General features: G+C 36.6%; 12 protein-coding genes, 1 long non-coding RNA gene and 3 pseudogenes across 21 annotated transcripts; 10 read left to right on the top strand and 6 right to left on the bottom strand.

The window, feature by feature from the left end:
• The first annotated feature begins 1,628 nt into the window (after positions 1-1,628).
• LOC120011967 lies at positions 1,629-4,011 on the top strand (annotated as a pseudogene).
• A 2,728-nt stretch (positions 4,012-6,739) lies between these two features.
• Positions 6,740-9,065, top strand: LOC120013663 (L-type lectin-domain containing receptor kinase IX.1-like). Its single transcript, XM_038865553.1, has one exon. It carries the CDS (start codon positions 6,915-6,917, stop codon positions 8,880-8,882), a length of 1,968 nt encoding a protein of 655 aa, XP_038721481.1. The 5' UTR covers positions 6,740-6,914; the 3' UTR covers positions 8,883-9,065.
• Positions 9,066-15,469: 6,404 nt separating this feature from the next.
• LOC120012273 (rhamnogalacturonate lyase B-like) lies at positions 15,470-22,520 on the top strand. Its single transcript, XM_038863612.1, has 16 exons — positions 15,470-15,596; positions 15,832-15,972; positions 17,320-17,535; positions 17,639-17,689; positions 17,778-17,900; positions 18,054-18,173; positions 18,605-18,740; positions 19,423-19,596; positions 19,720-19,869; positions 20,100-20,206; positions 20,293-20,383; positions 20,484-20,625; positions 20,901-21,060; positions 21,167-21,283; positions 21,364-21,493; positions 21,727-22,520. Exons 2-16 carry the CDS (start codon positions 15,839-15,841, stop codon positions 21,964-21,966), a joined length of 2,091 nt encoding a protein of 696 aa, XP_038719540.1. The 5' UTR covers positions 15,470-15,596; positions 15,832-15,838; the 3' UTR covers positions 21,967-22,520.
• A 3,993-nt stretch (positions 22,521-26,513) lies between these two features.
• On the top strand, positions 26,514-32,201 carry LOC120012584 (annotated as a pseudogene).
• Positions 32,202-32,888: 687 nt separating this feature from the next.
• LOC120012312 (60S ribosomal protein L38-like) lies at positions 32,889-33,434 on the bottom strand. The gene has a single exon (XM_038863671.1). It carries the CDS (start codon positions 33,266-33,268, stop codon positions 33,014-33,016), a length of 255 nt encoding a protein of 84 aa, XP_038719599.1. The 5' UTR covers positions 33,269-33,434; the 3' UTR covers positions 32,889-33,013.
• Positions 33,435-33,684: 250 nt separating this feature from the next.
• On the top strand, positions 33,685-36,400 carry LOC120012309 (8-hydroxygeraniol dehydrogenase-like). Its single transcript, XM_038863667.1, has 5 exons — positions 33,685-33,878; positions 33,948-34,061; positions 34,671-35,184; positions 35,289-35,442; positions 35,976-36,400. Exons 1-5 carry the CDS (start codon positions 33,691-33,693, stop codon positions 36,182-36,184), a joined length of 1,179 nt encoding a protein of 392 aa, XP_038719595.1. The 5' UTR covers positions 33,685-33,690; the 3' UTR covers positions 36,185-36,400.
• A 4,443-nt stretch (positions 36,401-40,843) lies between these two features.
• LOC120012310 (dof zinc finger protein DOF5.7-like) lies at positions 40,844-42,301 on the top strand. Of its 2 annotated transcripts, XM_038863669.1 has the most exons (2): positions 40,844-41,514; positions 41,611-42,301. In XM_038863669.1, exons 1-2 carry the CDS (start codon positions 41,013-41,015, stop codon positions 42,111-42,113), a joined length of 1,005 nt encoding a protein of 334 aa, XP_038719597.1. In that variant the 5' UTR covers positions 40,844-41,012; the 3' UTR covers positions 42,114-42,301. The 2 variants fall into 2 exon arrangements, with proteins under 2 accessions (XP_038719597.1, XP_038719596.1); XM_038863668.1 differs by having other exon boundaries at positions 40,844-42,301.
• A 3,006-nt stretch (positions 42,302-45,307) lies between these two features.
• On the bottom strand, positions 45,308-51,775 carry LOC120012307 (kinesin-like protein KIN-14R). Its single transcript, XM_038863666.1, has 19 exons — positions 51,360-51,775; positions 50,492-50,790; positions 50,219-50,390; positions 50,030-50,100; positions 49,765-49,948; positions 49,282-49,391; positions 49,071-49,170; positions 48,903-48,989; positions 48,431-48,607; positions 48,060-48,333; positions 47,740-47,901; positions 47,425-47,640; positions 47,296-47,333; positions 46,949-47,112; positions 46,593-46,844; positions 46,449-46,514; positions 46,139-46,213; positions 45,965-46,033; positions 45,308-45,872 (listed from the first exon to the last, which is right to left on the bottom strand). The coding sequence occupies exons 1-19, from the start codon at positions 51,580-51,582 to the stop codon at positions 45,417-45,419; spliced, it is 3,195 nt and encodes a 1,064-aa protein (XP_038719594.1). The 5' UTR covers positions 51,583-51,775; the 3' UTR covers positions 45,308-45,416.
• Positions 51,776-52,144: 369 nt separating this feature from the next.
• On the bottom strand, positions 52,145-54,485 carry LOC120012311. Its single transcript, XM_038863670.1, has 2 exons — positions 54,334-54,485; positions 52,145-52,805 (listed from the first exon to the last, which is right to left on the bottom strand). The coding sequence occupies exon 2, from the start codon at positions 52,748-52,750 to the stop codon at positions 52,328-52,330; it is 423 nt and encodes a 140-aa protein (XP_038719598.1). The 5' UTR covers positions 52,751-52,805; positions 54,334-54,485; the 3' UTR covers positions 52,145-52,327.
• On the top strand, positions 54,376-57,606 carry LOC120012308 (annotated as a pseudogene).
• Positions 57,607-67,273: 9,667 nt separating this feature from the next.
• On the top strand, positions 67,274-70,566 carry LOC120011859 (probable 1-deoxy-D-xylulose-5-phosphate synthase 2, chloroplastic). Its single transcript, XM_038863002.1, has 9 exons — positions 67,274-67,663; positions 67,787-67,951; positions 68,040-68,190; positions 68,326-68,597; positions 68,695-68,968; positions 69,044-69,351; positions 69,426-69,707; positions 69,792-70,076; positions 70,170-70,566. The coding sequence occupies exons 1-9, from the start codon at positions 67,469-67,471 to the stop codon at positions 70,320-70,322; spliced, it is 2,085 nt and encodes a 694-aa protein (XP_038718930.1). The 5' UTR covers positions 67,274-67,468; the 3' UTR covers positions 70,323-70,566.
• Positions 69,545-74,112, bottom strand: LOC120011858 (pentatricopeptide repeat-containing protein At5g65570-like). Of its 2 annotated transcripts, XM_038863000.1 has the most exons (3): positions 71,569-74,112; positions 70,963-71,061; positions 69,554-69,681 (listed from the first exon to the last, which is right to left on the bottom strand). In XM_038863000.1, exon 1 carries the CDS (start codon positions 73,967-73,969, stop codon positions 71,735-71,737), a length of 2,235 nt encoding a protein of 744 aa, XP_038718928.1. In that variant the 5' UTR covers positions 73,970-74,112; the 3' UTR covers positions 69,554-69,681; positions 70,963-71,061; positions 71,569-71,734. The 2 variants fall into 2 exon arrangements, with proteins under 2 accessions (XP_038718929.1, XP_038718928.1); XM_038863001.1 differs by lacking the exon at positions 70,963-71,061 and having other exon boundaries at positions 69,545-69,681.
• Positions 74,113-74,475: 363 nt separating this feature from the next.
• On the bottom strand, positions 74,476-81,636 carry LOC120013099 (pentatricopeptide repeat-containing protein At5g65560-like). Of its 7 annotated transcripts, none has more exons than XM_038864757.1 (6): positions 78,479-81,636; positions 77,240-77,479; positions 76,913-77,120; positions 76,705-76,826; positions 76,515-76,624; positions 74,476-75,266 (listed from the first exon to the last, which is right to left on the bottom strand). In XM_038864757.1, exon 1 carries the CDS (start codon positions 81,440-81,442, stop codon positions 78,716-78,718), a length of 2,727 nt encoding a protein of 908 aa, XP_038720685.1. In that variant the 5' UTR covers positions 81,443-81,636; the 3' UTR covers positions 74,476-75,266; positions 76,515-76,624; positions 76,705-76,826; positions 76,913-77,120; positions 77,240-77,479; positions 78,479-78,715. The 7 variants fall into 7 exon arrangements, with proteins under 7 accessions (XP_038720685.1, XP_038720687.1, XP_038720684.1 ...); XM_038864759.1 differs by having other exon boundaries at positions 76,515-76,588; XM_038864756.1 differs by having other exon boundaries at positions 76,705-76,810.
• A 3,571-nt stretch (positions 81,637-85,207) lies between these two features.
• Positions 85,208-88,956, top strand: LOC120013358 (receptor-like cytosolic serine/threonine-protein kinase RBK1). Its single transcript, XM_038865139.1, has 8 exons — positions 85,208-85,496; positions 85,571-86,011; positions 87,170-87,427; positions 87,534-87,688; positions 87,796-87,875; positions 87,955-88,090; positions 88,259-88,408; positions 88,488-88,956. The coding sequence occupies exons 1-8, from the start codon at positions 85,448-85,450 to the stop codon at positions 88,644-88,646; spliced, it is 1,428 nt and encodes a 475-aa protein (XP_038721067.1). The 5' UTR covers positions 85,208-85,447; the 3' UTR covers positions 88,647-88,956.
• Positions 88,957-89,318: 362 nt separating this feature from the next.
• On the bottom strand, positions 89,319-93,663 carry LOC120013357 (AP2-like ethylene-responsive transcription factor AIL6). Its single transcript, XM_038865138.1, has 10 exons — positions 93,355-93,663; positions 93,025-93,235; positions 92,059-92,524; positions 91,818-91,900; positions 90,891-90,899; positions 90,716-90,804; positions 90,515-90,588; positions 90,364-90,414; positions 90,193-90,269; positions 89,319-90,041 (listed from the first exon to the last, which is right to left on the bottom strand). The coding sequence occupies exons 2-10, from the start codon at positions 93,179-93,181 to the stop codon at positions 89,581-89,583; spliced, it is 1,467 nt and encodes a 488-aa protein (XP_038721066.1). The 5' UTR covers positions 93,182-93,235; positions 93,355-93,663; the 3' UTR covers positions 89,319-89,580.
• Positions 93,664-99,525: 5,862 nt separating this feature from the next.
• On the top strand, positions 99,526-100,424 carry LOC120013550. Its single transcript, XR_005471440.1, has 2 exons — positions 99,526-99,895; positions 100,006-100,424. It is a non-coding gene; the product is annotated as an uncharacterized LOC120013550 (long non-coding RNA).
• The last annotated feature ends 830 nt before the right edge of the window (positions 100,425-101,254 follow it).

The raw sequence follows: 101,254 nt of genomic DNA, 5'->3' as shown, positions 1-101,254 counted from the left end.
CCATATTTAAAGGCATTATAGTATTAAATATTATATATTATATATACCGGTCTGGTCTGGTTAACCGGTGGTTACAAAAATTCCAAACCATATCCGGATTGATTTAACTCGATTTGTTTCGGTTTTTGAAACCGTTTGACCAAACTCGGTCAACTAACCGATGCAAACCAGATCGACCGGTCCGGTTACCGGTTTTGGTCCAGTTTTCGATTTCATTTGCACAGCCCTACCTTGCACGACCACTCTTGTTTCTTTCAATCACACAGCAAAGTCGTCGGTCCACTCATATTTCCCTATTTGATTATAATTGAGCTTATAGTAACAATCACTTGTCGACTTAATCTCCAAGTCTTCATACAAAATAAGGTCTTTAATTATCACACATTCTATTCATGAACGTTCCTCAACATCAAAACAAAGAAAACATTTATAATATTCATTATTATTTTCAACAAAGAGATACAAAAGCAAGTGCAAATTGAGTTATAAAACCAAGTCCAAATTGAGGTATAAACATGAGTAAAAATATGACACCATCAACTACCATTTGACAAGAATTCATAAACGACAAGGAATTCCACTCGTCATGGCACCAACCTAAGACCTACACCAGATTTTGGAGCCTCATTGATATAAACATCGTTCGTGAATCCCACGTCGGTGGATTCAGGTTCCAAATTACAGTATATAAGTGGGTCAATCCTAACATTAGTTAACCGGTTTTCTGGGTAGTTAGGGTCTGCTTGTTGCTGGGCTTGGGCCTGAGCCTGGATTTACATCACTCATCCTATTAATAATCCTTATCTCGGGTTATAACTGATGTTGTTGTGTTGATTTGTGACTTATGTGGACAAATGATGAAGGAAGGTGAGTTGATCCCATGATGAGGTTGAAGAAAATTCTCTACAATCCAATTGTTGCTATGATGAGCTATTATGAGATTGAAGACAATTGAACACAAATGTCATGAGAGAGAGGGAATTGTTAGTTGTAGAAATCCGTGTTTTGTCCTCCAGACAGATGAGCTTTCTTGTCTACGAAGACTTGCCAAAATCCAAGTCAACGAAAGCTGAATGGAACGTGGGGGTAGCCAATGGTTCCCCCAATTCCAGGTCGTTTTGTTTCGATTTTCCAACCCTAGATGTAGGTTTCCTTTACCGAATTTTCACAGATATATAAACCCACTGCTTCCTTGAATTTTCCTACCACATAAAAGGTTGCAACTCGAGAATTTCCACCAAAGAAATCATCATTTCCGTTTTGGCTCCCTATAGGATATTATAATATTTCTATCCAATGTATAATTTAATTTTTGTATAAGTTATTATATAATTTAATCATATTCAGTGTTTGAAAAGAATATGATATTAGGCTTTTATATTATAAAATTTGTGATAATATTTCTGGATTACCCTCAACTAAAGTGAGAGTGATGGTCTCTTTTATAATTTGACATGTTATTTCTTATACTACGCGCTCCGTATAAAATAAAAACGAGTTAGAGGTGTTTTAATATTATATGGTCAACATCATATAAAAACCACATTTGTAGAAAGTTATATTATACGAAGTATTATCATCTTCTTCATACGGAGCTTGATAAGTCAAAATTTTCACACGGACTGTAACTTAGTAGTACAGTAACCATAAGAAATCAGAGTTACCATTATAAAATATTGAAGTGTCATTTTTTTTTTTGCATTACCAATTTTTTTTGCATATCTTCTCAGTTCTCAGCCTTCTATGGCCTCTTTCTTTTCATTTTTGTTTCTTCTGTTTTCCTTCATTTTCCTTCTTCCCTCTGCTACTTCCATTTCATTTCGGATGACTCTGTTCAATAACAATGATAATAGCATATACTATGAAGGAGATGCGAGACCTTTAGCTGGAACCATTGATTTCACCAGCCCAAATTATTATTGTCATGTTGGTAGAGCCACCTACACCAAGATGGTGCCAATCTGGGATTCCAAATCAAGAGTGCTTGCAGACTTCACCACCAGTTTCACTTTCAGCATTGACACTAAAGGCCGTCCAGCTTATGGTGCTGGATTAGCATTTTTTCTTGCTCCTGTTGGATTTCCAATCCCAGTTAACTCAGTTGGTGGTTTCTTAGGCCTCTATAACACCACAACCACTGGATCCTCTCGGAACCAAATTGTCCATGTTGAATTTGACACCTATTCGAATTCGGATTGGGATCCTCCATATGAACATGTGGGGATTAACAAAAACTCAATTTCTTCTGCAGTAACCACTCCTTGGAATGTGACTTTCCATGGTGCCGACAATGCTGATGTTTGGATCAGTTACAACTCTACTACCAAGAACTTGAGTGTATCTTGGACTTACCGGAAAACCAATACCCCGCTAGAGAATTCTAGTCTTTCTCACATTGTTGATCTCAGAGAGATCCTTCCTGAGTGGGTCACAATTGGATTTACTGCTGCCACAGGTCAACTAATAGAAAGACATACACTTCTGTCTTGGGAGTTCAGTTCAAGCTTAGATATGGAGGAGGAATCAAATGGAAAGAATGCCAATTCTTTGTTACTCTTAGTTGGTCTACCAGTTGCAGTGAGTGTGTTCTTTTTTGGAGCAATTGTAGCTTTTGGGGTTTGCCGTAGAAAGAAGCTACAGAAGAAGAAAAGAAAGCGAATGGCAGAGAGATTGACTTTAGCATCAATCAACGAAGACCTGGAAAGAGGAGCAGGACCAAGAAGATTCTCTTATGAAGAACTAGTTTCTGCTACCAATAACTTCTCCAATGACAAGAAATTAGGTGAAGGAGGATTTGGTTCTGTCTACAAAGGCTACCTGATTGATATAGACTTGCCAGTTGCCGTCAAGAAAATATCAAGAGGTTCTAGACAAGGCAAAAAAGAGTATGTGACAGAGGTGAGGATTATTAGCCGACTGAGGCACCGGAACCTGGTGAAACTCGTCGGTTGGTGCCACGACGGAGGCGAGTTCCTGCTCGTGTATGAGTTCATGCCAAATGGAAGCCTTGACATGCTTTTGTTCAAAAAGAGAAGTTATCCTCCTCTTAATTGGAATTTGAGATATAAGATAGCCCTGGGAATAGCCTCTGGATTGCTCTATCTTCATGAAGAATGGGAGCAGTGTGTGGTGCACCGCGACATTAAATCAAGTAATATAATGCTAGATTCAAGTTTTAATGTGAAGCTTGGAGATTTTGGGTTAGCTCGGCTCATGGATCACGAGATAGGTCCCCTGACAACGGGATTAGCAGGAACTTTAGGCTACCTTGCACCTGAATATATAAGCACTAGAAGGCCTAGCAAGGAATCGGATGTGTACAGCTTTGGGGTGGTGGCATTAGAAATTGTGACAGGCAGAAAGACAAGTGAGCCCCCGGAGGAGAACAATGAAATATGCTTAGTAGAGTGGGTTTGGAATCTTTATGGAAATGAAAATCTTCTTTCAGGTGTTGATCAGAGACTGAATTGGATTTCAACATGAATCAAGTTCAACGTTTGATGATTGTTGGACTATGGTGTGCTCATCCTGATCACAGTTGTAGGCCTTCAATAAGACAAGCAATTCAAGTGTTGAAATTTGAAGCCAATATTCCCAATCTTCCAAGCAGAATGCCCGTCCCTATCTTTGATATGCCTAGTATTCCCTCAACCAGTGCTGCTTCTGAACTTACTAATTCTTCTATTGAAGTGGGTCGTTAATCTAGCTTGAAAATCTTTTTTCTGATAATCTTCTCTGTCTGGTCAGTCAATTAACATTTTTGCTTATCAGAAGTGTTGATAAAATGTTATGTGTCTGTGTAATATTGGAAATAAAAAGTCCAAATGAAATTGTTTATTTCTGGAATGATAAATGATGGGAGGTATCAAGGCTAATTTAATTTAGACCACATAGACATAGTAATGAATATCAGCTTTCTTTCACTGACAAAGGAAAAGTAAAGGGCAATAGACAGCATGATCAGGTGATGGCAGATACATCTTATAATTGTAAAGATACAACTTTTAGTCTTGTGCCAAGGCTTATCCTTAAGCCATCTGTAGTCAAGTAGAAATGAATATCAGCTTTCTACGAAAAAACTGTGGGCGTATACTCTTGTCCTTGCAATGTTTAGGGAAGACATGTGAATAAACGTAATTAGAATAAGAAGCCTCTTTTTAGTTCGGATCTAACTACTCCCCAATTTGTTTAAAATTATCGGGTCTGTAATTTGAATTCAATAATTTGAGAGTTGTGTCATATCACATAATATTTTTATTTTTACATTTTTAAATTTTATCTCACTTTTTCTTCATCAATCATAGATTTTAAAAAATTATGGAAATCCCCAAATATTCCTTTTGCTCCTATTTTCTTCTTTCTTGACCCGTGCATGTGCAACTCACCTCCTCTCTTTTTGATTTCCTTCACACTACTTTATTTTTTTAATTTGTCTTCTTGTGTAGCATTTTCTTCTTCTTTTTTATTTTTTATTTCCATCACGACCGGACCAACGAAGTCTTCCAATATCCCCATTTAATTAGATTTCACAAATCCACTTACTTTGTTTAATTGAGATCCTCATGTCCCCTTAATTTGCCATTACCGGCCCCACATTTACTTTCTTTATCTCTTGGGTTAATTAGCAAGAAGACCTTCAAATCAAACTTTTATTCCAATAATTCTACTCTTAACTCTTTTTTTTTCCATATATTTGTAATAGCATTTCCATTTGTTGAGTTTATTTTTATTATTATTATTAATTTTAAGGATAATTACCAATACGTCCATAATTTGGAAGACAAGCAGTTAAAGAAGGTTGATCTCGTTTGGTCATCCCCGATATCGAGTTGAGTTTACCTTCAATTGTTTCTTTGGATTATTCTCGCAATAGGCTTAGCTATGTCTTTCAATAAGCGCTACAATACTAGCTAGGGCCGTGATGAGTAGACCATACCCAAACTAAACCATTCTCATAGAGGAGAATAATGCAACAAGAACCAAAAAACTATAGCCAACCAAGATGCCAAAAGCCCATTCCAGCCGCACTACTCCAATGGTTCTTCACTCAGCTCCCCCCATAAAAACCTGGTGTTATTTTAACTACCAATGATAATACAAAGTGCTTGCACTACGTTTATTATTGCTGCTGTGGTTTATTATTTTAACTATCAATTATCAGATTGTGAATTGTATTAAAAAAAATTATCTTTTGTGATTTTGTTATCGTTAGTATATATTAAAATTTATCTGCACTAAATTTATTTGTATCATTTGTTGTGGTGTTGTTATGAGTAGTATATATTGAAATTTATCTACACTAAATTTATGTTGCAGATAAATTATATACACTGCATATAAATTATATGTTATGCAGATAAATAATTTATATGCACTGCATATAAATTATATGCAACGCACATAAATTACATGTAGTGCAGATAAATTAAATTTACATGCGAGATTTTTATTTATCTCAGAATATATCGATGAGTGATCTTGTTTGAAAAAGTTCTTTATGTTGATTGAGAATAGGTAATTTTTTTTTTTTCAAATTTCGTCAGGTATTTTGATATATAAATCGTTTGAAAGTTTCGTTTAAGAAAAAAAAAGAGTAAAAAATGATGATGTCATGTGTAGGAAAAAAAATGTGAGAGAGGCGCCCATGTATATGGTGTAATTTGTTTAAATATAAAGGAGCATATATGCAACTTTACAATCTCTATCCTTATTCTTTGAAACTAATGATGTCAATTAAATTTTGTTGATTTTGTCATTATTGATAATTGCCCATTTTCTCTGACTTCATTTGCACGGCCACTCTTGTTTCTTTCAATCACACAGCAAAGTCGTCCACTCATATTTCCCTATTTGATTATAATTGAGCTTATAGTAACAATCACTTGTGGATTTAATCTCCATGTCTTCATACAAAATAAGGTCTTTAATTATCACCCATTCTATTCATTAACGTTCCTCAACATCAAAACAAAGAAAACATTTGTAATATTCATTATTATTTTCAACAAAGAGATACAAAAGCAAGTGCAAATTGAGGTATAGACCAAGTCCAAATTGAGGTATAACATGAGTAAAAATATGACACTATCAACTACCATTTGACATGAATTCATAAACAATAAGGAATTCCACTCGTCATGGCACCAACCTAAGACCTGCACCAGATTCTGGAGCCTAGCTCATCCTATTAATAATCCTTATCTCGGGTTATAACTGATGTTGTTGTGTTGATTTGTGACTTATGTGGACAAATGATGAAGGAAGGTGAGTTGATCCCGTGATAAGGTTGAAGAAAATTCTCTACAATCCAGTTGTTGCTATGATGAGCTATTATGAGATTGAAGACAATTGAACACAAATGTCATGAGAGAGAGGGAATTGTTAGTTGTAGAAATCCGTGTTTTGTCCTCCAGACAGATGAGCTTTCCTGTCTACGAAGACTTGCCAAAATCCAAGTCAACGAAAGCTGAATGGAACGTGGGGGTAGGCAATGGTTCCCCCAATTCCAGGTCGTTTTGTTTCGATTTTCCAACCCTAGATGTAGGTTTCCTTTACTGAATTTTCACAGATATATAAACCCACTGCTTCCTTGAACTTTCCTACCACATAAAAGGTTGCAACTTGAGAATTTCCACCAAAGAAATCATCATTTCCGTTTGGGCTCCCTATAGGATATTATAATATTTCTATTCAATATATAATTTAATTATTGTATACAGAATCTCATCATCTTTTCTCAATGGAGCTTGATAAGACTTATCTTGATAAGGCTCGATCAAAAATTTTCACACGGACTGTACCTTAGTAGTACAGGAACCACAAGAAATCAGAGTTACCATTATAAAATATTGAAGTGTCATTTTTTTTTTTGCATTACCAATTTTTTTGCATATCTTCTCTGTTCTCAGCCTTCTATGGCCTCTTTCTTTTCTTTTTTGTTTCTTCTGTTTTCCTTCATTTTCTTTCTTCCCTCTGCTACTTCGATTTCATTTCGGATGTCTCAGTTCAGTAACAATGATAATAGCATATACTATGAAGGAGATGCGAGAACTTTAGCTGGAACCATTGATTTCACCAGCCCAAATTATTTGTGTCATGTTGGTAGAGCCACCTACACCAAAATGGTGCCAATCTGGGATTCCAAATCCAGAGTGCTTACAGACTTCACCACCCGTTTCACTCTCAGCATCGACACTGAAGGCCGTCCAGCTTATGGTGCCGGATTTGCATTTTTTCTTGGTCCTGTTGGATTTCCAATCCCAGTTAACTCAGTTGGGGGTTTCTTAGGCCTCTATAACACCACAACCACTGGATCCTCTCGGAACCAAATTGTCCATGTTGAATTTGACACCTATTCAAATTCGGATTGGGATCCTCCATATGAACATGTGGGGATTAACAAAAACTCAATTTCTTCTGCAGTAACCACTCCTTGGAATGTGACTTTCCATGGTGCCGACAATGCTGATGTTTGGATCAGTTACAACTCTACTACCAAGAACTTGAGTGTATCTTGGACTTACCGGAAAACCAATACCCCGTTAGAGAATTCTAGCCTTTCTCACATTGTTGATCTCAGAGAGATCCTTCCTGAGTGGGTCACAATTGGATTTATTGCTGCCACAGGTCAACTACTAGAAAGACATACACTTCTGTCTTGGGAGTTCAGTTCAAGCTTAGATATGGAGGAGGAATCAAATGGAAAGAATGGCAATTCTTTGTTACTCTTAGTTGGTCTACCAGTTGTAGTGAGTGTGTTCTTTTTTGGAGCAATTGTAGCTTTTGGGGTTTGCCGTAGAAAGAAGCTGCAGAAGAAGAAAAGAAAGCGAATAGCGGAGAGATTGACTTTAGCATCAATCAATGAAGACCTGGAAAGAGGAGCAGGTCCAAGAAGATTCTCTTATGAAGAACTAGTTTCTGCTACCAATAACTTCTCCAATGATAAGAAATTAGGTGAAGGAGGATTTGGTTCTGTCTACAAAGGCTACCTGATTGATATAGACTTGCCAGTTGCTGTCAAGAAAATATCAAGAGCTTCTAGACAAGGCAAAAAAGAGTATGTGACCGAGGTCAGGGTTATTAGCCGGCTGAGGCACCGGAACCTGGTGAAACTCGTCGGTTGGTGCCACGACAGAGGCGAGTTCCTGCTCGTGTATGAGTTCATGCCAAATGGAAGCCTTGATATGCATCTGTTCAGCAAGAGAAGTTATACTCCTCTGAACTGGAATTTGAGATATAAAATTGCCCTGGGAATAGCGTCTGGATTGCTCTATCTTCATGAAGAATGGGAGCAGTGTGTTGTGCACCGTGACATTAAATCAAGTAATATAATGCTAGATTCAAGTTTTAATGTGAAGCTTGGAGATTTTGGGTTAGCTCGGCTCATGGATCACGAGATAGGTCCCCTGACAACGGGATTAGCAGGAACTTTAGGCTACCTTGCACCTGAATATATAAGCACTAGAAGGCCTAGCAAGGAATCGGATGTGTACAGCTTTGGGGTGGTGGCATTAGAAATTGTGACAGGCAGAAAGACAAGTGAGCCTCCGGAGGAGAACAATGAAATATGCTTGGTAGAGTGGGTTTGGAATCTTTATGGAAATGAAAATCTTCTTTCAGGTGTTGATCAGAGACTGAATTCGGATTTCGACATGAATCAAGTTCAGTGTTTGATGATTGTGGGACTATGGTGTGCTCATCCTGATCACAGTTTTAGGCCTTCAATAAGACAAGCAATTCAAGTGTTGAAATCTGAAGCAAATACTCCTAATCTTCCAAGGAGAATGCCTGTTCCTATCTTTCATGTGCCTAATATTCCCTCAACCAGTGCTGTTGGTGAATCTTCGATGATGAGTAATTCAATTATTGAAGTGGGTCGTTAAGCTAGCTTGAAAATCTCTTCTTCTTTTTTTTTTTTTTTTTTCTGATATAAATCTAGACTGGAAAATCTTCTGTGTCTGGTCAGTAAATTAACATTTTTGCTTATCAGAAGTCTTGATAAACGTTTGATGTGTCTGCGCAATATTGTAAATTAATAAAAAGTCCGAGCCAAGTTGTTTATAGAATGGAGGAGATATCAACTAGAAGTAGCTAGTGGGACCCTGTTGTTGCTCCGAATGGGTATTTTTTTTCCGGTCTTGTTCTTCTAATCAGGTCCATTACTTGTTGTCAAGCCTTGCTTCTTCAATATATAATGCTGGGACATATTGAATTGAAAACTTTTTACGAGCTCTTACATGTAAAATGTATTGAGCTGTCCTTACTCGTTAGTTCAATATACCAAAGCTAGTGTACATGTGTGTCGATGATAATATGGTAGGTACCTTTTTATCAATCAATGTAACAAGTAAATTTGTGAGCCTGTAATCCACCTAAGAGTGGCACCACTGAATCTGATTAGAGATGACTGAAATTGTTGTCGTGGTTAATTATGTGACTTATCAATCATCACTGCCAGCTTTTGAAGCTAAGCTTAAATTATAATATAAAAGATAAAAAAATAAAAGAAAAGATAAAGATAAAAGAGGTGGGCCCTTCGTTATGTCTAGCACTACCGTGCTGGGCTGGAAGGGGCCCTCCTCATGTGAAACCGAAGAGGCCTTCACACGATCGAGAGTGCGTGAGCTTGTGTGTGGGACATGGTGAAGTGAAGGAATTGGTCTGCAGCGAAAGTAGTCTCGGATGTGCAACACCTGGCAATGGCATGCCCAAAGTTGGAACACCACTTTTTTTTTTTTTTTTTTCCCCTTCTTTGTTTGTTGTTCCCTCTGTATCAATGGGTTGGGCTCACCTTTCTAGGTTGTTTTGGGCCTTTTTTATGTGTAGGCCCACCCTTGCGTGTTTGTTGGGGCCTACACCCACTTTAGATATTGATGTAATGGGAAATTTCTTTTTTGCTCGACTTTCTTTACTTAAACAAAAATCACATATAACCTAACAGTTTGGTAGCCCAAAAGATTTATCACATTGATTTAATTAGTGAGATAACTTTATTTCACTATTTTATATCAGAATTTATTGTTTTAATATAAATTCATTGTTTTAGTTCTGAATCCATTATTTTTAAAATTCCATTAAAAAAAACAATGGAATTAAGATCCACCTGATAAAACTCATTGACAATGAATCTTGTTAGAAAGAGTTTTATGTGATAATTTCAAATATGTCATTTTTTAAAAAAACTAACATATATTTTGTGGGTTAAAACGTTTTAAAATTTCGTTTAAGATATAGACTTGGGCTACCTAGCACTGTTGTTACTTAAATAGGGACGATACAATTTATAACTCTCCCAAGAACATTAATATATCGTTTATACTATATATATACGTATATAATAATAATAATTATTATTATTATTGTTTTTCTGCTATCAAGAACGATATCAAACAAGTTTGCCCTTTCGACAGTTGACATGGACCTAAACTCGATCGGGCCTTCAAGTGTGGTCGCAAAGATATTGCTCCCAGCAGTAATCAAACTCAAGACTTCTTGAGTACATACGATTTGGTACCAGAAAGATTCACCAACTACACTATCACTCAACTACCTAAGTGGTTTAATACATTATATTGTTTTCAATATATAACAAAAAAACACACACACATATATATATGTGGGGTTAACAATATATGGATATTATTGTTATACTGATATATTAGTATCGATATAGGAAAATGACAAAGAGCCCAAACTTTTGGTGGCCCAAAGATCCCAAATCTATGTGGTTCCTAGTGGCATTGCCATGTCACATGACATGTCATGATCCAAGGTGTAAAGTTTTTAAATTTTGAAATTTGAAAACCTCTCACAAATACCCATTTTCTTTTCTCTCACCCTCATACTCACGTTCTCTCTCCTCCTCTCTATTTTTTTCTCTCTTTCTCCTCCATTGCCGGAAACGAAGGTCCACCATCCGGCAACCGATGATGGCGGCCGACCTGTCGATCTGAAGCGTAGGAGCACCATGACTCATCCCTAGTCGTCATTTGCTGCCAACAGTCGCCTATTTCGCCGGAATCTTGCCTTAAAGTCGTGGCCAATGAAACTTTTGGAGCCCGATCCGGCCACCATAAGCAACCCCTCCGCTAACCACCACCACCATTGAACTTGTCTTGTCGAACTCTACATGTTTCAGCCCTTGGACGGCTTGAATAGTCGTCGGAAAGTGAAACTCATTTGTGACCCGGTTGTAACCCATTTTTGGAGCATTGAACTGTATATTTTTTATGGAGTGGATTTTATTTTGGATTTTATTAATTTTAATGCCATTCAGCTGCTTTTAATCTCATACAAATTATTATTCCATTTTTTTATGATTATTCCACTATTTTTAATTATCAAGCAGATTGTTATTCCACTGTTTTAATATCAAACAGATCATTATTCCATTGATTTTGATGTCATTACACCGATTTTGATCCTTGAATACAAATCGCATCTCAACAACTATTATATGCTCTTACATTTTGTTAAATGTTCCATGATTTTTTAACTTGGGAATCGCTAATTCCATTGATAAAAATTAATGGAATAGTTCAAATCCACTAATAAAATCAATGGAATAACCCAAATCCACTGATACAAATTAATGAAAGTTTCTTCAAGAGATATATTCTATCTATTTTTAACAATGGATTTAGCTGTTTCACTAGTTCAAAACAATTAATTTAATTGTTCCACTGGTTCAAAATAATGAATTTATATATTCCATTGATTCAAAACAATTAATTTAGTTATTCCACTGGTTCAAAACAATGAATTTAGTTGTTCCACTGGTTCAGAACTGTATTTAATCTCAGGTAGATTGATTGATAAAAATTAATGGAATAGTCGAAATCCACTAATAAAATCAATGGAAGAGCCCAAGTCCATTGATATAAAGTTTTTGTTCAATAACTATATTTCTTACAATAAAATCATTGGGATGATTCAATGGAACAACATACGAAAGCAATGGAATAACCAGATGTCTCAAAAAAAAGTAATGGAACAACATACGAAATCAATGGAATAACCAGATGTCTCAAAAAAAACAATGGAATAACTATTCCGGTGATTATTCCGGCCGTCCAATGGCTGAAACCTGTAGAGCTCAACAAGACGAGTCCAACGGTGGTGGTGATTCTCGAAGAGGTGGCCTATGGTGGTCAGATCGAGCTTCGAAAGTTTTGTTTTGCCACGACTTCAAACTCAGATTCCGGTGAAATAGGCGGCTGTTGGCGACAAACGAAGGCTGAGGGTGAGTTATAACGGTCCGGCGCTTCAGTTTGATGGGTTGACGTCTCAGATCGGTGGCCGGACGATAGAGTTTGGGTTCAGGCAAAGAGGGAGAAAAGAGAGCGAGAAAAAGAGAGAGAAAAAGAGGGGAACAGAGAGAACGTGAGAATGTAGGGGAGATGTAAGAGTGGGTATTTGTTTGAAAATTTTAAAATTTTCTCTCTCATTAGCCTAGTCATCAGTTCAGTCACCATACCACCTAGATTTGGGCTCCTATATTTTGGGCTACCTAGCATTGTTGATGAATATATGCATGTTAATACTATATTGTTGACGATACATGGCACAAAATCATAGTTTAGACGAGCACTATTTTGTTTTTTGTGAACACCCGTGATTAGATTGATAATACTGTTTTTTAAAGTTAAAAACCATCGAGGGAGAGTGTTTTAGTTAAGTTAGTTATTGTTTTTGTGACTAGCATGTTGCAACCATCCAATAAATTGATAGATCTTCAATTGGGGATCGGAAAAAAAAAAACCAAGATGACTAAGTAGTCAAGGGGTTTGGTTGACACCCACTTGCCTCAATACGAAATAATTGTAACAAAGAAGGGAATCAATCTTCTTTCATATTGGTTGGAATTCGTCAGGATCATTAATTAATTATTTTTTATAAATTTCTCATGCAAATGTTTGTGAAATTCAAAGAGAGTTGGCAAGGTTAACTGCTTTCTACCAAAGAATAGGTGACCAAATCATATCATGCATGTTGTTTGACCATAATGAGCGACGAAAATAACACAAAATGAACGATACAAAATCTACCCATTTCTTTTATTTTTCTAAATAAAAAAAAGAGGAAAAACACCCACATTTATAGCGAAATCAATGGTGGCTTTTTTTCTAGATTCAAAACTAGTCCAAGAATAAGAATTAATCTCTGCATTTTTTTTCAATGAACAAAACGGACAAACTTTGACATATGTTTAGAGAAAACCATTCGTTCAAAATTATCCTAATATTGACCCCAAAAAGTCTAAAAACTATGATTTTCATTTTACATGGTCGTCTCACATTATATTATTAAAACTTTCAATAGAAGAAAAGGTGGCAGCCGTTTTCAGCCCACTTATTGTCGCTCTCTGTGGTTTTCGGTTGCCTTTTGAAGAATAAAATAAATCATGGCATTGTTGTGTGGTAGGAGGAGAGGAATAACCAATAACAGAAAAAGAAAGAAAGAAAGAAGAAAGAAAGTGTATTAGGTGAATTGAAGGGAAGAAAAGTCACGGGAGAGCCTTAATGGGTGAGGTTACTAGTTTTTTTTTTTTGAGTGAGTCACAAGAAAGCCTGAGCTGGGTAGATTTGTCACATATTCGAATTTTCTTTCTTTGGACAAAATCCAAACCCAATCTCAAACTTCATCGATCAATTTTGTTAACCCAAAAAAAAATTTGATCCTTTAATAGTAGAAGACAAAGGTAGGTAAGTATTCTATCACGGGTTCTCTTAAAATATGGTTTTACATTTTAAGGATTTTAATGAAAATATATGGCAGCTAGTGTGTGCACAATTGTTTCCATGTGGTTATCAATTTTGTTAGACACATGTGATTAATAGAAGTAACTTATTCATCATTTGTCCTGATCACAATAATTTCACATATACATGTGTGTGTTAAGAAAATCTAGTTGAAACAAGATAAACCAATATTGTCTGCTTTCAACCAAAGACTCGCACGACTTTGTTCTTCTTGGGTCGTCGTTGTTGGTTCTTAGGATTAGAAAACAAGTTGGTTGTGTGAGAGGGATTGGACATTTACTTATATATCACTCAGTTGGGTTATGACAATCGATGTAGAGGTATAAAACAGTCAATTTTTTTTTGGTTTTTTGACATGTTTAACTAACCAATCGGTCGGTTATTTCGGTTTATTAGGGATTAGTCTATTCTATTTTTTTTAAATAACCAACCAATGTATTGGTTTGGTTGTCAATTCGATTTCTACGGTTTTTTAACACACCTAATTAATTTGATGTGAGATAAGCCTAACCACTCTCTCGCACTTGATGATTGGGTTATGGCAGATCTAACAAATGGACAAGTATATGTCATTTCCAAATAGATTGAGTCTTTGTTCCAATACTATATTAGAAAATCCAGCCTAAATATTACAAGCCAATATTGTCTATTTTGGGTCGATCAAATGTTCGCACGACTTTGTACTTCTTGGGTCATTATCATTTCTTAGACTCAGAAAATACATTGGCTATGTGAGATGAATTAAACCTTTATTCATATACCACTCAGTTAAGTTATGTCAATCCGATATAAGATAAAGTCTTACAATTTGTACACCTTCCACCTCTCAAACAAAAGCACGTGTTGATATGTCTTTTACCTTTGTTAAAATGGAAACATTATAACTTACATATAATTATCCCATAACATTAATTTGGACCAACCCACCTACTTCAGCAATTCAGATACTATTCAACTTTTACATTATATATACCACCAAAAAAAATTACTTCAATAATAGTGTAATGGTCAATTCTTGTGAGGTCAAATCATATAGATTCAAATTTTTTGAGTTCAATTTCTATTGAGAATAATACTTTTCTGATTACGCATTGAACTTTGAACTAACTTGCCTTATCGTTGAGTGGAAAATTTATGTGCACACGAAATTGACGACCCAAATTTAAACACAGATATGTCCAAATAACAAACTTATATAATGTGGTTCTCTGTTAAAAAAAATTATAAATTTGGACTCTTGAAAATGTTAGGCCTGCACCCATCAATCAATGTTTACAATTTATACGACTTTGTTAACAGAACTAGTCAATTGAAGGAAATTGGAATTTTGGGCTTCAAGTCTCTTCCAATTTCCAATAACCTACAGAGATTGGACTTGACCATGTCACAGATTTATATCTAGTTATGAACGCTGAATATTAATATTTAGATAGAAAAAAAAAACAATAGGTCATTTATTGGTTCCGTTTGATAGATAATTTTTTCAATAACAAGGGAAAGACAATTTATCATACAAAAAATCAAATTGCTCTAAAATACTCCTCCCAATCACCATCTTGAAACTGTTCCAAAATGATACCTTTATTGTATTCGAAATGCTATCCAAGAAATAGTTATTTGGTAAGCAAGTAGCATATATGCGTTCATATAATATCTCTCTCATTCATATCAATATTTGCCCAATAAATTTCTTTACAATGATGAAAATACCAAACTACCCCTCTCCCTCAAATGCCCAACAACTTATATAAAGCTGAAGCACCCATGTCATTCAACACACAATAGTCATTTTCACATTGTTGTTGTTTCTCCTGGAGTACTTTATTACACAATCAGGTCATTCCCTTTGCATTAAACGCTTCTTTTTGTTTTGTTTTTTATTTGGGTTTATTAAGTTTCTCCGATTGAAATCACAAGTGCAATTTATAGCGGCATTTTGTTGAATTTAATTTTGTTATTTTCATGGTTTATGTTGTTTTCATGACATTAATCAATTACTTGCAGAATATCAGAAATGGTTTTGACAGAAAATTTCCTCTTCGTGGGTTTTGTGTGTTGTATTGTGAAACAGGAGAAATATGAATATGGAAATGTTGGAGATGAAGAAGGAGAAGAAGAAAGGAAGGTGTTTGGCAATAATGGTGGTGGTGGCGATGGAGCTGCTTTTCTTGTTCTCTGCTTCTTCTGCAGAGCCAACAACCTCCCCATTCAGGTTCTCTCCTCCTCCTTCCTTCCTCTCTCTTTTCCTTTTTCACAAGCATTATATATATATTTATATATATAGACACAAATACATACATACATATAGAGAGACAGAGAAACAGAGACAGAGAAAGGGAGAATTGAACTTTTTAGATGTGTTCACATGTCCATAGTACCTCGGCTTTCTGCTCCATATTGACAAAGAAAAGTTTTGGACATTCCCAAAAACAATTTTTTTTTTCAACTTCTTGTTTCATTCAATCTACTTTGCATGTCCCTGACTGAAGTTATGGGTTCTAATCTCACCTCCTCCGAATATTTATAAGGAGGTGTGTGGGCTTAGTCTGCCCCTGTGTGGGCTTGATAGTCTGCCCCTGTGTGGGCTTGATTTGTGCCTCCTGCGTGGGGCCTGTTGACACCTGTACTTTCATAGGCTTGATCTGGTGGTGTGTCGTATGTTGTATTTGTACTCAAAAAAAAAAATCTACTTTAATTTTTTTTTAAAAATTTCTTCACTTTCTTGTGGTGGATAATTGTGCCCTGACCTCCCCTATGTGGCCTATATATGCACTTGGTTTGGTCATTGGTTTTTTCCTCTCCCAAAGAAGTCATATTCTCTGTATCTCCAATTTCTCCTCACCAACTCCATTTAAGATACTTTTACAAGGCAATGGGTATGTGTCCATGCATTAATGAGACCAAAAAGCTAAAAAAAATACTTACATTTTTTGGTTTTATATGTTGTAATACTGACTTGGTCACCATCAATTCAATGCTTAATTAGTTAAAATTAGGCTATGACTTAATGCATTATCTATGGGTCAGATTTTCTTTTGCCTATACCAAACCCAGATATTAATTTTTTTTTTTGAATCTGACTGTTTTTGGTAACTTATTAATTACATTGATGTCTATAAATTATATTCCCTTAAGAAAGACAGGAGTTTTGTTTTTCTTTTTTCTTTCTTTTTTTTTAAAAAAATGGAGGAGTTGAAATCTTGGTCATTCAATCTTTTAATGCTTTACCTGCCATATTGACTAGTTGCGTTTTATATTCATACTTACCTCATTCTCTCTTGTCATTTGCTTCCTAACACTGAATAATTACTTCATCTTCCCTGTTAGTAATTATCTTAAAGATGTGTACATGCATATGCATGTTAACATAAAACTATATGCAAAGTTTTTTTTTTATCGATAACGATACCATATAATTTTTCTCTTTTCATATCACCAAAGTAACCGAACCGGTTATATGCAAAGTATTTTATGTATATATAATCCATAAAATAATATTTCATATCAGAATAAATTTTTACATTAATTAGTGGGTATTTTTTTTATTTCTTTTTTCCAGAAAACTATTGTTAGGGGATCTTAAAGAATCAAAGACTAAGGCTTCTCCTTCAACAGTGTCACTGCTTAGAGAATATGAACATGAAGATGGAAAGATCATCGTAGATAATGGCATCCTTCAAGTCACAATTTCAATTCCAGATGGTTTTGTCACTGGAATCAACTACAATGGGATCGATAATCTACTTGCAACCCAAAATGAAAAGAACAATCGAGGGTATGTAGAATTAATTTATGCTTTTAATTAATCTATTAAAATTTGGGTTCGATTTAATTTGTATTCATCATTAGAAATTGAATTTTGATCATTTCATTTTCAGGTATTGGGACGTCGTGTGGGAAGAGCCTGGAAATCATGATATATTTGACAAGTAAATTTTTTTTTTTTTCTAATTCTTTGACTAACTTACTCTAATTTCGTTTTTGACCAAAAAAATTAATGATTTTGAATTATTACAGATTGGCAACAACAGATTTCAGGGTGATAGTGGAAGACGAGGATCAAGTAGAAGTTTCATTCACCAAAACATGGAATATCTCCCATCATGACTCCTACACGGTTCCCTTACACATAGACAAAAGGTACTCATTAAATTAATAGACACTTAGCAAAATTGTGACACTTTAATTCCAATTATGTCGAGATATAACATATAAAATCTGATATCCTACATCCAGATCGATTTTTTTCCATCCCTATACATAATTTCTAGGCATAATTTATGGACTTTGCAGGTATATATTGCGGAGAGGTGTATCGGGTTTATATGCGTACACGATCATGGAGCGCGAACAAGGATGGCCAGAAGTAGAAATGTACCAAACGAGGATTGTGTTCAAGCTTCGGGATGACCTGTAAGTAACTTATATATTATTAAGCTTAATTTCAATTAATAATTGTCATGCATATATACTCGATTTCAATTCTTCATATTTTTATAATTAACGTTGAATTAAATAGTGAATGAAGCCTTTAAGAAAAATGAAAGAGGATAAAACCATGATACCCGATAGAAATTTAATTGAAGTGTGAAAAATTAATTATGCCTAGAAGATGTAAGTATAGTATCTATATACAAGAACAAATGTAAAATTTAAAGTTGTAAGGGCATCAAACTTATGAGCTACACATTGAAATTTTGAGAAAAAAAAAAAGACGACTTGAAGTAATAAAAAATGAATAATGAAAACGAATATACTTCCTAGATTTCTATTGATTTTTTCATAAACTCAAAATTAAATATGATGTTGATAATCTCTAAATTAAATTAAATAAAAAAAATCAGGTTCAAATTCATGGCTCTATCAGACCAAAGACAGAGGGTCATGCCAGCGCCTGAGGACCGGGAAAGCGGTCAACCACTTGCCTATCCTGAAGCAGTTTTGTTGACCAGCGCAACCAATCCACGGCTTAGAGGAGAGGTATTATTTTATATTATTATGAATATGTAATTATTAAAATTAGACATTTTTAATGGAAATCTATCTTTAAATTTCTTCTGGTGGGGGGACCCATGTGAGAACTACTTTTGATGTTGTCAAAAAAGTCTTAGATTCTTTTCGTATGTTATGTTTGGACGGTTCCTATTCATAATCCCAGGAAGCTAGGTTGCATCTTTAATTAAATCATAAAATACCAGAAATTCTCCTATGTGGACCAAAAGTGTGGACCAAGTTTGTGGACTAAAATTCAATGGTTGTAATCAATCACAACATAAGTGGGGGCCACACATTTATTATGGGACCCATCACATCTATGATTGAAAAATAAGTCCACAAACTTGGTCCACACTTTTGATCTACGTAGGAGAATTTCTGCATAAAATAGATAATAATAAACAATTGGTTAAAATAGTATATCAACCATTGAGATTTCGATTATTCTAACTGCTCAATTATACGTATAAGATTTCATACCATCATGTGAAATATCTGAAACTCATAAATTCATTTGACTCTTCTACGTCCAGTTCAATAATTGAGATAACTTGAAATATCTTATCATTTTCGAGTTTTATTCGCCATCAACGAGTTAAGTTTTTAATGGAGTACCTTATAATGATAGTTCATATTCAAGGAGATCCCGTGATAATGTGTGTCGCAGGTGGACGACAAGTACCAGTACTCGTGCGAGGACAAGGACAATAGAGTTCACGGATGGATATCCAATGCAGATCCATCCGTTGGATTTTGGATGATCACGCCCAGTAATGAGTTCCGCAATGGTGGGCCCATCAAGCAGGACCTCACCTCTCATGTGGGCCCAACCGTCCTCAATGTAAACTACTCTCTAAACCCATTCAACAATATTATAGTGTGTGTACATATATATATATATATATATATATATATATATATATATATATTATTCGGAGCATGATTTGGAGATGCCCAAGTGCAGATGTTTGTGAGTACTCACTACGCTGGGGAGGACCTGGACACACATTACAGCAGTGAAGAGCCATGGAAGAAAGTCTTTGGTCCTGTTCTTATCTATCTCAACTCCCAACCCAACAACAACTCTTCACTATGGGAAGATGCTAAGAAACAGGTACAATTAATTAATATAATCTTTTTTTTTTATCCGAAAATGATAATTCAACTCAGAACATTCTAATTAGTTTGACTCCGAAGATTCATCAATAGGCTATACCTAAGTGATTAATTACCACAATCTCCTTAACAAACGCATTCTCTCCTATACATTCATTATTTTGGTCATTTATTTTATTTATTTATATGGTTTTATGCATTAATTCACAATTGATGTTGATTAATTAGATGTTAACTGAAGTCCAAAACTGGCCCTACGATTTCCCTCGATCCGAAGACTTTCCTACTTCTCTTCAACGTGGAAGCATCACAGGCCGATTGCTAGTAGTCGACAGGTTTCTTACATAAAATTTATTCATAATAATTTAATGTCTACATATATAAATAAAAAAAGAATAATTTTTTTCTTTATTTATTATAGATATGCTCACTACAACATGACCTGGACCAAGTCCGCATACGTGGGATTGGCTGCACCAGGAGAGTCAGGATCCTGGCAGACAGAGTCTAAGGTTCCTTCTTCAAAAACTTAAATTTTTTTGATGGTTAATGTGAAAATAATAGCCCAGAAAATTTTCTTTCTCTAATTTTATCTAATGTTTTTGGTTGAAGGGTTATCAATTTTGGACTAAGACAGACAGCAAAGGGAAATTCTTAATCAAGAATGTTAGAGTGGGTAATTACAGTCTCTATGCTTGGGTCCCTGGAGTTATTGGAGATTACAAATTTGATCCACTTATTTCCATCAATCCAGGTATGAATCATCCCTCACTAGCTATGTTAATCCCATATTTGTAAACCAACTAAGTGAAATATAAGCGAAATTAAGGCCATATATTGGGTGCTTGTTGACAAGTCGGGCCATGTGTTAGACCAAAAAAGACAATATTTGTTGTGTGGGTCTAGTGTTGCCACTACGCACTCTAGTCCAAACAAACGCGGTTTTTAGGCCCAAGTACTTTGGAGATGGTCAAGCCAGCCTCTGTTATTGGGCCTAATGAATTTACTCTTGGGCCTTTACAAAAGCAGGTGAGGAGATCAAATTGGATGTGATCAAGTACCATCCACCAAGGGCGGGCCCAACATTGTGGGAGATAGGGTATCCAGACCGCTCTGCTGAAGAGTTCTACGTGCCCGACCCGTATCCGACACTCATGAACAGATTGTACACCCAAGTGCGTGCAGAGAAGTTAGTCTAACTCCTAACACCTCTCCTTTTCACAACCTCAATAAGCTTCAACACATTAATATATTATTATTACTATTATTATAATCACTAATGTTAATTATCACAGGTTTAGGCAATATGGGTTGTGGGAACGATACTCGGATTTATACTCAACACAGGATCTAATCTACACGGTTGGTCTTGATAATTACCAAAAAGATTGGTATTTTGCTCATAACAGCAGGTACTTTTTAGCCTAAGCTATAATATTTATTTTTTGTATAGAAGAAATTAAGTGAGAGAGATCTAACATTTTCATTGCAGAAATGTAGGAAATAACACATACGCAGCAACGACGTGGCAGATTAAATTTGATCTAGTACATAATCCGGATCAAACTGGAAATTACACCATGCAATTGGCATTGGCAGCAGCCAATGGTGCTGAAATACAGGTGTGTAAAAATCAAACTGGCCCTTTGACTGTCAAGACTTATAATCCCCATATCGGATTGGCATAACCCGAAATCAAACATGTTTTCTGTGCCTAAATACTACGAAGAAAAATCAGTGCGGGCTTGTGGCTCATATCAAACAATATTTGTTGATGTGTTTGAGATTGGATTTCTAACATTAACATTCACAATTCCTACCATCTATCACTTGATTAATGAGTTTGATAATATAGGTTCGGTTCAATAACGGAGTCGCGGATCAGCCTCATTTTACGACGGGTTTAGTAGGCAAGGACAATGCCATTGCGAGACATGGAATTCATGGGTTATACCATTTGTACACTATTGGTGTACCAAGTGATCTGCTGAACAATGGTGGCAACACAATATTTCTCACACAGACAAGAACGAGAAGTCCTTTTTTTGGAGTTATGTATGACTATATTCGCTTAGAAGGACCTCCTCAACCTTGATTTAATTATACAATTCTATAGTTCGTGTATATATATATATATGTACAGAGGGACGGAGCTAGTATGGACCGCGACAGAGGCGAGTTCTTGCTCGTGTATGAGTTCATGCCAAATGGAAGCCTTGATATGCATTTGTTCAGCAAGAGAAGTTATACTCTACTCAATTGGAATTTGAGATATAAGATTACCCTTGGAATAGCCTCTGGATTGTTCTCTCTTCATGAAGAATGGGAGCAGTGCGGGAGCATCGCGACATCAAATCAAGTAATATAATGTTAGATTCAAGTTTTAATGCGAAGATTGGAGATTTTGGGTTCGCTCGACTCATGGACCATGAGATAGTCCGCTGACAACTGGATTAGCAGGAACTTTAGGCTACCTTGCACCTGAATATATAAGCACTAGCTAGAAGCCCAAACAAGGGATTTGGTTGGAATTCGTTAGAATCACTAATTAATTTTTTTTTTTTTATAAATTTCTTAGTCGCCAAACCATGCGCACTCGTTTGTATAAAATTCAAAGAGAATTGGCAACGTAAATTACTTTCTACCAAAGAATTGGTGACCAAATCATATCATGCATCTTGTTTGACCATCATGAGTCCCAAGGGAAACACAATTTCAATACAAATTTTACCCATTTCTTTTATTTTTCTAACTTTATAAAAAAAATAGTAAGAGGAAAAAACACCCACATATATAGCCAAATCAATGGTGGTTTTTTTTTTAAAGATAAAATAAGAGGAAAAAACACCCACATATATAGCCAACTTAATGGTGGCTTTTTTTTTTCCAAGATTCAAAACTAGTCCAGGAATAAAATTAATCTCTGTATTTTTTTTTCAACGAACAAAACTAACAAACTTTGATATATGTTTAGGGAAAATCATTAGTTCAAAATTACCCTAATTTTGACCTAAAAGAAATCTAAAACTATGATTTCATTTGACATATGCTCGTGCCATGTCATTATATTATTAGAACTTTCGATAGAATAAAGGTGGCAGCCAATTATTTGAGTGAGTCACAAGAAAGCTTGAGCTGGGTAGATTTGTCATCACATATTCGAATTTTCTTTCTTTGGACAAAATTCAAACCCAATCTCAAAATTGATCGATCAATTTAATTTGTTAACCCAAAAAAAAAAAGATCTTTTAATAGTAGAAGACAAAGGTAAGTTATTATTCTATCACGGGTTCTCTTAAGATATGCATGGTCTTTATAAATTGTAAATATTTAATGAAATTATGGATGTGCACAAATATTTTTTTTCCTTGAGATTGTCAATTTTGTTAAACACATATGCTCAATGGAGGCAGCCGCTTCACAAATAGATCCAACAGAAAACCGTTGTAAACTTCCAAATAATCCTGTCATCTTTGCAAGGACACAAAATCATTTGATTTATTACTCACATTAAAATAGTCTCATGATCCTTTTGCCCAGGGGTAGTATGTATTTAAGTTGTAATAGATGTAAGTAAATAGTAAAATAAATAATAAATCATTTATTAATTAAAGATAAATAACAAAAATAAATAAAATTAACAATTTCATATTCCTAAACATATACATTACAAAATAAAGATAAATATTTAAAATATTATACAAATAATATGCCTTTTACTCTGCTAATAAGATCCATGACTGTCGCAATCCCTCCCTTTCGGAGGTGAAGGTTGTGGATTACTCCAGCCAACTTGTAATTTTTATTGTTTGTTTTGGTATTTTTAATCATCGTTCTTTTCTTTTCTTCAAAAGCTGAAGGTTTGGGTGTCTGTGTAGGCTTTGATCTCCATCTCTAAGATTTTTGTCGTTGCTAAGCCCTCCATCTCGATCTCCTCCTCTCATAAATTGATAGTCATTGGTAAGCCCTAATCCCAATCTCCACCTCCGGCTTGCTACCACCACTTGACGACATGACAAGCCCTCTTTACAAAATTTGCGGAAGAACCCAAAATTAGAGCTGGACCCGAGTGTCATTGATGGTGGAATTGGCCACAATGATCGGTGTCGTGGAGTAGATCGAGGCGGTAACAGGGTTATTGATCATGAAAATTAGAATGTTACCTTTATTGTCATGCATATGAGTACCATTTTGGAATGTTACATTTATTGTCCTAAAATTACTTGCCCTAAAATAATTGTTTGGTAAAGAAATTAATAGCATATATGCTACTGAATATTACATACCAAACCAACCCACGTGATATATGTTTCTCATTCGTATCAGTAGTCAACACTTGCCAAATAAATGTCTTTACAATGACGAAAAGACCAAACCACCCCTCTCCCTCAAATGCCCAACAACTTAATATAAAGCTGAAGCAACCATGTCATTCAACACACAATAGTCATTTACCTTCTTGTTGTTTCTTCTCCTGGAGTACTTTATTACACAATCAGGTCATTCCTTTGCATTAAACGCTTTTTGTTTTGTTTTTTTGTGGGTTTTTTTAGTTGCTCCAATTGAAATCATAAGTGCAATTTATAGCGCCCAAAAAAGATACATATTTTGTTGAATTTAATTTTTTTTTTTATTTTCATGGTTTATGTTGTTTTCATGACATTAATCAATTACTTGCAGAATATCAGAAATGGTTTTGACAGAAAATTTCCTCTTCGTGGGTTTTGTGTGTTGTATTGTGAAACAGGAGAAATATGAAGATGGAAATGTTGGAGATGAAGAAGAAGAAGAAAGGAAGGTGTTTGGCAATAATGGTGGTGGTGGTGATGGAGCTGCTTTGCTTGTTCTCTGCTTCTTCTTCTGCAGAGCCAACAACCACCCCATTCAGGTTCTGTCCTCCTCCTTCCTTCCTCTCTCATTTCCTTTTTCACAAGCATTATATATATACACACACACACACATACATATAGAGAGACAGAGAGACAAAGACAGAGATGGAGAATTGAACTTTTCAGTTATGTTCACATCTCCATACTCCATAGTACTACTGCTTTCTGCTCCATATTGACAAAAACAAGTTTTGGACATTCCAAAAACAACTTTTTGTTTCATTCAATCTACTCTAGTTTTTTTTTTTTTAAAAACATTTCTTCACTTTCTTGTGGTGGATAATGGTGCCTTGACCTCCCTATCTAGCCTATATATGCACTTGCTGGTCATTGTTTTTCACTCTCCCAAAGATGAAAGAACTCATATCATATTCTGTATCTCCTATTTCTCCTGACCAACTCCATTTGAGACTTTTACAAGGCTATATGGGTATGTGTCCATGCATTAATATTGATTTGTTTAGCATCAATTCAAGGCTTAATAGGCAATGACTTAATGCATTATCTATTCTCAGATTTTCTTTTGACTATATATATTCGTGAACTCATCTTAATTACAAATCCTTGAGAAATTCTTTTTTTATTATTTTTTTTTCAGAATTTCAGTTTTTAAATGCATTGTTTGCTTTTGGGTTGGTAATAACAACTTGGCATAAAATGTATGTTCTAGATGCTAGATTTGCACCGAAGTATAAAATACATATAAAATAGAAAGTTTTAAGAAAATGAAAACACAAAATTTACGTAGTTCGACAACTTGCCTATGTTCACGGAGTCTAATATTTTATTAGAGTAGAGTGTCCAATATCCCCTTACAAATGTGGGAACGATATGTATTTATAGGCCTTGGGGGTTTGTCAGTTGATGTAATTATGTCAGTTCCTAAGACTATTTAACCGCCTCTGGTAACCTCCCGCTGTAACTGCTCCTGCCTAATTGTAACCGTTGAATAACTGATCTGTTTTGGAACTGCTTGAATTGTCGGATGAACTGCTTCTGGATAAAGCTCTTTTGTCTGGGAGTTGCCAATATTCTGTAACCGTACTGACATATATACGGAGTGTAATAATTTGCTCCACAAATACCCCCAGCCTTTTATTTACCTAAATAATTTTAGGATAAATTTAAAGGTTTTTCATGTTTATCAGCAAGTAGTCTTCTAGTTGGATTAGGAGAGGGGACCGGGGTCCGACCCCCTTGTTGGATCCCCTAGCCGGACCCCAACTCCCTTGAGAAGCTGGGGGGTTCAGCCTCCTTCGGGAGCTCCTACTCCCGAGGGATCAAGAATCCAACCCCCGAGGATCGATTATCTTATCGGACCCCAACAAGGTTTGGCCCAACGTGGGGTTCGGCCCCAGAGTGGGGTTCAATCCCAGAGTGGGGTTTGGCCCCAGCTTGGGGTTCGACCCCAGAGTGGGGTTCCGCCCCAACGTGAGGTTCAGCCCCAGAGTGGGGTTGGGCCCCAGAGTGGGGTTTGGCCCCAACGTTGGGTTCGACCCCAGAGTGGGTTTCGGCTCCAGCTTGGGGTTCTACCCCAGAGTGGGGTTCGGTCCCAGAGTCGGGTTCGGCCCCAGCAGCGTGGGGTTTGGCCCCAGCGTGGGGTTTGGCCCCCTTCGGGAGCTCCTTTCGAGCATATTTTTTATGGGACTTGCCAAGGGACTTCTTTCAGTGGTCTTTTTCATGCTTATCCCTCCGGACCTGAACATCGTCAGGAGGTAATTCTTCCCTCCTAGATCCTTCTGGAACTTGAGACATGATGTTTTACAGAGAAACTCTTCGTTTTCCACAGACAACGCTAATTGTCGATGCTAGATTTGCACCGAAGTATAAAATACGTATAAAGTAGAAAGCTTTAAGAAAATGAAGACACAAAATTTACGTGATTCGGCAATTTGCCTATGTCCACGGAGTCTGATATTTTATTAGAGTAGAGTGTCCAATATCCCCTTACAAATGTGGGAACGATATGTATTTATAGGCCTTGGGGGTTTGTTAGATGATGCAGTTATGTCAATTCCTAAGACAATTTAACGCCTCTGGTAACCTCCTGTTGTAACTGCTCCTGCCTAATTGTAATCGTTGAATAACTGATCTGTTTTGGAACTGCTTGAATTGTCGGATGAATTGCTTCTGGATAAAGCTCTTTTGTCTGGGAGCTGTCAATATTCTGTAACTGTACTGACATATATACGGAGTGTAATAATTTGCTCCACATATGTGTTAGTTTTTCAACTTTGACAGATAATATTGATAAATTACATTACTACATATATATACCAAACCCAGATTTTTTTTTGTTTTGAATCTAACTGTTTTTGTTAAGTTATTAATTATATTGATGTCTATAAATTATATTCCCTTAAGAAAGAGCAGGAGTTGAAATCTTTGTCATTCAATCTTTTAATTACTTCATATTCCCTGTTAGTAATTATGTTAAGGATGCGTACATCCATGTGCATGTTTATATATGACTATATGCAATTTAACTTTTTTTAAAACCAATAACGATACCATACAAATTTACTCTTTCCATATCATTATGGTGGTTATACGCAAAGTATTTGATGTATATATAATCAATGAAATAATGTTTCACATGAAATCAAGTTTTAACATTAATTAGTGGGTATGTTTTATTTTTCAGAAAACTATTGTTAGGGGATCTTAAGGAATCAAAGCCTAAGACTTCTCCTTCTAAAGTGTCACTGCTTAGAGATGGAAAGATCATCTTAGATAATGGCATCCTTCAAGTCACAATTTCAACTCCAGATGGTTTTGTCACTGGAATCAACTACAATGGGATCGATAATCTACTTGCAACCCAAAATGAAATGAACAATCGAGGGTACGTAGAATTAATTTATGCTTTTAATCTATTAAAATTTAGATTTGATTTAATTTGTATTCATCATCAGAAATTGAATTGATCGTTTCAGGTATTGGGACGTCGTGTGGGAAGAGCCTGGAAATCATAATATATTTGACAAGTAAATTTTTTTTTTCTAATTCTTTGACTAACTCACTCTAATTTCGTTTTTGACCAAAAAAAAATGATTTAGAATTATTACAGATTGGCAACAACAGATTTTAGGGTGATAGTGGAGGACGAGGATCAAGTAGAAGTTTCATTCACCAAAACATGGAATGTCTTCAATCATTGACTCCTACACGGTTCCCTTAAACATAGACAAAAGGTATGCATTAAATTGATTAATACTTTTTAATTAATAAATACTTAGCAAAATTGTGACACTTTAATTACAATTGTGTGGAGAGAACATATAATATCGGATATCCTGCGAGTAGGGTCTGGTTCGATTTTTTTTTCATTCCTAAACATAAATTTTGGGCTTTGCAGGTATATATTGCGGAGAGGTGTGTCAAGTTTATATGCGTACACAATCATGGAGCGTAAACAAGGATGGCCTACCAAACAAGGATTGTGTTCAAGCTTCGGGAGGACTTGTAAGTAACTTATGTATATATAAAGCTTAGTTTCAATTAATCATTATCATGCATATATAGTCGATTTCAATTCTTAATATTTTTGTACTTTAACGTTGAATTAAATAGTGAATGAGGCCTTAAAAAGAGAATAAAAGAGGATAATATCATGAGAGCGGAATATAATTTCAATTGAAATATGAAAAATGGTAGAAGATGTAGGTATAGTATGAGTAATTAAATTACTTAATAAAATTATTAAGACATGTATATTGCCTGTTGAATGGAGAAAAATAACGATGATACATATATATAAGAACAAATGTACTATTCAAAGTTGTAATAATTATAGAGGCATCAATCTTATGAGCCACACATTGAAATTTTAGAGAAAAAAAAGTTGTGGAATGAAGATTCAAATCGGTATCTAAAATATTGGAAAACCAATTTGGTTTCATGCCGAGACGATCCATAATGGAGATGATTTTTTTCTACTAACAAGGAGACTAGTAGAAAAATATAGAGAAGACATATGATAAGTTGCATAGGCAAGTAATATGATGGATTTTAGAGAATATATAAGTCTTAATTAGTTATATTATTATGACCAAGGATATAATGAATGAGTTACAAGGGAATTTCCATCATAATAGATTTTCATATGTAGCAGAAATGCTATTGCTTTGATGGATGTATGGCCAAACGAGAGAATATGTGATAAAAAAATTATTAAATCTAATGTAGGAGTAACAACATTTGAAGATCAATTGTGAAAAAATTGTTTAAGATAGTATGCACATGTTCAACATAGAGATAATGGTGCGACGGTGAAGAGAATTGAGAGAATTTGTATAGAAAAGAGTATACAACGAAGAGGAAGACGTGAAAAGAAATGACTTGAAGTAATAATAAATAATATGAATTTAACAAGAATTGATGAGAGGATGAACTAAGTAAAATGGATGATGAAATTTAATACACTTAGTATATTCTCGTTGATTTTTTTTATAAACTCATTCGGACAATATATCTGTTACCAACATATATGCTACTGATAAAATTGTCTATCAAACCGACCTAAATAAAAAATATCAGGTTCCAATTCATGGCTCTATCAGACAAAAGACAGAGGGTGATGCCAACGCCTGAGGACCGGGTAAGCGGTCAACCACTTGCCTATCCTGAAGCAGTTTTGTTGACCAGTCCAACCAATTCACGGCTTAAAGGCGAGGTATTATTTTATATTCTTCTAAATATGTATTTATAAAATTATCTATTTTTATTGACAATCTATCCCGTGATACTACTGTGTGTCGCAGGTGGACGACAAGTATCAGTACTCGTGCGAGAACAAGGACAATAGAGTTCACGGGTGGATATCCAATGCAGATCCATCCGTTGGATTTTGGATGATCACGCCCAGTGATGAGTTCCGCAATGGTGGGCCCATCAAGCAGGACCTCACCTCTCATGTGGGCCCAACCGTCCTCAATGTAAACTACTCTCTAAACCTATTCAACAATATTATATAATGTGTGTGTATATATTATTTGGATTTTGGAGCATGATTTGGAGATGACCAAGTGCAGATGTTTGTGAGTACTCACTACGCTGGGGAGGACCTGGACACACATTACAGCAGTGAAGAGCCATGGAAGAAAGTCTTTGGTCCTGTTCTTATCTATCTCAACTCCCAACCCAAGAACAACAACTCTTCACTATGGGAAGATGCTAAGAAACAGGTACAATTACTACAATCATTTTTTTTATCCGACAATGATAATCGAATTCAGAACCCTCTGAGTCCATACAGTTTAAGTCTTGAGAGATTAATCATTAGACTATACCTAAGTGATTAACTACTACAATCACCTTAACTAATTGACACATTCTCTCCTATACATTTATTAATTTGGTACATTTATTTTATTTACATATATGGTTTTATGCATTAATTCACAATCGATGTTGATTAATTAGATGTTAACTGAAGTTCAAAACTGGCCCTACGATTTCCCTCGATCCGAAGACTTCCCTACTTCTCTTCAACGTGGAAGCATCACAGGCCGATTGCTTGTAGTCGACAGGTTTCTTACATAAAATTTATTTAGTGTCTACATATATAATATAAATAAGAAGAATAATGTTTTTCTTAATTTATTAATTATAGATATGCTCAATCCAACAGGACCTGGGCCAAGTCTGCATACGTGGGATTGGCTGCACCAGGAGAGACGGGCTCCTGGCAGACAGAGTCTAAGGTTTCTTGCTTCAAAAACTCTTGTAAAAAAATTGATTTTTTTGATGGTTAATGTGAAAAAAAATTTATGTCTCTGATTTTTAATTTATTTTTTACAAATGTTTTTGGTTCAAGGGTTATCAATTTTGGAATAAGGCAAACAGCGGCGGGAAATTCTTAATCAAGAATGTTAGAGTGGGTACTTACAGTCTATATGCTTGGGTCCCCGGAGTTATTGGGGATTACAAATTTGATCAACTTATTTCCATCAGTCCAGGTATGATTCATCCATCCACTAGCTATGTCAATACTTGGAATCACACATTTGTCTTTATGTTGAACAATATTTGTTGTGGGGCCTTAGTGCTGCCACTACGCACTTCATCCACAAACGTGTTTTCTAGTCCTATGTACTTCGGTTACGGCCTAGGAGATCAAATATGTATGGTCCGTGGCCTAAACAGACCATATTTATTGATGTATTTCTGCTTGAATTTCTGACAAACTACTCTCTTTCTCTTGTAATCAATCCCTCCCATCCAAATGAGCTCCTTCACTAAAATATTAACTCTTGGGCCTTTACAAAAGCAGGAGAAGAGATCAAATTGGGTGTGATCAGCTACCATCCACCGAGGGCGGGCCCAACATTGTGGGAGATAGGGTATCCAGACCGCTCCGCTGAAGAGTTCTACGTGCCCGACCCGTATCCGACACTCATGAACAGATTGTACACCGAAATACATGCACAGAAGTTAATCCCAACATCTTTCCTTCTCACAACCTCAATAAGCTTCAACACATTATTATTATTATTATTATAATAGTTAATTATAATCACTAATCTTAATTATCGCAGGTTTAGGCAATACGGATTGTGGGAACGATACTCGGATTTATACTCAAAACAGGATCTAATCTACACAGTTGGTCTCGATAATTATCAAAAAGATTGGTATTTTGCTCATAACAACAGGTACTTTGTATAGCCCAAGCTATATTTATTTTTGCATAGAAGAAATTAATTGAGAGGGATCTAATATTTTCATTGCAGAAATGTAGGAAATAACACATACGCAGGAACGACGTGGCAGATTAAATTTGATCTAGTACGTAATCCGGATCAAACTGGAAATTATACCATGCAATTGGCATTGGCAGCAGCTAATGATGCTGAAATACAGGTGTGTAAAAATCGACCTTCCCCATAACTGTCAAGACTTATAATCCCACATCGGATCGACATACCCCAACAACAAACATGTGGGCTAAGAGCGGACAATATTTATTGATGTGTTTTAACATTCACAATTCCTATCATCTATGACTTGATTAATAGCTAGTGGGTTTACTAATATAGGTTCGGTTCAATAACGGAGTCGCGCAGCAGCCTCATTTTACGACAGGTCTAGTAGGCAAGGACAATGCCATTGCGAGACATGGAATTCATGGGTTATACCATTTGTTCAGTATTGGTGTACCAAGCGATCTGCTTAACAGTGGACGCAACACAATATTTCTCACACAGACAAGAACGAGAAGTCCCTTTTCTGGAGTTATGTATGACTATATTCGCTTAGAAGGACCTCCTCAACCTTGATTTAATTATACAATTCTGTGTGTGTATATATATATACACACAGGGACTGAGCTAGTATAGAACCAGGGTGCACGTGCCCCCGCATTTTTTGAATTGTGTGTGTATACACATGGACGGAGCTAGTATAGGACAAGAGGGCACGTGCTCCCGCATTTTTTTAATTTTTTTTTAAAATAATGGAATAGAAATTTGATTTGATTTCAATATTAATATTTATTAACTTAGCATAGAATTTAGTTTTTATTTCAATATTAACATTTATTAACTTAGTCTATTAACTTATAATGAAATATTCATTTTAGTTATTAAATAGTGATTCATATAGTTATCTACCCTATTATTTCACAATTAATCATTACAACTAGTATTTGTACAAGGTACTTTTAATAAGCGACATATACTAGTATTTGTACAACTAGTATTTTAGTATTTGTACAACTAGTATTTGTAACTCAATTGTAATCGCTAGTCTTTCAAAACCAAGTTATATTTATTGAAATGAATGTTAACAAAGAATATTTAAAATTTGAAAAAACATATTTGTATTTTGACCGGTCTTATGAACCCAACAATATTTTTTTGTTCCAAAAAAGATAATCAAATTCAACATAAAAAATGCATGATAATTCTGAATCATTGGATACAAAACAAAAGACATTGCATACATTTTTCAAGTTACATTTGATTTTCATTTTGAACAAAAACAAAATATCATTAGGTTCACTCGCAAGATGGAAAATCTTCAAAAGTGAACCTTATTTGCATCCCCATTTTACAAAGTATACCACATTAATCTGCAAAAAAAACCTAATCTATCAACACCTCCACTTGACCCTAGTTACCATTCTTAACCCTAAATTTCCCAAATCTTCTCTCTTCCTTCTCTCCTTTACTAGCCCCAAATCCTTCTCTCCTTCTTCCCTTCTCCTTGCCGACTTAGACTCCATAACTCAACTCATTTTCTTCACAGATCTTACACACTCAAACCCGATGACAGAGATTGCTTCAACTTGTCAGCATTTTCCGAGTCAAATGCACACAAGGTATAGAGGTACGTGGAGCAGCGAACCTTGAACTTAACAACATCCTTACTCCCCTTGTTCTTGACAGAGCAGTCATCCTTCCTCATAACCGTTAGGAGGAAATCCTTGATTTCATGAATTTGCTTAGACATTTTAGTTATCGGTCTCTTTTTCTTCTTCTTCAAAGGAGGAGACGGGAACCTCATTCTCCTCCGGCCCAGCCTCCTTGAGTTCAACTTGGGGTCACATAGGCTCTTTAGTCGCACAGAACTGATTTCGTTTCCTGCAAAATTGAGAGAGGGAGAAGGAAGGAGGTAGAGGAAAGCAATAAATCGTGGATGTAGATTGAAAAAACACAAAAATACACAAAATGAGATGAATTCATAATTGTTATGTTTTTAGTTAAAATTTGCTTAGATTAAGGTGTATTCAGTAAATTCATCATCATCTTTCAACTAAATAGAGAAACCTTCTAGAACTTTGGAATTCTTACTTTCTTAGCAAAATTGTGATAATGTTTATGTTAGGATACAAAAGTATTTTCCTTATATATACAATTATCTCTCATTTATCACGTTTCTTTGGTAGGTGGTCAAAAGATTTCCGATCTCGTGATTCTCGTCAAGCAATGCTTCTATCCCCCATTTATACCTCAACGTTCTCTACAGCTCACACTCGCACACTTAAACAATTTCTTCTGTGGAAAAAAGAGAAGAAAATGGGTATGTCACCAGAAGCAGTACTCCCAGTCTCTTGCTTCGGATGGGCAGCTAGAGACACATCTGGACACCTCTCCCCTTTCAACTTCTCTAGAAGGTAAATTCTTTAGTAGCAATTACTCGATTCGACCTTTCATGATGATAATGTTGATGCGTGAATGTGCAGGGATACTGGTGATGAGGATGTGAGATTCAAGGTTTTGTATTGTGGGATTTGTCACACTGATCTCCATAATGCCAAGAATGATTGGGGCGTTTCCATTTACCCTCTAATTCCTGGGTACAATTACTTTGTGTTAATTTATCCAATTTTTCTTGTTTTCTTGATTCACCATTTGCCATGTTTTATTCTTACAAAGCTTCTTGAAGAATTTCTGTTTTTAGTTGCTTGTACTGATTGATTCAATTAGGCTGAACTTTGAACTGTGCATCAGCTTGAAACAAATAGCATTTCCACAGACTTGAAAATGCTTTTTTTATCAGTTGAGTTCCATAGTAATATGTATATTTAGTCTATGAACTATCTCTTAGTATATGTGTGCTGATGTGCCTATCACAAATTTATAGAATTTAAAGGAATTATATTAGAGGGATAGGGTCCACTTACAACAGTAAACCTGTCTTAATTTTCATTATCATGTTCAATTGGTGTTTATTTATTATCCATTTTTTGATCTTACCATCACAAGGATTTGCATTTTGTTTTTTGTAATACACAAAAGGTCACCCTTAATAAATTGGCTTAACCCAATAAGTAATATGGAAGACAAAGGTTCTCCAACAATTTATGATCTACTTGTTCTATTGGTTTTAATTCTAAATTTGAAACTTGGTAAATTTACAGTCTGGTGCATCTAAAAATGTTTACTGACTTTGAATCCTTTTGTAGCCATGAGATTGTGGGAGTAGTGACTGAAGTGGGGAGCAAGGTGAAAAAAGTTAAAGTGGGAGATAAAGTGGGAGTAGGATGCATGGTTGGTTCATGTCGATCATGCGAGGACTGTTCCAATGACCTTGAAAATTACTGCCCTAAAGTGGTATGGACCTATGGTGTTCCTGACTATGATGGGATGGTCACATATGGTGGCTACTCCGATCACATGGTTGCCAATGAGCACTTCATTATTAGATTCCCGGAAAACATGCCACTTGATGCCGGCGCTCCCCTACTGTGTGCTGGAATCACAGTTTATAGTCCCTTGAAATATTTTGGGCTGGACGTACCTGGTACACATGTTGGTGTGGCTGGCCTAGGTGGGCTTGGTCATGTTGCTGTTAAGTTTGCTAAGGCTTTTGGTGCAAAAGTGACAGTGATTAGTACCTCTCCTACGAAGAAACAAGAAGCTTTGGAGCATCTTGGTGCTGACTACTTTTTGGTCAGTAGTGATCAAGACCAGATGAAGGTAATATTGGATTATTCTAAAAGTAGATAAGCGAGAAAATATAAGATTAATAATGTCATGATATTGACTCCATGATTGATATGTATTTAACTTGCATGTGACAGGCTGCTATGCGAACAATGGACGGTGTCATTGACACCATTTCCGCAAATCACTCTATTGTGTCACTGACTGGGCTGTTGAAGTCTAATGGAAAACTTATTCTAGTTGGTTTACCAGGGAAACCGCTTGAGCTGCCTGCCTTTGCTGTGGTTGCTGGTAAGGAAGAGACAGTTTATAAAGACTATTGAAATCTGCTCAAATTTATATTAATGTACTCTTGTTATCTGTTGCAATGATGAGTGTGATAGTAATGTATTGTTGTGTTGATAGTTTTATATCAAGTTAACTAGAGTTGGCGTCCGTATATGCAATTAATGCCAAACTTCAACTTCTGTTTAACCAACGCTTGGCTTCATGCTTGGGATTATTTTTACAATTCAATCAGAACAAGAAAATGGGTTGTTGCCTATATTTAGTTCAATTGTCAGAAACTGTTTGTGACACAAATTTTACTGGCATTTTTTTCAATAGCGCGGGAAATGATTATGTATTGCAGTCTGCAGCTTGTTTTGTTTGTTGTACATGGTGTTTCTGAAGCACCGGATATATAAAGCCAGATTTTTGTTATTTGGAATTCAATTTTGACAATCGATGATCTAAAGAGCTTGTGCTTGCTTTTGCCTGGATTTGTTTGTAAGCATTTATGCATTGATTTCTGTAAGTAATGAACTCTACTGTTGTTAAAACAGCAAGGAAGACAGTAGCTGGGAGCTGCATTGGAGGAATGGAGGAGACACAAGAGATGATTGACTTCGCGGCAAAGCACAATATAACATCAGACATTGAAGTTATTCCAATGGATTATGTGAATACTGCAATGGAGCGCCTTGTGAAAAACGATGTTAGATATCGATTCGTCATTGACATTGGAAACACCATGGCTGCTACCAAACCTTGATGATGAGACCAGTTAGCCCTTACGGTTTTTTGAATGTGATGTATTTCAGTGGTACTATTTGTGGTGTCTGTTTCTTGAATGCTATGTATTCCGTCGATTCACGTCGGTTGAATTATTGGTCAATAAAAATGAGATTGTTGGAGTAGTCATGGAGGTGGGAAGTAATGTACAAAAGTTCATAATTGGAACAAAGTTGGTGTAGGTTGCATTATAAGATCATGCCATTCTTGCTCTAGCTGCAATGACAATCTTGAGAGAATTACTGCCCAAAATGATACTCTCTTATGGCTCCAAGTACCATGATGGCACATATGGAGCCTATTCCGACATCATGGGCGCTGACAGCCTGCCTCTTGATGCATCTTCTCCTTTGTTGTGTGCTGGAATTAATCACATTTTATAGCTTCTTGAAATGTTATGAACTTGACAAACCTGGTATGCATTGGTTGGCCATGGTGGGTTAGGTCATGCAGCTGTGAAGTTTGCCAAGGCTATGGGGGTTAAGGTGACAGCTTTGATTGGGATGGTGGAGTTGATTGTGGTAACTCATTTGTAAGCATGGGAGGTTGCAAGTTTAGCTCCCACGCCCTCAACAGTTTCGATGTTATTTTTCGCACGGATTTCGGTTTGGTTTGAGTTGACCGTCGGAGTTTAGGGCTAACCTAACCATCTTGGGGTGGAGAATTCTCGGTTACCAATTAATTAACATTGGTTGGTCTAGATTTATGATACTAACAACGGTAGTTTGTGTTGACAGGGAGATGGTTACATTGGAGGAACGAATGAAGGAGACTCGAGAGATGATTGATTTTGCACGAGAGAATAAATGAATTGAGGTGGTTTTATTTTGCCTTGAAGCATCTGTTTTTGGGCCTGGGCTTTTGCAGGATACGTGAGAAACCCATGGAAAGTAAATATAAAACATTGATGACTGTTTCTGGGCCGACGAAACCATGGGCTGGGTTATTGGGCTTGACGTTTTATTGCAGTAATTAAAGGGAAGCTCCAGTGTCACATATACCCCTGAACTTCGTGCACGTGAGAGTGACGTGACGGGTGCTAACGATAAGAGAAATGATCGAAGCACACAGTTTCCTACAGAAAGAAGTACAATTATATATAATTCACTCACTCACTTTTTAAATAATTAATACAGAAATTAGCTATGACAAACAGTGAAAACTGATTGTGATAAGATTCACTAGTATATGAGTAGTTCAGATGACGCTCATATATGTGATAACTCATAGAGATTTCGAGTTCGAACTTCCCACATTCCTTTCATATATCAAAAGAAAAAGAAAAAGAAAATTGATTGTGATATCGATATGGATGTAACATTTGACAAACCTGTGTAGTTCTTAAGGCAAAGCAGTAGATCTGTGTACTTGTGTCTGCTACTGATCTAAATTAATTAATTGCAATCCGACCAATATACAGTTATAAATAAATGTGGATTTTTAATTTTGGTTCTCTCTTCCATCAATTTTCTTATTAGAACCGGCAAGTATTTAACCTATTAACCCTACCTTGCTTCAAATTCCACTTGTGACTTGACCTGCAACACATACATGTGTTGTGTCAGTAAGGTATAGGTGTAAACAATACAATGGTGTCCAAATTCCTTAATGAATAATCTAGGCGGATTAATGTCATTTTTAGTTACTCGGATAACCCATATTACAATTTAATCTCTGAAAGATCGAATGTTATGAAATGAATCAAATGATTATTGATTTTGCAGAATCATTTCATGGTCAATTTTTATGGAGTTTTGATCGATCAACACACTGAAATATATGGAAGCAAGGATGGAGCTACACATGCCTCCTGGATTTTGAGAAAAAAATTACTAGATAATATTTACATATAAGTCTACATATTTGACATAACAATGTTGAGTGGTTTAGTGGTTGTTAACTTTTTTATTTCATTTATTTTGTGCCTTTTCTATTTTTTATTTTGTGCTCTTTATTTTTCCTATTTTGTCTCTTTATTTATGGTGTCAAAAATTGGTGCTCTTCCTATTAGCTATTTTTGTCTCTTCTTTTTTCTTTTTTAATTTTAGCTTTTAGGTTAACTATTTCTCTCAAATATCATGAATTGTGTTGTTACGTATTCAATAATTAATAAAAGTTGTTTCCTATTCAATTTTTTGTAATATAAAATAATGTATATAATTTAATTAAAATGACTATAGTATTGCATACTAATTACGCTATATTTATTGGACTGAATATTTATAAACGATGTATAAATAGCTCAAAAAAAAATTCGTGGTGGTGCTACCTCATTGTAAATCCTGACTACGTCCTTGTATAGAGGTAACATAAGATGAAAATAGAGAGAAACGGATGTGAATGCCCGTGACTGTGAGAAGAGAAGAAGTAACGTAGGGTAAGTTGGAAGGAAGATTAAATAATAATAATAGTAGGAAATTTGTGGAGAGGAGAGTAGTGTTAGGTGTGAAGATTGTTGTTTCTGGTTTGGTCTCACGGGAATCCAGCCACCTCTCTCACGTGTTCCACTCACCTCTGCTCTGCATGCATATGTGAGTGATATGTGTGTGTCGTCTATAGCTACATATATATATATATATATATATATATATCAATTATGATATTATGTCCATTCTCAAGTCTGGACTTACCTGTTTTACGTTTCTTCTCCACCATATACATTTCCTTGGGCGGTAGTTGCGTCCCAATATTTCCATCCATCCATCCACACACACACACACATATATGTATGTATGTATGTATGTATAGGAATTAAAATCGGCTGATATAGGACGGTGTTTCTGTAAAACTCTGATAATGTAATGATTCATATATATAGCTCATCTAATCTCAATCAATTATGCACAACATTAATTATATGTGATTATATATGTATATAGATCTGAAGGAGTACAAATGCTTTCTTATTCCATAAAATAGCATTGCTGGGAAAAGAGGGTATCTTTGCAGTATGTACACTTCGCAATTGTACTTTCTTTTCCATCTGCAATTCTGTTGATTCCTGAACCCATATAATTTAAAAATCATATTATCTAATTAAGACATGATATATATATATAATTTCAAGAACAACTCACTAACTTAAAAGTTCATGAAGCCCCTTAAGAGTTTCCATCTTAAGGAAGAAAGCTTGCTAGGCTCTATTTTTCAAAAAAAAAAAGAAAGAAAAAGAAAACCGTACTTTCAGACGTGTGAGGAGTTATTCATATATATATATATATATATATGGGGACATTGTAAAGTGGAGTGTCGTGGGGGGGGGGGGGGGGGGGGGGGTTGTTGTTGTTGTTAAAGGAAGGAATAGACAAAGGCTGGCAGATCCCCACCTCACTGCAGTTGTTGCCTCTTCTTGATTGACCGAACCCTCCTCTTCTGTCCTTTGCTCCTGCATGCTACTCCAATTCATTTCCACTTATATTCCATCAAAATAATAACTCACATCCTGCACACATCGCTTTATCATGTATATTGTCTTGGAATTAATTCATGATTTTGTTCATTTCTCATCACTATTCAAGACTCAAATTTCTATTGCATCTACATTTTGTTTAGATTCTACATTACTATATTACCTTATTCAATAACCAATCAATGTCTTTGTACGAATCAACCGACTAATTACTCAAGTTGGCTAAATTAAATTCTTCAATTACTAAGGTCTTTGATTCATCATATTATTGTAATTACTTAATTATTATGTTTTGCTTCTTGTTAGGGTGAGGAACAACGATTAATACATGCGGTGGGGTTAAAGTAATTTTGTCTTATTTGTCTGCGACTTGAATTTGATTATCTTAATTCGTAGAGACATTCTTTGAGACGAAAAAAAGTTTATAAGACGTACAAATATATAATGAATTAAAGTGGATACGTTGTTTTAGTAGCTTTTGGTCATGGGATAAAAGTCTTTTTTGTAAAGTCTTGCTTCATGACCAACAAAAATTGACCCATATATTTATTCATTAATTTTAGAAAAAATAAGGGGAAAAAAGAAGAATATCTCACCTAATTAAGTTTAATCTAATGCCTACCTAGGGCTAATTGACTCTCGTTTACCTGCCAAATGGGTCTCCAAGGCTTTCAATAGCCTAACAATAGAGTCACAATTCGTGATCAAACACCTTCGAAATGAATTTGGAGGCTTCGTAATTTTTTAAAATATACAATTCACATATAATGGTAGAGAAATAAATGTCAAACAAGTTTTAAGAATAGAAAAATAAAAAATATAGTGTGATGTGGCATACCTCCCAAATCATTAGATTCAAATTATAGATTCTATAATTTTAAAAGAATTACAGAACCCCCAAATCCTTTAGTAATTCTTACTTAATTCGAGACAACTCCTTCACATGTTTTATCATCACAAATGGGCAGGAGGCCATTTTTTCTCAAAAATCATGACTTATGAGTTGGATTTTACCGACTTGTTTATAAAATCACTTACACTCACCATCTCTTTTCACTGTGGGATTTTTCAGTGGAGGCTACTTTCCAACATTATTAATGAAAATCCTATTCAACAATAATGTCATTGATGTTATTTTAGTTGTGTATCTCTCTATTATGACTTCATCAGTTTCAGATCATCTTCACTTGCTTGTCCTATGTATGCACCTCTCTCCCCACTCTCTCTCTCTCCCCCCCTCTCTCATCTAACTTTATTCATTCCATATATACTAGATCTAAACCTAGCTTAGCTTATATACACAACACACCTTCTTTATCCCAAAAGCCCTCTCTTTGATGAAAATCACAAGACCCCATCAACAACATCCTCCCCCTCTCCCCTATGTCTCTCCCACCTCATGCAAATAAGAAACCATTCAATTGATCCTCCTCCTCCTCCTCCTCCCTGCCTACTAAAACAAACCCCAAATCCACATAACCAAATTTCACAATCACACATGATGTCCCCTGACAATCAACCAAGCAAAGAAGACAACCAGAGCTCCGGCGGTGCCCGTGAAACGGCTAATTCAACAACTAGGCCACCAGATCAACAACAAGCCCTCAAGTGTCCAAGATGTGAGTCACCCAACACTAAATTCTGCTACTACAACAATTACAGTCTCTCACAGCCTAGACACTTCTGCAAGACATGTAGGAGGTACTGGACTAAAGGAGGAGCCTTGCGGAACGTTCCGATAGGCGGTGGGTGCAGGAAGAACAAGAAGGTGAAGTCATCCTCATCTTCATCTACCTCAAGGCTTTCATTATCAGGTGACTCATGTGGATCATCAGAGATTAATATTGGTGGTGGATTGAAGTTCTTCCATGGTCTCTCTCCAGCTATGGATTTTCAGCTTGGTGGGTTGTCTTCATCATCATTACTTCTTAACCAGTTTTCTTCATATCATCATCATGGAGACTTGACAATGTCAGGAACTGCTGCTGTCACTGCAGCTCCTCCCAATTCTTTCACTCCTGTTGATCCTTCTGGAAGTTCTCTCTTGGGTTCCACTTTCAATTACCATCCACTGGAGATGACAAATCACAATGTTCACAACAGTAACAATAATATTGCATCTTCAATTGAGTCATTGAGTTGTATAAACCAAGATTTGCACTGGAAATTGCAACAGCAGAGACTGCAGTCCTTGCTTAGCAGCAGCTCCACCTCAGCTCCTGCAGTGGAGAATCAGGTGCAGAAGCCACAACCCATTTTGTTTCAGAATCTGGAGATTTCAAAACCAGATGATGATCATGTTGGTGGGAATTCAAGGAAAGATCATGGAGCAGCTGATACAACAACAGCAACAACTGAGTGGTTCTTTGGTAATTCTTATGCTCCAGTTAATACTAATAACACTAGTACTGCTGGTAATATTGCCAATGATAGCACTACAGGGAGCTGGAATGGTGTTCATGGTTGGAGTGACTTGAATCAATACACTTCTTTGCCCTAGAATATAGATGATCAGAATCATCTTCTTCAAAAGAGGTAGCTAGCTAGACCCCTTAAAAGGATAATTAGGAGAAAAACAATAGTGTGTTGTATTATTATTATTCAAAAAACTCATCTTTATATTTAGGCATTTATAAATGTTGCTTCTACTATGTTTAATGGTTCAAAATCAGCATGTAAAACTTCTTGTTGAACAATAGTTGTTGTTAATTATTGATGTTATTAGTTTCATTTGATTATAGTTTTGATTTATGAGCGAACAGTGGTAGAGTTGAAGGAATTAATGCAACCTACTGAATACATATTCTATTTTTGGAATCATCCTCTTCACATATATATTACGTGTGAATAAGGTATACGTGCATTCTGTCTATCTCTGAGCCGATCCGTCCACTACGGTAGTGTAGTGCATGGTTTAACTTTTGTTATTACAGTTTAATTTATATGATCAGTCACAAGAAACACAGTTTTCCTCGCTACGTTTTAAATGGTTTTGGGATCTGTGAGGGGATTTGGACACACGTTAATAGGAATTAAAGGCCATATCTTGGATTTGTAATTTGTTTTATGTTCAGTCAGAGAGTCTCTGTTACCGTCATTTACTGAGAGCTACAAAACAAAAACAATGTCAATGGAACGCACAACAGACAGTATCAGTAGAGCTTAGGCAAGGTCGCTGTTGTCTGATACATGCAGCTCTATGTAGGCCTGCAGTGCTGCAATTAGTGTTAAGCTATAAAGCCTAAAGCTTGGCAATTAAGTTAAGTTAATGTGCTCTCTCTTTATATATACATACATGCATATATATATATATATATATATATATATGAGTAATGTGGTGTTGGTAATAATTAGTAGCAGTGATGGTGTGATTTGGTGGTGTCTGAAAAGGTGGTGGTTTGAATTGATTCTCTATATATTGAATGAAAGACTGTTGGCATTTTGAATGGAAAGATAGAGAGAGTGATGGGGAGAGACAAGTTTGGCATCTAAAAACTAAAAGGTTAAGGTTCATTTTCTTTTGTGTAATGTTTATGTTTAGCTTTCTATGGTCTTGGAGAGTGAGCCCCTCTTCCTGCTAATAGCTTTCTATTCTCTACTTTCACTACCTATTTCAATCACAGAAAAAAAAGAAAAAAAAAAGAAGAAGAAAGCAAGCCTCACAAATATTAGTGCTTTCTATAATTAATTATATGCAAACTTGGGTTTGTCCACCAAATCCAAGTTCCATTCCCTACATGATGCATGGTAAATTCTTCTGGATATGTCTATATATAGATATAATATATATATATATATATATATACACTATTACTTATTTGGGTGAATGAGATAGATAGGACTTTGAATATTACAAGTTTATTTGAGTGTCACGCAATTTTATTTTGAATAAAAAAAAGACTCGTAATATAAGCATTTTATATATGGGATTATCCATTTTTGTGTATCTCTAACATTAATTTATATTAGCAATTATGAGTTGGATTTACAAATATTGGTAGGAGATTATAAGCTGTTGGATCTAAAATCATGTCTGCGAAAGAGATGATGTAATAGTTGCAAAAAAGAGGACAAGTGAATTATTTTTCATAAAATGATTCAACTAGTTTTATATATTATTAATTAATATTATTTTCAGTTTGCTACTTTACTCTCCAAACAGTCATATCATCTATTACAGCTTGTACGTACTTATATTTATACATGTATATAGCTTTTCAGATGAGTGATGACAACATTCCATTCAGGCTTTATGCATACCGATCGAGCTAAAAGAAATCATTTTGGACACATAAGCCATATAGGCCCCTACCATGCACCTTTTAACACGTACCACCTTTATCTCTCTCTCTGTTTCTCTCTCTAATAATCCCTAAAACCCTATACATATATATATAAACACACATGCAAATTCATTAAAGTGGTATATTCAAAAAGCTTGGCAATCATTTGTTTTTATTTCTTTTTGTTTTTTGGTAACCAAAGTAGCAAACCATTCTTCTTTTCCTTCTATTTCTTCTCCTCTTTTTATATTTTCAAATAAACAATTATTATATATGGACCATGAACATTCTCAAATCAAGAGAGAGAGAAAGAAACAGTAAGAACATGAAGAAGCATGCTTAACGTGATAGACAGACAGACACACACACTCTCTCTCTCTCTAAGCTGTAGAAACAACTTTCGTTAGACTAATTAACTACTACTACTACTTGTGTGCTACATGCAAGAAGCCCATGACTTCAATGAGGTTTTATTCGCTACTGCTACCCCCACCCATCTTATTGAACATCTTCACTCTCCGGGTCCACTATATATCCCAATACTAATATCTCATATCGAAATAACATAACCTAACCGAATGATATATATATATATAAGTAAATATCTTACATCTTTTTGGGTTTAATTAAGAATCAATCACGATAGTTTTTGAAGAACAAATACGTGCGAATTAGTGTCGTAACGGTTAGAGCGGACAATATATTTGATGTGTCATGTTTGATGGTGAAGTCATCAATATTACATACATAATAATAACGTATATATAACTCACTTGAAATCAGGGGTTTAGAGGTTCTGTTTGGTGATGACGTGTTAATGAGAGGGGGAGCGAAATGGCTCTTAGTACCTGTACTGCAAACGAGAGAAACGCTTGCTTCTTTCTTCCATCACAGTGTTTTGGCTTCTTCTTGACCGACCAACCCACCTTAATCATTTCCATTTTTGGACTTTTGTGCGTATTCCTGTTTTTTGTTTTTATTATTTCGGTTACTTCCCCACTAAAACATTCTGGTAGTGCCTTCGTCGCATATCAATATTGATAATATACCTCTGCGTCACATAAAATATTAACTAAAAATAGAACTTGACCACCTGTTAGTTTGGTATTCCATAATCTCAACCGGCAGTTTGATATCCCAATATTCTCAACAGTAAAGTTGGACACAAAATACAAGTGAATTCGTGATGCATGATTTAAGTGAATTTTTGAGTTTTACCACGTACATAAAATCATGTACATGTACACTAACTGCCACCATCTTCCTCCCTGCATTTAATCCAATCCAATCAAGCCATATACCTAATGCTTATAGGATGACGTCCATGGTAAGCTAATAACTAGTGGGCCGGACTGGAAATGCTAAAACTGAGGTGAAAATGCTTTCTGACCAAAGCCCATAAGCGGCCCAATCAAATTCAACGCAATAATATATTCCAAGAATTTGGATACAAGTGTAACACGAATCTGAAATAAGAAAACTACCAAACAAATTGAATCTTCAATTGATAGACTACTTTACTACCTAGACCATATCTTCTTCTTGCTGTCTCTCTCCTTAATTCCCTGTACTTGGTCTCTGTTACTTCTCTTGTGACTCAAAAGCCCTTGTGTAGTAGCTGTGGTGACTGGCTTTGTTGTTTTCATGACCCTGGCAACTCTTGGGGGATCAGACTTTCTACCCATGTTAGTTGTGGTAGCAATGTTCTCTGTTTCACTACTTCTGGAATGTCTTTTCTTTCTAGTTTCATTGAATAGTGAACTTCCCTTTGGCAATATAGACCCTTGACTCATTGGGCGGTTGATGGAGTTTGAACTCCGTAGTATACAAGGCTCAATCTCTTTTATCAACTCTTCATCTCTAGTGTATGACATTCCTTCCCTAGGAGTGAACCCCATCACATCGGCTGAACACAAATTGAGCTTACACTGCAATTGAAGCTCTTGTTGCTTCAACTTGTCTTCAACCTCCATTATCTGCTAAAAAGTTGTAAATTGGAAAAAGGGTTTAATGTTATGTGCTACTATAATTTTCAATCTATTAATGGAGGTGACAATTATGACCTGACCTTAGAGCGAAGTAAAGCAGCCTCTGAATTTTGCTCCTGCTCTTGAACTTGTTTCTCGAGCTTCTTAATCTGTAAGGAAATGGTGAACAAAAAGCAAAACATGTACAAAGTTATTCTCAACTTTCCATTACACATTGAAGCAATAGGCATGGATATCTAGGTCTAGCCTAAAACCTTTTGTCGAAGCATAAGAGAATGAGACTCGAAATCTTGCACTTGCTCCTTCAGCTTGCTCTCCATTTCCTTAACCTGCTTGAAGATGAAAAATTAGTGAACCCTCGTTCATATAATATTGCTGTGATTGTTTCAGCATTAAAAACAAAGAAACCATTCTTATCTCAGATCTCCGAGGAAGCCTGTACACTTAAGTGACACATTAATGAATCAATGTCTGCCTTCAATTTCAGAATATTATATGGTAGAAAGTATAGACCCTTCCAGGAAATGAACCATGTCAATATAGTTATAAGATTAATGTACATACCTTCTGCTGAAAAGATGCAGACTCTGACTGCTGCCGTTCTCTAAGCTTAGCCTCAAGTTCTTTAACCTTCAGCAGATATCTATTCCAATTAGCCACAAAAGGAGATAATAATCAAGTATCATTCAGTTTCAAAATGAAAGTGACCTTCTGTTGGAGACTGCTGCAAATCTCTTCCCTCCCCTTCAATCTTTCTGAAAGTTGTGAGACATGCTTCTCTGACTGGCCGTGAATGGATGTTTTCAACTCAAGTTGGCCTTCAAGTTCTTTGATCTTCTCCTGTTGGTTTTTGTATATTTGGTCTTTGCCTCTGGACTTACCCTCTAGGTTTTGTAGAGTCTCCTCTAGTTTCTTTAGAGATTCATCTTTGGACCTTGATTCCTGCCTTGCTTTGTCAAGCTTCAAAAGAAAAATAATTCAGAGCAAAGCACCCAATCTATAAGAATTTTTTATAGGAGAGAGAAGAAGCGCATAATATTAAAATTGAAAATAAACAAAATTACCATTGTTTTCATCCTTTGCATCTCGCTTGTATCAACTTGCTTCCTTGCAAGACCCAATTCAACCCCTCGAACTCGAGTTGCAAAGTTTAATGAACTTAGGCTCTCGCTCAAGTCCTTCTCAGAGGGGCTGATTTGCACAAACATCAATGTTTTGGAGTCTCCCCCTGCATAATTAGATCATGCTTTACATGACAAGATAAAACTCTTGCAGCGTTTAAGACTGGTAAAAGTGCATGCTCATCCAGTGCTTCCATGTCAGTTACCACTAAGAGTAACTAACCAAGTCTATTAAATACTTATTCCCCAAAACATTTTCAAATGGCAAGGGATGACTAATGTTTGTTTACCTAGTGAATCTTGAAGTAAATGAGTCAACTTGGAGTTCCTGAAACCAATATAATAGGTTGTCAAGAAAACTATGAATGTGAGTCTACAGAGCGAAGAGCTTACAAAAGGCGTGCAAGTTTAATATATACCTGTATGGAATATGATTACTTTTAGTTGCTAAAGCATATATCACATCTCCAAGAGCCGAAAGGGATCTATTGATATTTTGAGCTTCTTTGAGCCTCTCACCTTGCACATCAGTTCTCGCAAGTCTTTCACTACCAGCTAAATCCACGAGCCAAAGCTTGCTCTTGGTGCACTCACTGTTCATCAGGTTCTTGGTTTTCACCATTATACAAAGCATGCTGAATAACCAAATAGGAAATGCAAACCTCCTATTATTAATTGTTTGTTGCAAGGAAGCTCTTAATAATAGCAAGATTAGCCAAGAGTCATGAGCGTACCAGTGAGATCGGCTGCTGTGCTCATTCAAGTTATTTGACCCTACAGCTCTAGCATTGCTTCCGGCCTGCAGCACACTCCAAACTTCCCTGACATTACTAACTTTAGCTTCTACAATTCCAGGAACATGATGGAACCCTTCAGAAGATTGTTTTATCTCCAATCTGTCAATACACAAAATGAAGATTCAGTAGGCTTTATTTTCGAAGGAGTTATCTAATCCAAGCTAACTTGCAGCTGGCACTAAATTAAACTTCGGACATTTACTAGATTGGCCAAGTTCTATGATAAATAGGCATTTGAAATACTACAGAAAAGTTACTTTTTTGACGTTGGTGATGTTGCCAACAAGTCTCTGATCTGCTCATTGTAGACTTCAAGAACACTAACAGATATATCGTACATAAACGTCTCTCTTCTTTCCTTTGCAATTTCAAACAATTTCTCAAGAGTCCTGTAATTGACCCCCCTGTTTTGCTCAGTACCCTCCATTGTAAATGTTTTGCCTGTCCCTGTCTGGCCATATGCAAATATACAAACATTGTAGCCGTCTAGCACTGAAATAACCAATGGCGCAGCATCCGCAAACACATCAACTGTAAGGCAAAACCAAATCTCTGGCTCAGTACATATTTCTTTTAACACAAAGATTCTAACAGCATATCAGAGAAATTGGACCACACAAAGATATACCTTGATGGTCTCTAGGTGTGTAAACTCGGTCAAATTTAAAAGCCTTTTTGGTGGAGCCACTGATCCCAATTCCAAGATCGCCATCCTTCGCAGAATCAAAGTCTACAACTGTGGCACAGCCAGCTGATATCTCCTCCTTGCTTAGCGGGCGGCATCGGCAGAAAACCCTGATATTTCCTGATATTTGAAGATAGTAATTGCCTTTGAGTCCCCAGTTTTCAAAATATTGTTGGAACCCACACAAAAGTCCCACATTGGAAAAATAGAAAGAAAATGTGTGGTTTATAAGGCATGAGGAGACCCAACTCATTGGCTTAAGCTTTTGAGTAAAGATGAGCTTTCCTCTATTCCACGTAAACCCACATGTGTTAGGCCCATGTAACGTGGGCTCACCCCTGGTCCAAATTCTAACAAATATGACGTGCCAATGGCTACTTATCTCACAGTTACATAGCAAAAGAGAAAAACATGCCTTTAGTCTCCTGAATTTGGTTATAGAGCTCCTTTCTCTTTGCTTGCTCTTCACTATACTTCAGTTTAAGATCCTCACACTGTGCAACTGCAGACGGATTCTGTGAGTACACACAGAAGAATATAGCCAACAACCAAAACCATTACGTTGAATGCGTTAGATAAGTACCCAATGCCTGAACTCCAGCTACCATGTTGCTTAACTCAGGTACTGAATCAGCACATTCATGCGCTTCACGAGAGAGCTGTGAATGCTCTTTCTTCATTGTCTATCAAAAAATAATTTATTACAACAAAATGAGAAATAAGTACCTAAGCCTACTAATAAATAACTCGGATAGTTTTGATACGGAATATCCAATTAAGACCTCAAGAATCACCTTTATTTTTTCTTGTAGGTCATTGATTGCAACCGCCCAATACTCCTTATCATGCTTGTACATGTTTTTGATATTCCTCAGAGTTTCTGCTTGTTTCTCCACAGTTTGATCTATCAAATTCAAAGAGCATAACCAACTTAGAGAGTAGAGAAAAACCATTGAATAAGCATTCTCATGATAGTGTGGTTTCTACACAAAATGACTAAAAAGAATGCATATCACCCATCCATTGTGTTACTGTTTTTGTTTTTTGTTTTTTTTTTTTTGTGTTCCATAAGTGATTAAGACCATCTCTAGTAAAGTCATTCCTCAACAAAAGCGAAAAAAAATTAAATTAAAGTGCATAGCAAAGTGACATACTCATGTCACTAACTATGGCATAAAACATGAAAAATATTATCAGCGACAATAAGAGATTATGGGCAAAAGAAATCTACTTCCTTTCATTTTTATATAAAGTCACAACCTAAGCTTCATGATTACCTAGAGAACGTGTCCGAAAGGTCTTGTTATCAAGTTCCATCCTAACCTTCTCCAGTTGTTCACTTGCCTCAGTCAATGACATCCAAGCCTCATGGCATTCATTGGTTTTTTGCTGGCACTGAAGGGTGAGCTGTTGTATTTTCTTCTCATAATTGGATGTAGCTTTGGCTTGCATAAGTTTTTTCTGCTAGCCCCAAAAAAAAACTGCTAAATAAGCAACAATTGAGAAGTTAAACTTGTAGTATTGAGATAAATTTCACCTAACCTGAGCTGAAGAAACTTCTATCTCAGCAGCACACTTGCTACATTTAAGATATTCTTTTGTTGCTGAAGGGACTGTCATCCACAATCAAAATCAAAAGAAAGTTATAAGTTGCTTCACATTGTTCAATATTACATACACATGTCTAGCTTAGATAATCAATCAACAAAAAAAGTACAGAACGATAAATACCTGACACCTTTGGTGCTTTTCTGATACATATCCCACTAATCACAGGGCTACCATTAACACCTTCAAATCTTATAAGGATCATGGCATTCTCTTTTACGGAGACTCTCGTGTCAAGTAATTGCAATGGTTTATTGGCTCCAACGATAGAAAAAATATCAATTTCAGCTAGAACCTGTGCAACAAAAAACTCTTCTAAGTACCAACGTTTACCACACCCAAAAGTAAATTGGTAAAAGAAAATCATAATAAATGCTTTATGCTTGACTGATGTACCTTCTCTTCTTGGATGAACACATTGAACACCCGCATTCCTTTAGGGCCGTTTGTGTTAATAATCTCAGCAAAATGGAGATCAACATAATAGTCTCCAGGATGCAAATTGTCAAACTGATAACTAAAGTTTCCCAATCTTGCCGACTGATAAATAAATTGGTAATCCCCAGCTTCAGTTATATGCTCATTTGTTCTGAATGGAGTCCCTCCTTGGAAATATGTGTCACCCATAAACTTGATACGGGAATCTGCTTCAATTGAAGACTCACCTCCAGCATTTACAAACATGACATATTCATCTGTTTCGATAACCATTACGATATAGTCAAATCATTCCACTCTCGAAATGATAAAGCAAAGAAAAAATCATCAACTGATTTTTCTCTTCTTGTTTATCCCTTGTTTACCCCTCAAATGTTATTAAGAAATCCACAAGTGGTACTTAAGCTTGATAGTTAACAGCTGTTAGTATCATATCCATAAAGAAAGACAGAGCCTGATCAAACATAGAAGATAATAGAACTCAACAACAACAACAAAAAAAAAAAAAAAAAAAGAGCAGTTCCTATGGTAACAAAATATATTAACTAGTTATCAAAAAACTTTAACCAGAGTGAATTAACATGCTCAAAATTTCGACCAAATCAGGTGTAAAAAGAACATACAGCCCTAATCAAAATAGAACCAAATCAACATTAGGTTCGAGAGACTAAATAGAGCTAGGAAATTACGAGCACGGCCGTTTTCAAAGGCAAGACAGGATAAAAGATCCAAGAGATGGTATCACTTCCATTTCCAGTTTACTTATTCTCGTCGCAAAGGCAAACTACTATGAGAAAACCAACGCATAAAACTACTGAGTACTGACCTGTGCAATCTGGTCTGGTAAACCCAGATGGAATCAACCTTGTATTGGGGTCGCAAAGCATCGATTCGACCAAGGAATTCTGGTCTTCTTCCATGAAGTCACTGCTTTCTTGCATCAAGTTCACGTCTTTTTCCCAATCAAAGACCGCGGGCACAAAAGGGATCGGCGCTTGGGTTTCTTGGCCTTCAGGCCCTTCACATGTGTCGGATTGAACATCCTCCATGGAAAATTAGGGCTTTTGGGGGTGTGTTTAGAAAAAACGAGAAAAACTATTAGATTCAGCGAGAAAAATAGCGTATCTTGAAGCGAGAAAGCGTTTAGGATCTGAAGAAAATGGAAAGAGTGTGAAAAATTGGGGGTTTTCGACGAGAGCGTTTAAAATTCGAAAACTTTCCTGACCGTTGGAGAGAATTTTCCAATGTTAAAACTTTCCCTTTTGGGTTGACAAAGAAAAAGAAACTAAAGGTTCAGTAAGGGCCGTATGGCCCAATGAGAACTGCAAGGGTGAAACTGGGTCAAGCCCACCGAGCCTCAATAAGAGGCCCAATATGCCATTGCAGTCGAGTCGAACTGTAATTAACTAATTATTGGGAAACTCTTTTCTTTTTTGAAATACCTCAAATAGGTGGAACTTTGGGCACACCACAGGCATGCCTAACTCAACTAATTATCAGCGAAGCCACCTCTCGTTGATAATTATTAAGAAACTTATCCCCATGCAAGTAACATGAAACTGAAGAAAGTGACAAATTTCAATCAGTCTAAAAAGAAAGAAGTCTAGGACCTAAACAAAAATTCAATGACTTATATTGCAATATTTCAACATTTGTATAAGGTGACACAATCAGACATTGAAGGTGATCGTTGAAATCTAGAGCTAACAACAATAAACGAAAGCACTAATTGTAGTCCTCCAATCTGTGGTACAGATATCGATTTAAGGTAATTGCAGCCCTGGGACTGAATTCTTAGGGATCAACAAGGCCTTCTAACACAACAAGACGGTCGAGGAGGGAGAGTTTCTCATCTTCGAGTGTCTTAACCTCGTCTTCAAGCTCTAGCAATTCTCTCTCCAAGGCAAAGTTTTGTTCCTCCATTAACAAATACTTCAGTCTTAGTGTTCTGTATTCATTTCCAAGAGGAGATGAGTCTGGCAAAGTATCCGAGTTTGATCTCTCTGGCTGCTGGAACAAAGAAGAGGGTTCTTTCTTCATACTGCGCTTGGAAGACTTCTTTTCTGCTCTTACCAGTGGAGGTGACGGTGCCTGTTGAACATCTTTGACATCACTCACTTGTACGAGAAACATGGCTGGTTTTTGGGTTGGTGTTTTCCTTTTCCGTGGCCTGGGAATTGAAATGTACTCTAACTGTGGCATCCTCGAATCTTGCATTAGTCACCCGATGATCTACACAATATATCAATGGCAGACCACCTTGAATTTTATCCTGGAATCCATACAACAGAGAGTTGAATCCGTCACATAAAGCAGGTTTGGAGCCTCCATAGACGAAAAGATGAAAAAAAGCCGAAAAGACAAATAAAAAATGCCAACAAGAGGATAGACATGCTTCCAGTCATATATCTAAAAGGCCTCCAAATAGAACATAAAGCAGGTTTGGAGCCTCCATAGACGAAAAGATGAAAAAAAGCCGAAAAGACAAATAAAAAATGCCAACAAGAGGATAGACATGCTTCCAGTCATATATCTAAAAGGCCTCCAAATAGACGCATCTTAAGAGAAATAATCGGCCAAATAGAGAGCCAAGACAAAGTGATCTAAGCCCAACCCAAGAGGTCAATTTGGATCTTCCCACTCATGAAAGTGGACAAGAGCAAAAGTTCGCATGAGCAGAATTCAAATTAATTGGTAACAACTAGCCTTGTACAAATGCCAAATAACTAGTAGGTCTATGAATCAGTTAATTCGGAATATAAATGACCTTTATCCACAATGGCATAATTATTTGTTGCATAGATATATCATGAATATCTTTTTGATCAGAAGTTGAATCGATCATCAAAATTAGGATACAAAATCAAAACTTCCATCGAAGAGAACCAAATGAATCCTTGATGTGCACATCTTTCTCATTGCCAACCAGAAATTGTGTGATATGGGAAGCAAAGCAAGTTTGCCGATTAGTAAGGAAAAAGGTGGTTGTCCTTGTGAGACTAAATTAAATATAACACCTTACTTCCACAAAATATGCGTAGAGGTTATTTTCAAGAATTCAACCTTTGGCCTCTCCTAGTTGCACCACTAAGCCACATTGTGCGAACTCAATCAAAATAAAAAGATTTTGGGATAAACAGCACTGATTCAAAGCCATCTCTACCCTCTCTCCCATGCATGTGAGAGCACATCTTATAGCCTGGTGAAGGTTTTTGTGGCATATAAATAGGAGTACAGGACTCAGTCCCTTGCGCTTCAAGCAAGCAATACCAGATCCTCTTGACCTCACTAACGGTTCACTGCCCCCCAAGGTCTTCCACTTCGCCGCATATGATTTAGGCTTTCTATAGTCTGAGGCAGGCCGGAAGAACTTGTTGGGGGTAGCAAAAAACGTAATGTCTAGCTACGCAAGGCTCCACTATCTCTCAAGGCTTCCAACAAACCTACCTAGACTCAAGCTCCAAGCCTTAGATAAACCCAAATTTATAAGTCCCGTTACGATAAATCCCAAAAATAAAATTTGAATCAAGAAATATATTAAAATGTTGTGATGATTAAAAAACTCAAGAACATCATACAGTGAATAACAAACTCACAAGCACCAATTAAAGAACCAAACTTTTAAAATCCCAAAATTAGAAATTTGAACCCAGATTCAACTATGAGACATTTATATAATCATCCCTAAGAAAGTTTGGCTAATATGTGAACTAGGGCATCCAGATTAGGAACGGCAACTTTGCTCCGCAAATCCCTAAAATTTTAGAATTAGAGTACAAGATTGAGACTACGATGAATACCTGGTGTATGAGCGATCTGCTCGTGATTGATTTCGTCACCAATGGGAGGATTTTGGTGGAATGAAGAAGCGCAAGGCTGGGATTAGACGGAGTCGCGAAGACAGAATAACGCGTAGTCGTAGACGAAGAATGAAGAAGAGGGAAAAGAAGAGTTACTTTTCAGCTCCCGCTTTCAGCTTATGTACAAAACGGCACCGCCTTTTAGCTTCACTAATCACTAGCGTGCTCTTAAACGGTGCCGTTTACTACCCAATATCATCTGTAAGCGACAAGCATGTTGAGGAGAGAGGCAGAATGCAATGCTCCTATGCTTCCTGGGTCTCAACACCACCTTCCCAATTTCTCAAACTCTCAAATCCAAAGGTTAACCTAGAAATTGCTCAACAACAAACCCAATTTCAAAGGAATTCTCTTTACCAGGGTTATGGGCTTGATAATACTGAACATTTAGTGGGATATTATTTCCGTTTACCTTCTCATTTGGAATCCATAACTAGCACTTCTAACCCGTTTGTGAAGCACTGTCTCAAGCTCCATCACAGCTCCTCTTATCGCCACTCTCACGGTTCAGTTCTTGTTGTTGGTGCCACTTCCATAAGGTAATATGTTGTTCCTACACTTCTGGGTGTTTGTTTACTGTGGAAATGTGAAGAAAAAGGAAGCAAAAAAATATAAACTTGGGTTAATCTTGATTTGTGCTTTTGAATGTTTAGGTTGGGGGTGCATTATCAATTATCATTGTTTGTTAACTTTCAAAGACCATGTTTTGGATTTATGTAGTAGCTGGAAATTTTACATGCTAGTCTATGTAGATTTTCTTGTAGTCTGTCCTTTCATCTCATCTGTTAATTCTTCTCTGGGACTATAGTTGACTGGAAGATCAAGCCAATCACTAGTGAAAAGGAACGACATTCATGAAGCCTTGACAAGTGAATCTCTTTGTGGTGGTTGACAACTTGTCTCAAAGAAGAATTTATCTGGTAACAGAAGCTATTAGATTTTTTGGACGTAAGATGTTGGTGAAACTTGTTGTAAGATTAATTTTTTGGGATCTTTGTTGAAAAGCGTGCAAGTGGACATGGACTATGGTGTTGGTGAATAGTAGGGAATATTCTTGCCATTTGGGGGGTTTAACTCACATGACCAGGGTTACAATTTGAATCAGAATAAGCTGCCCGTTCCACAGATAGTCTATTTAATCTTGCTTCCAACTTTAGATGGTCTTCACAGGCATGATTTCCTATTATTTCAATTTTTCTGAAACTTACCCAATACAATTCAACCAACATGGTCTTGCTGCAAAGTAACGTGTTGCTTAACCTTTACCTTCTTCTGTATTCTGGGATTTCTTGGTTTCGCTACTCCAGTCATCCTTTCCCTCTCTATTTGCTATAGGGCTTTTTAATCTTGTTCATAGTCGTCTCTCATTGGCAGGTTTTTCTTTGTTCTACTTCTATGTGCAATATTGGTAATGACAAATATTTTGTCTGAAGTGAAATATGCAGGTATTGGGAGACGTTAGAAGGGAGTCCTGTTGGAGTTGATTGTTTGGTACTACTTGATAAGGCTCAGATTGCTGAAGGGCTGGACGATATGTCTTTTCATATTGTGCGTGTGAGCTCGGCAGTGATGAAGAAGCTTTCTGGGGGTGCAGTCAACTGAGTCTATATAAGCAATTGCCTTAATGAAAATTCCTACCAGTTTCTCCTATGTAGATATTAGTCAATATGGTGCAGATTGTAAGACTTGGTTCCCTTTCCCACACCGGATTTTAGTACTTGATGGAATCCAGGTATGGATGTGAAACCAACTAATATTCTTGGATTCCCTTTTGTTCTTTTTTCCCCTCCTTTTCACGTTGTAATTTTGCATATTTTGTTGAGGGATGATGCCAGGTATCTTGCACAAATGGCATCTTAGAATTGCTAAAAAGGTCTTTTAAATGCCTTTTGAATCTTCTGCTCACGTAGATGCTGTTGATCAAAGATAAAGAGCGACAATAAGTTAGCTGTGGCAGGTGTAGTTGGACTTCTCTCATATTTCTCAAATTTTTTTGCAAAACTCACTCTTCTTTATGGAAGAAAAATGAATACTTTTTGGCTGCAACTGCTTAAACTTGATGATTAGTTCATGTATATGTCCGAACATATATTATAGAGAGTGTTGGATATACTTTGTCACATCTCTGATTATGTCATGCGTATTTAGCAAATTTTATGTACAGCACCACTATTAGAGTAGGATTGTTGTGGTAGATCAACTGCTAAACATAAAACTTTAGGCAAATCTTATAAACATGAATCTGTCACATACATTTCACTTGAAATTTGTAATATGTTTTGAGTATTTCCTTTAAATACCTGATATAGAGGGTCACAATGTTCATCTGATGACTCTGTCCTGCATGAATGGTTAAACATAAGCTCAAAGGTGCAAGCTTTTGATTTCAGGAATCTTCTGGAAATATGCTTATCTAATTCACGAGAGTTGTTCCATGCAGGACCCCTGTAACGTAGGAAATCTGATTCGATCAGCTGTGACCTTTAGATGGGTAAGGATTTTAGTTGCAAATCTACAGGCAAACTCTCATCTTTTTTTGGTTTAATAATAAGTTACTTGAATGTATATATTCTGAACTTTGTTGTCATTTCACCATCCTTTACAAACATGTTTCCCTATGCACGTCAGTCTATATGAATCATCTTTCATCAACTTATAACTAGCGACATTCACTCTAATATCTGAATGGGATTCCGTCAGGGTGGTGTCTTTCTACTTCCTGGCTGTTGCGATCCCTTCAATGAGAAAGCACTCCGTGCTAGCCAAGGTGCTTCCTTTCAACTGCGTATAGTTTCAGGCTCTTGGAATGATCTTGAAGCCCTCGAAAATGAATTCCAACTGCAGATGCTTGCTGGACATTCGGATAGTGACGGAGAAATGAGACGGCTATCATCCTTATCTCAAGGGTTTACTGAATCAGTAGTTGATGTGCCATTGTGTTTTGTTCTGGGTAGCGAAGGCCTTGGCCTTTCAGAGAAATCTCGGCAGAAATGTGAGCTTGTCAGCATTCCAATGGCTGGAAAATTTGAGTCGCTCTATGTTTCAGTTGCTGGTGGAATTTTACAGCCTAGAAACTAGAGATCTGTGTAATAAATCTACTCCATAATTTGTACATAGTCTAGAAAGAATATTGCAGTTAAAGTTTTTGTCATTCCAGCTTAGGTGTCACATTTTTCAATTGGTTTGATTCAATTTAATATAGAATCTAGCAGATCTTTGTAGTCTTCTTCCAAAATCTTGTTCCCTTCTTTTCATTCTCTGACGAGAATCTAATCCCTTAGCCAACCACTAGTGAAGCTGTGAAGGTAATGTAAATGAAAGTATGGAATACTACCATTCCAGTGGGTGTAACTTTCCAGTGTAAGACATAGTCCTTGAGAGTCCTAGAGAGGGTTTGAAGTGTGAGAGCCCATAGTTTGTTTAGGTGGTTTGATCTGTGTGAGGTGAGGGTCATTTCTGCTTGATAATGAAGCGGCACAAGTGTCTCTTTGTTCTGGGCCTATTTGAGAGGTATTTTGGTGAGGATTTCATTTGTGTGGGCTGCTTGTTCTGAAGCTGCAAGAGTGCTTTCTTATTTTCGGGCTGGTTGAGTGGTATTTTGGTGAGGTTTTTACTGTGTGGGTTCATTAATGTTTGGGGTTGGGATGTCTTGTGTGCTTGCTTAGTTTTGGCTTTCCTCTGCTTTGGTTTAGAAGGGGCTTGAGTGAGCTGTGAGATGATTCTTTCTTAATTGGTTTTATAGAGAGGTATTACTGATTCTTTCTTAATTGCTTTTCTTTGGTTTCTATATATATTGTTGTTTATCAAAAAACATAGACACTTTTTTTACAACATCACTCAAGTTTGTCCACTAGACAAACACACATGCTTGACAAGTAAGGGCAATGGAGCTTAGATCTGCTCCCCTCAAAACCATCGCGTGTCAATTTGAAGAGGTGCGCTAGCTATCCGACTTTAAACGCACTTGCTCGTTGATGTGTATGTGTATATACACATTATTCATAATAAAAAGAAAAGGAATATGGGTTGTATTGTATATTCGTAAGTGGATGATACTGCTTCAATGTCAATAATTTTGGGTCTTATCATATCATGCATTCAATCACTACTCAATCATTTTACTAAAAAAAGGGGAAAAAAAAGAGAGTAGTCAGTCAATCATTGAAACCTTTTTCTTTCTTTTTTTGAGAAGAACAATCATTGAAACCTGCATTATTATTATTATTTCTAGTTATTTGAAATGAATGGAATGCTGCTCTCTGTAATCAGTTTTGTCGCATATATTGGTCTTCTTTTTTTCCCTGACCCCAGGCATTGAAACCAAGGCAAAATTGTCGCGCATATTGGTCGACTTTATGAAAAATTTTCTATTTTTTTGGATTTGGGATAGACGCCAATAATGAACAGGAGAGGTAGAGAGGACATAATTTGTCAACTTTAGTTCAAATTGGGGACGAGATGCATGCCTTAAATTTGCATAGATAATACTTCATAAATGACATAGTATTAATAGGAAATGATATATAAGTATCACTTTAACAACTATCGGACACATAGTTCCACTTGGAAATCTGTTTTCTATATAAGTATCTATTTTTCACATGGGTGTCTCTTTTAAGAAACTAATAATTTCATATTTGCTCATCTTCTCCAACAGGCAATTAGGCATAGATCTAAGAATACATATATCGTAGTAACCTCCTCTCCATTTTCACCACCGTCTGGCTCCATCTCCACAACTATCACCGTCCGCCTACATCACCGCCATTGTCCGCCTCCATCTCCACCGTCGCACCTTCCCCATCATCTCCTTCGTTTTCTTATTCTTCTTCTTATTATTATTACTTTTATTCTTCTTCGTCTTCATATTCTTAGATCTGAGATCGTAATCTAAGATGTATTGAGTTCAGATCTGAGATCGTACAGATATGAAATCATACAGTTTCAATGTTACTGTTTTGAAAATGTAACATTATACAATCAAATATTAGTATTATATGACATGGATGAACTTTTTAATGTCTCTGTTATTGTTTCAAACAGTAACATTATGCGAGCAAAACGAGCCAACTTAGGGTCTCCCTTTTCGGTGGCCGTTTCATAATATTAGTCTAACGGTGATGGTGATGTAGCGAACCATCCCCGGATCAGAATCATCTGGATTTGAGACTTTTTCTTTCATGTTATTGTTTGAAATAGTAACATGAACTGATATATAGCGCGGGTAGTGATGTAATTGACATTTTCATAAATACTTATGTGTCCATGTGTTTTTTGAGTGGATCTAGATGTCCAAAAGTCTCCATAAAAGTACCAGCCTGAAATTTTCCCTATTATTAAACAATGTGAAACATGTTTTTGGGCTATTACATATAGTCATATGGCTTTACTTATTGCACACCCTAAAAATGATAACATTTGCATATTAAAAGGAAAACACATGCTTTTTTTTAACAATGAATCTATTTAAGACACGGGACATTAGCTGCACCCTAGATAATAAATTTTTATTTTTTAATAAAAAATTTTCTTAGTGGCTACTATAACATAGCGCGACGTATAAACTCTAAACCACGTTAAGCATCAATGTGTGTGTATATATATGTAAAACGTATTTAACGTCTTTTTATCAAAACCGAACATTACTTCGATTTGAGAAGTCACGTCGTTCTGATTTTGTTGAAGAGGCGCACTCTTTCGAGTGTTATAAATAGAAGGACGAAATCTCTATGAGATTAACGATTTGAGAAAGACATAAACAAGTACAATAATTATTAGTGTTCTTGTGTGTAAAGAATACTTACATAGGTTCTGGGTTGTTTTATCCTGGGGATGACGTTGATGTATAATGCTAGCACAAAATTCACAGACAGAACCATGAAATCGTCTTAAAAAAAACGACCTAGTTCGTGAGTTAGTCATATCTCAAAATTGGTTCGATTTGTTGTTATTTGTAGATTTTCGAGGTAATATCCATCTGTTTATTGTGTTATTGTTTCAACACCTTTTAATGGTCCCAACTATATGTATTGACTAGATTATACTCGTAATGAAATTATTTAAAAATAGATTATAAGTGATGTAGCTTTCAATTGGGTAAATTTCCACATATTTGATTCGATAATACAGTTGATAAGGATGCCCAATAAGCTACTTAATTATAAGGTTTGGAGTTTGTCTACTACTTGAGTGATGAATCTTGAACTCCAAGTGATTCGAAAGATGCCATATATTTATCACGTAAACATGCACAATTATCAATTTATCACTAAAGAAATATTTTTGCTGGCTACGTACCAGGAAAGTTGGTAATAATCACATCTTTCAAAACAAAGAGATTCCAACAACCTAATGTTTGTATTTTGTACCAACTTCTCTTTCCCTAGTAATACATTGTTTGGCTAGCTAGATTGAAGCTTGTTGTGTTAATGTGTTCAAAATTTTGTTTCACTAAAGTGAGTAACTAATGCTCAAGTTTTTTGAAGGAAAATATGAATTATACACTAATAGGACAACTCTCAGAAATATATAGAAAATAAGCTGAGGGAGAAACTGCCTATAGACACACACTGATATCAACTCAAATATACGACCCAACGATGATAAAGCATCCGCGACTTTGTTACATTCTCTACGAACATGCCGCAACTTGAAGTTAACTCCATATAACTTTGCCGGAATATCATCCAAGATAAAGTTGTAGAACATAAAGATGAGTCTCCTCGTTAAAGTACCGACACAATCTCAATGGTATCCCCTTTCCGACTTATAGGGGGTAAAATTATGATTAACTACAAGTTGAACTCCAAAACGAAAAAGTTTAAACTTCGATAGTCACCGATCCCCCGAGGAATGAGCTCGCATATAACCCAACGAATCAACATGACCTAAATGATCATAAATAATAGCACCAACCTCTCTGCCCAGAACTCACCAATGCGCCATGACCCATCAATATTTATTTTGACCACTCCTATGGAAGGATGTTGCCAGCATAGAGTCACGGTTGGTAGCAAGACTACGAGAACAACAAGCTTCCAACTAATTCTAATATTCCTTTGAAATAATTATTAAATCATAAAATAATTACTCCCGTTATTGTGTGGATTATATGAATTTTACTTGTTAATATTTTATAATTTGCCAAACATCCCTATATCTTCTTTTCTTCTTCTTCTTCTTCTTTTTTCTAGAAAAGTTATGCTCATATGTGGGGAAAAACAATAATTGAGTGAAATTATTGGGTGAGTGGAGCCAACTTTATAGATTTGTGTTTTTCAATTGAATCCCTCTGAGTTGATCGATGTTGGGTGTAATCATGAATATATAATTGAATCAAAATGTCACGAGAATGATGAAGAAGCAATGCATATGAGTGTGTGAACAAGACATTGGGAGATTCATGTGGATGGGACAGAGTCAGACATATCCTATCTCTTCTCAATGTCGATAAGACATATCCATGCCGGCATGTTTAGGCAACTTTGGTGGTTGTGCTGCCCAAAGAGAATTATGGGACCAGACAGACGCACTCCTAGCTGGGCACGTAAGTTAGCTATATACAAACACATGCTACACATCACACACGGCTGAGCGGCCCTTTGGTGTGGCGACGTGGCGGCCGCACGGGCCCCCAATTTTCAAGGACCTCAAATTTTTTCACAAATTAAAACCAAGACATAAAATTTAAAAATCAATAACATTGCAATTTAGAGCATGTCCAATGGGACACTTGAAACCTATTTTTCAAGTATTGAAAGTGAATTTTATGGAAAATTTAAAGTGCTAGAGCTCTACAATGGATGAAAATGAACACTTGAAAACACACTCTCTTGATAATGATACTTGTTTTATAGGTTGTTGTGGGAAATGACACTTGAAATATGGAGTATTTATATAGTTGATGAATAGTGAAGAGAGATGATGAAAAGAAAGAGAGAGGTGATGAAAAGAAAGAGAGAGGTGATAAAATGTAAGATAGAGAAAATAGAGAAAATGAGTATGAAGTATTAGAAAGTATGAAGTGTTGATGAATAGTGTATATTATGGGACTCACTCATCCAATTAAATTATACCACATAGGAGAGATGAGATGAGATGAGAGAGAATGGTTTTAAAGTACTTGATATATTTTTTAGCATTGGAGTTACTCTTAGACCCAACACATTTTGGAGGGTCCTTTATAGGGTACACCATGCATACATATATTGATGTAAATTGGGTGCAAATCAAAGTCTCACACATGCACAAATACCAATGATTTTAGATTTTATCATACCATGCATTCAAGACTTTTTAATGATCTCAACCATATGTATATTGACTATATATATTATAATAATGTAATTATTTAAAAATAAATTATTGGTAACGTAGCTTTCAATTGGGGAAAAGTCCACATTTGATTCGATAATACAGTTGATAAGGATGTCCGATAAATAAAAAATAAAAAATAAAAAAAACTTAGGTTTGGAGTTTGTCTACTTGAGTGATGAATCTGGAATTCCAAGTGACTTGAAAGATGCCATATATTTATGACGTAAATATTCACAATTATCACTATATAAATTTTGCTGGCTACCAGGAAAGTTGGTAATAATCACATCTTTCAAAACAAAAGAGATTCCAACTACCTAATATTTGTATTTTGTACCGACTTTTCTTTTCCTGGTAAGACATTGTTTGGCCTAGCTAGATTGAAGCAGCTTGTTGGCTTATTAAGCATGGTTTTTAAAACACCATCGATTGGTATAATAGCGAGAGACCCGTACAGAGATTTTCATCAAATCCCATATGTATTGATATCTCTTCGGAATACATATAATTCAGACGTTGGGCTCTCGTCAATAACTTTGGCGCACTTCTATTGACTCGGAAAGATAAAAAAAATATTATTTTATTGTCTCGGTCTTGACATAGAATTTGCCGAAATCATTTTTTAGGTAATAATTTTTTATTCGAAAATCATTTCATGAAAATATTCATTCTTCATTAAAATATTAAAATATTCAAGCATTAAGAGATAGTACATTAATAACATATTATTTTATTAAATTTAAAATAAAAAATTATTAAACTATAAGAAATTACACATATTAATAACAAATATAAATTAGAAGCTAATACACACGGAAGAGCTATTCGAACAACAACATTATGAGAAAATAAATATATTGAACAAAAATATTACTAAGCATTGTTATGAATGTTCCACAAATGCTTCAAAAGGTCAGCTTGAAGTTGGGTATGTATTTCTCTGTCTTGGAGGCGAATGTACTGGTCAATAAAGTCTCGAAACTTCTGAGTTCGTAAGTGCTCTAGCACTGGCGTAGGAGGACTATCGTCAGCCTGATCATACATGTCTGCAATGTCAGGTTGAACATATGAACGTCTCGTTTATCTTCAACAAAATGAGGTTGCCTCTATTTATAAATTTAAAAATATAGCCTTAAGAATCTTTACTTTTCAAATATAGCCGTTTGGAATATTTGCTTTTCAAATATAGTCGTTGGGAATATTTACTTTTCAAATATAACTGTTAAGAATCTTTGTTTTTAAAATATAACCGTCGAGAATATTTGTTTTTATTTTATTATAATTAGTAAATATTTTAAATTTATTATTAATTATTTTTTACTAATATAAACTAAAATATATTTCAAAAACATTTTAATTCTTACTTGAAATCATATAATATACATGAGGAATAATAAAATAAGAAGAAACTGATATTTTAATAGTGTCGAGATTTAGAGTAGAGATACTAATGCAGTAGTTGTTGAATAGAGAATTTGTAAACTGCCAAAAAGTGGTATTTTATAGATAAAATAGAGAATCTATTAAGAAATACCAATCCGAATGCTCTAAGACACTGTTGTTTCTAATATTCCTTTCGAAATAATTATTAAATCATAAAACAATTACTTGGTTATTGTGTGGATGATATGAATTTTACTTGCAGTCTTGCTGACTAACATTTCAGTTTAAACTGGGGAATTTAAGTTTAACTTCAACATGCTAATATTTTATAATTTTTTACATATCGGACAAAAATAATTTGTCAAATGTTGAAATTCTTAGTCCAAACATTAAAGATATTGTCCACTCTAGGCCATGAGTCCGTATGTATTTGTTTTTCATGTGTCATCGCCATCGACACTTAGACCTAGAAAATATGTCTATAATGTAAGCTAAACTAGACTTTACTTATAAACCACTCCGTTGACCTAAGTTATGCTAAACTGATATCAATTTTCAGTCTTGACACCAAACATGCACCACATCTTCTTCTTTTTTTCTAAAAAAGTTATGCTCAGAAGGGAAGAACATCAATAATTGACGGAAATTATTGGGTGAGTGGAGCCAAATTTATAGATTTGTTTTCTTTCAATTGAATCCATCTGAGATGTTGTTGGGGTGTGCCATTGATAATGAATACACATCCATACACATTTATGCATATAAATGGGTATTGATAACGTGTGCCCTAAATACACATGTTAAGGCTGATTCACTACAGCAAACTACAATATGACATATGTGATAAACACTTCATCACCTAGTTTTTTAAATTTAAAACATGTATATTTTTTCATATTCCAATGCACATTTTTTTATCCTTATCTAGTGCGGTAGGGGCACACATTATCATTTCCGTATATGATTTATCATTTCCCTATGTAAATTGATCATCAACATATCATGAGAATTATGAAGAAGCAATTCATATGAGTGTGTGAACAAGACAAGGCAATGGAGATTTCATCTGAGCAGGACATATTAATGCAGGCATGTTTATTGATCCTACCTCTTATTAGTTTTTTTTTGGTAAGTTAGGCCACTTTGGTTGTTATGGTGTCCAATCAAGCCTCCCACGTCAGTGGAGAGAATTATATATCATTTGGGAGATGCCCAAAATTACAAAACAACTCATTATTGTAATATTGTAAACTATTTAAATGTAAGTTGTTTTATATTGTTGTAAATTCCCAACCCACAGTATCGTCTGTTTTGAGTTTATCAGTTCACTACAGATACATCGTACTCACACGACTTTATTCCTCTTATGCTCAACAAGTGAGCTAAGCTCAATTCACTAAACCTTACGAAAATGCCTTATTAATAGAGTGAGGATTCTGTCCTTATAAAGCATATTATATCCTCACATCATTTCGATGTGGGACTCTAACATATATAATTAATACTTAATTTCCTGAAAGCAGTAGTATATTATATATATATAGTTTCTTCAAGCATATAAACACAATTGATGTATAATAAAATACTCTCAAAAGTTGTATGTAAACTATTGCTTTGGTCATTGCTGTTTCATTTGTTACACAGCACCCACACAAGTTTAGCTATCTATATATCCTTCAAGCTAAGGAATCTAGAGCTCCATATCCGTACAAAAAATCACAGACAATTAGTCTGCACTAATTATATACTTTTTTTTGATAAACTAATTATATACTTACATACCCACCATTATATACTATATATATATATATACTTATATACCCTCCATTACATGCTATATATATATTTGTATTTATATTTATATGCATGTAATATATATATATATATATACTAATTATATACTTATATACCCTCCATTACATGCTATATATATATTTGTATTTATATTTATATGCATGTAATGGTGGGTATATAAGTATATAATTAGTGCGGACTAATTGTCTGGGATTTTTTTGTACGGATATGGAGCTCTAGATTCCTTAGCTTGAAGGATTAGCATCTGATATTCAAAAGCCTAATGTCAGTTTTATAATTTTTTATCAAACCAGATATGGGACGCTACTTCAATACATGCAAATATGGTAAACAAAGTTCAACCTTTTTTTGGTCAAACATATATATATATATATATAAATATATATATATTCTAACATGCGCATCAATATTAATTGAAAATAATAATTGTATACTTATATCCTTTTTTTTTGATAAACTAATTATATACCCACCATTATATACTATATATATATATACACACTAATTATATACTTATATACCCACCATTACATGCTATATATATATATTTATATTTATATGCATGTAATGGTGGGTATATAAGTATATAATTAGTTTATCAAAAAAAAAAGTATATAATTAGTGCAGACTAATTGTCTGGGATTTTTTTGTACGGATATGGAGCTCTAGATTCCTTAGCTTGAAGGATTAGCATCTGATATTCAAAAGCCTAATGTCAATTTTATAATTTTTTATCAAACCAGATATGGGACGCTACTTTAATACATGCAAATATGGTAAACAAAGTTCAACCTTTTTTTGGTCAAACATATATATATATATATATATATATATGTTTTCGAGTGAGTAAAATTAGTGAGAATTCATATATGTATGTATGTATGTATATGCTCCCTCAATGTATTTCCTTTTTTTTTTTGTCCAATACCTTTTTGGGAATAAGCTTGGATGGGAAGGAGGTTTGATTTGAAGTTCAAAACCCTGCCATGCCATAGGTAATTGGTACACCTCATATTTTTTTTGGTAATACTTAATGAGTTAAAATAATAATAGCTTGCACAGCAAAATTAAGCATTTATTTTTTTAAAAAAAATACATTATATGGTAAAAATGAGGAATTGGGAGGGATCCCAAATCGAGAAATTGAGTTTAAACGCGAAATAATGAGTCACACGCGGACACTCGATGTACATGCCGGGCTATTACTATAAAGTTGGCTCTTCGCCGCTTCTATTGTCCCTCACCACCTCCTCTTCTCTCTCTTTCTTTCTTTCTCTGTCACTAGATTTGATAAGCCATGGCGACTACTGGGTGTTTCTTGAGAACAGGCCAATCTCTGTCTCCATTCCTGCAAATCAGAAAGTCAATCCCTGAAGACAGAAAAAAGGTTAATTTCAATGGGTGAATCAATTCAAAGGACATGTCTTTATTCTCCCAGTTTTGATTTCTCTCTCTCTCTCTCTTTCTTTTCTTTTTTTTTTTTCATTTTGGGTTGATTTAGATTCTGGGTTTTGGTTTTTTTGATGTGGGTTTCCTTCCATGATCATTGGTTCAATGCTGGATGATGATGATGATGTTGCGTTTACAGTTCTCTGTTAGAGCCTCTACCAATATTAGCTCAGATGGTGAGAAAGGGAGGATGATGATACGCAAAGATGAGGATGGATGGAAAATTGACTACTCAGGAGAAAAACCAGCCACTCCATTGTTGGACACAATCAATTTCCCTGCACATATGAAGAATCTCTCCATACCGGTAAGGCACCAGACTCCATAGTGGTTAAGCTGTTCTGTTGCGACCTCAAAACAGAGTACTAGAACAGTCACATTTCTGGGACTGATCTATGCAATTTTTTGACATGAAAATATTTATCTTTAGGACCTTGAACAACTAGCAGCAGAGCTTAGAGCAGATGTTGTGTATACGGTATCGAAGACAGGAGGGCATCTTAGTGCAAGCTTAGGAGTAGTGGAACTGACAGTGGCTCTGCATCATGTGTTTAATACCCCTGAAGACAAAATCATATGGGACGTTGGGCATCAGGTGGGTTATATTCATATTTCTAATGGAGGTGGAAAATAAAATGGCTTGTTGAAATGTCAATAAGAGTAACCTTCAATGAACTTTGCAGGCATACCCACACAAGATCCTTACAGGAAGAAGGTCTAAGATGCACACCATTAGGAAAACTTCAGGGCTTGCTGGGTTTCCTAAGAGGGATGAGAGTATTTATGATGCTTTTGGTGCTGGACATAGTTCTACTAGCATCTCTGCTGGTCTTGGTATTTTCTTTTGCGACAGAAACTTTTTCCTTCATTAATCTGATGGTGTTATCTTTAAAACAAAAGGCATATAGGAAGTACAGTAGGGAAAAGTAGTTATGCTAAAAGCGACATAATTTTGGGGAAAACTTACAGGCATGGCAGTTGCAAGAGATCTACTGGGGAAGAACAACAATGTCATTTCTGTGATTGGAGATGGAGCCATGACTGCTGGACAAGCATATGAGGCCATGAACAACGCTGGGTTCCTCGATTCTAACCTTATTGTCATACTCAATGACAATAAGCAGGTATCTCTACCAACTGCTACTTTGGATGGCCCTGCAACTCCAGTAGGTGCTCTAAGCAGCACCTTGAGCAAGATCCAAGCAAGCACCAAGTTCCGCAAACTCCGTGAAGCTGCAAAAGTAGATCTCTAAGCTTTCTTATCCTACTTTTTCAGTGGAGAATCTTTGAGTTCTCACTATATAATCAAGAATCTAACTTGTGTTTTACCTGTGGAAGAACATCACAAAGCAAATTGGTGATCAAGCGCATGAAGTAGCAGCTAAATTTGATGAGTATGCAAGGGGAATGATTAGTGCTTCTGGGTCTACTTTATTTGAGGAGCTAGGTCTATATTACATTGGTCCTGTGGATGGGCACAATATAGATAATCTAGTATCCATATTCCAAAAGGTGAGAGCAATGCCTGCACCTGGCCCAGTTCTGATCCACATCGTGACGGAGAAAGGAAAGGGCTATTCCCCAGCAGAGGCAGCAGCTGACAAAATGCATGGTGAGATAGAAACCTTATTTTCCTATGCATGTGGCATATATACTTAAAATGATCTATCTTCTTTCATGTTTTCAGGAGTTGTGAAGTTTGACCCTAAAACAGGAAAGCAATTCAAGCCCAAATCCCCTACGCTTTCCTATACGCAGTACTTTGCGGAATCTCTAATCAAAGAAGCTGAGATAGATGATAAGATCATAGCCATCCATGCGGCAATGGGTGGTGGCACTGGCCTCAATTATTTCCAGAAAAAATTTCCAGAACGCTGCTTTGATGTGGGGATTGCTGAGCAACATGCAGTTACTTTTGCTGCTGGTATAGCGGCAGAGGGTCTTAAGCCATTTTGTGCCATCTATTCAACATTCCTGCAACGAGGATATGACCAGGTAATAGAAAAATAAAGCATTTCTGACACGCTTCACTGCAAACTTCACACTAATAACTTCTACTGAATGTGAAGGTAATACATGACGTTGATCTTCAAAAGTTACCTGTCCGCTTTGCCATGGATCGAGCTGGTTTGGTTGGTGCAGATGGACCGACTCATTGTGGAGCATTTGATATTGCATACATGGCTTGCTTACCTAACATGGTAGTCATGGGGCCATCTGATGAAGCAGAGCTGATGCACATGGTCGCCACAGCAGCAGCCATTGATGACAGGCCCAGCTGCTTCAGATTCCCAAGAGGCAATGGAGTTGGGGCAGTGCTTCCTCCTAATAATAAAGGAATCCCACTTGAGGTAGCATAAGCAACACTTCAACTTTAAAGATAAGTATAATAAAAGACGATTAATTCTAACTTTTGGCTCTTTATAATTGAAAAGATTGGGAAAGGAAGAATACTTATGGAAGGTGATCGGGTTGCAATTCTGGGATATGGCTCTATAGTTCAACAATGTTTAGAAGCTGCAAACATGCTCAGATCGAGAGACATTCTTGTCACACTAGCCGATGCACGATTTTGCAGGCCTTTGGATACAGATCTCGTTAGGCAATTGGCCAATGAGCATGAAATCCTAATTACTGTGGAAGAGGGTTCTATTGGAGGTTTTGGCTCTCATGTAAGCCATTTCCTAAGCTTAAGTGGTATTCTAGACGGACCCCTTCAGGTAACTTCCCTCCCACGAGTTTCCCTTGCTATTCCCTTACGCATGCTACAACGGTTATTCAGGTTCTAATTCATCGTGGAACTTTTTATGCAGTTGAGGTCAATGGTCCTTCCGGATAGATATCTTGATCATGGATCACACCAGGATCAGATTGAAGAAGCAGGGCTCTCCTCTAGGCATATCTCTGCAACAGTCCTATCTCTCTTGGGGAGGACACAAGAAGCTTTGCAGTTTAAGCACACCTAAGGAGAAAGGCTCTAATGAGCATCTTGGGCTAGTTTGATCTCAGCTTCGTGGATCTGAGAAACCATGGTGTCGACCCGACTTTGGGGTTTGACATTGTAAGGTTGAAGGACCTCAGGTAGCTAAGGTCCCCCATAAAACAAAGGAGCGGTTTAGTTACAATTCATTGTATCTGTACATATCAAGCTGTAGCACCATATATGCTATGAAATTGAAAAATAAATGAAGCAAAAATTTTCCTTTAGAATTCAGTAATGGACCCTGCTTTTCCATTTTTATGTTTATTTGAAGTTCTGGATGCCGGAACATGTCCAAGCACACCATTCTACTCCAAAGGAGACAACTGGGAGTAAAAGAACTACCTGGTCCTTTATCACAACTAAAACTAATGGATCTGCACACACAGAACCCAACGAGGGACATACAAGCATAATGACAATCTAGACAACTAATCTTCAATTAAAGACAAGCTCTTACCCTGGCAAGTCTTAACCAAGGAGTTCTTGGCCTATTGGTGATCTACTTCTTAGGACCCAAGTCCGAGTCCCCTCTCATACTAATGATACATAATTATAATAAAAAATTGGAAAAAATAATAATAAAAAAACCTCGGCAGGTCTTACTAATGTTATAAGTCCATTACCTTTCTTGCTTTTGCTGTGCAAAATTTCTACATTTTGTTATTTAAATGAAGGCATCTCATCAGTGTCAAAACCTTCATCCTAATCAATGTTGGGTTCAGCTGCATGAATCCAAATGATAATTAGTGTGAATCCATCATATGAATGGACTCAAAACAAAGATTTATTCACATCTCTATAATCTATATCATTATGTCATGGACAATAAAATAAAAAAAATATTAAAAATCACGAAATGAAGATTTTCCCTTCGTTTTACCTATAGCAAAATAACACTACTTGATGCATTGCATTATGCATACTTTGTTCCTGTAATTTTTTTATGTTCCAGTTCGGAATAACAAATATATGGCTATTAAGAGCACTAATTTTCAATATTTCCCTTGTAACTTTTGTATGCAGGTGTTGATTAATTAACAATTCAATCTATTATCAAAATAGAGTTGAGCTCACAAGCTTAATTACTGGAAACAGTCTCTCCACATATTATGTGGGGATAAGGTCTGCGTTCTGACTTGTCCCCGACCCCATCCACTGCAGTAGCATTTTGCACGGGTGTCGTTTACATTTTTTACCTATCAAAATAGCTTTGAGATTCGGGTCCTCACCTTCGTCGGGTGCACAAGCTAGACCAATCTGATCAACTGACAAGTTGCGCTAACTGAAGAACAGGCAGCTCATCTAGTGCCTTAATCTATGCGTATTCTTGAAACTGAAGTATAGAGATAGTTGTGCTCGCGGACCAGAGGTTGAACTGTACACAACACAAATAGATCACCAATAATCTCCACAGGAACATAGCCCGCCTTTAAAATGATGGAATCTCTTTGCATCTCTTGCAATTATTTCTCTACCAACCACTTTAGACACAAATTTTATCCAATTGTGACAATCCCCACAAACTCGCAGGTTCTTAAAGATCCTGATCTTAGTAATCTGGTCAGTAGTTTTCCATATAGCAAAAGCTATGGCTAGCTTCTCACTATGATAATAAAGAGAGCTCTCTTTTTTCTCCTCATCCATGTCCCGCAACACAAACCTTGTGTCAGGGATATAACCCAAAATCTTTACCTTCTCAACCAACTCCTCTAGAGTTACTAAAATCTCCCTTGATCTTGGATGGGAGAAATCTCCAGCCATGAAAGTATGAACCTCCCTGCCAACATCAACCCAACTCATTGCAGGACTCTTCTTCAACCTCATCTCCCTCATTGTGCTTTTCATCTTAACAAACTGGCTCCATTTACCAGTTGAGGCGTAAAGGTTTGACAACAAAACATGAGTCCCATCATCTTCAGGTGCAACCTGAAGCACTTTCTCCACAGCTTTCTCTGCCATCTCTACCTTTCCGTGGATTCTACATACACTGAGCAAAGTCCTCCATAAAACCACATCTGGATCTCTTACCTGGTTTATTAATATTTCGGCCTCTTCAAGTCTCCCAGAACGCCCCAGCAAATCAACCATGCAAGCATAGTGCTCTTTAGTTAATTCAACGTTGGAATCCTTTTTTATGGAGGCAAAAATTTGGCAACCTTCTTCAACCAATCCAGCATTGGTGCATGCTAAGAGAACACTCAAAATTGATACATTGTTTGGCCGAATTCCCAAATCTTTCATTTTGTCAAAGAGTTGAAGTGCTTCGTGTCCAAAGCCATTTTGGGCATAACTATAGATCATGGAGTTCACAGATACAACATCAAATTCAATTAGAGCATCAAAAGCCAATCTAGCCATATCCGTGCTTCCACACTTCCCATACAAGTCAATAATTGCAGCTCCTGCATATTTGTTTGTATCCAACCCATATTTCGTGACAAAGGCATGAACTTGTTTTCCTTCTTCAAGCATCGCGAGGCTTGAACATGCCCGCAGAACACTAGACAGTGTAAAAGAATTTGGAGAAATTGCTTCACGTATCATTTTTCTAAACTTCGTCAGAGCCATCTCTTCTCTGCCATTTTGCACAAGGCTTGTTATGAGAGATGTCCAAGTTACCTGGTTTGGGTTAGCAAGTAGCTTAAAAGTCCTTAAACAATCATCAATCAAGCCACATCTAGAATACATGGTAAGGAGTGAAGTCTGCGGAGCTACAGCAGACTCAAAACCTAATCTGACAATGAGACCATGAATGGACTTGCCATTATTTAAATCCCCTGAATTTCCACAAGTGATCAAAATGCTTGCAAAAGTATACTCGTTGGCCATAATCCCATCATCAATCATTTCACAAAAAGCCTCTAGAGCTTTAATATCTTCACCTAGTTGTGAGTACCCAACTATTAATGCTGTCATCAGAACCACATCTTTCTCCACTACTCTGTCAGCCACCAACCGTGCATCCCTCATTTTACCATACTTAGCATACATATCAACAAGAGCGCTACCAACAAACACATTAGAAACCTCCAAACCCAGAACCACAGATAACCCATGAGCTCTCCGGCCGCCCTCACGTACAAGACATGGATCAGAAAATGCCTTGAAAATGCTCGAGAATGTGTACTCGTCAGGAAAAACTCCATCCAAAAGCATCCTCTCATAAATCCCAATAGCTTCTTTCGCCTTCCTATGAGTAATATAAGAAGCAATCATGGCATTCCAAATAACAATGTGTTTCTTAGGCAATCCATCGAACAGTTTACGAGCGTCCAAAATATCACCACACTTAAGGTAAGCATCAATGAGCTTGTCCCCCAGTATCAGAAGCGGAACCCCGGATGTGATCATATGGTTTTGGATTGCTTTGATATGGAATGTAGACTTTCTCTCCGTGTATCGTCGGATAAGAGGAGAGTAAAGTTGAAAAGCAGTTGTAACGCCATTAGCAACGCAAGTAACTAGCCTATAATAGCGCAGCTGGTATGAGCTTATTTCAGTGATTTCTGGAGTTGCGATCAAACGACCAATCTTGGCGAAGAAGCCAATGGCTCGTCTTTGAGATTTGTTATGCATTTCCTTCTTCGGACAGTAACTCAGCAGCCACTCTGTTTCGCATGGCGCCACCATTCAAAAATCAAAATGCTTCGATTGTTCAAGGATTGACTATGGGCTGTTATTGTGGTACGCCCATATGGTACTACCCAAAAAGCCCAGGCCCAAACAATGAAATCTAGGTTGAAGAAAGAAAAGTTGATTCTAGCATTGTTTGCAATTTGCATCCAACCATTTGGGAGTTCTGCCACATTACCCTGCTAGATTTTATCTACGCCACATTACATCCAATGCTGATTGCATAGTGGTCATGATCCACCAGATCATTTTTTTGGTCTATGATGGTGTGATGTGCAATCTGTGTTGGTGTGCTTGATAAAAATAAAAAAAAAATTACTTTGTCAGATTATTTTTGCATTGTTAAATAATAAACGAAAATGCCAAGGATCCACACAGCTATTCCAAATGTTGAAATTGACGTACATGATTCATGTGAAATAATAGACCTCACGTGATTCACAAGAAATCGTGTTCGTCCATCTCATCATTTAGGATGATGACAAAAAAAAAACACCAAAATCTATAAGACTGCTAAATAATAAAACCCAGCCAAGGAAAGACATTTCTAATCACTTGATGCTTGAATTTGGGTGTTATATAGTGATCTTACAAAAGCAAAAATCCCATTGCCGAAATGAATTCACAGAGGTTCAAAAATAGGCCTCTATCTATGGTTGACAAAATTTCATCTGCTCCACCTTGTAGTTTGCGATGAAGCATAAAGAGCCACTTTGCGCCTGAGCATCTGCTTACCTCCCTTTCCAGTTCTATGACCATATCTCATCTTACTGAAAACACATGATAAGCATGCAATCAATCGATTCCTTTTCTGGCAACCAATGGTCTCCATCATCAAAGCTCTCTCAAATCTCCGGGACAACAGACCTCAAAGTGTGTTTCGGTCTGATTTCCCCATCATCTCATTCAGTAACATATGTCATGTTACTCGACCCTTTTCATTGCTCAAGAGATCCATACGACCATACCGGAGGGAAAGTTTCATGTATGTGTATAATTCAATTTTGTTTGTAAAACTTACTCTAGAAAGAAAATTAATCTTCCGTTGACAATGGGCTTCTGTGTTTCCTGTTTACTTTACATGGAATACGCAAGAAGTATGAGAATGATCACCCCTACGTCTACCAGTCAGTAATCACTATGGGAGGGGTTTGGTATTCACCGATGGCCGAAGATAAAAGGCATGAACCAAGCTGTGTCCTATTCGAGTCTGATCAGCTGTCCCAGATATAACAACCTTTCCTTCGCCATTCCCAAGATGACGATCATGAACTTCAACTTTTGAACCTGAAAGCTGATGCCACAGTGTGACCTTTTTTAGATATATGAAGAACGTTAATAATTCAAACAAATTGAACAAAGAGTGAACAAGTCAGAAGCTTTCTTTTCTTTATTCTTGTACTGCTAGTTAAAGAAACAGTAGGCGTATATGATAGGAAGTCAATTCGGATGCCATCTGCAACTGGGATACCACAAAAACCAGTAGATTTTGATCATTTAAAAGTTTACCACCACCAGTTTTGCCGAGAATATGTTCACAGCTCTCCTAAAACACAAGATCATAACTAATTGGAGTTCGTTAATGAGACTAAATAAATAAACAATAGCCAACAAGTGACTTAACAACAATGCAGTGCGAGCAGCACATGAGGAAAATTATGGTAGCATGTAGAGATACGCACCAAAGTTGTTTCAAATGAAAAACTCATAAACAAAAGCATATATTGAAAAAGTTCATTGCTTGTGGAACCTTGTATATCGACTCATAATTCTAGGTACCCATCTTAAACTCAACTTGAACCAAAAAAGAAAACAAAAACTTGATTCAAATTAAGAACTACATGATCACTAATTTTTAGACAAAATCAGTAGCATGTGAGATTAATAAGCAGCACTGAATGTAAAGACAGAAAATGTAGACAAGAAATGGAGCGTAACGATCAATTTCCTGTTGGACCTTTCCTTTCATGGGTGTTTGTTATTTTGATGGAGGGAGGGAGAGAGAGAGAGAGAGAGAGATGGTGATTTATGGAAGAGGCACCAAGAGGGTGCAACCCAAAGTACAAGCAACTGAGAAACAACTGAATAGCTAATTATATTGCATAAGCTAAGAAGCACAGTTTATAAATTTCAAATTCTCAACGACTTAATTATTTTTAGGTGCTAAATGAATACAGACTATAACCTAACAGACAAGTCATTCTAATTCAGCTCAGAAAGATGAAGTCATCTGGATTAAGTCTAGAAATGGGAATTATTTCATGCCTCAAACAGGTTTCTCGCCAGTACATAAATGCGATACAAGGAGCATTATCTAAACCCAAAGTCCCAAAGTAAATGATGGCAGTTTACTCTGACTTCCACTTCCCAAATCCCCTTCCCTCTGTTCTGCGCCATGATGACACTTTCAGGTAAAAGCTATGACTAGTTTTTTTAAAGTCACACTTTTAAGGAAATCAAGCAGCATTTTATTGACCCGAAAAGGGCGATGTACCAAGAATACAACACCCACATTTCAAATTGGGGACCAAAAGATAATTACCTGCCTAAGACAAGCCAGGTTGCTACCATCTTCACCATCAACGGAGCCAAAGGCAGGTTCAGGAATCATGATCTCTCTATAATGGTATTTGTATTAATATCGTTTTTTTCCTAGGGCACAAACAAATAAGGAAGTGAAAAGAAAAAAAGAAAACGAAAGAAGATCACACTAAGCACTGCAGAACACTCACCTCCCAATTCTAAAGGTCCCTCATAGGTACTTTTTTGAATGGATTCCTGAGTACGTAAATCCCTTTTGCTATCAGTGGTGGCTTTTGTATGTGCTCTTCTCAACTCCTGCAATCACACCACTCTAAAGAGTGACCTTCGATGAATTTCATGTTCTTGGGGTCATGAGAAAGCAATAGAAACAGGAAAATAAAAGTGAAAAATCATCACATGAGGCAGAAGTAATCCGGATCAGGACATTTGCTCGTTGTGAAATGGTTTCTCTATTAGAATTGTATGATTTCCTTGCTCCCACTTCGTTAAGCACGTCCCTAGGCAAGAGATAATCTAGCTATCTTTCAAGTTCCAAACCCGCTTCAGAAGCCGTTTGCCAACATGCATTATCCACAATGGCTGCAGCGCAATCTCTTTGCACTGTCTGCAACCATACACGTCATTTAGAACCGAGGAGCTTACACAGAAATAAGTTCGTTAAAGCAAGATTGTATGAGGAAAAGAAAGAAAAGGCAAAATTTAACCAGAGGGAGGACCTATCACCTGCATACACTGCAATCCTGGTGGAGGACTGTCTACATTGTTGGAGAAGCTAAGTTGATCAACACCTTGTCTCAAACTAGGTTCTTGATCAGAATCAAGAGTTATGCCTGATTCTTTTCTTGCTCCAGAAGAGGAAGGCTACCTCTCCCTTCCACAAGGGCTCCTCACTCTCACTTCTTCTAGTACCTCACTGGTAAAAAGACTATCCCTCAGTCCACCAGTAACTTGAAACAGAGCGTTCTGTACAAAGTAAGACTCGTTTAATTTGACTTCAAGAAGCAGCTTAAATCATAAACGGGAAAAAACTTATGACTTGCTTGTTCAAGCCTGCAAACAAGTAGGCTCTACCAAGTAGGAACTCATATACATTAGGATCTGCAACAATTCTAGAACCGCATAAATCCAAAACCTCTTCTATGAAGCATCACATATAGACAAGTGAAAAAATTGTTTCCCAATTAAATTAAATCTTCAAAATGCTAAAAGTCTAAAACAATAAGTAAGAAGAAATCAAGAAAAGCATTTGAAATCTCAAAATTCTGTACGTAAGCAAGAACTTCACAACACTTAATAGATTGAAGCAATGAGGACTGGAAAGATATATCATCAACACAAGGGAAAAAAGATCCCCACATCAAAAATGTAAGAAGGAAAGAGGCACAACTAATAGCTAAAGGTTCTCCTAAATTATTAAAAAAAAAAGGTAAACAACTCTTGTGCAAAAGGGTCCCATAATGGGTGGGGTCAGAGACAGATAGGATGTACAAAGACCTTACCCCCATATAATATGTGGAGAGGTTTACAAAAACAGGTAAAAAAAAACACTCGTGCACAGGGCTCCCCTAGAGGTCGGGTCGAGAACAAGCAAGATATATATAGACCTTACGCCAACATAATATGTGGAGAGACTGTTTCAAGTAATTGAACCTATGACCCCTAGGTTGCACCACTACAAAACTACCACCAGGCCACATGGTAGCTACATGTACACCAGAAATAAGGAAATATCAAACCTGTCTTAAGAAGGCTTTAGGTAAAACTTGAATCCTTCACTCTTCAAAAAACATATTAAAAAATGAAAAGCTCAAAGAACTATTCTAGCCACCATATTTGATGAAACATATTCAATAACTAAAAAATAATTATCACAATTTGATTAAGAAAAGAATTCTTAAAGCCCAACATCAACAATATTGTGCTGGAGTGCAAGTTGAATAGATAATATTTATGGTCACCTACCTCTTAGATTGATCTGAAAAACATATTTGCTTTATGTGGCGCAAAGCTAATTAAACCAGCAGCTCCTCACAATTGGCTGATGAGAGTGTGTCAACCAACACAATTAGTCTGCTAGTGCCAAACAAACCGAGTGCTCCAAGTGTATGAAATTGACCCCCGCAATTAGCAAGAAAATCAAGTGGGAAAGCCTTTTCCCTGTTAACGAAAGCAATTTTGAAAAACTGCCAATTTAATATCTTATGTTCCATCAAGTCCCTTAATCAACATTTCATATGTTTGAGAGTGAATCCGGCAACCTCTTTTCTCCATTATGCCCAGCAGTTCGGAGCAAAAATGAGCCAGCCCCTTCTTGAGTAAGCCTTCAATTAGAATTTTCCAAGCTACCTCATCATCATTATACCCCAGATTAAGCAAAGTACAGAAAACTGCCTTAGCATTCTCTCTGTTTCCATCGTCATAAAGTTCACTGACAAGCACCTTAAGAGACTCGAGGTGTGGTAATTGGTCATGCAGAACCATATCGTCCACCACCTTCACTGCGTCCGCATACATCCCAAGTTTGCAGCAACAATGAAGAAGAGAGTTATAAGTTTCTTCATTAGGAGAAAAGCCCTTTTCTTTCATATGATTAAATAACCTCTGGGACACTTCCAAGCGCCCCACTTTGCAAAGCCCTTTAATGATTTGGTTGTAAGTGTCAGCATTGGGCAAACAACCATGTGCAAGCATTTTCCCAAAGAGTTCCAAAGCAAGTTCAAAGTCCATTGTTTTCCACGTATCTGCAGTATCAACGTGGCTGGCATTTGAAACCAAAAGAGGATCTACAGGATTGATAGTTGATTTCATCGCCTGTTCTTTCACGAGGTGCTTGATTAGAAAAGCATAGGTATGTTGAGAAGGCTTGCAACTAGTATCAAACATGCGCTTGAGAACACCAAAGGCAGAACATAATAATCCCAAACATCCATATGCATTAATTAACAATGTGTACGTCAGCGAATCTGGCACAACTCCCTCTTCAATCATCTTAGCCATCACATCCTCCGCTTCCTTTAATTTTCCTATGCTGCAATATGCATGAATAAATGCAGTGTAAGTTTTTAGATCAGGCTTACATCCTGAGCAAATCATTTGGTTAAACATTCTTTGAGCGGGATCAAAGTCACCTTCCTTCAGCATTTGATTGATGAGGGTTGTATAAGTGTGGACCGTGGGCTTCACTCCCATTTTCACCATCTTTTCGACTAGAATTAATGCTTCCTGCACTTTTCTCTCTTTGCACAGCCCATCTATCATAGCATTGTAAGTGCTTGAGTTCAGTAAGCAGCCCTCAGTAAGCATTCTTTCGAACAGCAAATGGGCATCACCTGCTTTCCCGACTTTGCAATAGCCATCAACCAACGAGGTAAACAGAATTGCATTTGGTCCAATGCCTTTTTTCTTAAGAGAATTGAATAGAACATGAGCTTCTTCTATCCTCTTTTGTTTGCAGAGACTGTCAATTAATATACCATAAGTTCGTTCATCAGGAACCAAACCATTTCCATTCATCAAATTAAGCAACCTATACGCACTATCTAAATGACCAGCTCTACACTGCCCCTGAATTAATGTATTATAAGTCACCTGATCTGGTGAAAGCTTATATTCAAGCATTTTATTCAATAGAGCCATAGCCCTGTGCACATCTTTCTTTCTACAAAAGCCACAGATCAATTCATTATATGTGCGAGCATTTAGACTACAATTATTGGATTCCATCAACTGCAAAATTTCCATTGCAGCCTCCAACATCTCCCGCTTGCAATATCCATCAATGAGTGCATTATACGTAACTACAGTTGGAAACAATCCTTTCTCCGACATCCCATCTAACACCCTTCTTGCTTCATCAAGTCTCTTATCTTTACACATACTGTCAATGAGCACGGTGTAAGTATGTACATTTGGTTCACACCCTATCTCCCTCATTTCTTTAAAAAAAATCATTACTTCCTCTTTCCTCCCCAGCTTACACAATGCACATATAATCGCAGTATAAGTCCTCACAGTCGGATGGCAATCATCCTCCCCCATTTTTCTAAACAACACAATAGCCTCATCAACCCGCCCAGCCTCACAAAGCCCATGTACAAGGTTTGTATAAGAAACCGCATTCCTTTGACAACCCTTTCTAGGCATATCTTCAAAGACCTTAAGTGCACTATTTACATCTTTACTCCTACAATGCCCCAATATCAAGGAAGTATATGTATGCGTATCTGGGCTCAAACCCACTTGAAAAATCTTACTCACAAACAAAGCAGCCCCAACAACATTACCCAATTTACAGTACCCATTAACCATTGTATTAAAAGTGTATATATTAGGCACTACCATATCATCCAACATCTCCAAATACACACTCTTCATTTCATCAATCATTAAAAATCTGGCTAACGACATTAACAGAATATTATAACTCATAAGAGTATGCTTAAACTGAAAATCATTATCAGCTTTATTCACTCTCCTCAAAAAATCCAAAACAAACCGCATATCATCGATGGAATCTGAAGCTTTGATCATTGAAATGCGGATTTTATGCGCAACACCGACAAACTTATTGGAAACCAATATGTTTAACAATAACGAGTGCGTTTGCACTGTGTGTTTGAACCTAGGTCTCTGCGCTAGGTAGTTGAAGAACTGGAGGGCAATTTGGGGATTGAGAGAGTGATTGGCGAAGATGGAGGTGACATGGGATGGGGATATGGAGGGAATAAGCTTTCGAAGAGAGGGATGGTTTTGCCAATTCGATTTGTAGAGGATTGAAAGGAGCTGAGAGGAGAGATCGGAAGAGGCTTCCGGTTCTACGGGCAAAGGAGCGACGGAGGAGGATGTCGTTAAGGGTTGTTTGCGGAGTAAGTGCTGAGAGAGGACAAACTCACTTGGAGCGATGACAATGGCCACCCTTTTTCTCATTCTGGGGAATCAGCTCCATCATATCATATCGCTTGGCGCATCTCACAGCGGTTCTGCGTATCTAGAAGGTAATTCAGCGACTCGCAGGGAAGCGAAAGGGGGAAGCAGCTGCAGAAGAGAAGTGGCGGCGTTTGGGGTTTGATTGAGTTGGGCTTGGAGCTTCCACCATTATTTAACCAATGAGCTCGGCCCATGGGCCAAGTACCCCAAGTCCCAAAAGTATAATGGGCTACATAACATATTCATATTAGCTAAAGGGTAGATACAAGAATGGACATGCAAGTACATGATTGATTAAAATTCCTTACAACGTAAAAATAAAACTTCAATCGACCGCCTGTTTGGTAAGGCGTGTCGCCCACCGCCTTGTCAAACAGCATGGTGTTTACAGCGGAATCGTTATGCATACAACAACGGTTCCGTTGAAGCAAAAGAAGCTCTATGTAGGAGCTTCTTTTGCAGCGGAAAGCATATCGCTATTTTTTTAAAAAAATAATGTAATGTGAGTGAGTCCACCAAATTGAAAGAAAAGTTGTTAGATATGTCAAATTAATGTGGGGCCGACATTTATTTAAAGAAATTTTGTCAACTTTTGTGACATGGGCCCTAACCAAATGACTTATTAAAATGTTTTATTAATTAATATTTTTTATTATTATAGACATTATAATATTTTTAAGATAATCATAATAAACATTAATATATTTTTATTAACTTTTAAGATAATTATTTTGATTTAAAAATATTATAATTTATACTTAAAATTAATTTAGATAATAAATTATATTTATTAATTAAATTAAAGATTAAATTTAATAACAAAATTATTATAAAATTTAAGATAATACTTTAATTCAATAATTTTTTCGTTAGCGTCAACTTTTAGTTCGTCAAACAGCTCACAGCATATTATACAGCTTTAAGTTCAGTTTTTTTTGCACAACTTTTCCGCTAGCATTGAAAATTAATCCAACCGCTCTACCAAACGGCCCCCTAATGTAGTTGATATTTTAGAGCGTTTTAGGTAGGGGTGGCAAAAAAAATCGATTCTGAGTCGATTCTGAATTGGACAATATCAAGTGTTTACGAAATATTGACATATTCGAACTCTAATCCAGATTGGATTTCGAACATACTTAATTGATCAAACCCGGATAATAATCTAATCCGGATTAAGGAACCGAACACTATTTCTATATTTGGACCCGAACCCAGTTTTAAACCGGACAAAAAATTTACATTTGAACCAAGATTTCGGACCTATAACTTTTGTCCAAACTTTATTTAATCCGGATCGAACAAATTCGGTCATCTGGATCCAACAAAGTCTTGTCACCCCTCTTTTTAGGATGCATTTTTTCTTTTAAAAAAAAACATAGGGAGGTGAGTAGTGAGGTTGAACAACTAAACCGTTATACATTCATAACTAACCCACATTGTAATCATCCTCAAAAAAACGTTGATATTTCCTCAAATTTGGGGGGTTTGGTGTCCCACCTTTGAATGAATTTCAGTTACAAACTAACCAGCACTGAAACTCCTATACATGTGTTAGGTCTACTGATGAAGTCAATTGATCGAGACCCAATAAGCACTGTTGATTCCACAGTCAGTACTTCATTTGAAAGAATTCAGTTAAACTCACTTTTCTAACTGAACTTCACATTTGATTTGGGTGAAGTTGGTGGGCCTGTTAGGCTTTGGGATTTACACTATTTTCTTTCAAGTCATAGAAAGTATAAGATTAGTTCACCCACTTTAGATGGTGACATCAAATTATAACTAATTCAATATTGAATTTTTATTTATGCCATTCTCTCTCCTTTTTTTTAAAAAAATAGCTGAGAAGGATACGATACAAATTTGTTACTCAGACCATCATTTCCACGTGCACATAGATTTCACACCTGACAACAGGGTAAATTGGGTCAATACGGTTTGACCCCATGTAGATTCACCATTAAACTATCAGTTATCTTTTCATTCTGAATAACCATTCCTATCAAGAGCCTATACATCCCCCATAAAGGCCTATTAGAGGGGAGAGAGGAAGCTCCATTTATGTTGGATTGGTTTACCCACACTAGTCGAAGTGGTATAACAATCACTATAACCATAAGGTTCTAACACCCCCACTTACGTGTGAGCTACCCCACCGTAAGGCATCAGAACGACCAACACATGAAATGAGGCTCAATCATTGCTAGGGAGCCCGCTTCGATACCATGTCAAGAGTTCACACATCCCCATAAAAGACCTATTAGAGAAAAGAGAGGGAGCTCCATTTATTGTTGGATTGATTTACCCACACTAGTCGATGCGGGATAACTATAAGGTTCTAACAATTCCAATTTTAGATTCAACTTGATTTTGACTTGCACATCATGATCATGTATATATCGTACGTAGTATCCTCATACATTGCTTGATAATGATTGATTCCTAACCAAATATATGAAGCATTCACTCCTGGTTCATGCATGCGACAATTAATATTGTCAACTTTCGATCAGTTGGTGTAATTAGTTCTTTATTTAAGGTAACATGTGACATTTTCCTCTCTCTAACTTATCAATCCAAGACAGGCCATGTTATATTTGTTTAGTTTGTGATGATGAAAGAAAAAAGACAAAATATTCATATTGTCTGCTCTTGGCCTGATCTTCTATTTCCATGCGCACATGATTAAAATTAGTAATATGATTATATTATTAATCAAAAAAGTTAAAATCCTAATTGAAATAAGAAAGCATTAATGGTTATTACATAGAAAGAATGCATCGTAATAACAAATTGTAGAAGTAATTGCATGCAAAATAATGTTTATATTGTCCGCATACAAAATATTAGGGAAGAGGAAGGGAAACCCAACAAAAACCTTAAAAAGGTCATAGGGATTAAACGATTCATTTTAACAAAAATTCACTTGGGTAATAGTGTAGTGCTGAATTTCTCTATGGCTAAACTATATAGAGTCGGGAAGGTTATGGATTTGATTATCACCAAGAGCAATACTCATGTTGCCATGCGTTGGGCTTCGGCCAAATTTACCTTATTTTCAGGTGAGGAATTTCTGTGTGCGCGGGTCTGACAACCCGAGTTTAGAGCAATATCGAATGTCTAAAAAGGTCATAAGGATTAAACGATTAATTTTAACAGAAACTCACTTTTGTGGGTGATGGTGAATTTTTCTGGGGTCAAATCGTATGCACTTGGGAGGTCCGAAGTTCAATTCTCACTAAGAGCAATACTCTTGTTGTCACGCGTTGGGTTTTAGCCGAAATTACTATATCATCACGTGGAAAACTTTTCTGCATGTGGGTCTATTTGTCCAATTTTAGGCCAATATCAAATATTTAAAAGGAAAACTTGTATGATGTCATGCTCATTTACCAACAAATTTAATTTTAACATAAACCTTTAGAAAAATAGTTTTGAAATAGAAGTGGACAAAACAAAAGGGCTCCTAGGCGGGTTTGTCCGTACGGATAAGGGAGCCAAATATTACTACAAACATTTTAAAACATAAAAGGACCTTAAAAGTTTCCATGAAATACCACATATACCCTCCACATGCTTCAGATATAACGACAGTTGGTCGGGTCCGTCAATGCCTTTCCCTTCACTTTTGGAAGCGTTGGTCACGGCGGAAACCGCGGGTGTATAAACCAACGGCCACGATTCCATCGTTATTTCCGTTTCAGATTATTCCATATAAACATTTTGTTTTAAGGCTGAACACTTTATAAATATAGCAGAGAGACAGAGAGGGAGGGAGGGAGATTCGAATGACCCACAAGCTGGGTTTCGGCTCTTCTTTCTCTCTTCCTTCCAAGAATAACCAAAAAGCGCAACCTTTCTTCTATCCATGTTTTCTCTCTCCCCAATGGCTATGGAATAACCACAACATGTAGACCAAGTTTTTATCTTTTGCTTCTTTTGTGTTTTGTTGGGGATTCTCTAGCTTTTTATCCAAGGCTTTTGATTTCTGGGTTTTTGAGATAAATGAAAATCCAGAAAGAAGAATTGGATAAAATGGCTGTGAAAGTGGAAGGTAAAAAGTTTTTGCATTTCTGTTTTTGTTGTTTGGTTTCGTTTTTGTTTGTAATGTGTTTGTTTTAATTACAGAAGAAGGGGAAGCTCAAGAAATCCCACAAATGGAAAAGGAAATGGAAGTTACTCTTGATGATGCCTCCCCGAGAGGTGTATTGGAGATACCGGTTCTCGGTTCTGACTCCGATCACAGCAGCAGAAGCAGCGGCAGCTGCAGTTCATTTTCGACGGATAAATTGATTCCTCAGACGACTGTGACGGCTCGTGAAGGGCATGGGTTACAATGGAGGAATATGATTGACACCCTGAAGAAGAAATCTATGAGGAGGTTTTCGGTGATTCCTCTTCTGACGAACTACGAGATTATCAGGAAGACTTCGAAGAGGAAATTGGGTCGAGTACAGAGCCATGACGAGGAGACGGGGATTGATTTTGAAGGCATACCTTTGACCAAGCCTTCATGGAGGAATTTTAGTTGTGCAGAGCTTGTGGCCGCCACAGATAATTTCAGTGCTGGTGAGATTTTTCTTCTGATAGTGTCGTTTAATTCATTAAAAGCACCAAATTTTCAAAACATTATGTTTATTTACAATAGAATAATTAGTATTTTGAGGACAATATTGGCTTTGAAGAACTCAATTTTTAGGCATATATATATATATACCATTTGAAGCTTTATATTGGATAATTCCGTTCATGGGTCCTGATTTTCTTTTGTTGAATAAATAGTGGATGGTTAATTTGCCTTTTAAATAGAAGGTCGTCTGTTTTTTTCTTCTTACCAGGATCAATTTAGTGCTGTTGGGTTTCTATAAAATGATAACAAATTAATTGCAAGTTTGAATGATTGGTTGAGATATACCTTTATTAGGGATCCACTTGTGCTTCTAATAGAGAGCATCAATAAAAGCAGTCAAAGCTTTCTATGATTTAAACAAAATTATGACTCTGGGAGGACTCTCTTTTGTTTTTTGACTGGAATCAAGCAGAACACCTTTAGTTTGAGTCAATGTTGATGACAAATCATCATGCCCACATCTGTTTTAATGAAGCTTTACAAGTTTTATTAGTTTTGTGTTAGTTGGCTGAATAACCATGAATTGCTAATAAGAATGTCTTAATCATAAACAACAAGAAATTTGAAATCTCGTGCCTCGAAAGGTTGGATAATTATGATTGCACTTCAACTTGCTCCTTGTTTATTTCATAATCTGAATTTGTTCAGGTTTCTGGATCAATTTGCAATATTGTAGGACAATAACTACATTTTGAAGGCAACAGAAACTTTGTGAACTTGTTCAATTACGTTTCTGCAGTTGATCACGTTTTAGAGGCTGCTAATTATGTAGTTCATAAGGATTGACACAATTCAAAAGACTCCTGCTATGCAAAATGTAGTGTGGATAGATGTACATAGAATTACCTCACTTTGCAAAGACTAGTTATCTAAACTACTTGAGGCCAAATTTTCTTATGGTCAATATTTCTGGAAACAGGAGTCGCTTAGTAGTCCAATCCAGAGTCCTTGACCTCCATAAGCTGTGAAATGCAGGAGTTGATAGATCTCATACTTCTAATTCAACTATTTATATTTTTTTGATGAACTTCTTGTATGCTTTAGTCCTTTTTTGTTCTATAATTACTGAGTTGTGGTTCTAATTGAAACTTGTGCAGATAATTTGGTTGGCGAAGGGGGCCATGCAAAAGTATACAAAGGTTGTTTATCTGATGGTCAGCTTGTGGCAGTAAAGAAACTAATTGAGAATGAGAAGGAAGAAGTGAATGGAATCAGTGATTTCTTGTCAGAACTTGGAATCATTGCACACATAGACCACCCAAATGTAGCAAAATTCCTTGGCTTCAGCATTGATGATGGTCTTCATCTTGTCCTCGAATTTTACCCTCATGGGAGTCTTGCTTCTGTGCTTCACGGTTCTTTCTCCAATCCTAGTCTTAAATCATTTTCCTTCTCCCTGGGAAATAAATGATAGCTAAGTATACAATTTTCACTTAATTGATTAGAAATTCAGCATTGCAGGAGGAGCAGAATGTTTAGAATGGAAAATTAGATTTAAGGTGGCCATAGGAGTAGCAGAAGGACTGCAGTATCTCCATCATGATTGCCCACGGCGCATCATTCACAGAGACATCAAAGCATCTAACATATTACTCACTCAAGATTATGAGGCTGAGGTCCTATTTTTTTTATCAAATATCCAAACTTTTGTCGACTCCCTATACAGATTGGTGTATAAACTATAATGAGAGCCTAAGCTTTCAATTTTGTGCTATCATCGCAGGTTTCTGATTTTGGACTGGCAAAATGGCTTCCAGAAAATTGGGTTCATCATGTAGTATTTCCAATTGAGGGCACATTCGGGTTTGTCATGCTGCCTCATTGAGTAGTTCTCAGCATTTTTCGAACTAAGTTACCTATGTTTGAGCTATTGATTTTTCAGATATTTGGCCCCCGAATATTTTATGCATGGGATTGTTGACGAGAAGACTGATATTTTTGCCTTTGGGGTTCTATTACTCGAGCTCATAACAGGTCGTCGTGCAGTTGATTCTAGTAGGCAAAGCCTTGTGATATGGGTACGATTGCTTCAATTAAAAATCTTAGTACATGCTCCCGAATATATCTCAACTCTTATGTAACAAGCATTATCAACAAAATCTTTATGGTCTTTTAGCTCTAATCAAATCTCTCGTTTCATTAGACTAATGATAAGTGTCAGCCTGTAATATGTTTTTCTTGCATAGGCAAAACCACTGCTGGAGGAAAATAGTGTGAAGGAATTAGTCGATCCTCGACTGGGAGATTCATATGATCCTACAGAAATGAAGCGTGCTATGTTGACGGCTTCAGAGTGTATACACCATCTACCCTCCATGCGTCCACCCATGAACCGGGTATAAATATGTCTTCTCTCTTTTCCCTTTATATAAGTAATGATACTGAAAGTTAAACATGAATTTTCGGAGTATATAGGTCTTGCAGCTATTGAAGGGTGAAGATGCGCCAACAGAGTTCAAGCAGAAGAGAAATGCAGGAAGAGAAATTCTCCTAGATGCCTGTGACATGCAGGACTACACTTGCACTACCTACCTTAACGACCTCAATCGTCACATGCAACTCGCAATGGAGTAAACATCGGTTGTATATACCATCTCAGTATCATTGCTCCTGCTGATGCTGCTGCTGATGCTGATGCTGCTGCGGTTCTCAAGAGGTGCTAGTAGTGCTCTGATAAAACAGGGTATTGACACAGTTTGTATATTGAGTACACAATGTTTTATTGTACCAAAAAAGTCACTTGAACTACAAATCCTTTTCTTCACTTTCAGTGGTTTTTAGCTACTGCTTGTATGCTCTGCTCTTTATTTGATTGTAAGAGCAACATTGGTGTACTTTAAATGAAATTGTTGCAGAATGAACTAGGTCAGTCAAACATTGTCTACTCAATTCTTTACTTCCTTGAATGCCAACAAAGGAGTTACAAGACACATGGCATTGTAAGCTTGGGCCTACGGGGGATGCTGGGCTAGACCTTTTGAGGCCGAGGGCTTGGTGAAGTTCAGCTGAAGTCGTGGACCTAGGCCTTGGGCTGTACCGTTGGCAGTTGCTCACGCTTGGGCGACATGTTTGTTGGGCCAATGTTATGAGTGGAAGGGAATGAGGAGAGGGGGCTAAATGGGCCTCCGAGGAGACCCTTACAATTGATCCTGGCCCCTCATGGATTGGAAGCCCAGCCCGTTCAATTTATTATCCAGATCAACAATGTAAGAGAGGAATAAAGAAGAATACGAAGAGAAGCCAAAAAAAAAAAACAAAAACAAAATGTAAGATAGATAATGAAGATTTGAATCTACTGTAACAAGCTAGCTAGGCAGGAGCTTCACCTTACAAAACAAAAAACACCTCCTGCCCTCCGGTCCAACTGCCAAGGTTCAGCGGGTTTGATTAGGGTGAGAACGGGGATAAGATATGGGTCATAAAAACAGAACAGTTTGCTACGTAGTTAGCTGAATACTGCAACTACTATTTAGTGTTTGTCAAAAACTACCGATTCTCTGCCACCATTTCAATAAGACTGGTTAGGCCAAATGAAAACCTCGCCCGACTGAGGAAAAACCGCCAATGGACCGGCAGCTGTGGATGAGGTGGAGACAGCCAAGTCCAAGTCCGCATTACCAAAGTTGCTAGTAGTCTGAAGGTGATGCAAAAGGTTGTGGTGATAAAGAGTGGTGGCAGCAGTATGATCATAAGGAATGCCACAAGGGATAGCTGAAACTGGTAGAGTCGTTGTGCCAAAATTGATGTTGCTGTAGCTGCACTGGGGTTGGTGCTGGTCATGGCTGGGTGATTGCTTCTGCTCCGCGTCAAGTGAGATCTTCAGGCGCTTAGCCGCCCCCCCAACAGGAAGCGCACTCTTCATAATAGCTTCGACATCATATCGACTCATCACGAAATTTGTCACAGCATTCAGACCTCTAAATTTTATGGCTGCTATATCATACGCCTCTGCAGCTTCCTCTTCAGTGGCTGTCACAACAAACCATTCAGGTAATTACAAGAAGAAAATAATATCCAAAGCTTCAGTATTGTCGCAGTCCTGAAAAGCATACGAGTTGACTACTTCTACTGTATAAATAAAATGAAAATCAATTTTATAGAGCAGGATTATATATTTTACCAAATGTCCCAAGGTATAGATCTTTGTTTCCAGCAACACGACCGATCCGTGCTTGCCAACGACCTTGTTGATGATGCCTAAACGATTGAGTTAATGTCATTAATTCATACTTAACTACACTTGGACTCTAATTGAACAAAAAAGAAATCACTTGAAGAAAACTGTTCAAACCTTGTCACCCCCCGGTAAATAGAAGCTCCCCTCGAAAATCCACTACTCTTCCTACACAATTACGATCGAATGAATATTAAGTGATCAATGAACTGAAAAAACAGGACTCAAAGGAAACTCGAGAGCGATTAAGATATTTGGAGAGACATACCGTCTCAGCGAAGCAATAAATTCTTGCTTTGTCGCATGTTTCATCTCCTCCAATTCTTTGGTGTAAATTGAAACCTAGGACATATATAATAAACTCAGTTCACGCTCTCGGCTACGTAGCAACTCATGCAGAATCAATGAAATTAACAAATTGATTATATTATAATATACATGATTATATTTATATGTTAGCATATCTTACAGAGAAGTTGGTGCTTGCAGTGGGACCCCAGTATTTTAGAGCTGCCAAATCATAAGCCCTAGCTGCCTTATCTTCCTTGTCATATCCACCTGTAAATTTAAATATATTACTTTTTCACTGGAATTTTGAAATTATAAATTTCCAGCAATACAGGGACAAAAGAGAGAATTCTTACCCAAGTACACTGTTAGATAAAGGTGACAGCCAGATCCCCACGGGCACACATTACATGCAAAGGAAATCAAAGTTAAGATCAATTAAAGATGATTGATTAATTAAGATTAAAGGGACTAGTCAAACATTTGAACTGGCTATTATTATTATCTCTAAGTAAAAACAAAGCAATACCCACTTGACAAGCATGTGACCTAGAATAAAAGTACATTTTAAAGGAAAAGGAAACGCTCTAGTTTTGTATTATTCAATATTGACATGCCCAGAATCTTTGACCTAGCTATGTCAAATCCTCCCAATGTGAATATCTCATTAGAAATCAAGTATGTACATATTTAAACATGCATCTATCTCCCCATGCTTGACAAAGAAAATATAAGAATGCAATGCACTGATAGTTAGCCCACAATTTGCAGAGTTGAAAAGAAGTATTGGCAGCAGCAGCTTTGCAGCAATAATGGTGGGCACTTATGGTTTGTGTGAGTATTAAAGAAAAAAAGAAATGAATGGGGCTTCCTTGGTTGGTGCTGTGGTCAAACGTAGACTCGCTGCAGGTGACTGAAAGGCAAAAGCAAAAGTAAAAGCCAATGCAGAAGCTATCAGACTTGGTTCATTCATTGATCTCTGTAACTTTACGCTCTAGTGAGAGAGTGCAAACAAACAGAGAAGCCAAATTGGACAGAATGGCGGCACCGTTTATCAAATCAATCACAGAAATTGAAAGAAATGAAAGAAAAGTACCTACAAAGACACCATCAATCAATCTATCAATCGACTGGTATCACACAGAAAATACTCAGAGCCCATCGTATTAATGGCCCTCAGAACTTAAATGCATGCAAAAACTTTGATGGCATTTTCACAAACACTTCATAGACATGCAACAATGAAGTTTCCTGTGCACGCAATTGTACAGAGAGAGAGAGACCTTGACGCCCTTTTCTAGCCTGACCCTCCCTCCTACAGCTATTATCCCATAGATGCGCTTCATATCTACCAGTCCACCTGTGCCTGCATCACATCCACAGTAATAAGACTCAGTGAGTCAGTTGTCTACATATGATTAAGAAGAAAATAGATGATAACTCAAGAATTAATACAATTTGTTCGTACGGGAAAAAAAGTAACAGAAAATTAATATGACCAAGAAATGAAGAAGAAACTAGTACCGGGTGACTCCTCTGTAAATCGAAGTTCGCTGACCGAAGGTGTCAGCGATCTTCTTGGTGGAATCAGAATCAACAGAGACGAGAGCCTTCTCGTCGTTGTTAACAGCAAGTGACAAAGCACCAGATGCACAATTAGAGAACCCCAACTCGTTCCGAGTTGAGTCAATCGAGTGACCGGTAAACTCTGTGCAAGCGAACTGAGTTCGAGGGATGGAAGAGTCATCGACTTCCGAGCCCGAGTTAGTAGAAAGCGCTTGAAATCCAGTTATTGCTTTCAGATCTTGCTGGTCGTTGAAGTAGGCCGACCCTTGCTCGTAAATGTGAGTCAAGGACGAGTCCTGGGTAGATGACGAGTCGCCAAAAAAATCCTCCAGTTTAGGTACCGCTTGGTTATGTTGAGCCATACTTGCTGCTAGTGTCTCTTCTTCTCCGCTATAGTATGCTTGCAATTTGGGGTTTTGCCACCCTACAACGAATTAGAATGAAAAAGAAACGCTGATCAATAAAATCAGATACCAAAAACTAGTATGTATATATGGTTTATGAGAAAATGCCTAAACCGGAAAGAAAATCAGGAGTTTCTGCCACTTATTTTTGGAGATAGATTTCACATTTTTCTAAAGACCATGCAAATAATCAACACTCAAATGGGTCTTCTATTGTACAAGAAGAAATCAAAATAGAGAAGAAAAAAATAGATTTTTCTAATTTCCATTCCACCTCTTTATTCCCGGAAACAAGAAAACAAGGAAATGATGTTTGGGTTTAAGTCGGTTGTTAGGCAGACCCATAAGCAGGTGCTGTTCAGTGAGGTTGATATATTGCTAACAAAATCACGAGTTCCAGGAAATGGAATCTTCTCTCACTTTTTGGGTTATTGGATTCACTGTACATTCTGATTAAGCAAACAGAACCTGAGCTACTCATCTACAGTTCCAGAAAAATAAAAGAGGAGGTTAGGTTTACCATTTGCATAGAAGTTATCGATCATCAAGTAGTGAGGAGAGACAGTGGAGGAGGAGGAGTTCTCGTAAGACACAAACTGGGTTTCAGGTGATGACCTCAACATTTCCATTGGAGAAAGTGAAAACGAGAGCCAGTTGGTATTAGTTGCCCGAGCCATCAAAACTTCCCTTTTCTTTCTTCCTTCCTTCTTAAGAATAACAGTACTCCTAATCTGAACACAGAAAAACCAAAATCTCAAATCAACACAAAAACAATAAAATATATTTCAAATTTTCTTTCTCAGGAAACAAACAAAAAAAGAAAACAAACCAACCCAGAAACCCAACTCACATTTCTTTTACCCTTTAACCGTTACTCAAAACTGCCCCATTAATTTCAGATTAAGCACAATACGATTCGATAATCACGAAGGTCACACACACTAGCAAACACTTGCTGCAAGAGCTTGAAAATCAAAACAATGCGAATATATGCGAACCAGATTCAAAGACTGCAGATTCAGCATAAACAGAGAATGTAGACACGCTAGTAGCTTTGCTTAGAAAGAAAGAGAGTCAGAGTGAGAGAACGTGAAGGAGGAGGAGGTGTAGGGTTATATATAATGGGAGAGAGCTTCAGCAGTTTATGCTGCCAACCGGCGTAAAACCAGAGGGACACCGAGAGGTTAAATTATTATTTTTAACTTATTAATTTATTTGCCAGAAAAAAAAACTTATTAATTTATTTATTAATAAAAAATAGGCGAAGAGACTTCTAGCTCTGCGCGATAGAAAATTTGTCTGAAACAACGTCGCGAAAGATCCGGGCTGGCGCAACATTGAAGAATTTGTTTGTAGGGTGGTGGTATTTTTTGGGGTGATTTTACTTAAATGGCCTTGGGATCTACTGGTTTTTTTTTTTTTCAAAAATAATGTAGATCTCAATCCTTAGGACTTCAGTTATCTCAATTATTGAGTTGAACACACAAAACTAAATGAATTTGTGTGTTACATATGTTTCACATGACGTACATAAAATTATATACGTATAACTTAACAACTATGATAATAGGAATACTTATCCATATTAACTGTTCAGAAGTGATAGGGATCTCAATAAAAAAACATCTCAATTATCTTAGTAGTGGATGTGTCATTCTCTGATTCAATCATCATGTTCGGTGGACTGTTACACTTAGATCAATCAAGAAATAAGATTTACTGTTGGGATAATTAAGATGTCTAACATTTTTGTTAACTGTTTTCTTGTTTGGAGAGGGGGTAGGGGGGTTGTGGTTGTGTGGAGTCTACACCTGTCCGACATGCAGCTTTACCAGTTGTACTCTACTGCCAGCGGCTATTAGCGGGTCGGAGTCTCTGGATCCAGGCTTTGAATTGTGAAAGTTTGTAATTATAATTATTATGATTGGGACAACTGGATCTTAGTCGCAGCTGAGGTAGATTGACTTTGGATTCGGCTTTATAGTTCATTTGAGAGTATTAGATTTGCATATGCAAATATGCACGCGTGTGTTTTGAATAGTTTAGGGTTGCATTTATTAGTTCTTCTATCATGAATGTTGATGGATTTAATTAGAATTTCTTCTCTCTTCTCATGTGTTATTGGGACCAGTCAAACTCAATAAATTCGTATAAATTTTTGAATCTCTAATTCTGTGCTTTCAACAAGTGAGATGTGGGTTGAGTTATTAGTTATAGTTTTTTTTAATCAAACAAAAATATATCAGTTTATTCTTTAAACATTTAATGTGACCTTAAACTCAGATTGTTAGCCATGTTCATACAAAAATTTATAACCTAATGAGTAAGTTGGGTCAAAGCCCTACGCATGACTCACGCGCATATACATTTCTTAGTTGATGCGCCCAACGCATGATCCACGCGCCCATAAGTTTCTTACCTAATGAGTAAATTAGGCCAAAGCACATCACATGACCATAAAAATATTGCTCATAATAAGAATCAAACTTAAAACCTCCCGAATCTATTGGTTTGATCACAGAGAGATTCACCAATTAAGTTATCACCCAAATAATTAGGGATGAAAACAATGGTTATGGTCAGGTTTTTTCGATTTTTTGACATAAATTTAATCGACCAATCAATTGGTTATGTTTTTTTTTTTCAGTTATTGGTCTGTTTTTTCAACGGGTTCTTTAAAGAAATATGTACATTTAAAAAAAAAATCGATTGATCGGTTTGATTATCGATCTGCTCGATTATTCAGTTTAATTTTTAATAGTCCTACAAGTGGTTGTTATTAGTTATAGTTTTAAATGTAAATACTAAAAATTGTTTGTTGATATGATATAGGCATGTAGAGTGTAAATATATAAATGAGGAACCAAGAGATGTTAAAAACAGAATAATGAAAACTAATTAATCTAGTCGATTAACTTGAATTTTGTTATAGTCATAACTCATAAGTTATAACCACGTTGGATATGGTTTTATCTCATTGCTAATTTGAATCAAAACCATATGTTTATAACAAAACTCGACTCATGCACGTACCATGCAATGTGTTACAAATAATTACATGCAAATTTAATTTCCGATATTAGATTCCCAAATTCATGATTGTATGCTGTTGCCAACGTCTCGAACAAGTAAAAGCCGTTGTAATTAGTAATTACCATCATCAATCAGTCAAAGCAACAGTCAAACTTCCAGTAACCAAAAATAAAAAGTAGTAGTACTAGTAGTTAATTATTTTGCACCCCAAAGCATGCATATTTTTCTTTTTTACTCTAAATAAAAGAATATAAGTAATTGAAGTGCGAGAGCAGTTATCGAGAATAAGGGGAAACAGTAAGCCCGATCATGAGGACACCAGACAACCCCCCAATTTACGGTGTGTGTTGATTGATAGATGTGCGAAAGTAAGAAAGCTGTGCCTCTAATTCTGCAAATCCCTAACCACGTACCTATATATATATATATATATATATATGCATGTGTGTATGTATTTATGTATGTATGTATATGTGGTGGGTATAAAAGTGTATTTACCCCTAAAGATTGATCGCATCATCGCTACCAACACAAAACAAACGCATGAATGAGTTGACAGAAATTACGAGCCCATACATATATAGATACATAAAGTAAGTGCTAATTTCGATTTTGGACGAAATACATGGTGAAACCTGCATGCATGCAGATTAACACGTACGTGTGCTCATGCGTGTGTGTGTATCTGATTTTGTATAGGGGCGTGGCCTCTCCTCTCCCTTGGCGAAACAGTGAAAGGAGGAGAAATTATTCAGTGGTTCTCACCTGTATGTCATATTTTGATATGACATATTAGAACCAACATGATAGTATGAATTCACGAGCTATGAATAAAAATGTATAGGTATAGGTATAGGTATAGGTAGTTGAGAATGATATATATATATTTGCAATTCAAATTTCAAAAATTTGCCAATCACTCTTGAATTCGAACCATTCCATTAATTATAATGCACCACATCAACATATGAGAAGGAGTAACGAGACCATTGAATAGATTATCGTAAAATTAGAGGGAGACATTTGGTATTAGACAACTATACTTGCGTTATTAATAGATTCCTGTTCATTTGTGTTGATTTGTCTTAAAAAAAAAACATTTTTTTAATCTCAAATTAAAATAAATAAATTCCTGATTTTTTGGTGTAGTTGATATGATATACTTATCTTTGGAGGATCAAGTTGCATATTTTCGCTGACTTAGTTGAACGGCCTTTAACGGCATGTGACATCACACGTGCTACTGGTGAGCCCATACAAAATGTGCGCCATATATATAGACTTTTGTACACACATAATTAATTAATAACTGATTATTGCGTGCTATGTACTGTTCATAATACTCACTGCTCACACACACACGTCAATATATATCGTCGCTAAATTAGAAACTACCAGTTTCTTTTGACCACGTGGATTACACGTGGCAATCCCCAAGTTGCCATTAGATTATACATATATAGATATAGTAACATGGTTGCATGATTCAACTATTCCTGCAAATCCTATCATTATCCTCATGATCTTCCTTTCACACGCATGTGTGTATAATTGGAGATATATGAGACCTTTATCTATACCAAATAGAGATAAATAGGAATATATGAACCTTTAACATAAATTATAATGCCGATTATATAAAAATTACCATCCCTACTAGAATGTCGACACGTAACACAGGGGAATGAAACGTAGCATGAAGTAGCCGACCTGATGCAGAACTGAGGTGCCTCTTAGGCTCACCTCGAGCTGGCGACTAAGGCAGAGTCAAGGTGATGAGCCAGCAAGCGGCCTGAGTAGTGTGGACAAGCCAAGAAGACATATTGGTACAAAACTGAGCGTATTGTCTCGAAAATTATGGGTGACCGAACACCAAGGAAAATCAAAGTCCTGATGGAGACGGACTCCAATTACGAAAAAAACCATGATGAGATTCACTCTCCTCAAAATCGTTTATGAATCAAGAAGAAAGAAATATACTCTTATCAAAATTAATTAAGACTCTCCAACTCGACAGTACATATTAAAGGGGAACTCAAGATAAACAATTGGGACCATTTCTTGAATCATGCAGCATGTACTTTTGGCTAGACTTGAGACAACGCTCCGAACATTTTTAGCTAAAGCATCTCGAAATGACTAGAGCGTTGAAGAGATCCCCTTAGAACAAACTCGAGCCCTCTTGAGCTCACATTTTCGACTATGCAGTTCAATATCTCAACAAACTCAATAAAATATTTACTGATCTCAGTCCGACCACCTGATATGTCACTGAAAATCGAGTCAGTTTGTACATCATATATTTGTGGCCAATATTCTACAAATTTTACAATATGTTTAGATCTCTTTTCTTATAATACGTGGAATTTAGTAAAGTGAGAATCACGTGAAATCTACCATGTATGTTAGAACACAAGATGAGAGGAAATATTAATAACAATATTGAAATTCTTTATATAAAAAGAAGAAGTGAAGATACAAGGTAAGAGCACCTGTAAAATGTAAATAATACCATTTTCATGGCCCATGAAAGATCTTTTTTCACAAATTTTATGGATCATGGATACCATTTTGACTACAACAATATCATTTTATTGTCTCTCTTTTAATGGGTCAAGCTTGGGGGCATGAGACTTGGTTGGCCTTCACATTGACCCCAAACAAGACCTCACTTAAATCACATTTACAACTACATCAAAAATAAATACTAAACTTCCTAATACATCGAAAATCAAGTCAGCAAACCTATACCATTACATCAATATATGTAATATTTCATTTTCATTCCAAATTACCTCAGTAAAATACGTTTCCCAATATATTTTATCCTCTCAACAAAGACTCACCATTGCAATTACTCTAATCGCAAAGAGATTCAAAATAAAAAAATTGTAGACATAGCAAATTTGTAATAATGTACGTACGTGTACCAATGTAGAGCGTAGTTGGTTAAAAAAGTTAAAGTAAGAGAGTGAAGGGTGATGATGAAAACGAGCGTAGTTTCCCAAAAGATGGCTCCGTCTTATCTTTGGCTTCATTCATCTGATTCTTTACCCTTTTTTAAAAACTCTTTTTTTTTTTGTTTTTTTTTTTTCAGAATCAAAGGACTCGTGTAATGCAATCACTGCTTTTGACCATTGACTGAGAGAAGCACGTGCGCAGGCAGCATCTTATGAATTCAAATTCATGTCGATGATTTTCGGTGACGCACGTGCATTCTCCATCCCAACATGCATATTATCATCATCATCATGTCTTCACTGCCTAACTCCTCTTTACTTATATATTTTAATCTTACTTATTAATCTCTCAGTTTGACCATATTATCTATATTTTGTTACTGCAGGTCGGTTAAATATGTTATTGTTCTTACATTAGCTGTTAAATACAGACCCTTTAGGCGTACTCAAAGGTAGGTGACACCGTCCAACAACATATATTTCTAATAAAATCGCATAGAATAAGTCTACCGCCCACCACTTGGGTCGAACTACCAAGGCCTTTGGGTCCTTATTGGGCTACTAATACTCCCAACTCGGCCAATTTCTGTTTCCCTAACATCATTTTCACTAACATCTTGAGAGGGGAAATTCTGTGACTGTGGCAGAGCTGCTGGCTAAGCAAAGCTGGGGCAGGAATACTGATTTTGCATGTTGGTTTAATTAATGATGCATGTGTTAGATAGATAGATATGTTATTGTGATAGTTATGATCATATGGGTCATATCAACTACGAAGTGCACGTTCCATTGAGAATATTATTAGCTGAATATAGACAGTCCAATATAATAATGGGCCTTAGCTTAGCAGGCTTCATGGATATTTAACAATAACTTACGTGTTTTGTGTTGGGTTCAGGAGGTGATGAAGAACCCATATGTGGCAGCAGATGGGTTTTCATATGAGTTGGAAGAATCACACCCCTTAATTTACTAAACACACCCCGACTTAAGTTGACTTTGCATTGACTATCTGTTTTTGTAATACTCAGCTCATAACACCCATGGCCCATACCTATATGCTTCGAAAACAGAGTTCTTCTACGAGTTCTCTCTACCTGTGCTTTGATGCTGAGATGAGGCAAAGGATCATCGGTGCAAATGTGAACAAGTGCGAGCGGCGCATCGAGGACACCAAGTAACAACCTCAAATCGGACCGCTTGAAGGCTGAGCCAAGCCGCAGCCTCACACAAGTTCTCTACATGTGCTTTTAGGGCTCACTTGCTCGTTCTAGATCTTGCAAGCTTTTCGCCGTCTCGTTCTAGATCTGCCTAAACAGGGTGTATCAGATGTGGAATTGTAGAGTAATTTGGATTATGCTTGTGGACAAGGGATTGATTGTAGTCCAATCCAACCAGGTGGGGCTTGTTTTGAACCAAATACTATTTTCTCTGTAATCTTTCGTCGTCTCTTGGAGGGCCTACTTTTTGTTTATTAGGTGTTTGCACTAAGGCTACAATGGATGCAGTTCCCCAGGTGAGAGCACATGAGCTGGCAGGTTCTCTTCATCGGTGAGGGAATTAAGGTGGTGGAGTTCCTTTTGCTTCTAGCTTTGACAATAAATTCGCAGTTTGCCTAACTTCTTCAATAAGAGCCAATGGTGTTGTGTTTTTTGGTGATGGTCTTCCAAACATTGATGTCTCTAAGAATCTGATTTACACACCATTTATTCTCAACCCTGTTGGTGCAGCCTTTGCTTATTTTGAAGGCGAACGGTCCGCGGATTACGAGTCGAATCAATCAAGATTAATGGAAAAGTTTTGAGATTGCCCTCTACCCCTGTTTTTACTCTGTTTTTTTGCCTTGGGGTGTATTGTGAAAATGTTTCAGATTTAGGGTACTTTTGGTGTATTTATAAAAATGTTAAATTCTAAGGGGTTCGTTTAACAATGAGTGTCTTTAGTAAATTTAGGGGTGTGACTAAAGTTTACCGAGCAATAGAGGAGTGGATAAGGATGGGCCGGGATACATCACCCATGACAAACTTAAGGCTCAAGCTCAAGTTCCTGACCCCTAACCACATCCTGCGTTCACTCATCCAAGACTGGCAAACACAAGAAAATGTTGGCCGCAGGGGACCAATAATGTGACTGTGAAGTGAGCCCTGGGACTAGAACCAAGCCCATAAGTCTAAAAGAAACTTTAGATCAAATTATGGTAGGGATCTCACAATTGATATATCAATTATCATAGTTGTTGAGTTATAAACACGGAATTTTATGTCCATCACATGAGACATGTGGAGTCCATAAATTCACTTCCTATGTATCTAACTCAGGCGCTAGGATAACTAGGATATTTATCATTTTTGTTAGATGAAATACGGTAAAGAAGTGATTGAAGAATGTAGCTCTTGACTACTAATAGTATAGATGAAATACAGTACAGTAAAGAAGTGCTTGAATAATGTAGGTAGCTCTTGACTACTTAACAGTATCTTGAAAGAATGTAGTTCTTGACTATTAATAGTATATTGTTTCTCTTATAAAAAAAAAAGTATCTTGTTTCAATTACACACTTGTCCTTAACTCTGTGAGCAAGAATGCCATATAGACGTATCAGAAAACAAGAACAAACAAGCTTTAATTAGGATGGTGAATTTGATTGGGGGTAACTTTTTGTAAATGTGGGAACTCGTAAGTTCAACTCTCATGCAAAGTAGTTTCGACATTATTTTTCGCACGGGTTTTGATCCGGTCTTATCTGTCTCTAGTGTG

This window comes from Tripterygium wilfordii, chromosome 13, assembly GCF_013401445.1.
Source record: "Tripterygium wilfordii isolate XIE 37 chromosome 13, ASM1340144v1, whole genome shotgun sequence".
NCBI classification, from domain to species: domain Eukaryota; kingdom Viridiplantae; phylum Streptophyta; class Magnoliopsida; order Celastrales; family Celastraceae; genus Tripterygium; species Tripterygium wilfordii.
The sequence above is the reverse complement of the archived record's forward strand: the minus strand, read 5'-3'. Positions and strand labels throughout refer to the sequence as shown.

Coding starts and splice junctions, on each gene's coding strand:
- LOC120013663 (XM_038865553.1), top strand. CDS start 6,915: ATGGCCTCTTTCTTTTCTTTTTTGTTTCTTCTGTTTTCCTTCATTTTC.
- LOC120012273 (XM_038863612.1), top strand. CDS start 15,839: ATGAATATGGAAATGTTGGAGATGAAGAAGGAGAAGAAGAAAGGAAGG. Junction 19,597..19,719: donor TGGGCCCAACCGTCCTCAAT/GTAAACTACTCT, acceptor GCCCAAGTGCAG/ATGTTTGTGAGTACTCACTA. Junction 20,626..20,900: donor ACTTATTTCCATCAATCCAG/GTATGAATCATC, acceptor TTACAAAAGCAG/GTGAGGAGATCAAATTGGAT.
- LOC120012312 (XM_038863671.1), bottom strand. CDS start 33,268: ATGAGGTTCCCGTCTCCTCCTTTGAAGAAGAAGAAAAAGAGACCGATA.
- LOC120012309 (XM_038863667.1), top strand. CDS start 33,691: ATGCTTCTATCCCCCATTTATACCTCAACGTTCTCTACAGCTCACACT. Junction 34,062..34,670: donor ATTTACCCTCTAATTCCTGG/GTACAATTACTT, acceptor ATCCTTTTGTAG/CCATGAGATTGTGGGAGTAG. Junction 35,185..35,288: donor GTGATCAAGACCAGATGAAG/GTAATATTGGAT, acceptor TGCATGTGACAG/GCTGCTATGCGAACAATGGA.
- LOC120012310 (XM_038863668.1), top strand. CDS start 41,013: ATGCAAATAAGAAACCATTCAATTGATCCTCCTCCTCCTCCTCCTCCC.
- LOC120012307 (XM_038863666.1), bottom strand. CDS start 51,582: ATGGAGGATGTTCAATCCGACACATGTGAAGGGCCTGAAGGCCAAGAA. Junction 49,171..49,281: donor ACCTACAAGAAAAAATAAAG/GTGATTCTTGAG, acceptor ATTTTTTGATAG/ACAATGAAGAAAGAGCATTC. Junction 47,113..47,295: donor TTTACTTCAAGATTCACTAG/GTAAACAAACAT, acceptor CTAATTATGCAG/GGGGAGACTCCAAAACATTG.
- LOC120012311 (XM_038863670.1), bottom strand. CDS start 52,750: ATGCAAGATTCGAGGATGCCACAGTTAGAGTACATTTCAATTCCCAGG.
- LOC120011859 (XM_038863002.1), top strand. CDS start 67,469: ATGATGATGATGATGTTGCGTTTACAGTTCTCTGTTAGAGCCTCTACC. Junction 68,969..69,043: donor AGCAGCTGACAAAATGCATG/GTGAGATAGAAA, acceptor TCATGTTTTCAG/GAGTTGTGAAGTTTGACCCT. Junction 69,352..69,425: donor TGCAACGAGGATATGACCAG/GTAATAGAAAAA, acceptor CTGAATGTGAAG/GTAATACATGACGTTGATCT.
- LOC120011858 (XM_038863001.1), bottom strand. CDS start 73,969: ATGGTGGCGCCATGCGAAACAGAGTGGCTGCTGAGTTACTGTCCGAAG.
- LOC120013099 (XM_038864757.1), bottom strand. CDS start 81,442: ATGAGAAAAAGGGTGGCCATTGTCATCGCTCCAAGTGAGTTTGTCCTC.
- LOC120013358 (XM_038865139.1), top strand. CDS start 85,448: ATGAAAATCCAGAAAGAAGAATTGGATAAAATGGCTGTGAAAGTGGAA. Junction 88,091..88,258: donor GGCAAAGCCTTGTGATATGG/GTACGATTGCTT, acceptor TTTCTTGCATAG/GCAAAACCACTGCTGGAGGA. Junction 88,409..88,487: donor TGCGTCCACCCATGAACCGG/GTATAAATATGT, acceptor CGGAGTATATAG/GTCTTGCAGCTATTGAAGGG.
- LOC120013357 (XM_038865138.1), bottom strand. CDS start 93,181: ATGGCTCGGGCAACTAATACCAACTGGCTCTCGTTTTCACTTTCTCCA. Junction 91,901..92,058: donor ATTTACAGAGGAGTCACCCG/GTACTAGTTTCT, acceptor GATGTGATGCAG/GCACAGGTGGACTGGTAGAT. Junction 90,042..90,192: donor TCTATACCTTGGGACATTTG/GTAAAATATATA, acceptor TTGTTGTGACAG/CCACTGAAGAGGAAGCTGCA.